Source organism: Catharus ustulatus, chromosome 17, assembly GCF_009819885.2.
Source record: "Catharus ustulatus isolate bCatUst1 chromosome 17, bCatUst1.pri.v2, whole genome shotgun sequence".
Taxonomy (NCBI): Eukaryota; Metazoa; Chordata; class Aves; order Passeriformes; family Turdidae; genus Catharus; species Catharus ustulatus.
Genome location: NC_046237.1, coordinates 11,014,176 through 11,154,584, shown reverse-complemented (window position 1 = coordinate 11,154,584; position 140,409 = coordinate 11,014,176). Strand labels below are relative to the sequence as shown.

At 46.7% G+C, this 140,409-nt stretch overlaps 4 protein-coding genes across 5 annotated transcripts; all 4 read left to right on the top strand.

Moving 5' to 3' along the window:
- The first annotated feature begins 18,829 nt into the window (after positions 1 to 18,829).
- PPP1R16B (protein phosphatase 1 regulatory subunit 16B) lies at positions 18,830 to 76,442 on the top strand. Its single transcript, XM_033074909.1, has 11 exons — positions 18,830 to 18,908; positions 35,808 to 36,195; positions 62,666 to 62,736; positions 64,652 to 64,797; positions 65,906 to 66,009; positions 66,288 to 66,412; positions 68,079 to 68,204; positions 68,553 to 68,628; positions 68,991 to 69,120; positions 69,864 to 70,032; positions 70,598 to 76,442. Exons 2-11 carry the CDS (start codon positions 35,949 to 35,951, stop codon positions 71,117 to 71,119), a joined length of 1,716 nt encoding a protein of 571 aa, XP_032930800.1. The 5' UTR covers positions 18,830 to 18,908; positions 35,808 to 35,948; the 3' UTR covers positions 71,120 to 76,442.
- Positions 76,443 to 77,233: 791 nt separating this feature from the next.
- LOC117004307 (protein FAM83D-B-like) lies at positions 77,234 to 84,432 on the top strand. Its single transcript, XM_033075018.1, has 4 exons — positions 77,234 to 77,683; positions 80,220 to 80,387; positions 81,089 to 81,213; positions 81,569 to 84,432. Exons 1-4 carry the CDS (start codon positions 77,234 to 77,236, stop codon positions 82,515 to 82,517), a joined length of 1,692 nt encoding a protein of 563 aa, XP_032930909.1. The 3' UTR covers positions 82,518 to 84,432.
- A 66-nt stretch (positions 84,433 to 84,498) lies between these two features.
- On the top strand, positions 84,499 to 88,858 carry LOC117004555 (protein FAM83D-B-like). The gene is made up of 4 exons (XM_033075378.2): positions 84,499 to 84,948; positions 85,802 to 85,969; positions 86,551 to 86,675; positions 86,908 to 88,858. Exons 1-4 carry the CDS (start codon positions 84,499 to 84,501, stop codon positions 87,296 to 87,298), a joined length of 1,134 nt encoding a protein of 377 aa, XP_032931269.1. The 3' UTR covers positions 87,299 to 88,858.
- Positions 88,859 to 90,526: 1,668 nt separating this feature from the next.
- On the top strand, positions 90,527 to 118,993 carry LOC117004358 (probable ATP-dependent RNA helicase DHX35). 2 transcript variants are annotated; one of them, XM_033075102.2, is made up of 22 exons: positions 90,527 to 90,603; positions 91,984 to 92,117; positions 92,497 to 92,589; positions 92,732 to 92,809; positions 94,376 to 94,480; positions 95,327 to 95,388; positions 96,031 to 96,100; positions 96,720 to 96,779; positions 98,675 to 98,787; positions 98,939 to 99,035; positions 100,072 to 100,230; positions 102,076 to 102,286; positions 103,907 to 104,031; positions 104,489 to 104,543; positions 109,369 to 109,464; positions 109,840 to 109,934; positions 110,527 to 110,604; positions 111,702 to 111,831; positions 112,527 to 112,608; positions 113,140 to 113,211; positions 114,757 to 114,868; positions 117,249 to 118,993. In XM_033075102.2, the coding sequence occupies exons 1-22, from the start codon at positions 90,564 to 90,566 to the stop codon at positions 117,291 to 117,293; spliced, it is 2,112 nt and encodes a 703-aa protein (XP_032930993.1). In that variant the 5' UTR covers positions 90,527 to 90,563; the 3' UTR covers positions 117,294 to 118,993. The 2 variants fall into 2 exon arrangements, with proteins under 2 accessions (XP_032930993.1, XP_032930992.1); XM_033075101.2 differs by having other exon boundaries at positions 114,757 to 114,895.
- Positions 118,994 to 140,409: the final 21,416 nt, after the last annotated feature.

The window sequence follows — 140,409 nt, the reverse complement described above, 5'->3', positions numbered from 1 at the left end:
ATGACTCCCTCCTAGAATGACCAGAAGGCCCCTAAAATACACAGAACTATCTGCCACCCCCTCACCTTGAGCACCAGCTGCCTTTCAGCGTTTTGTTTGCTACCCTGAGATAAATCCACCTGATCCAGAAACCTTCAGTTGATAAACCCTCAGTGCTCCAGAGGCAAAATGCCTTGAGAGGGTCCCAAAGTGCTTTCTTGTGCACATCCACAATGACATGTCACCCTTAAACTCAGTTTTGTGTTCCTTGTGCATTAACACATTTCTCCTGGCTGACATTGCTTCTCAGCTCTGGGAAATATATTTCATATCCTCATCCTTAGATCAGTTTATTTTCCCCACTCTACAACTTGGTTAAAATACACCCCACTCCTCCTCTCACCCCAGATTCCTGCCACATACCTGGCATTCTTTCATCCTTAATGAGATGAAGGAGTGGGGGATTTCACCCTCCTGGAATTTTAGAGGAATACTAAGTGGATTTCTCATGAAAAGCCCCATTTAGGATACGAGTCTCCCTGAAAGATAGTCCATGGCAGCAAACCTTGCTTTTGCTGGTAGTGGTGAGCAGAGTTTTTACTTCCTGTTCAATAACCACTTTCTGCTTGGTTATTACAGGTGCTGTCATTGATGGAGACCCTGTTGGAGCAAGTTCCCAGTGCATGAAGCAGAGATTTGCATCTTTGCAAAGGCAGATGGGCAGAGCAGCAGAACTCAGGCTGCAGTGTGGCCAAACTCTCCACATAGACACGACACCATAAAGGTGGTTAAGTCAAAATAGTTTCATCCAGACTCAGTCATTAACTTCCCTTAATAAATGAAGAGGTTGTTGGATCAAAGGTTCTGGAAGTGACCTCCAGGAGATGTTAAGGGGGAAGTACAGGAAGAGGAGCAGTGTGATGTGTGTGTAAAACAGGGAGAGGATGGTAAATCATCCCAGCTGCTCAATGCTACACAGCCAGGGACACGGGGACACAGTGCTCCTGGTGTCCTGACACGGATCCATCCCAGCCCTGTCCTCTCACATGTGGTAAAGACAGGTTAAAGTACCCAAATTACAGAGCAAGGATGATGAGTTTGGAGCAGCAGCCCCACGCTGGATGAGCATCATGCTGGAGTGCAGGGGATGTTCCCGAGGCTGCAGCTGTGCCAGCCCCGAGCTGTGCCCAGCAGGGAGGGGACACTGAGCCCGGCTGTGCCCTGCCCTGCAGGGACAGACAGCAGCAGGAGCCGTGGATCCCATTGCAGGGGGACTCCAGCTCCTTTCATCCAGCTCCGCTGTGGCAGAGGGCCACGGGCTGTCCTGCAGCCGAGGGAACAATGGGGAGGAAGGCTTTGATTCCAGCACTGATGGACACCCTCCTGCTCCAGGGTGGTGCCGATGGAAGGAACTGGGGGAGCGCTTATTTGCTTTTATCCTTTGTTAACCGCTGGTAACTTCTTGTTGTGGGAACTGCTGTGACTACTCTGGAGGGTTTATTTATCCCTTTTGGCTGACGTGGCTCCAGGAGCCCTTTGATATCCAGCCGGGAGTGTCCCCTGGCCTGGGAACGGGAAGAGCTGAGCTGGGCTGGCCCTGGGCACATCCAGCAGGGACAGGGACTGCTGTCCTGGCACATCCAGCAGGGACAGGGGCTGCTGTCCTGGCACATCCAGCAGGGACAGGGGCTGCTGTGCTGGGCACATCCAGCAGGGACAGGGGCTGCTGTGCTGGCACCACATCCAGCAGGGACAGGGGCTGCTGTCCCTGGGCACATCCAGCAGGGACAGGGGCTGCTGTCCCTGGGCACATCCAGCAGGGACAGGGGCTGCTGTCCCTGGGCACATCCAGCAGGGACAGGGGCTGCTGTGCTGGCACCACATCCAGTAGGGACAGGGGCTGCTGTCCTGGCACATCCAGCAGGGACAGGGGCTGCTGTGCTGGGCACATCCAGCAGGGACAGGGGCTGCTGTGCTGGGACATCCAGCTGGGACAGGGGCTGCTGTCCCTGGGCACATCCAGCTGGGACAGGGGCTGCTGTCCTGGCACATCCAGCAGGGACAGGGGCTGCTGTGCTGACACATCCAGCAGGGACAGGGGCTGCTGTGCTGGGCACATCCAGCAGGGACAGGGGCTGCTGTGCTGGGACATCCAGCTGGGACAGGGGCTGCTGTCCTGGGCACATCCAGCTGGGACAGGGGCTGCTGTGCTGGCACATCCAGCAGGGACAGGGGCTGCTGTCCTGGCACCACATCCAGCAGGGACAGGGGCTGCTGTCCTGGCACCACATCCAGCTGGGACAGGGGCTGCTGTCCTGGCACCACATCCAGCAGGGACAGGGGCTGCTGTCCTGGCACATCCAGCAGGGACAGGGGCTGCTGTGCTGACACCACATCCAGCAGGGACAGGGGCTGCTGTGCTGGGACATCCAGCAGGGACAGGGGCTGCTGTCCCACTGTCCCTGGCATCACATCCAGCCCGGGGAGCACAAGTCACTCAATGCTATCATGGGCTGTGCCCAGCCTGGTGATTTGTGCCCAGCATTGCCCTCCTGTGGCACAGCAATGTCCCTGGTCAGCAGCAAAGGTGGTGCTGCAGTGCCAGCTGGGGGAGAAGATGCAGTTGGGCACTTTTGGGGTTTTATAGAGCTTTTCTAGGGAGGGAAGAACTAGGAAGATATAGAGATTTTTGTACTGGGTTCATGTTTAGGTTCATGCCTGGGAGAGGTGGGGGATGCCTGATCCAGGAGAGCTTTGCTCAGCCTCCTTCCACAGGGGCTGCCCTGAATTTGGGCTGCCAGGGATGATTCCCCAGCTCCCCAGGGTTTGGCTTGCCCTGTGCTGGCAAACTGACACATCCATGCCTTTTAGCACTGCTCCTCTTCACAGGAGGCTGCTTCTGCCCCTTGCTGCCCAGATCCATTTGTCTGGGTACTGAGTGAAAACAGCTTTTATAATGATGCAAAAATGGAGGAAATAACTCATATTTATACTCCCTCTGAGCCCAATCTCTTGTATGCATGCTAAAAATCTTTGTGAATGCTGTTTTTCACCCCACAGCAGATTCCCCAGGCAGCAGAGATGACAATTCCCAGGAACCATAAACCCCTTGAGTGTGTTTACCCAACTCAAAATACACTTTATAACATTATATTACCTTCAAACCACTCTGCAATTTTACATGCTGGGATTTGAAATAGGTACAAGCACTGGTTGTGCCCTGTGTCTTACAGAGAGCTTGGAAATGTGTTCTTAATTGTGAATTTAGGAACTGTGGGTGGGACTTTGACAAGCAGTGTCACTTCAGCCACAGGAGCCAGCAGCCACTGACAATTGATTTTATCAGGTATCAAAGTGCACCCTTACACTGAGAAGCAGGGCTCACAGGGGGGTTTTATCTCAAGCTCTGGGCTTTTTGGGGAGAGGTTAAGTAAGTCTTCAGTGTTTCAAGGAGAGCTTGAACTCTCAAGTGCTCTCCAACACCCGTGTGCACAGCCTGGCAGCAGGGACTGAGCTCCAGAGCCACGTGGGAAGTGGGGCTGGTTCACATGGGAATGGCCCTGCTCTGCAAGAAACAGATATTAAAAGAACAACCAAAACAAAAATCACCCCTCCAAACACTACTGTCACGATTTTGAACCCAAAATAGCAATTTGGTGTTTTCCATAGAAGGAACCCTCTGTGGCTGGTTCTGAGCAGCCCCACTGACCATTTCCTATTTTTCTTCCTTGTAGGCGGCTGTTTGAGCAGCTCCGGCTCCTGAATTGAAGGAAGTGTTTTCCTGAAATGCAGACACAAATGCTCCTGGGTTTTCTGGCTCAGGAAATGAGTCCTCAAATGTGAGGCTGACTTTAGAGCCACAGACACCAGCAGTCCCCACCAGGCTGGTAGGAACCCAGTGAGTGCAGCCTTGCCAGAAGTGACAAATTCCAGTTCTGCTCTGCAGACTTCATGTCCTTGACATATTTTTGTTTCATGGGCTTTGTCAGAAGATGCCCAGCTTGCACCTTCCTTTCAAAAGAAGGCACCATGGCTTAAATCTAGACAAAAAAAAAAAAAAATCCTGCCCTGGTATTTTATATTATTATAAAAATATATATTATTTCAGATCTGCCTGTTTCTTTCTAAAGTGTTTTGCACCTTCATGTCTCTGCTTGAAAATAAAAAGTTGCACCTCTCTCAATATGCCATCAGTTTCTTCTGAGATGTATAATTCAAATATTTTGAACTGAAGTACAAGCCTTTAATGCCACAATTTTTGGTACCACTGCCACGACTGTTTAGACATAAAAGCCATTTGATCACAGATTTATGTTAAATGAGGAACCATAATTAATATGATCATGTTTAATTTCTTCCTTACTGAGCAGAACGATGGAATAATTTCTCCAGAGAAAAGAGAGTTTCCTCAAATGAGCAAATGACAAGATTTTAAAAATAATTTAGCTATTGGAAAGAGAAGTTTAAAGCATTAGATAGGATCAATGCAGGATATAAAATGCAGAATGCCCTGTTTGAGATGGGGAGAGAGCATTCCAGGGAGCATCATTCCATGCCCACAACATCCTCCCTCCCTGGCCTTGTGGTTTAATCCCAGACAACATCTCAGCCCCATGGAGCCACTTGCTCACTGCCCCCGTGAGAGGGGTGAGAGAAAAGTGAGAAACTCGTGGGTTGAGATAAAAGCAGTTTAATATGGAAAGCAAAACTCACCCATGCAAGCAAAACAAAACAAGGAATTCATTCCCCTGGGCAGCAGGTGCTCAGCCCTCCTCAGGAGAGCAGAGCTCCACCACGAGTGCCTGGGGAAGACAAAAAGAAGAAAAAGACACTCCAAATGCTCCCCTTGCCCTCTTCTCCTCCCAGCTCTGTGTGCTGGGCATGAGGCCACCTGAGCTGTGTGTCCTTGCTGTCCCACATGTGTCCCTCACCCACACTGCAGCACCTCCAGGTTCCTTGCTGGTGCAATAGAAAGTCCCTGGCACGATGCAAGCCCTGTTCAGCAGGAACTGAAACATCCCTGAGTTATCAACAGTGTTCAGCACGAAGCCAAAGCAGGCCCACACCAGCTGCTGGGATGAAAATTAAACTCTACCCCAGCCCAAACAAGTGTACCCAGGTGCAGGTGGAGCAGTGGGTTTTTCCAGAGTTGTCCCTTTTCCTCTCAGCACCATTCCATGGAAAACAGAATGGAAAACCTTTGGTTGTCAGAGCTCCACAAGATATGCTCTGTTTTCCACTGCTCTCTCCAATTTTTGTCAAAACCACATTCCCTGGGCAGCAGGGAAGCAGAACATGTGTAGAGAAGCAGCAATGATCCTGCTGTCATGCCCAGCCCTCCAGAGAGACTCATCAAGGTTTGTAAACCTGAGAGCTGTGCACACAGAGACATTTTACACTGAAAGAGGGTAGGTTTGGATTAAATATAAGGAATAAATTCCTTCTTGTGAGGAGGAAGAGGCCCTGGCACAGGGTACCCAGAGAAGCTGTGGGTGCCCCATCCCTGGCCAGGCTGGACAGACTTGGATCACCCTGGGATGGTGGAAGGTGTCCCTGCCCATGGCAGGGTGGGACTGGATGGGTTCCAAGGTCCCTTCCAGCCCAAACCATTCCATGACTGGATGATTTTCATTCAGCTGTAAATTCCTGCACATCAGTGTCACACCAGTGTGGGGACGCTCTGGAAAGGTGCCCTGGTGTACCTTTAGAATTGTCTTTGGTACCCCAGGTTTGATGGCTCCATGCCTGCCCTGAGCAGAGCAGCACTGCTGGCTGTCCCTGCACTGCCCTGGTGCATCCCAGGGGATCACAATGGCAGCACTGACACCTCAGCTCTTTATCTGACCTACAGCACATTCTGCCATCAAGTCCTGGAGCCTGGGAGCATTTGTCTGCTCCTGGTGGAAATCCAGCTCCAATGACCAGCAGGCACAGAGTGATGCAGCTGGAATATGCTTTATCCACACCCTGGTACAATGTGCCACAGCCTTGCTCACACATCACTGTTCCCCACATTTTGCATGTGATGGAAATACATTTGTGCTTTTTCCTTCCACGTGGATGCACGCTGACACCCACGTGTCCAAGGCCACTATTACCCCTGTGTTTCAGGAATCCAGCTGGTGTCACTGAGAGGGTGTTGGAACACCCTTGTGCTCGAGAATACAACCTTCAAATTATCTGCTTAAACATCTGAATGTGGAGGGAGGAGAGTGTACATCAAGCTCTCTGTCACTGCAGGGCTGAGAGAAGAAATAAGTGCTTATTGCTGCCTGCAGTTCCTCCCTGAGCTGTTCCCCAGGATACTTTGGTGTTTGGTATCCCTCCCAGGCTCCTGGTGACATTAGTAGCAATAATGGTCAATTAGGTGCCCAGGGAAGGGAGGAAGAGTGATCAACAGAGATGCCAATTTTAACACTAGCAGACAGAAGAGAATTAATGTTTGCTGAGCAGAAAGATTAAGATCCTAGCAGGGAAGGAAGGAGAAGGAAAAGCTGGAAGCCTTCAAAGAAAGAGCTACAGAAAATATTAATACTGCTTTTCAGGTTTGCAGAACAAGACATTTTCACCTGCTGGCTCAGATTTGACTCTTGATTCACAATTATATAATGTGTTTTGAAGCACACATTTTAAGCAGGGTCTGAAGGTGAAAGGATTCAGGGGCCATTGTATTGTCAGGGAGAGGAATGTGGTTTTGTGATAGAAGTGGGAATTTGCAGCAGGTCAGGTCTGGGCTGCTCAGGGATTAGGTCAGTATCAGCTCTCAACACTGCCTCAAGGCAAATTGAATTTTTCACAGAAGAGTGGAAGATTAAGAAAGAAAGAAAAATATCCCAACCCTGTAAGTTACCTAATCACCTGCCACTAAATAAGGCACCATGAACTATTCACCACCTCCACTCTGCTTTATACATTACTGCAGTAATTACATGGCACATTTGGTTGGAGCATTTCTAATCCTTGCAGAATAAAAGGGATCCTGCCCAGCTGTGCCTGGGCTGTTGGTGGGCGCAGTTGAGTGCCTGGTGGTGGGCTCAGTCAGTGGGTGAGGTGTAGGCAGGAGATGAGTGCAGAGGGATGGGGATAATGAGTGTGGAGGTTGTCCAGCTGGGAATCAGCTTTGTCTCACAGGGGTTTGGTTCTCAGCTGTGTGATTTTGGAAATTTTGCGTCTGTATGTTTGCAGTGATGGCTGTTGTTAGAGGGGAGGCAAACAGATCTCTGTGCCTCGCTGCTTTTCCTTCTGTAGTGCAGTAACCCCAGTGATATCCCACCCTAGGTGTTCCCAAGGAGTCCTGTAACTCCTTTAGACCCCTGGCTCTGCTCCCTGCACGGCTTAAGGATGCTGGGTGCTGAGGGTGGGATTGGAATGGTGTTTGTACATCTGTCTCCTGGTGAGCAGAGCTCCTTTGTAGAAGCCCTGCAGTGGTCACAGGCATCCTTTTGCTTTGCTTGGAGGAGGCTTACTCCATGTAGAAGAGACCAGTTTCCCCACAGGAGATAGGGAAGAAGGCTGTAGTTATAGCTGAGATAATGTTCTCCTTACTTTTGAATTAAGAGAAGGCTCAATGATGGCTCTGAGAGTGTTTCCTACTGCACCTACTCAGAGAAGCATCTCACCAGGGATAACCAGCATCAGGACTGTTTTCCCACCTCTCTGCTGGCTGAAAATAATCTGTAGCGTGGATTGCTCTGCTTCTCCTGCTCCTGGGGCTGTGACCTCTGTCTTTCCCAGACCCCCTCCCACATTTCTGCCATACCTGTGCACTGCCAGGCTGGGCACTGGGGGTGATTAGGGCAGGAAGATGAAAGGGAAAGAGCCAATTGTCACAGTGTGGACCACAGCCTGGTGGGCCTGCAGGGGAGCAAAATCTACTGCACCAGCTTTGGCAGCACTGCTGCCAGCAGTGCCTGTTCTCACAGGCTCAGTGCCAGGTCAGGGGCTGTCTCCAGGCTGAGCCCTGTGCTCAGGCTTGGGCTGAAGGGAAGGATTCAGGCTGAGCAAGTTGAGCCAGGTGAGCCAGCAGCACTCTGTGCTCCTGCCAGGTTTGCTGCACCTGGCTGGGCTGTGCCACTGCTGAAGGGCTGGGACTGTCACCCCATGGTGAAAGGGGGATGCTGTAGAGGACACAACCAACTATTTGAGTTATTCTTCTGCTCGTGATCCCTGCTGATGTGTCTGATCCCAGGTGGTTTTGGTGACTCTCCTGTTTGGTGGCTGCCTTGGCACAGCAAGGAAGGCATCACTGGTTGGAGTTTGGGGGGAAATGGGTGATTCCCTCAGTGCAGAACAGGTGGAAGGGTGGTGGCTGACTCCTTTAAACGTTCATGCCGATAGGGTTTTACTCTGTTGTGTGCAGAGCTAGAGCCCTGAGAACCTGGGTAGAAGTGGTTTGGGTTATTTTCAAATTCACAGCGAATGGAGGTGTCCAGCAGCACTGGGTGAGGTGGTCAGAGGGGAAATGAGGCTGTGACCCAGGGCTAGCCTGGGGCCAGCCACGTACCCATCCCCAGTGTGCCTCCCCCTGGGATTTCTGGCTGTTCCTGCAGCCCCTCTGGGCAGGGGAAGGGCTCATGCCTGTCCAGAGGTCATTTAAGAGTTCTTGGTGATCTCTGAACTGGGTGTCCCCCAGGCTATGTGAGAGCCCAGGGAAACCACTTGGGCTTTTCCCTTCCAGTGCTGCTGTGGGCCTGTGCTGGGCAGAGGCAGTGAAAGCATCAGATTTCCAGTAATAAGGAATTTATAGCAACCCATTAACTCTGTTAATTCTTGCCTTAAGTAATGAAAGGAGCTGCCTGTGTGAATTAGTGAAACAAAGCAGGAGAGGATTTTTCTCTGTCCCTCTCCCACATGTGAATTGGCAGTGGTGCAGCTCCAGCCTGTGCTCCCAGGGGAGCTCTGCAGCATCTCCCACCTGCAGCTGGGCTCTGCCAGGCAGCTCCCAGGGCTCTCCATGCACTGGGGGACAATGCTGCCAAGCCAGGTGTGCCAAGGCCTGGCCTCCAGAGTGAGCCTCAGCATCTCTGTGTTCATGAGAGCTGCAAAATGACTTTAAGAGTAAGTCAGACCCAAAACTTCAGTTACACTCCACAGGTGTATGGATTTTACTGTGTATGCACACCTGAGTGAGGACTTACCACCTACCACCCAGAGGAAAAGGCAAGATTTTGTCCCTTGCTCAGCAAGGGACAGGTGTTTCAGGTGTTATGAGGTGATCTGTAAGTGTCCAGCCTGACAACAAGACAAAGCTTCTGTTGATATCTTGGGAGCAGACTTCAACCAATATTCACTGTTTTTGGAAACATTTCCTTTTCCTATTGTATTGTAGATTTAAATGATTTTTCCTCTGCTGTTTCATGGTCAGGGATAGGAATATCCCCTTATGCCTTAAGTTTTAGCTTTCATATTTTTCAGATTCTGTACTGCATTAGTGTGTAACTCTGAACTTCATATAGAGCGTTAGCAAGTTCTCCTCACAGTTTAGTTTGACTAAACAATCCTTTTGCAGCCCCAGAACCAAGGACACCACTGCAGCTTCAACCCCAAAAAGTGCAAACAGCAGTGAATTGAGGAGAGAACTGAGGGTGGGACTGCAGAACCTGGAGCTGGAATTGGACAATGAACCCCAATGGGTAAATGGACTAAAACTTATAAAAGTGTGAGAACTCCTGACCAGGTGCCCATTTTGGTGTAGCCATGGCCAGGCTCTTGCACTGCCCAAGGTGAATCCTTTAAAGGCCTTTTTAATAAATCCCTGCTTCACTCCTCTAACACTGCCCAGCCTCTGCTCCAGGTACTCTCTTTAGGCATCAGTACAAGGTAGTGATATTTTAACACCAGGCTGCAGTAGTTTAGGTATTAAAATGATTTGTTAGAATGTGATTTAAGGCACAGCCAAGAAAATAATTTTACTGCAAATACTCATTGCAGGTATGAGATTTAATAGACACAAATCTGTGTTTCTGGTGACTTCACTGATGCCTCACCCCCCATATGCCTCTAAAACATTATTAACAAGAAAATTTAAGACCTTTCCAAAGAAGCTTAGCCACAGCATTCCGTATTATATGTTATTTAGTGTCCCAAAGTGCTGAGCAGGGGTTTTTGAGGAAGGGAGGGGCAGTTTAACTCCACACCTGCAGGCTTTGGTGGGTATCTTGGGAAGGCTTCATCCCAGCTGACAGAGCTGGATGCAGAGTCTGTTGGCACAAGGCAGACCAGAATTTTCCCACTTTAACCACTGCCCCTTGGGAATAACTTAGCATGGATGCCAAAGCATCTTCTCAAAACAAGGGGCAGCTGTCCATCCTGTGTAATCCAGTCATGGAAACAGCCATCCCTAATTCTCCCTACGCTCTAATCTGCAGAACTGGGTTTCTCCTAGGAGTATAAAAATCCTGTAATTCTTTAAGAAATTAAAGCCACTCAGACTAATCATCACAAATCCTCCCTTCTTCTCCTCCAGAATAATCCTTCTCAAAAACCTTCAGAGAATGAGTGGGGTGAGGTTTGCAGAGCACTGGGACAGCCAGGTACTGCTGTGAGGTGTCCCTGTCCATTTGAGGTCTGTGTAATGCCACCAGTCCCAGTTCAAGTTCTGCAGGTAACAAGCACTGAGTCATTACACCATTAATTCTGCTGAACCTTCAGAAGTGCTCATTTGAAATATCAGAGTTTTATTTCGTCACCTGGGGGTGGAATTTTAAAAAAAATAATTAATGCTAAGCGGTTATCAACATTTAGCAGTGTCTTGTGTGCTTTGGAATAACTTTAGGCAGGGTCCTCTTGCATTTCTAGAATGCCATCTTCCTTTCTGCACTTGTGTTTTCCTGGGAGCTTGGGCAGTGCTGTAGCTCTGTGCTTGTCCTGGCTGCTGAGCCAATGCCTGCAATGCTTTCAGACTGAAATAAGTGTTGGTTATGTAATGTAAGTGGCTCCTTTTTGATAACTTCATCCCCAGTGCTGTGAGTTTTTATCCATGCAGTCACCTTTAGAACAGCTGAATAACTGCATGGTTAAATGTGGCTATTGTTGGACAAGCAGCAGCAGTTGAAGAGGGGATGTTGGGCATAGATAAGAACTTGAAATTAAAGCCCTCTGCACTCTGCCTGGTCAGGCACCAAATCTTCTAATGGGAACTGGAAATTAAGTTTTATGTCTTATAAAATAGAGAAGTATGTGAGCAGAACTCATCTATGAAGCAACCATCATCTTGCTCTTTGTTCCTTTTTTTCTTAGTATTTCTTTTTCCTGGAAGTTCATCTTTGTGTAAAAAAATATCTGAAAACCTCTGTGGGACAGTGATGTCCATGATCAGACTAGGTGGTACAACTGTGAACCAGACTTGTAACAAGCACTCAGAGTATCAGAGCAGGAAACTTCCAATTAATATTGATTAGAATCAATGTTCCCCCCTCATTTTAAATACTGTAGGACAGTGTATGTTGTCATCATCACTTTTCCTGTTACAGTTGTCATATTGATTTTTTCTTACTCATTAGGATCTCAATGAAGTAATGGTCTTTCATTTGCTCGGTAACATGACCAGGGCTGGTTAACTGTACATGTGAAAGCAATTAGGAACATCTAGACCTGCAATAGATGCAGAGCCATGCCCAAATGAACTGCTGAATGCATTGGGAAAGGAAAAAAAACATTCATCTGCTTTGCTGAAAGCTCAATAAAAGTGGGGAAATTTGGGGGGTTGCAAAATAAAACCCAAGTTTGGGGCAGGAGCCACTTGTGTGTTCCCATAACCAGGAAATGGGGTTTGTTCTGTGTGCTCTGCTATGTTAGGTTGTCTTGATTCAACATTAAACCAGGTCTCAATAGCCTCAGGGGGAAAAAAGGAATCCTGATGTTGCTTTTAGTGCTGTGTGTGTTGTGTAATACTGAATATTCAATTAAGGCTGGATACCTTAACCTTGAGTCTGTATTTCTAATGTCAGGGAACTTTGATAAAGGGCTGAGTTTCTGATGTGTCTTTTGGTGTTGCTTTGTTCTCGTTCTCACTGTTCTTAAATGCTGATTATTTAACTGTGAATTCCTGGATTTGAAGAGCAAAGGCACTATGTTCCTTTTAGGAAGCAGTGGGCATGAGTGACAGGGGAACTCTGAAAACATAACCCAGGTTATTTGAATGCTGCTGCTGCAGAGCCTTGTGTTTGCACAGCATCATCCCTGTCAGGACAGCTGACCAGTAAAGCCATCCTTCTTATGGAGGAGAAAGTCCTAAGCACAGAATATCTGTGGTTAAATCCCTGTACACCAGCCCCTGACTCACAGCTGTGAGCCCAAGCTGCAGCTTTCCTTCCTCAGCCCTGCTAAAACCAACAGGGGCACTTTCATCAACTGTAGAAACTGGATCTGGCTCTGAAAGATGGACAAAGGCTCCTGACACTCCTGCTGAGGCTTTTATGCCTTCAGCTATCGAATGTGTTCGGTGCAGAGAGCCCATTAAAGATGCATGGGCTGCCAGGATCATTTCCCGCGGGGCAGCGCTGCCCATCCGCAGTCTCCTCCTCTCCTTTCCTTTCCTGCACTGATGTCAGGTCCTGCTCAGCTCGGGCCTGGCAGGTCCAGCTGTGTGCTGGGAGGGTTTGCTCAGCCAGGGATGGCAGTGCCAGCCTTCCCAGGCTCTGGGTGCTGCTCCAAGGGACAAAGTGTGGCCATTCCTGGGAGAGGAGAAGGACCTGGGTCAGAGCATGGGAATGGTTGGAGATGAATTCCTGTAAATAAACCCACCAGGCTGCAAGGCTGGTTCACCTCAAGGGTTAAGTGCCAGAACAAGCCAAGGGCTTGAGGTTACGATTCCAGAAACGTGTTTGCAGTTTTTTCTGTTCCAGAGGGTTCTGAGGCCAAGTTTCTCTCTGAGCTTGGATTAAAAAAGACATTGCACAGTTGTATATCTAAACAGAAACGCCAGGCACACCCTTAAACCCTCCAGCTTGTCAAATACCTGAATGCCACAGGGTATTTTGTGGATAAATGTTTTGTGCACTTACTACAAACCAGATTATTGGACAATATTTGCTTTAACTGGGGAGAAAACTCACAGATAATGACAAAGCACGGATGAGTTTCAAGTCCAGTGCACAGGAGATATTTTAATTAATTCCAATCAATGGCTGCCTAATAGAAGGTGGAAGGCCCTTTATGGGAGTGAGAGTTGTGTAGAAAATGTCATGGTTTTCCTCTGGTAGTGCCCTGACCTTACCTCTAAACCACAACCCTCTGCAAAAGGGACATTTGCTTTCAAAACCAGTGCTGCTTTTTGTATTTGCCATTACACTTAACACCGTTGTGTTCCTATGATCAAGGGCTATATTCTTGGGTCAGGACTTCTTTAACAGATTAAAGAAATCTGAAATTAGAGAATGCAGATGTTTGAGGATGATGCAGACCCCATTTTGCAGGTGTACCAAACCTGGTGGCATAGCTCTGCTCTGGGTTTCTGTCTGTGTGAGGCTCTGCTTTCTCTGGGCACAGTTCCCAGGCTGGAGAACAGGAGCATGGCAATTATGTATTTTCCAAATTTCCATCAGCTTTGTGAACCACAGGTGAAGGCCCACCCTGTTCCACCAGTGAATTATGGGCTGGGCAATTTCCTCAAGGCCAGAAACAGAGAATTTCAAGGATGCTATCAGGAGTGATAGTTGCAAATAAAACAGCATTGTCTCATCTAAATGCTAAAGCATCTTTCAGTAGCCCAGTGCTGAGATGTTTTAGGAGCATTCTGCTTTGTTTGATGTGATGTTTTCTTCCTAAAAGCCTTCACCACTGACACCAGAGCTGTCCAGAAAGGCCTGATTTCAGGTAGCCAGTCTTGCTTCTGATTCACTCTTTTTGGAGACTGTATTTGGAGATTCCCCTCCTCATGGGTAGCTGTGACCTTTAAACTCCCTGATATGCATCTACTGCCAGTGTGTCAGTGCAGTGAGCCTGTGCAGCAGCAGCTGGGTGTTGTGCTTTCATATTTTGGTCTGTAATAAATATAAACCAGCTTACTGCTCACCTTCAAAGTTTCCAGCCAAAGTTTGCACCTTGAGACAATCTTTGTGATGAACATCCCCAAACTGCTGGGAAGAAGGTAACAGGTATTAAAGTGCCATGTAAGGGTGGGAGGAAGGAAAGAAGCTATAGTAGCATAAAAGGTGTTCATGTCCCAGACTATGGGCAGAGAGAAGTGCTTGGAGCTGTGTGTGTGGTACTCCCCAGAAAGCCAGCAGGGATTTGGGGCACTGGAAAAGAGGCAGGGGTTAGTTGTGAGATGAGAGCAGTGCTGCTGCAGGTCTGCTGCTGCACTGGAGGGCTGTGCTCTGCTGCACTGCAATTCCTGCTTTCACTGCAATTCCTGCTTTCCCTGCAGCACCTCCAAGGAGTGGGGGGAGGAAACCACCTCCAGAGCTAATCCCCTCAATCAAACCCCACAGGATTCCATGCCAGCTACTCAGGTGACCCCACAGATGTGCTCACCTGGCACCAGGGGCTGACTCTGGCTACAGGGATCCCTGTCAGGGTGGGGCAGGCAGTGCCCATTCCTTCAGAGGAGGATGAGGAGGAGCAGGCTGCTGAGAACTGGGTACAATGTCACCCTGGGCAAGCAGGCAGCTCCTAACCACAGGGATTTGGGCTTGGAACCTGGCAAGCCGTGGATCTCTGCCCACCAGCCTGCAATATTTAATTCCTGTCAAGGCTTGAAATCCTTCATAGGTCAGCCTGGTCCTGGTTCTTTGTGGGTTTAGAGAGGTTTTCTTCTCCAGACCTGCTCCTGGCTTTATGTCTGCAGGTGGCCCTGCTGGGGAGGTTCTGGATGTCAGAGTGCAGCTCTCCCTGCCCTGGGTGAGTGCTGGGGCTGGCACTCAGTGTTCTGCCTGCAGGGAGTTGGCCTTTGTGCCTGCAGAAGAGGAGGAATGAGTGGCAGCCTGTGATAAGGGTGTGTTGTACAAATATTAGGGATTGATCAATTAACCTTTCTTATACCTTTGGTCTATTAACAAGGTACAAACTGCTGCTGGCACCACCCCACGTCTCAAATTTTCTGCAGTGGTGAGGATACACTCGGAGAGCTGTTGGTCTGTTGGGAGTTCCCTGTGCCAGTTCACTGCCCAGCTTGGTGTGGACTTTCCTGGTGCAGGTGGAGTGATGTCCTCAAGGTCACAGCCCCTCCCACCAGCCTCTGCAAAGTTTTTTACTGATCTGAAGCTGGAGCATGAAATATCAGTTACTTCTGACTTTTCTTGCTACAGCACTTTTTAATTCAGCTGTACCAGATGTATGCACCTTGTTTTTGCATCCTGGTTTATTCTGCAGCTAATCTCTGATGTCCTCTCCTGACCTTCTACTCAAATGAGTGTGAATATCCCAGATCTGCTCCTGTCTCTCTCAGCCCCTCAATTCTGCTGCAACTTCCACCTGTCCCCTGGTGTCCTCCTATGTCCTCTCTTCTCTTACTGATTTCTTTCATCTAATTATCCTTTTTAAGTCAGACTCTGGTTATTCCACGTGTAAGACATTTGAGAGCCTTCCTATGACATCAGCACTTTTCAAGTCCTTGAATCTATTGTTTGTTCGTTTGTTTTACAGAGAATAATTAATGTCAGTGTTCTTATTCATGAATCTTTCTCCAAGATACGGTTTCACCACTGACAACGGCCTGGCCTGAACATGATTTCGTTTTCTTGTCCCTTGCTGTTGCCTTCTAGAGAGCCCACACCCCACAGCTGGATCACTCCTCCCCTCCCACCACCCTGCAGTTCCCCTTGTGCTGCACCACTGATTTCCCCCACTATTTCTGTTCAAAACCTGCCCTCACCTGCAAGTTTGCCAATTCCTTCTGTCTCCCCATCTCCATTTCACCCACCTTCCTTTCCAGCACCTTCCCAGTGCTTTCTGTGCCTCCCTTGCCCAGCTGGTTTCACCTCCTGCTCTGGGTGAGCCCCAGTGCTCAGAGCAGCCTGTGTCCACCAGCCATGGCCAACTTCTGCCTTCATTTGTTGTCTCATGACTGGTTTCTCCTCCTGAGCCCTCAGTGTGCTGCCAGACTGCCCATGGGCATTCCCAGAGGCGCTGGGATGTGCAGGCAGGGAGAGGACGTGTTCCTCAGCTCTGCAGAGGCTCCTGCTCCTTTGCAGCAGGTTTAAGTGAGGACATGATCTGCTCGCTTGCCATCACACAGCAGCTCTGAGCTGGACTCAGAGAAACACACCGGGAGACCTTGAAACACCACGAAAGGAGAACTTTGCCAGGGCACTGAAACTGCAGAGATTGGAAGCATAAATTGAAGAGAGGAAAGCACAGCAGCAGCCTCAGCCCTGTGGGGCTGCAGCCCACCTGAGCTCAGCTGTGTGTGTGACAAGCTGACAGCAGCACTGATGCTGCAGCAGAGACCACAGCCACACGTGTCCTGCATGCCTGCAGAGCAGGGCAGCAGCTTTGCTGTCACCTCACTTGTTCACTTTGACCTCCCAGCACGGCCCATGGCAGCTCCTGCATCCGAGCCAGGGCACTGCTCAGAGTCCTTCAGCCACTGCAGCTTCCCACCGGTTTGTTTAATCCAGGACACTCATCTGACTGCTGAGCCATTGATGGATTGTAAAAGCACAAGAGAAAAATCTCCTTAGGCCTGGGTGAAATCTTTCCAGCAAATACTGAGCTTCCTGAAGAAAGGAAACTCCAGCGACTAAAACTACCTGTGAAATTGGATTGAATGCTGGATGAGGAAGAGGAATCTAGGAACTGGGCCTTGAAACTGCTGGATGCTTTAGTGCATTTTTATGCAAGTTTACCTTTGAAATGTGGGGGTTTTTTTTTTTTCCCTTAACTTAGGGTTAAGAAAAAATTATTTGTTCTGGAAAAAAATAAAGAAAACTTGATGCAGTGAATTTTGACTGTATTAGTAAACAAACATTGTATTTTTCTTCTAGCTCCAAATCTTTGCATTGGCAACTGAAGCAAAGGCTTTGATTTGCCAGCAAAAACGAGGATGATGCAGATGCCTGCGGGCTCTCAGATGAGCTCAGCCCTCCTCTGCCATGAAGGTCTCCACCTTCTCCTGTCCCAGGGCACTGCAAGATCCTGCTGGGGCTGTAGCTGTCCTTATCTTCCCAATCACAATGCTGATAACCAAATTGAACAGAAAAGGGGGGGGCAGGGATGGGGAAGCGTTTTTGGGGATATTTTAGTGTTTTTTAATCTTGTAGCTGTTAAGCTGCATTTCAGCTCTTCACGCTGACTCACTGGTCTGGCGCACAGCCAGGGTATTTATGAGACTCCCCCCTCATTTCCATACGTGCCTCAGAAAGCAGCTGTGCTTACAACACAATTTCAATAAACAGACAACTGAATTATGGACTTCAGAGACTGATGCAAAGTTGCTGAGCTCTCCAGTGCCCTGGGCTAAGGCTCCTGCTGCCAGAGTCGGGCTTTGGAAAGCCGCCTCCACCCTGCGCAGCCCAGGGCTGCCAAGGTCCTGGCTGCTGATCTAAGTCTGGTCCCAGAGCTGTAATTAACCTCTAACGTGGCTAAAGCTTTTCCCATTCCGTCCATCCTGCACCTAGATCTCTGTGGATCCAGTGAGGAGGAGAACACAGATGTGCTTTCTTCTCATCAGCTTTGTTTTGAGATTTTTGCATGTATAGAGGCAGCAATAAGACAAGTTTTACAGTTAGGCCATGTCTCCACGGGTCACCTACTGACTGTTAAACTGGTTCTGCCATGTATTCATGCCACTTACAAGTTAATTCTGGACAGAGCTCTCAATCACATGTCAGGGTGAGCTCCCACCTTGGTCAGACCTTCACCCTGTGGATGGTCTCTCACACTCCTGTATAGTTGCAAAGATTCACGTTTATTACCTGAGAACACTTACCTACATCTTGTCCTGTTTCAATGAGTGACTCACATTTTGAACCCAAAGGCCTCTCTTGAGCTAGAAGGGTTTCAGTGAAACCCCACAGCTCAGTGTCAGAGCTGCTCCCCGTGGATCTGTTCAGTCGGGGAGCAGCCTCTTTCCCAAAGAGAAATGGTGATTAATCCTCCAAACTTCCTGAAACCTATTTCACCCTGGAAAAGGCAACTGATCCCAGACACATTATCTGTCAGCAGCATGAGGAATCTGCTTGCTCCCAGTGGGTGAGTGTGGGCTCCCCAGTGCCCCTCCCTGCCCCGGGAGGCTCCTTGGCTTCCCTCCCATCTCCAGTGACTGGTTCGACCCCTGGCAAGGGCTCTTATATCTGCCTATAAAATTGGCATAAGGCACACTTCAGGAATAGCATTTGGTTTTGGTATCAGTCAGCGTTTAAAAGCCTGATGTGATGTTACATTGCTTTGAGGGCGATTTTAGCTCCTCCTAAAAAAATTCCTCCCATCCCTCACACCAAATCACTCTGTGGCAAATAGGAACCTGCTGCCGGGCTCAGATATTTATCCAAAAACGCTGGCTAAACAGTTTCTAAACCACATATCCACCTTCCAGCCTCGGTGGGGGCAGCAGCGTCCCTCACCTGGTACCTAGCCAGAAGTTGGGGTAAATCTTATCCACAGGTAGCTGGGCGGGCAGGCAGGGATGCGACTTTACATCAAATTCAAAGAGGATTTTTTAAAAAATAAAAATATTTATGTATCTTAATGACCCCTCCCGGCGACAGGAACAGCCCCGCCCGCCCCGTGCGGTGACGGCCGCTCCCGCAGCATCCCCGGGGCTGCCCCGCGCCTTCACCTGCGGGGCGGGCACCGCTCCCCGCCCGCCCCCGGCCCGGCCCCTGCTCGGGGCGGAGCTGCGGCCGCAGCGGGGCCGGAGGCGGGCGGGGACCGGCACCGGCACCGGGGCTGCGCGGCGCTGCTGCCTCGCTGCGCTTCCCTCCGCTTCCCTGCGCCTGCTGCTGCTGCTGCTGCTGCGGGAGCCGGGCCGGGCCCGCTGCACCGAGCGGTGAGTGCGGGGCTGGGGCCGTGCGGGGCGAGCAGCGGGGCTGGGGCTGGCCTGGCTCGGCTCGGCTCGGTTCCGCCCGGGGATGCTGCGGGGGTGCGGGTCCTGCCGTGCCGCGGTCCCCGCCGCAGTCACGGCGGAGTTTGGGTAACTCCAGCCCCGGAGCGGGCTGTGCAGCCGCTGCCCTCCGCGGGCAGCCCGGTACCGGCTCTGACTCAACCCGGCACCGGCTCAGCTCGGTACCGGCTCCGGCTCTTCCCGGCACCGGCTCCAGGTCCGGCTCAGCCCGGCTCCGGCTCGACTCAGCCCGGCACCGGCTCGGCTCAGCCCGGCACCGGCTCCAGGTCCGGCTCAGCCCGGCACCGGCTCCGGTTCAGCCCGGCGCTGGTTCGGCCCGGCCACCTCACCGTGCACACGGATGGGGACGCGGTTCCCCCTCCGAAGGCGGCTCTGGCTCCGCGGAGCTTTTGTCGCTCGTGTTGTGCTGTTTGTAGCGCGGGTCATGGTGTGACAGCCAGCGCGATGTAAATGTGTTTTGGGCTGTTCGTGGGTGGGTTTTGCTCCGTGCATGTAGAATTCCTCTCCCTTCTGGCATGAAAGGGGTGTGGAAGAAATTTCCTCGATGTAGCGCGGATCCCAGCAGCCGTAATTCCCGGAATGGCAGGGGGGCTGTGAGTGCGGTTCCGTGCGAGGCTCATGGGGACAGGCTCCTCCAGACCAGGGGAACTTCACTCAACTTCTGCCCCTTCTCCAGCTCCAGGGCCTGAGGTGCCCGTGATGGCAGAGATGCTTTTGGGTTGACTGACGAGCCACCAAATTCTGGTTTATCTCTCTGCTTGGTTATGGTGAAAAGCTCTCGAGGAGGAGGAAGATGCTTCAAGCTGCAGTAGAGTAGTAGCAGGAAAAGTGTCTTTTCACGAATTGTCAGGGAAAAGAGAGGGTTCACAAACGTGGGGGGAAAAGCCGCTAAACCAAACCCATCTCTGAGCCCTCCTGGTCCCGAACAAACCCTCGGGGATCCTGGGGAGCAGCGGCTGCCGGCGCTGCCCGAGCTCTCACCTTGACCTGGACCCGCTGTCCTGAGCCCTGCCATTGCTGTTCACTGGCTTTTCACAGGGCCAAGTGCTCTTAGGGCAGAAAGCAGAAGGGTTTTTCCTGACTGGAGCAGAACTTAGATTGTGTTTGTTGTGAAGGATGTAATGTATTAAATCCTGAAAGTGAAGAATACTTTTTCACATATGTTTTTTCCTTCCTTCTTAATGCTATGGATGGATCAAAACTTGTGGATGATACTAAAATACTCTTACTATGCTATTTTCATGGGTTTTGCTTCGTGTCCTGAGATCTCTCATGACATTGGAATAAAAAAAGGTTATTTTCTCTCTGACTAGAAAACAGAAGTGACTGTTTAATAAGAAAAATAAGGTTTAAAGTGTTGAACTTCAGATATGTGTGATGGATGCGATGAAATGCTGAGATATCGCCTCTTCTTTTTGCCATCAAGACCACGTGTCCAGGATGTGCATTTCTAACAATGTCTTCTTGTTGAGTCAGTTGTTGCAGGAAAAACGACTCTGTGTAAATGTGCTGGTACCAATTGTACCAGCTCCTTGGTGCTTCTGCAGTCACTTTGTTGGAACCTTATTTTCCCTTGGTTTAATAATTTATAAAATGCCTGTTGCCTCTAGGCACATTTCATCCAGCAAGAAGAAAAACATCAACCAGTGTTTACTGGTTATGGAGCCTGAGGTTTACAAATAATGAAGCTTTTCTGGATGAGGGGGTGTCTCATTTTTATCTTATATAAACTCACAAAAATGCAGGATTTGTGCTGAAAGTCTTGTTGGTTATTACTCAGTTCTTTCCCCTACCCTTTTAACGGCCTCTTGCCTGCTGGTGACAAAGTGGGTTTTAACTGTGATCTTCCTTACCCTGATTTTGGGTCTTCGCTTTTTCCTTTTACCCATGTCTGATTTAAGTTTAGCAGCCCTTGAGTATTTAACATCTGCTAAGTAAGATGGCAGAATCAGATCCAACATCTTCACCAGCTGAGCTGCTTTGGCTGAAAGAGATCAGCCTCTTTTTGGGCAATAAATTGCTCTCTCAAATCCTCTGCCAGATACTTATGAGCCACTATCATTAACTGCATTTTGAATCACTCATTGAGCTGGAGGGGGGAAATTGGCCTGCAGTTCATCTCATCTCCTTTGAAACTGCTAAATGATGATTCAGTGACCTCAGTGGGCAAATTATATCAGCAGCTAATTGGCCTGAGAAGAAAAACTTGCCTGATACCAAATAAACTGGCTGCTGCTGTTTATTATCCTGAAGAAGATGCTCCAGGTGAAGCCTCCAGTTTCAAACGGTGACAAGGTTTTGTTGTGGCACTGGCAAGGGGACACAGTGAGCTCCTTCTTTTGGTGTGGTGTCCACTCCGCCTCCAGCAGGTTTTGAAGGTATTGTCCTTTGAAGGATAAAAATCTTAATGTTCTCCTTGCCTTCCCCTTCTCTTCCTCCTCAGAGGGTAAAATGCTCACTGAGGTGTGGTGTTTTTGGAGGACTTGGCTCTGGGGGGATCCAGCAGAGCCGAATTTAGGAAGGGAGGGAAAGCGTAATGACAGGACCCCGCTCATCACCTTGTCCGTGCCATCCTTGCTTTGGCAAAGCCCTTTCCAGGAGCCATGTGCCACCTCCCGAAGGTGCCTGGCAGGTGCTGGGGACAGGGTAGGGCTGGCCCCTGTGGCAGTGGGACACGCTGGGGAGAGCAGGGCAGCAAGCTCTGCTGGGGTCAGCCCGACCTCGCTGCTTGCTCTGAGCAGCTCAGGGCCAGCAAGGAGAGCTGGCACTGAGGGTGAGTGCCAGGCTAGCAGCGTCCAGGTGTGTCCTGTTCAGCTTTCCTTGCTTAAGGAGCTGCAGGAGCGAGCTGGGATGTGTGAAAGGGGTCAGCTGGTGGCTTTTTGCAAGGCTGTTAGTCGACTTACACCACCTTCTAGGATGGTCTTGCCAGCTGGCTCATCCTTTAGGGAAGTTTCAAGAGGCTTATCACAATCTTACTAGAAATCTGTCGACTTCTATTAATATGCTTGTCTCTCCTTGTCTCGTTCCCGAGCTCCCCTGCACATTGATCTGCACAGCCCCGCTCTGCTGCTGGCCCATCCATCCCTTGTGCAGGGCATGCACAGCTGTGGGCTGTCACTTTGTACTGCCCAACATGGTTTTGCTTTGTGTATAGAAGATACTATGTTTTTAAAGGTTTTCTCTGAAGGTAACACTCCCGAAAGGACAGCGGAGCCTGGGTGCTTTGCTGGCTGGCTGGAGGTGCAGGGTGTACCAGCAGCCAGCTGAGTGCAGCTGTGGTTAAGGCAAAGCCCTCTCCTATGTCAGGTCCTGCTCAGCCTGGAGCACGGGGTGCTTGGCAGCCCCAAGGGCTGGTAATGCTGGGTGGGAATCACCTGCACCTCACCCCCGAAACTGGGGTAGTTCCCCCTTTGCTGGGCAGTGCTGGGCTTGGCTTGAGCAAAGAGCAGCAGAAGAGCTGTCAGACTTTGGGAGGTGAGAGGTGCTAATTCAACACCCCGGTCACAGCAGAGGGGGAAGGGGTTTGTCAGACCTCGGCACTGCTGTCTGGGACAAATGACACCTGCACAGTGATGTGACTCTTCCCGACAGAGCTTTTCCTTGCAGCTCTCAGAAACACGTCAGCACTGGGGTTAACAGCCACATAGGCACCGAGGAAAAAGAATGAATAGCTGGAGCAAGGCTAAGCCTTAATACCCAAACAAAGCAAAAAAAAATGGTGTATCGTTTGCCGAGGATTAAATGAGCTGTGAGATCTCTGGCTCTAGAGGCCCAGCTAGGAAATGCACAGCCTTTGACAAAGGTGGCTTGGCTGTCCCTGCTGCCAGGGACAGCATCCATGTGCTGATGCAGGTGCTGGAGCCGCCCATCTGCCTCTCCCCTTGACTTTCACAGGGATGCTCTTCCTCCCGCACAACACATTGTTTGCTCTCCTTGAAGGTTGCTAGCAGGCAGGCAAAGAGATCAGTCTGTTTCTTTCCAGAACAGTCAGCTGATTTCATCCCTTGGGAAGTGGTTGAAAAGCATGAGACAGGTGGGTTGGCGTTCCTGCTTTGTAGCCCTCCATAATTCCAGCAGGAGAAGGATAAACGGGAGAAGTGCAGTTGCTGGGTACATTTCCGTGTTTGCATTTGAAAGAGCTTGATAGGCTGTGATTAACGGGGCTAAATGGAAGCTTGATAAATGGTAATTCAAAGGAACCTCAAACAAAAATGGGTTTCCAAGGAGGCCTTGGGGTGCTGTAAAGGGCAGACTGTGGGTCTCTGCAGTGCTGTTTGGTCATGGTGGGGAGAGAGCACTGCAGTTTCTGTGCCCTGCCCGTGTGTGTCCCTGCTGAGGTGTGCAGACACTCCTATACAGACACACTGTGTTGTTCCCAAATTGAGACTACCACATCTGCATCTCGTGTCCCCATAGCCAGGCTCCAATTAAGGATGCTCTAAAAGCAGCAGGCCAGCTACCATGGCCTTGCAGATGAGAACCACTGGCCTAATCTATTTTTACAGTGAATTAAACTAGAAAAAGTTACTGCCACTCTAGAATAAGAAGCCACCTGGGGAGTTAACCCAGAATAGTTGTTCTGCTTTGAATTCGCACCCTATCTCACTTCAAAATAACTTTCCTTCCATGTATGCAGGCCCTGTAAATCCAAAATACAGGGCATGGCTTAAGGATCCCCAAGAGAACCAAGAAAACACCTTCTTCCCGAGGTCTTCTCTGCATCCACACACCCCCTTAACTCAGGCATCCTTCTCTGCCATCAATCTGCCCTGTTTCATGCTTGATCTGCAGACAGCTGCTCTCCTTTCCCACCCCCAGCTCTGTGCCTTGCTCCAACACCCCGACTGCCAGCTCCCACACCACCTCTGCTGTCCTGCCCTGTGCCCATCCAGCTGCTGAGCAGGTCACACGCAGTGACATGAGCATCCTGGCTGCTCCATCCGTGTCTGGAGTGCACAAAGAGCTTTTCCCAGGCTGGCTGCAGCCTCACCACCTTTCTCAGTGAGTCAGTGTGAGCACCAGCTAAGAGGCAGCATCAGGTGGTTTTTTGGAGTTGGAGCTGATAACTTGGGCTGGACAGGGCTTGCAGGTGTAAATTATTTGCAGTGGCCAAAGGCTCTGCTCTGGTGCTGCTCTGGTCTTGTGTCCATTGGGAGGAGCAGTGGGGATGTTGGCATGATGGTTTGAGTTGTGCTGGGACATTGTTCCTCTGGATTTGTCAAGCTGAAGTTAAATGTATATAATTTTAACATCTCCTGATTCTTTGGGGGCTGACTCACGGTTTCTTGGCCTGAATGATTCATAGCTCTTGAACTCCATTGCTAAATTCATTGTGCAACAATTACAGGGTTAGAAATGCCACCCTAAGTGCACACAAACAAGCTGGCAGCAATTCCCCCCTCCTTTTCTCTCACCCTGAGTTGCCAAGAGACCTTCCTTGTGAGTTTGCTCTTGTCCCTGATTTGTGGGTGAGGTTTGCTATGTCTTGATGCTCTGTCCTTGAGCTGGCAGGGGCAGGAGTTGCAGGTTGGGTATTTGTGGAAGAGAGGAGAGAGGACAGCCTAGGAGGGAAGGATGGAGATGCACAGCTTCACTCATCAGGACCAGTTGCTTTAATTTTGTCCCAACTACTCTGTATAATGTTATGGCATAGCCATGGCATCCTTAATGTCCCTATGGGAAAACCTCAAGGCTGAGGTGCTCTTTGATGGCTCCATGTGGTGATGTTGGACTTTGGCAGCATTTCAATGACACGCGTTCAGCTTGATGGCTGGCACAGCATCTCAAAGGTCAAAAACCCTTCAAGGAGAAAGGCCAAGGAAGGCAGGAGAGCCCTGTGCTGGCTGTGAGCTGTCCAGCAATACCTTAATCTTCTCTCCTTGGTGGGGGTAAACTGAGATTTAGGGGTTTGTGTAGTACTTGGCTTTTTATTAGTGAGGTCTCGAGCAAGAGTTCATCTGCTATGTGAAGTTAAGTGGGTTTTGTACTGGGTGGGCTTTGTTTGCTGCCTTCCTTAACCCCCAAAGCAGTGGATGGGAGCAGAGCTGTAGGGCTGGCAGTGGGGTGCAGAAGAGCCATCCCCACCATCTGCTGGATTGAGCAGATTTCAGGCTTTAAGGTGCCCCTGCTACCTGAATTTGACTTTTACACTGGTTTTTCTGCCATCCAAATAACACTTTTTCCCAGAACAAGCATTCAGATGAGGCACCTACCAAATGGCAGGGTTGGCATCTCTGCCCAGGAAGCCCTCCAGAAAGTCTCCCCTAAGAGCAGCCATTCTTCCCAGCTGAGTTCTGGTCCTTAGATTTGGTATCTTTGGGAAGAGTCTCTCCTGGACAGGTCTGACTTTGTGCATTGGGGCAGCAGAGAAGAATGGCTGAATATTGGGCTCATGAGTGGCTGAGGTTTTCCAAGGATTTCCTTGGTCCTCCTTGGCCTGTAACAGCAGAACCTTGTGCTGGTAATCCCAGAAACAGCAGAAGCAAAGTAAGAACTGGACTGGTGAGGAGCAGGGCTGTACCAGCAATTCTGGATCCATGCTCGTAAATCAACTTAATCTAAAGTATCCAAAACCCTATTTCCAAACTAGTAAATGGTAAATATTTGATTAAAGTGGATGTCAGAGCAATTGTATTGTCAAAGCAGCAAGTCAAGCCAACAACCACCCTGCCTGTGGCCAAGAGGAGATGCAGAAAACCCAGAAAGTAGGGCATGTATGGTGACGTGCGGGTTGATAGCTGCGCCTAAAAATAAGGTTCTTCAGAAACAGAAAATCTGCCTCGCAAGCAAGGCAGTGGCAAGCTGCTCCCAGAGTCTGATTTGAGACTGAAACTGGGGATGTTGGCACGGCAGAGAGCTGTGCTAAGGTTTTGTTAGCATTCTGCTAGCAAAACATTTCGTTTCAATCTCATGGCTTGCATCTGAGATAAGGCGAGTTCCTCTGGAGCGGGGCACGCAGAGGTGGAAGTGGGAGGCGGTGCTGCTTTTCCCCTGCAGGATTCCTGCTCATCTGCATCTTAAGGAGCCTTTGTCCTCTTCAAGTATTGTGCTTCCACTTTCTAGAAGATGCTCTTGTAATATTCCTGCAGGCTTTCAGGGGAAGCAGCCTGGCTTGCCTGATCTGATGCTGTGAATGGCTGGCCCTGGTGCCCTACAGCAGCTCTAGGGTGATTTACAGACCCTGCCTGGTCTGTAAGTGTGGGATCAGCAGCCTCAGGGCCCCCTTCTTGTGTGCTGGGGGCTAACCTTGACCTGCACAATCTGAGGGAACTGGAGGATGAATTTTTTGGGGACATGTGCATGGTTTAGCAGGTCAATAAGTCATTATGGAGTTCACTGAGGTATAAGGGCTAAACCCTAGACAGCAAATCCAGTTGTTTGAGCTGCCTGGAACAGATCATCCTGCCCTGTCACATGGATAATTAATTTTCCCCAAAGTCTCACCTCTTTACTCTCCCAGCAGAGCCTGTGGGCACCCAGCTGGTCCCTGCAGAGCCGAGGCAGGAGGTAACACTACCCTGAGTAGCTGTACAGGCTCCCTGATGGATGCAGGATGGGTCAGAGGGCGTCTTTTTATGTTATTTTGTTAAGACCTTTTGAGGATGATTGGAATTGTTATAGATATGCTCAATAATGCCCATAAGCTTTAGAGTTGAAAGCATTTTGTTAGCAGTAATTAAATGCAACCACTATTTAAAATGGATGGATCAGATGGTTGGGAAGAGAATCCTCTCATAAATCTCCCACAAAATCAATAATCCTCCTGTCAGGTGTGTAGCAAATGCTTTTAAATTCTGCCAGCCACTGGCTTTGTCACCGTGCTGGCAGAATCACACCTTTCCTTGGACAGAGATGAGCAAGGCAGGACTTTCTTTTGGTGGCAAAAGCCCTGGAAAATCAGAAAAAAAGCAGGGAAATCAGTAAAACTTGAGGAATGTAGTCCGTGTGGATGATAACTCCCTGCAAGAGGCACAGCCCTGGGGTGCACATCTGCATGGGGACAGGTGGGATGCTCGATGTGGCTTCCAGGGAAAGGCGCATCCCTGTCCATACCTGCAGGAGCCCAGCACTGACACATCCCATGCTGGCACAGTCTGAGGTGCCCAGGAGCTGCAGATGGAAAATCCAGGCACTTATCTAGCTTGTTGCTCTGCCAGAATAGGGCTGTTCCCAGGATTAATTTTTTTTCTGTGGGCCAAAAATATGTGTAAATGGCTTTAAACAATGGAAGGATTTCTGTTAGAGTGGGGTGCTGGTGTGAATAGGGCTTTAATTTATATCTTGAGGGAAGGGTGTGGGCTCTTCCAGTGGTGTTTTTGAGATTCTGTTGGAAATTAGCTTAGGGTTTGCCTTTCTTTTTCTTTTTTCCATGTCTTATTTTAAAGCCTGTTTTGAGGGAAAATTGTTGTTTTCCAAATTACGTATCTCTCAATGTGTAGCTGAAAATGTCAGGAAGAGGGATGCAGTTTTGGAAGCCTCCACACATCTGTCTGTGGCAGGGTTGATAAAAAATGGAAGCTCTAACCAGAAAAACAAATAAAAAGAGGTGATATCACTGTCACAGATGGGTCTGCTTTCCCTGCAGGTGTCTGCACTGCAATCCCCACTCCCATATAATGTGCTGTGGAAAAAATAAATGGAGAGCCCAATCGGAGACTTATGCCCTCAATTAATTTTTGTTCCACATAATCGGTGCTGCTGCATGCCTTTCCTTCAATATTTAACTGCCTGACTCAGAGGATGGGGCTGCTCTCCTGCCAGGGAAGTTGGGATTCTCTTCATGTTTGCACAGAAATCCCATTCTGATCCTTCTTTCTTTGCCTAAGGGCAGGGATCCTGCTGCTCCTCTGATGCCGGAGATAAATTTTGTTAGCAGACACTTTTCTGCTAAGGGGGGCAAAGGGGAGTGGTGTGTGCTGGATTCTTGAAGGAATAAAATTTCCTTGTGTTGGAGCATCTGTGGAGCTGTGTGTGCTGTCTGGGGCACAGTCAGAGGGGAGCAGGGAGAGCTCTGCTCCTGCTTGTGTGTGCTCAGCTCAGGAGAGAAGGGATCAGGACAATTAGTGAGTGCTGTCTGCAGCTTCACATGCTGTTAAGGTTTCTCTGTTGCACTGGGGTAAAGGGGAATGCCTTGTTCTGGTGTAGTTTGAAATAGCCATGAACTTTCTGATTTTTTAACTCAAATCACCATCAAGATTTCCAAGTTCAAGCTGGCAGAGATGCCCCTCTCCCTTCTCCTTGAGGAAATCCATGGCCAAGAGCCCAGGTGGTTGTTTTTACTGATTCACTAATCCATCTGAAAGCAGAAGGGAACCCAAGGCATTCCCCTTGGGAAGTACAAGGGGGCTGAGCAGATTTTACAGCTCCAGTGCATCCTTCCAGTTGTTCCCAGTGCACCTCAGACTGGGGCTGAACAGCCCATTCTGCCCATGGATGTGGAGCAGGAGCCAGTGAGAGTGGAGCTTGAGGAAGGTGATAGGGAATGAGAATAGGGAGTGGAGAAGAAACCCCCAGCTCCTAATGAATGGGAAAACCAATCACATGGAAGTTGAGGATTTGAAGATTTCCCCAGGCAAGGGCAGTTCAATGCAGGAAGGTGGCAGCTCTGAAGGGCTGTGTTGGAGCAGGAACAGAAAGCTGCATTTGCTCTGCAGAGCTTTCAGAGGAAGGTTTTTAAAACACCTCCTGGTGCTGGGAGGGGGCTCCAGGAGCAGCTTTGCACAGGAGCCACGTGCAGGGAGGTGAGATCTGAGCTGGCTTAGCTTTAATGCTCTGCCTTGCTCCTAAACTGTGTGAACTGTGCTCAAAGCCCTTCCCTGCTGTGTCTGCTGAGCCCCCAGAGCCAGCCCTGCATGTCTGGGGACCAGCACCAGCTTTGTGTTGCTGCTCACTGATGTGGGGGAGGATTGCTTGGCACAGAAGGGTTTTTAAATTTTTTTTTAAGGGAGCCCACGTTGAAATGTTGATAGGAAAAAGAATGTATATTGTGCTGTGTTGGGTGTTTACAGGAAATATATAGTGAAAATAGTGAGGGGCTTTCCTCAAACAACTGCCAGTATTGTTAGGAATGGAATAGTTGGAAAGAGAAAAGAAAGAGGCACTTAAAATTTTTTATTACCTGTGTTGGCTCCAAAGAGATTTTTTTTTTGCTTTCTGCTTAGCTTTTTTTCTTTTTGTTTGTATTTTATTCCCTCTGCTGGGAAGGAGCTCATTGAAGACAGAGAGATTATCTGGAATTAGAGATAAAGCAGCCAAACCAAAATGTTTTTAATTCTCTGGAGAAGAATTTAGCTAAAAATTTGTAGCTTTCTGACAAGCTAGAAAAATAATTTACAATGACGTACCTTCACCACCTTTGCAGCAGGCAGCAATGAAAGTTCCTTTGCTGCAGATGGTAAAACAGTATCCTCACTTTGAGAAGGTAATTGGGGCACAGATTAAGTTACTTACTTTGCATACAAGAAACCTGTGGGAAAGCCAAGAATCTCTCCTGAAACTCCCAATTTCTGACGAGATCTCTCACCCAGAATATTTCTGTACCTGCTCTTACCCACCAGCACTGCAGGGCAGATGTAGGAGTCATGTTCCCTAAGGGGTCCTGGCTAAAATATATATGTATATATATTTTTTTTTTAAGTGATGTTTCCTGCCACTTTCCCTGTCATTCCTTCAGGAGGAACCGTTCTTCTGGTAGTGCTGAGCATCTGCTGCTTGAAGTGTAGCTGAAGCCCTGAGTGAAGAAGTGAAGAAAGGAGCTGTTTACCTCTGAGATAGCAGTGAAATTAAATCAGGCAGCAGCAATTTTCACAATTTTCACTCCTCCATGTGGTTAACCTGTGGGTGCTGTGGGGCTCACAGCACAACACAGAGAGGATCTCATGGGGTGTGCAAGAAGAATTGGCCACCAGAAGCAATGGCCAGAGCTCTGAGTAGCACTGAGGGACCAGTGGGTTCCACCACCCCTTGTGGCAGGAGCACAGGACTGGAAATAACAATCCTGGGGTGGTGGTGTGGCTCTGGCAGTGAGTTTCTGCCCAGAGAAATGCCAGTGACCTTGATCTGTGTTCATCTGCTCACCTGTGGATGCTCTTGAGCTCTGGAGAAGGGTTTGTTGCAGATGATTGTGAGGGCACTGCTGAGGTGTGTGTCCAGCTGATGTTTGATGTGCTGCCTTGGGCTCTGTTCAGGTTTCTGCCACCAGCCCTGATGTCCAGAGGAGATGGTGATCAGTGCCCACCTGTGTCACAGTCCATGCACACAGACCCAGGCAAGGGAGATGGTGCAACCTGTCTGCCAGGGTGACATTGGAGAAATAAAAATTTAGGCTTCAGAAAAAAAAATAAACCCTTCAGGAGGCTGGAAATGCTGCTCTGTAGGAAATGGGACTGTTTCCTTTGGCATTGGAGGTGAAAATGAGTGTTTGGGGCTGTGATTCCATGGAGATTTGAAGTCCCCTTCCCAGTTTGCCATGTGGTCACTGTTGGTGCCCACCCCTCTGTGTGTCTTTGTCTGAAAACCCAGTGGGACTCGATGCAGTGCCCTTATTGATGGTGCTCTGATGAAATGTTTTCATAAAAGACAGGAAGTGACAGAGGCAGTTTTATAAAAAACTGTTTAAGGTTGTGATGGTCTAAGCATGAAGGACCCTCTTGATTTGATGCACTCTCTATTATTGAAAAAATAAACCACACAAACCCCAAGAGCTCCTACCCATCAGCAGGTCAGGAGAGGGGTTGTTTCCCATCCTGCTGGAGGTGCTGCCGAGGAGAGAGCTCAGGTGGCAGTGCTGGGGTGGGAGTGCCTTGGCAGAGCTGCTGGAGGGTGTGTGCTCTGTAGGGACACGCTTAGGAAATGACCCGGAGTGTGTTCCCCTGGGAAGGGTGGGAGGGGGACACTGCTGCCCTTCCCAGCCAGCCTGGGCTGCAGGAGAGGGGCAGGGAAGGACCTCAGCCCCAGGGCACATCCCCTGAGCCCCCTGTGCCTGCCTTGGGGCTGGCTGAGCCCCCTGTGCCTCTCTTGGGGCTGGCTGAGCCCCCTGTGCCTGCCTTGGGGCTGGCTGAGCTCCTGTGCCTGCCTTGGGGCTGGCTGAGCTCCTGTGCCTGCCTTGGGGCTGGCTGAGCCCCCTGTGCCTGCCTTGGGGCTGGCTGGGCCCCCTGTGCCTGCCTTGGGGCTGGCTGAGCCCCCTGTGCCTGCCTTGGGGCTGGCTGAGCTCCTGTGCCTGCCTCTCCCTGCTGCTCCTGCCTGACCCTGGGCTGTCACCTCCTCCTCTCAGTGCCTTTCTGCCTGTCTCTGGATGGGGTTTGGCCTTTGGGCTCCAGTCAGCTCTTGCCTCATTGGGGACTGAGGGATGAAGAGCTGCTCTGCTGCTTCCTCCAGCCCCTGGGAAGATCCTGGCCAGCAGCAGGAGCACCCATGCAGAACACACATCTGTATCCCTCAGCAGGGACCGTGCTGAAGGTGATGCCCACAGGACAAGCCTGTGAGTTCTGCACTGGTGCCTGTTGCCAGAGGATGTGCTCAGCAGAAGGGCTGCAGTGGGCTGGTCACCCTGCAGTTCATGGTACAGGGACACACAGACTGGCCCTGCCCTCACAGGGAGCAGAAGAGATGGATGATAATGAAATAAATAAATCAGGCACCACCTCCTCTGCTGCCTGCCTATGTGCTCAGATCCTTGCTGCAGGCTTTTGTGCTTGGTTTCCAGTTCCAGTGGAGAGATTAACCTGGTGTGGGGAGGAGAGGGCTATTTCTGTCTCTTCATGCTACTGACTTGACTTCTTGCTGCAGACACCTCACTAATCATGCCCAGTCCTGCAGGTGTCTCAGCACGAGTGATCCAGTGGCTGAAAACCATCTCCTTAACTTCTGGGCCTTCCTGTTTTCCCTTTGCTTGAAAGCTTTAAGAAATCTCCACTCAAGGTGTCCCATTCAAGGGTTGCTCTTCTGTGGTTTGTGTATGTTTGGGTTTTTTTAAGTGGAATAAAACTGAAATCAGTTGATGACACTTAAGGACTTCTGTGAGTGTTTGTGTTCTGCATCAGTGTCATGCTGTGCTTTAACTGCTGCCTTGGGAAGATGTGGCAGAGGATTTGCAGGTCTCCTGCAGTGCAGCTCCAGCTTCATCATCAGCTGGGGAGATGAGGAGACTCTCCAGCCTCACTGAGCTGCATGGCTGCTTTGACAGATCCAGCTCCAGCCTCAGCAGCGTTATGGCAAACTGCCTGCAAGCTGAATGCTTTGTAGGAGGGTCAGGGGGCAGCTCTGAGTGTGTGCTGCTGGAGGAGAATGGGTACCTTTGGTTCTCACCTTTGAGGGAGGCAGGTGCCATCCTCGAGGTGTGGAATGGGAAGGAGTGTGTGACACCTTCAGCCAGGGTTGGTGGCACAAGCTGCAGCCCCTGCCTCAGTGAATTCTCATTTCACAGAACTGCTGTCTCTTCTTGTATTGTCAGTGAGTAACCCTGCCTTGAAAGTCCTTTTGGGCTTAGTCAGGTGAGACAAAACATACAGGAAATGCAAATTTACAAAAAAAAAACCCATGATGGTGCTGGCCAACACTTGTGTGCCTTTCTCAGGAACCACTGAGGTCAGAGTGAGCCTTTCCCTGCTGCAGTGCCAGGAGGGGATGGCACGAGTGCCTTGCCTTCCCTTGGCCCTGACACAGCCCCCATTGTCCCTGCAGGGGCTGTGTGTGGCAGGATGTGCTCAGTGTGCTGGCACAGATCTGCTGAGCTCATGGAAACTGCTCAGCTTGGCCCAACATGAGCAATGGGGCTTTTTTCTGCCCCCTCTAGGTCTTTAAATAAAACAGAAACCAAAATGTGATGCCTTCCAAGCCACAGACACCCACACAGGCACTTCTGTGTCACTTTGCAGGTAAGCAAATGCTGGGGCCTGAACCTGTGCTATAGTTAGCCCAACCTGTTTGTGCCAGAAGTCAGTGTGCCATTTCTTCAGGTGCAGGGAAGGAACCAGGTCACTGGAAAACAGGCAGCCAGTGATGAGGCCAAAGTGTTCCTGGGGTCTGTGAGAGTGATGGGGAATTGTGTCTGGGAGAAGTTGAGCTGTGTGCACTTCTGGAAGAGCTCTCAAAGTGACCTTTAGCTCCCTTAGAGGTTCATTTTGTGGTTGGATTGAGGACATGCTGGTGTCTGGTACTTCCAGAGATGTCCTGATGTCCATGGGTCTCCCCTCTCCACTCCCCTTTACAGACCACTTGAATCTCCCATTTCTGCTGTTGTGAGAGCAGAGGAGCTGCAGGAAAGCTGAAACATGGGCAAGCCCAGCCACACTTGTCCTCTGCTTACAAATCAATGTCCTGTTCCTCTTTCCAAGGTGCAGTCCTAAACCCACAAGAAAACTTCCAGCTTATCTTGTGAAGTGCTGCAATAAAGTTCCCTGCTTTAATAATCCTGCAGAACTAGGTCCTCATTTCTACTCCAGGTGTGTTTTGGAAAATATTTGTTCATCTTTGAGCAAACAATGGCAGAAGTGGCCTGGAAAAGGAGCGAGGTGGGAGTGCCTGTGCAGTATTCCAAGAGGCATTTCCTGCCCTTATCTCCCCTCCTTCGAGGTATTGTAACTGGGGCTTCAATCTGCAGGCTGTGCTGCTGCAGAGACTGAGATTGCCAACAAAGATACTTCCCAGGAATGCTTGCCAGGGGCAGGAGCTGAGTTCACCAGAGGTGCTGAAGAGCTTTCCAGCCCAGTGCCTGCGCTCGGGAAATGCGTCTGTCCCAAATCAGAGCCTTTTGGGGAGGGCATTCCTGCATTTTCTGTGGGGTTTCTGGGGACTGTGGTGGGTCCCAGCCCTGGGGGCTGTGGGCAGGGGTCAGGGACAGCTGTGAGTGGTTCTTGTGCTGTGGAGGAGCCTCAGCACCCTTCCCTTGCTTTCCAGGGCTGTGCTAAAGCCACAGGTTGGTGTTTTCCATCTGAAGCAAGTGAATTGAATTTGAATTTTGAGTTACTAGCTCTCTTATGAAAAACTTTGCAAGGATTTGGGTTTGTTCCTGTGTGGAACTAAAGCATTATCTGGCACTCTTAAATTCTTATGGGATTAAACAGGGTTTTTTTTCCTGTTCAGATCAGTCCTGAAGTCCTCAAAATAAGGTTTGCAGGTGCTGCTGAAGCTGTCCTTGGCCGTTTGCTGGATAAAGCAGCTTCCCAGAGCTGCCTGTGAGCTCTGGCTGAGTTTGTTTGTTTTCAGTTCCCAAACCAATTATCTGTTGGAGGAAATGGTGTGTCTCGCTCTCAGTCTGCACAGATATTTATAGGTGAGGTCAAACCCCCTGGAAGGTCCGTGGCAGTGTTCAGTGGGTGTGGATGCCTCAGCCCTGTGGGATTCCCTGGGTGTGCTGTGGACACTGCCCTGCAGCCCCTCAGAGCCTCCTCCATGGGCTGCTTCCCCCCCTGAGGGGTATGAGCTGTGGCTTTTCCTGGCCCACCTGGATGGGGTAAGGGTTGGTGTCCTCACCATGGCTCTCAGCTGGGTCTGGCCTCTCTTCTGCTGCTTTTCCCATAGATTCTCTGCATCCAGTGCTTACCAGGCTGTTGCTTCCTCTCTTTTGCAGCAGCAGAGTTGAGCTCCAGCTGTCTTATTGAGGCTTTCTCAGGTGCTTGTGAATACTCAAGTTCTTCAGTCCCCTTTCCCATCAACACTTTTTGGTTTGTCCCTTCCAAGCTGGCTGAACCACATGAGCTCTCATCTCATACCTAGTTATTTGCTGTTTGCCTGGATTTTGCATGAGCCATTTAATGTGCTTTGCACAGGTCTGTTTGGAAAGGATTAATTCGATTTGCCTGTGATGTCAGCTCTATTTAAAATGCACCTCTTGGACATCTCCTGAAATCTGGGCTGTTTCCTCCTCCTGAGCAGCTGTGGCTGTGGGTGGAAGCTGCCCATGGGTCCCTGTTGGGCACTCTGTGTAGCCCTGCTCAGAGATTGCTGCTGTGCTCACACCAGGGGTCAGGAGCTGTGAACTGACTGCTCTCACTGCTGTGCTTGTGGACCCTGAACTGCAAAACAGAGGGATTTAGTGTGTGGTGAAGAGAAAACCTGAAGGAAGAGAGAAATGAGCACAACCCCTGTGTTCTTCAGAGCTGAGGTGGTTTAAGTGTTTTTAATACCTGGGAGCTGGGTGTATCCAGCTGTATCCCCTTGGCTGGGGCTGGATGGATGAGGCAGAGCAGCACAGATGATGCTCCTGGTGGGTAAAGATCCTGTGGGACAGCCTGCCTGGCCTCAGGGCAGCAGACAGGTACCAGATACCTCCAGCCTCTGGCTGCTGGGTCATTTGTGCTGGTCTGGTGCCTGTGACTGCCCTGGGCACTGCAGCCTGGGTCCCCTCTGACCTGTGCTTTGCTGCTCAGACTGAAATGCCTCAGGAGGTGGCTGCTGGTGTGAGCAGGACTGGGGACATCTGGAACCAGGGGGGTGGAGAGGAGCAGCCCAGGGAAGGATGGGAGTCTCAGTACTCAAGCTGTTCCCAAGTTGTCTGTCTGACAAATGGTATCAAACAGGTGGGAGATCTTTGTTCATTAAGGCTTTATTCTGCCTGTAGGAGAGGGTTAATGTGAGCAGTGGACATGAATGAGGAACTTGTGCTTAATCAAGAAGGTTTTGCTGGGATGTTTGGAGTGGGGGAAGGGGGGAAATCACCAAGGCCAGTAAGAACAATTAAAGCAATTAGAGCAATTAAAGCACAGTTAACTCAGCTGCCTTTTGAGGTGGTAGATGTCGCCTGTTGTGTTTTCCAGCAGGCTGAACTCATGTGCCCGATGATGCCTGATCTCTCCTGCTCTTCTCCTCATTTCAGGTTCCCACCTCATTCCCAGCAGTGTGCCATGGGCCCTCCCCAGCTCAGCCTCAGGATGCTGGTATAGCAGCAGGTGGCTGCCATCCAGAGGACCTGTGGTGGGCCATCCCTCCCCCTGGGACATCCTCCTGCTCCCCTCCCTGGGCACAAGCCATGGATGCCCACGTGGACCTGCTGACCGAGCTGCAGCTGCTGGACAAGGTGCCCACGCTGGAGAGGCTGCGGGCAGCCCAGAAAAGGAGGGCTCAGCAGCTGAAGAAATGGGCCCAGTATGAGAAGGAGATGCAGCACAAGAAGAGGAAGCACGAAAAGAAGAGGAATGCTGTGAACAGGAAGAAAGTGTCTTTTGAAGCCAGCGTTGCTCTGCTGGAGGCTTCTCTGAGGAATGATGTGGAGGAAGGTATGGTGCTGGTGCCTGGCAGGTTTTGTCTGGCTGCCTGTGAGCTCCAGGTGGTGTGAAACCCTCTGTGGTGTGCAGAGGCATCTGTGCTGTCACCCATGGGCTGCCCTTGCTGTAGTGCTGGGCTTTAAAGCGTTGCCATCTCTGATTGAGCCCTGAGTCCTCGGAGCCCCGTGTGACACCAGCGTTACCTTGGCTGGCATCAGGAGTGGGTGCAGGAGTGCCAGGATAGGGCAGGAGCTGTCACTGAGGTTTGGGTGAAGGAAGGCAGTTTTCATCTCTTTCCTTCTCACACTTCCTACTTACAGGAGGTGTGAAACACTTCCTTGCCTTCTGGGTGTGCCTCTCGGTGGTTTTATAGAAGTCTGTCGCAGGGATTTACATGTCAGTGTAAATCTCTTCAGCTTCCCTGCTTGAGGCCATGGATTCAGAGCTGTGTGAATGTATGATTCTTTTCCCAAAATACTGGGAAGCATAGCTTTGCTTAGTTCTTCCTGAAGAACAGAACTGCAAATCGTTTCAAAATTGGTTTAATTGCACCATTTCAAAGTGGATGAAAGTGCTTTGCTTCTGCTACAAAATCTGAAGGGAGGAGAAAAAAATGTCTAAAAGTCAATAACCATTAGCCTCAGCACAGCATGGGGGAAAACCTGTGAGCTTGGGGAGCTGGAGAGTGCTTCTCTGCAGAGGAGTAAAAATATCTTTTGCAGGAGAGCTGGAGCAGGCTTTGGGGTTGGTGCTCTGCAAGGCAGTGAAATTGGTGTGATCTTCCTGATTCCTTGGCATGGCAGGGGAGGGTGCTTAGGAAACCTGGCCAGTTGAGCATCTCTGCTAGAGAATGTTGCTCTAGTTTCCAGCACCCTCTGCAAGAGGCAGTGTATCCTTGCCTGGTATGTGGGTGGAAGGCAAGGACCTCGTCTTGTCTCGTGAAGAATCTCCCCAAAGTCATGTCCCTGTTTCTGAGCAAGCCTTTTCTGCCCTCTAAATTGTCCTTGTGTGTGTTTTGCTGCTGTTTGGAAACAGAGCATGGACAGTGGTGACCCTGCCTGGGCACTGTCACTGCATTTGCCAAGCTCTCCTGTGGCTCTGGTTGTTCGTGCATCTGTGACCTCCCTGCAACAGCAGATCAGTGATAATGCCAGGAGCTGCAGCTTTTATTCATTCCTTCCTTGCTTTAGAGGTTTAATAGCTCTCTCCAGCTCTCTGCTCCAGTGGCCCTGTGTTTCTCACTCTGAGCTGCTGTGGTTTGCTAGGAGGGCTCCAGCAGTGAAGCCAGCTGTGAAGCTGTGGCTGCTGACCCTGCCTGAGTGGGCAGGTTTGTGACTTGTGTCACCTCTGTCTGTGCTGGCAGGTACTGGCAGCCTGTGCTTTGGGTTTGATACCCAGCTGTTCAGCTGCCAGGGACAGGTCACAGCTCTGGGACAGATGAGGAGAGTTTCACCATCTTCCTTCTGTGTGGTGCTGGGGCTGGGATGGCTCTGCAAGGGGCCCAACCTTGGATCTTGCTTTCAGCTCTCTCTGTTTTGGGATCTGGGCCTTTGGAAGGAGGAAAGCTCCTCACAGATGCTCTCTCATTTTGTGAGGGATGCAGGAAGGGTGGGGGTGTTTGTGACCAGGGCCCTGGTGGAGGGTGGCTGTGCTCCCTGGGGCAGGGCTGGTGTGTGTTCAGGCTGTGGCACCAGTGTTCTGGGCTCCTGGGCACAGTGGTGTCTTGCACCACGTATGGATGTGGATGCTTCACTGCTGAAGCTGCAGAGTTGAGCTTTCAGCTCCCAGCTCCACTCTTTTCCTTCTATGGAGGAAAATCCATCGCTGCAGGTCTCTTTTGGCACCATAATCCTGTTGACCTCTTTCTGTGGCAAGCCCAGGCTGTGGGCTTGAACCAGCAGCTGCTCTTTCCAGTGTGATGCTGGTGATAAAAGCCAAATGGTACAAAACCACTTCCCTGCTGACAGAAAATCAATCTCTCCACCCTCTGGAGAAGAAAAGGGACAGTATTCCCACAGCACAGGTGATTCCCAAGTAGTTGGATGGTTCAGATGCCTCAAGTTTTTACAGTGAATTTGTTTTGTGCTCAATTAATTTAAGTCCTAAAAGTAGTGTGTGGGCAGGTTGTGTGCCTGCTCTGCCCCCTCTGTGATGTGGGACCAGGATAAAGGGAGGAGGGGACAGAGTCAAACCCAGGTGCCAAACTGGCAAAATTCCTTATCAAGAAAGTGTGGGAACTCGTGGGCTTTCAGAGGTCCCAGGTGATTATTTTGATATATGAATCATCTTTTGTTTCCATGTGGGATGTGGAGGGGGAGGTGAAATATAAATGATTAAGAAGTTGATAAGTCAGTGTGAGGAAGGTTGGAGCTGGGGGTGCAGCTGGCACGTGTCACCTCCCAGCTGCCTCTGGCTGTGCCATTTCCATTCCTTGTGACTTTTCTGTTTATTTTTATCATTCTCACCCCCAAAGTGGGAGAGGGGATGGTGGGAGTTACTGTGCAATGAAATTGGGGAGGAGAAAGAGTTGGGTACTGAGTTGGCTCTTTGTCCAGATGTTGTGTGACGCTGTGCTGTGTGACCAGCTCCTGATGTGGTGGTGGAGTGCAGTAGGATGGAGCTGGTGGGTTCAGATCCCAGCCCTGCTTTTCAGGGGTCCTGAGGTCCTGGACATGCTGCTTTCACTTTGCCTGCCTCTTGTCCAGGTGTAGTTGAGAGAGCTTCTGTGTGCCAGGTGACATGTGACAGGCAAGAGGAAACGGCCTCAAGTTGCACCCCAGGGTAGGTTTAGATGGGTTCTTAGGAAAATTTTCTTCACCAAAAGGGTTGGCTGGCCCTGGCAGAGGCTGCCCAGTGCAGTGGTTGTGTAACCATTTAAAAGAGGCATCAGTGTGGCACCTGGTGACATTGGCAGTGCTGGGACTCTGATCCTGGAGGGCTTTTCCAGCCTCAGTTGTTCTGTGGTTCCATGGCCCCAGTGTGGTGCCAGGCAGGACTGAAGGCTCCTGGAGACCATCAGCCCAGCGTGGGCAGGAGCTGTGACGGGGTGATGGCTCCTGTCTGCTTGTTCCTCACATCTTCTGCAACAGATCTGTCAAAACATGCCAGGTTTTACAAACAAGCTGCTATTAAAAGCTCTGTTGGATCTCTGTGACAGCACGGTGGGGAGCACGCTGCAGACACGCTGGTGGCAGATGTGAGCTGGGGACACTGGGGTGATGGGCAGTGACCCCACACTGAGGGCAGCAGTGCCCCTGGGCTGCAGGGTGCTGCCTGGACCCTCAGTTTGGCAAGCTGGGATAGTCCAGACAGCTGCTGGGTGAGCTCTGGGCTGGGAGAGCAGAGCACTCCCAGCTGCCAGGCTGGACCTGGTGCGTGCTCTGTGGGAATGCTGGGGAGGGGCAGCACACACCATCACCATTTTAATGGAAATGTGCTCACAGCCTCACCTAGATCTGGCCTCAATCCGAGCTGCTTTCAGAGGGATGGTGCAGAAGGGAGCCCCTCAGCCCACACAGAGCTTTCAGGGAGTGTGGTGCTGGATGCAGCCTCTGGGCTGTTCCGATGGCTGCGAGGGAGTTGCTTTATAATGCAATAAAGGAGTGCTTTATGAGCTACTCTACTGATTGCAAAGGATTTCTGAAGATAAGAAATTGCTGAGGGCTTTGGAGCTGTTCTGTGAGGTGATGGACTGAAACCATGGCGAGGAGGCTGGTCCTGCCATTCCCAGGGCAGCACCTCATCCCCAAAAGCAGCCAGGGCTGTCATGTCCAGGTCTTTCTACATCACTGAGCTTTTCTAAAAGCAGCCCCAGAGCATGGGGAGATGAGACTGGTGTTCTGTAAACTGAGAAAACAGATCCCAGAGGTGGGTAAAGTGGCTGCTTGTACAGACATGTGGCATTTGCTGTCTGGATGTCCCTTTGCACACCTAGGCTGTTTGCAGTGGGAGCTCCTGCTTGAACGACACAAACTGCAGGTGTTGGCATTGATTCAGGCTGAGCTGGGCTCCTGGAAGGAGGCAGCAGAGAAGTAGAGAGCCCAAGGATTGATTCACCTTCCAGCAGTGCCAGAGGTGCCCTGGTTCTGTTGCTCTGGGATGAGAGCTGCCTCCCACGGGCACCGCTGCCACCCCCGGCGATGGCATCGCTGCAGATCCTTCAGCTCCCACCTCCTGGCACTGCATCCTGCAGGCAAAACCTCATCACAGCCAGTGTTGTATAAAGCAGCACTTCTGCAGGAGTTTGACTGTGCACATCCTTATGGCTGGTGAGCCTGGAAGTGAAGGAAAACCCAGGTTTGGTGAACTTGGACTCAGCAAAACAGTTCCCAGTGACAGAGCAGAGGGCATAAGCTTGGAGCTCATTGTAGGGGAGGATTTCCCTGGGGAGAATGCAACTCCTTCCTATAAACACATCCCCCTGCTTCCCTTTGTGCCATCCACTCTCAAATCTCCTGTTCCTGTGCTGTGGTGCCCAGCATGGTTCATGCACCCTCTGGGGGTAGCCCCAAGCAGCTCTGACCGTGCTCCCCTTGCACCTCTGAGCAAACCCAACCTTGTCATTGGCAAAGGCACTTTTAAAAGAGGCCCTAATTAGTGTCTATAAATTGCTTTCTTTAACCTTTCCAAGCTGATGTGATCTGTTCCCTTGTTACTTCAAACCTTTTATGAGTGCCTTAATTTTGCACATTATTAATCTCCTGAAGCTTTTTTTTGTGGGGTTCCTGTGTCCAGGTCTGTGAGTAAGTGCATTTATCTGTCTGAGAAGGTTTTTCCCCTGGGTTTTGTGCCTTTTGAAGGGCTCTGAAAAGAAAAGATCTCGTCACCATCAGTCTGAGTGTGAATCTGGGTATTTGGGAACGGTTTGAGTCAGAAAGTAGAAGTTTCTTTTCAGTAACAAAGGCATTTCTCTAGTTTTAAGCTCTCACTGGGTGGAAATGAGAGCTGTCCTCTTTAGAAGCTGCTTGTGGGAGCCCTTGGCAATGATGAATTTTGTTAATTTTGTTAATGGTGGTTGGTGTGTCTTCCAAAAGCAGATTCACGTATTTGGCCACATTTTAACTTGGCTTTTTCATGCAGTTTGGATGTGATGCCAACGTGGGGTGATTTGCATATGGCAGCTAACTAGAAGCATCTGGAGTATGAGCAATATTGAATCAGCAACTTTCCCTGTTGTCATAACAAGTAAATATTTTTAAAATTTCAATCAAGTGGGGAAGTTATATCCATAAGAGCTTCAAATGCCAACTTTCCTGTCTCAAAATTAATACTGAAAGTCCACCTAAGGTTTTTCTGGGATGAGGCCCTCTCCCCCTGCCAAATCTGCAGTCAACTCCTACAATTAATTTGACAATTTTTCTTTAAACAAAAAAGTTTGATCAGAAATACTTCTTTTATTTCTCAAGTTGGTAATTTCCACATCATTTCATTTGCTGCCTTTTACATGTGTGTTGCTTCCCACCATTTCTGATACCACTGAAAGTATTTCTGGTGTATTTTGTAATAGGATTACAGGGTAATGAATAAGCATTGGATTCAAACTGCTTGTCCTGCCAGTCTGTTTGGCTTAAGGTGCTTTTAATCAAATTGGCCAGTCACTGTTGTCAAGATTTTGTTTCTTACAAGAGGTAGCTTAAATCACTTAATCATCTTCCAACATTTGGCTACAGAGTGTTTTGGAGGAGAAGCTCAGCGTCCCCTTGGCTGCCTGTGCACCTGAATACAACCTGGGCATTTCCTTGGTTTGCTGGTGTTAGTGTGGCCGTGTGTGAGCAGTGCTGCTGCCTCCAAAGGCAGTCAGTAGGAGGGAGGCTGGGGCTGCTCAGGTTGTGTGCAAGGTGCAGTAGGTGTAGAATACATGAGGTCACCATCTGCTGCCATCCCTGCCCGGCCAAATCACGGCAGGGAGGGCCCGGGATGCAGCAGGAACCTCAGACTTTGGGAGCCCAGGGCAGATTATCAATGGGACTTATTCAGCCAGGTGCCTGGAGATGTCCCTGTGTGCAGGTCTCAGTCAGTGGTGTTTGCCCTGTCCCTCCCTGTGCTGGCAGTGACGTGCAGCAGCCCTGCCTGCTTCCTGCTGCCTACAGAGCTGCAAAAGCCAGGGCCAGCACTTCCAAATCTGGTGCTGCTTGCTGGTATGTCATGGCTCTTTCTAGCCTGTCACTTCCCAGCTTGGCTGTCCTTGTGTTTTCCCCATGTGCAGAGGGCAGGGCTGGACCCTGGGAGCAGCTCCTGCTCAGTGGGATCAGGGCTGGTGCTCCAGCCCAGCCCCATCCCTGCCCTGGGAGTTGGGACAGGGGGTTTCTCCTTGCAGGCAGTGCCTGGTGCCTTCCAGGTGAGTGTTTCTGTGCTCTGATTCACGGTGAGTTTTGTCCCACTCCAGTAGTGAGGAATCAGAGTGTCACCAGCAGCTCTGGTGTGTTCTGTGTCATGAGCAGCACAACCCAGAGTGAGATTTCCTCTGCTCTCTCCCTGCTGTGAGCTCTGAGAGCCAAGGCTCTGTCCTGCTGGGCTGCTGTGTTGTGGGGTCCAATCCAGTTCCCCCAAGGTCTGTGGGACACAAACCTGATTGCTGTGAGAGCTCAGTGGCTTCTTGCAGCATCATTCTGTTTTCAGGTGTGTTTTGTAAAACAACCCCCTGCAAAACAACCCACAACCAAAACCACAGGTCTGCAGCCACTTATCTGATTGTTCTTTGCAAATGAATGTTGGTGGGGAAATGAATACTTTTGGGGGTGAACCCTTCTTGCAGGGTGAAACCTGACATTACTTCTTTACCCCTGGTACAGTTGAAAATGTATTTCCAGCCAGGAGGAACTTGCCTGTGAGCTGTGGTTGCAGGCTCTGCTTTCTGCCCCTTTCTCCTGGTCAAGGAGAACTTGAAAAGTGGATTAAATCTATTTTTTTTCCAGATTTAAATTCCTGCCCTTCTGGATTGAGGCCAGCTCAGCTGGTGTAGATTTCTCCCTCCTAGAATAATGGAAAATAGAGGTTGAGAGGGCCTCAGGAGGTCATGTAATCCACCTCCTGCCCCAAGGCAGGATCAACTGTATCTAAAATGCTTGCTAATGAGGGTGGAGTTAGGTATCTTAGTGTATTTATAGGCATCTCCCCAACACCAGGGCACATCTACCTGTGCAAGGAGCCCTGCTTCTCATTCAGTTGTGCATATTTTTCCTACTTGCTTATATTTATCCTCCTTTTCTTTTTTTTTTTTTTTTTCCTTTGCATCTCATCCTTACACTTATTGACTGGGAGTTTTCCTACTTCCGTGAAGAATGCTCTAATTCTTTCTTTAATAGCAGTTGCTATGGCAGCTGGTTCAGGCAGTGCCTTATAGCCTAGTGCAGAGCTGCTTCCACACACACTTCCACTGCTTGTTTTTCCCTCTGGAGCTTGGCCAGATCTTTGGGAAATGTTATCATTCGCTGCAAATGTCTTGAGAAAAAATAAAACTTAAAAAAATCAGATGCTGGTATAGAAAAATATCCCTTAAGCCTTGCCCACCCTCTAACCCAGCACTAAAGGATGCTAAATAGGCCAGGAAGCCAACTGTTTAATTCTGGCTGCTGGTGCATTTGTAATCAAGAGCCAAGATGCAATCAAGCACCTTGCACTTCCTTTTAATTCAGGGAACAAGAGCCCATGTGCAGCTCTGAGTGAGCAGATGCAGTTTCCACTGAGGTCTCTGCAAATTGCAATTGTTTGTTTTGCTGGATTTGGCCTCTGGATTCCCTGGATAGCATGAAGTAGGCTGGCTGCAAATACCACTCATGTGGGAAATGGGCTTGAGTTACTCTGGGGTGTTTTCTCTGCTCTGAATACGTTTTTATAACAGTTTGCAGCATTTCTCAGTTTGGCCAAGGATTTAAAGCTAAGCCTTAATTCATATTTCCCTGGTGGTCTTGTCTGCTGTGCTGGGCTTTGCTTTCAAAGTGCCAAAAAGGTCCCTGCCTTGAATGTAAGAGCATCAAGCTCTGAAATGTAGTGGGAAACTTCCAAAGTCTCATTTAGCTTTGTCTGCCTTTACCTGGGCTGACAGGAGAAATCCCATTTGTTAAAAAAACCACAATCCTCCTCCATAATAAAACCCCAAGCAACTCATCCACCAAACAAAGCAACACTCTTTTTTTTTTTTTGTCTTAAGGGCTACTGCTATAGAGTTCACCTCTAAAAAAGGGAGACTAGAGCAGGAATTAACCTCTGAGGCACTGTCACACCGTTCCCCTTGCTTGCACCAGCCCTGTGTTAGCCTGGTTGGCAGCTGGTGGTGTCCATGGCAGAGTTACCTGCTCTCAGCTTCTGTTTTCTCCTGTGTTACACCTGCCTCTGTCTGGACACATCCATGTTTTGAGTGGATGGGGAAGATTTTGGCACCTTCCAAGTATTTCCATTTAGAGCAGCAGGGGTTAGAGGTGAGGTGCTGACACTTTGATGGTTCTGGTGCAATGAGGACTGAGACACATGGTGTCTCCATGGTCTTTTAAATTATCTGATCTGAAGGATTCTCTGTATCAAACCCATCCTCATCAACAACAGCAATTTTTTCCTTATTCAATAATGTTGAATGAAAAGTACAAAGTCCTTGACAGGAGCAGAGCAGCTCTGCTGCACCAAGGTTTCATTGCTGCAGGCTGTTTGTGGTTTGCCCAGTGCCTTGGGACAAGGAATTCACCTGGAAATCCATCCCAGCTCTCAGCCTCTGGGGGCTGGAAAGGAGCAGTGTCCCTGCAGTATAGAAGCAATGTCCCTGGAATAAAGAAGAGCCATTTCCCTGGTGTTAGGGACATGGAGAGAGCTCCCTGTGTCTGTCTGCCAGCGTTGGGTTCAGATCCTCGTGCTGTCAGAGATGACAGGTGAGATCTGGGGTGCTGTGGAGTTAAATGTGATGAACCCTCTGGAGCCCATCAGCTCCACAGAGAGCAGGAGTGGCTCAGGGAGCTGGGGCTGGACAGCACACAGTGCTCCCGTGGAGAGCAAGTTTCAACCTACTTAGAGCTCAGGCTCGTCCTGTGCCTTCAAACTTTTCAGACCTGGTTTATTTTATCGGTTCAGTTCCTGTCAGTTTGTCTTTAATTAGCAAGGCTAGAGCAGGGCTCCGTGGGAGCTTAAATGGGCCTCTTGTTTTAATTAAAATTTTGGTGTAACAACCTGAAATAGCAGGTGTTAGAAAGAGCCAGAGCTCCAGGGAAGGAGGACGGTCCCTGTGGATCTGCAGTGACATCTCCTGCCTGTCAGGCACTTATCACAGGGGTTTCTTTCCTCCTAAAGCTGGTGCTGTCACAACAGTGATGCAAGGCCTGGATGTGATATGTAGCCAGCCAGCTCCACCCTGCTGCTGGATGCTGTGCCAAAACCACAGCATGTCTGGTTTGGGAGGTGACAGTGGGTCATGGAGAGGTGCTGGAAGTCCATTTTGCTTTTATTAGAAGGGCAACTGAGTTTAAAATTTCATCTGAAAGGGCACCTAAGCAGGATTCCTTGTGCTTTTACAGGAAATTTATTTCTTATAACTTCAATCAAGCAGTTGTGAAATAGCTATAAAAATGCTGCTGCTCTGTCCCTTGACCCAAATTACTCTCCTTTGTGACAGTTTTCTATCACTCTTCAGAGCCAGGAAAGCTGAGAACAGGTCAGCACTGGATCTGTAACATCAATTCAGGACTTGGGTCATCAGTGCATTGTCTCAATCAGTGCTCTAGGATTTGCCATGTGTTGGTGATGGGAATGTTTGCAGCATTGATCTGTCAGTTACCCTGTGGGGATCAGGTGAAACAGGAAATATTTGTTTGGCTTACATCCACAGACTTGTCCTGTAGCTCAAGGGCAATATTTGTTGACTGATGTTTCTGCTGTGAGGTGGGAGTGACAGCTTGGGGTGCAGGTAGAGGTGGAAGGAGCTGTGCCCAGAGGTGTGCCCATCTGCCTTGCCTTGATCCTTGTGTCATTTTCGTGGGGTTCAAACCTTTCCCAAACACTCAGCTGTCCTGGGCCAAGCTCTGAGAGGAGCACCTTCAGCTACTGGGGGCTTCCTGGATCCCTGAGCACGTTGGCAGAGATTTCTAAAGATATTTGGGTATTTTGCCTTTATTGCAGTCAGTAAAGCATTGTGTTTCTTAGGATACAGGGTGCACGTGGAGAACACTCAGCTCCCTCCTGCTGGATGCTGCTGTACAGACCACCCCTCTAATCACTGCCCCATGGCATTAAAATAGATTGACAGGGCATTTTGAGTCCCTCAAGGGTCACCCTGGTCAGAACCAGGAGTTCCCAGCAGCAGTGGGAACATCTTGTGTGTGCCATGGGGAGGAGTGGCTCCCTGACAGCCAATTCCCAGTTTTGGAAGCTGACCCCAGTGCTGTGGGCTCCCCACCCTCCTCCTTCCCTTCCTGCAGGAAGGGCCTGTGGGTTTTCCAGCTGTGGGACAGGAAAGAAGTGGGGATCCTGTTTACTCACATCTGTTCAGAGCTGCTCCTTGTCCCTGCTGCTCGTGGCTGTGCCATTCCTCAGTGTCCTGTCTCTGCTGTGCCACCAGCTCTTCGTGCAGCATCGTGTGGGGAGGTGCTGAGCTGGTGCCACAGCTGGACAGGCCCTCAAAACCCCACAGACCATCAAAACCCCAACAGGCTCTGCCTCCTGTGTGACTGGGGCATGGGAACAGCTTGATCACCCAGGGGTGCTGGGACTGGAGGGCACCAGACAGGTGTACACTGGCACTGCAGTGGGCAAAGCTGGTTTTACCCTATCCCAAAACAGCTTCTCTGTTAGATCCTAATAACATCCAATGCAATATCAGCTCCTTGGGAGGTGTCAGGTGCTGTCTGACACATGCAGGAATGTGGAGGTTTGGGGGGACTCATGCAAAGTCTTGGTTTATCTCACTAAAGTATGAGAGGACTTTGGGCTCTTTTCTTATGGGCATCCCTTTGCTGCTGTTGGGATGTCTGAATTCTCCACAGCTGGGGTATAAACCAGGAGGGTGAGGCATGGAGCTGTGAGAGGGTTTGCTGGTGGAAATGCTTGTGGAAAGGGAGAGCAGGATGCTGCAGGAGCAGGGTGAGTGGTGCAGCCTGCCCTGCTCTGGGACAGCCTCCTCAGCAACAAAAACCTCTCCAGACTGGGCACAAGTTGTGGTGTAGAGTGATGGTGTAGAACACTGCCTTGGGGGCAGAGGTGTTTACCTGAACAAAGGTGTCACAGGCCTGGGAGTGTATTTGCTTTGGAAAAAAGGAGTGTACCTGTGCTCACACATCCCCTGGGACACTCACAGCTCTGGAAAGCAGCAGGGCTGCCAAGAGCAAGTGGGGACACAGCCAGGGTGGCTCTGTCAGTCTGCTGGTGGCAGGGAGCTTTTGTGCTGTCCTTATCTCTGGGCAGTGAGTCGTTCCCGAGGGGTTTGGGGACAGCAGGAGTGGCTCCATGGAGATTGTCACCCTGGCAGTGGGTGGGTGCTGCTGCAGAGGCACTGCCCTGGGGCTGAGACCAGGCTGTGGCTGTGCTGGGCACGGCTCAGGGTGCTGGGGTGGCTGCTGAGGAGCCTGGGCACCCAGAAAGTCACTGAGGGACAGGGTCTGTCCCTGTGGCAGGCACGCTGCACCTGGGTGTGTGTGTTGCATTCCTGCAGCATTCAGAGCTGCATCATCCCAGCATCCACAGAGCCACTCTGGCCTGCATCCCCAGAGACCTGTGCATGGCCACAGGCAGTGCTGGCCCCAGGTGTGTGCTGCCTGAAAGGGGCTGTGCCAAAAGCTGGGCTCTGCCAGTGCATGCCTGCCCTGCTGCAAGCAGGACAAGGTGCCCCGAGCAGGGAGAGTGGCACTGCCAGCAGGCACTGACTGTCACCTACTCTATTTAATTGAATTTGGGAGACTTTTTTTTTTTATGGCCTATTTTAATTTTTTTTTTTTTTTTGGACAGTTGCTTAACTGGGAAAGTAAACTGGAGAAGAGAAGCTGTCCTTGTTTAAAAGGGTCTACCCTTAGCCCATAAATCTGGGCCAGATCTACTGGTACATGCTGATGCTTTATGCAGCCCTGGAAAGGAAAACAGGCATAAATATCACTTTATAGCTGTTCTGCTTTGCTCCATGAATCTGGATCAGTGTCTCTCTCCCTCCTAATCGGGTTAGTTTTCTTTTGATCTAGCTCTGTTAAGGAAATCTAAACTGATTTAGCTATTCCCATCCATTTTCCATTTGCCTGATGGCTCTTTCCACAAGGCTGTGTCAGCTCTACCCTAATTACTGTTGAGTTGTCTGATGCTGTAGCAGGTGACACTCTGCTGTAGAACTTTGTAAATCTTAACCAGTATTCACTGGGAATTTTTTTTGGCAGATGTTTTGTTTCATTTTTGGACAGATTAGTTTTAAATTGGCAAGTGCACTAGACTTAAGGAGAAGACAATTGCTACTAGCTGCCAAAAAGAAAACACTAATTATCAATCATGTTTTATTGAGTCTCTGTTGAACTGATTTGCTGTAGAAAACATAATTTTCTTGTACTCTAGCTTCAGGACATCTGATTTTTGAGAGTTCTGCTCTCTTGATAGCCGTGATGTATGATGCAGCATAGAAGAGGGGAAAAATTAGCTCAGGATTAAAATCTGTGACATCTTGGAATTTTAATCACCTCCTTTTAGGGACATAAAGCCATTTTCTATGCTGATGTGCCATAAAACCATTGCAGACTCATCTTCCTTGTCACTTGTGCATGAAGAGCCTGTCCCTGCCCGTGATTTACAGCAGAGTTCAGTGAATGCCATGGCTTGTTTGTTTGCTCTCAGTAGGTCCCAGTTCAATACTGTGAGACGAGATAAGAGCAGCTGGGGGAAATCTCAGTGTTCCTGCCTTGCTGTGACAGGCAGCAGCAGCAAAGCAGCCACTGCCTCTGGAGTCACCCTTCTTTTACAAAGCTGCTGCTACAGGCATTAGGTAAATCGGGTGTTGAGTGAGTTATTGTCCACTGTGGTTACTTGTGATGGCTGAAACCTCTGTCACTGTGCTCCTGGTGTCTGTTACAGTCAAACTGCCCACTGGGAGAGGCAGGTGGGGTCCAGGAGCATCTTCCCAGCTGGCTCATGTAGTCCCTGACTGCACACTGGGCTGGTTTTCTCTTGGGATAAGTCCAACAGGGCAGTTTTATCCAGGTGTATTTCTGTGAGAGGGCAGTGCTGTCTGTGAGGGGAGGTGTGGTGTGTGCCCTGTGTGCTCTGTGTGCTGTGGACACGTGGGAGCTGTGGCCAAGTAGGACTGGTCAGTGGGTCAGCACAGCCTGGCCCCTGTCCATCATTGCTGGGAATGGGCTCCAGCAGCAGCAAATCTCTCCTTATTTTCAGCAAGGCTGTAGGAAAAGAAGGGATTTCCAGCCAGGGATCTGGGAAACCTTGTCATTCAGATCTGGTCCACTCTCTGAAGAAACTCCTGGATTTAAATACACTGCATGGGGAAGGAGGGATCAGGTGGTTGCAAAGCATCTCAAAACTGCTGGCAGTGTAAAGGACCTCCTTATGAGAGCTTCTGTTCATTTCACAGTCCTTTGAATAATTTCCTTTTAGTGCTTTTTGGAATTCTACTGCAGAATGGAAACCCAAGGGAAGGTTTGTGCATCTTGCTGAGCTGCTCTGGGGCTCAGGTCTGTCCAAATTCCTCTCTGGCTGGTGCTGGAGTGGAGGAGATGGCTTGGCTTTGCCTCCTGTCCCATTCCCAGGGTGGCTCTGCAGTTCCCAGCTGCTGTGATTTGCCTGCATGTGCTGAGCTTTCATCTCTGCTTTTATGGGCACGTTATGTGTTAGACTCTCTGGTGCAATATATTCTTCTTCTTAATGTCTTTGATGCTGCCATGCATCACAGGCACAGAACACCTCAAACTAATCTGGTTTGTTGGTCTGTGTAGAGAAGGAGCCCTCCTGAGGAGCTGGGAGAGCCAAGCTCCAGCAGCAAAGGGGTTAATGCTGTCTGTCCCAAGGACTCCCTGTGTCACCTGGCTGTCCCCTTGGTCCTTGGAGCCCTCAGAGGTGTTCTGTCCCCAGAGCAGGCTGTTTGCTCCATGGGGATGTGTGTGCTGGGGATGGTCCCTGCTGCAGGGCTGCTGCTGCCCTGTTGCATGGAGCAGGCAGCACCAGCTGGTCCTGTGGGTGTCCTTCAGCCCAGAGGGTGTGTGGAGAGCTTGGCCACCAAAACACGTCCATCTCTGAGTTTTAGGTGGCAATTTATGCAACCAGGGCTCATTTTAACTCACCTTTTGCTGGCTCCTCCCAGCCATGCTGGATGGAGGAGAGAACAGTGCTGTTGGGATGTGGGGCCAAGCTGGGGTTACAGCTGTGGGAGGTGGCATCAGCCAGGGCAGAAGATGTGTGCAGCCTTCACGTGCTCACTCCTCAAAGGGGAACAGCCAGGATTTGGTTCAGGGTTTGTAGGTCAGGTTTCCATTATACAACTGTACTGGTTACTGCTGCAGACCTCGTTGGATGCTCCTGGTGGGGTGGGCTCCTTTCCCTGGAGTGATTCTTTGTGATCAGATGAACAGAAAGAAACAGGATTTCTGTTGTAGCACTGTCTGGGTGCTCATGGAGGGTTGGAGTGGGATTGCCTCAGCCTGTGAAATGTGGGAAACATATAAAAAACATATTTTACAAACAATGGACTGGGAAAAATAATAATAATTTTCTTTAATATTGTGTTTTTCCCAGACAAAGGTGAACCAGAAACAGCTGGGGAGGGATCTTGTGCTTGATGACAGACCTAGCAATGAGGGTCAGATCCCCTGCATCTCCCACAGCAGACACAGGTGCTCCTGGCACAGGTCACACTGAGCACGTGGGGCTCTCTGCCCACGCCTTCAGGACAGGACTTCTTGTGAGGGAGGTTCCATCCTTGGTTTAGGAGGGAGAGTACAACCCTCCCACTTCATTTCAGAGGAGATTAAATGGTCCATGATGTCTCCAGGAGCCAGAACACTTGGATATCCTCAGGAGGGTCTGAAACCTTGGCTAGCCAGTCCTACTCCTGTTAATGAAGGACTTGGTCTCAAAAAGATATTTAGGAGGATGCTCCAGGTCTCTTCTACTGGGTGTTGGTCTGCAGAAAAATAGAAGAAGCTGCTGGATTTACTCAGTTACACTGTGCTGGAGATGCTGAATTTTGAGGCTGGGAGCAGGAGGAGGCAGGGCAGTGCTGGGTCCAGCCCCAGGGATGGCACAGGGCTCACATCTGCCCATTTCCATGGCAGCTCCTGGTCCCCTTTGCTGTCACTGGGATCCACCTCTGCAGCCTGTAATTAGTGCTGTCAGCAGAGCTGTGTAAGCAGCCACTTCAGTATTGATTACTTTAATGAACTTACCAAGGTGGGTTGAGCTACTAAAGCATTTTGTTGTTCCTGTGAATGTTCAAGTCAAAATATTAGACTGTGGGATGATGCAAAGCTGGAGCCTGGCTTTCCTATTGTCTTAATGCTCAAAATGGGGGTTATTTTAGTAAATTTGATCATGTAGTGTGTTCTCCTCAAGCAGCATGGCAGGAGGGAGTAGGGAGGCTCTCCCCCTTTACTCCTCGGTGTAAGGGCTGCAGTGAGTACAGAGCAGCCTGCCATTCAAGCCCAGAAGATGGATGTCACCATTCCTGCAGTGTGACAGCTCAAAGGTGGTCCGTGGCACTCAGGCTCTTGTCGTGTTAAATATGTAATGAAAAACTCCTGATAAGAGCGATCTGCTGGTGAGGGAGCTTTCAGAAACAAACAGGATGGGATGAAATGGCTCATTAACAACACTGGGTTTGCTACAGAAATGAGCAGAGTTTTCACTGCTGCTGGGAGGAGAATGGTCCTGCTGCTGCTAGTGGCAAAACTTAATGGGGAATTTTAATGGCTGTTAATTATTTTGCAAACTGCCATTTTATTGGGAATTGTGATATACTCTAGCAAACTGAAGCTGTTCTCCACTGGTGCAGAAAGGAAAACTAGAACTCCTCTGAGCTGCCTCTTGCTGCAGAGGCTGGGGGTGGCATTTCACTTGCAATTCTGACATGGGGACTTGGTGCTTCATCCCAGGATAAGAGTCCTCTCACAGGGATGAAGGCAGAGAAGTCAACAGATGGTTTGAGCTGATGATTTTAAAAGTCTTTTCCAACCTTAGCAATTTTATGATTCCAAGTGGGATATATTGTGCTCTCTGTACTCCCTGCTGTTGCCTGTAACTCCTTGTTCCCACCACAGGAGCTGTGGATCAGAGATACTGCTCTGATAAGTGGGGTGCTTTAATCCTATGTGAGAGCTGCAGGGATGATGCATTTTTTAATTTGGTGGTTTGAGATATGTATTTTGTTAATATATATTATAATAATCATATAGCACATAATACATATAGTCTCAGTGTGTAAACACAAAGCAATGAATTAAAATTAAATAAATGTATGCATAAGACTGAAGTGCTGGTCTCACATCAGTGACCTGGCCTGAAGCACTAAGGCAAAGCACTTTCTGGAGGAGACTTTCAATTCTTTTCCCCTTTATGTTGATTAAAAGGTTCTCAGGCTGCCCCAAAGGCTGGTAGAGTGCTGAGCTCAGAGCTCCAGTCTGAGCTGCTGTAGATTTGGACCCCAGACCTCTCCTTGCTCGAGGCAGCATCCTTGTTGCCCTGCCAGGAGATTGAGAGCTTTCCTCTCCCTGCCCATCACTAATCTGAAGGGGTTTGCTGAGTTCAGGCTGTATTGTGCAGATGAAGGGTTGAAGCTGATGGAGATGGCTTTTGAAAAAGAGGTGAAAAAGGAAAGTGCTGCCAAACCTCAGCCTCAGTTCTTTTCTTTATCAAAGTGCCGGAAGCCCAGCAGAGCAGAGCTGCCAGCAAAAGCTGCCCTGAGTTCACATGAGGCTGCACTTTGGTGTCTGTGCACAGGGCAGGGATGGGTGAAGACAGCCAGTTGGGCTTTTTTTTGCCTTTCTAAGGTCTCAATGACCTGTCAAACTCTGGAGCTGCCTCCCCGGGCCTCCCAGCAGTCACAGAGCTGTGTTACATCACCCTGCCTGGGAACGCTCATCTTCTACTTCTTGAGATGCTGGCAAGCAGAAATCACAGGCAGCTTGTGGCAGAAGCTGTTTGAGTTTTCAGCTTTGTGTGATGGAACAGATGAGATAATTATTAAAACAAGGTGATGTGTGTGCACATACCAAGCCAGGTATGACTCTGTGCCTGCTTTTTTTACCAAATTTGAAGGCCTTTTTGCAGTCTCTGTTTTATTTATTGTAAGCTCAGGTGCTAACATGTATGAGCTGGTTTCCAGTGCTGAATACCTCTGGTGATGATGTTCACAGATGAAGTTGACCTCTGACAAGAGTTTGTTGGTAACCAAGGGACACTGGACTTTGGGGATCGCTTTGGGATTGGAGGTGTTTGACCTGGAGGGCAAACTAGAATGCACTGCTTTATTAATGCAAAGAATGCATTGTGGGCTGTTTGATTTGTCTGAATTGAAGGTTGAAAGAGCAGTGGTTGGAAAGTCTGAGGGAACAGTGAGATGTGATCAGCCCTTGAAAACTGCAAACTTCTGGGACTTGGGCATGTGAGAGTAGGAATAAAAAATTTCTGTTAGCACTGAGGCTTCAGCTGCTTTGTCCAATTGCTCTTGGCTGAACAACAGAAGGGATGGGAGAGAGCAGAGTTTTCCTGTGTTTAAAGGGCAGAGCTGGGACCTGGGCTCAAGGGCAGTGTCACAGCTGTGCCATGGACTGTCACTGTGACCTTGGCACAGAAAGGTCCTTGAGCCTCCAGAGCCTTAGTCTAACTTGGGCTGAGATGTCACAGCTGTGAAACGAGGCAAAAACTGATTGTAAAATCCCAGGAGATAGCCTGCAGCTCACTCCACTAAAACAGCTGCACTTTGGGAGATCTCTGGATCTGGAAGGTGCTGTTGAAATTCAAATCTCTGAAATATGTAAAATTTCCTGCTGAATAATTACAAGTTGCAAAAGCAAAAGGGTTGCTAAGGATTACCAATGCTTCTCTGGTAAAGTTTAGGTTTCTGCTAAACTTGCATGAAACGTAATTTTTTTTTTTAATGAAACCATATTCTGTCTTTATCTGATATTGAAAAAGGAGGTGGGAGGGTGATTTTCTGCTTTGTAGACATTTCCCTTCCTGCACTGTGCGGCATTTCCAGTCAGAAGCAGTGCTGAGGAGCAGGGGGTGAGGTTTTAGCAGATTACTCTTTAACTGCTGGCATGTCCCTTGTGCCCTGCCAGGTGGGTGGTGGTGTGAGACACATCTGGGCTGGCAGCAGCTCCTGCTGTGGCCCTGTCACACAGAGCTGGGCTGCTCTGGGTGTCCTGGCACAGCACGCTCTGCCCTTGCAGGTGTTCACAGCCAGCCTCGTGGCACCTGGACAGGAATGCAGCCATCCATGGCAGCACAGCTCAGGGCATGGCATGGAGCTCTGAAAATCTCCATCCCCAGTGTGCTCATCCTAAACCAAAGTGAGACACATTTGGGGGTGCGGAGAAAAAAAGCAATGAGAGTGTTGGTTGAGGTCAGAGTGGAGAGGCACTGGAACAGCCAGAGCAGATGGAGAGGCACAGCAGGGCTCTCTGAAGAGCAGGGTGTGGGTGGAGAAGCAGGACACACAACAGGAGTGTGAAGTGGGGCAGAGGGGGAGAGCCCAGTGGTCAGCAGGCTGTCACTGCAGGGAATCACTCGGTGTGAGCTCAGGGCAGCCTGAAAAGCAGATCTGGATTTCCCCACCCTCCACCACAACCTCTCTTCCGTTACTCTAAGTAGAAAGTTTCCTGTTTTATAATTGAAACTCTTAAAAACATTCATGTGGTTCAGGTCACCATACAGCTGCTCAGCTGAGGCCATAGGATGCCTGAAACACGAGCTGGGGCAGAGGCTGTTGGCTCTGGAACCTAAAAGCACTTTCAAATGGCAATAGGAACTATTTCCTGCTCCACAGAGCACATCAGAGTATCCTCTTGCAAATCCTGCCAGTCTGGCTCTGTGTGGAGGTTGGAGGGGTTGCAATTCTGCTCCTCTGATCACCTGTTAGGTTATTGTGTTCATGTAGCTGGGGAGGCTCTTCAGACAGCTGCAGAAATTTCCCTCCTGACACCATTGCTGCCTTTTATCTAAACACTTCTCTGGCTGTCATTTCTATTAAAGCCAATAAATTCTTATGATGCATTTGCTTTTTGGTACCCTGAAAGACTTAATTTCTAATGAGCTTAGTACAGACAGCTGCTGAGTGCTCCATGTCCCAGTAGATGGATTTTGGTCCCATACATCAAAAGTTATTTCTGAACACGTACACAAGTGAGATCCTCTGTGCTGCTCAGATAAAAGGCACATGTTGTGTTGGTTTTGTGTTGTCTGAATGGATTTGCATGTGTTGTCATGACTTCCAAGAAGTGCTTCTTGTAGGAAAAAAGCTGGAAGAGCCAGAGGAGCAGGAGAGCACGAGGTCCTGATTGAGTTCCTGGCTCTGTAGGTGCCCTTGGTCTTGCTCTGCTCTGAAACTCAAATTAAAATGAAATGTGTTGCTCACCTCCTTAGGCTCACCAAACCCAAAAATTCAGGTGTGTACTCAGGAGATAGTGGATGCAGGAAGATGTGGTTGTCCATCCTCCCTTGCTTTGTGGTGTTGTTCCCTGCTCAGGCCACTCGTGTGGCTTCCCCCACAGTGGGACCATTCCCTGTGTGAGCTCTCACACCCTAAAAGCCAGCACTGCTCTGCTGCTGCCAAGCTCCTGAGTCATCCTTGGGAAACTTGGCCTTGGCTTGCTTGGTCCATGCCTCCCAAAGCCTGAGTTAGTATATATTTTTTAGTACTCTTTAAATCAGAACCACTCACATAACTGCTCTGAAATGCCTTGTAAAGAGAGAAGAGGCTCTGTGGCAGCCCAGGTGTTCCTGTCACAGTGATATTGGGGAATCTGCTTTCCTGGCTCCCTGCCCACAGCAATCCTGCTGAAGGCAGCTGAGCCCAAAGGTTATATAAAACACTCATCCCTTTCAAATCCCATCATCTGTTTAAAAACCATCCCAAAATGATTTATTTATTCTTCCAATACCAGGTGACAAATGGGAAACCAGGGAAGTAACCTTTGTCTTTAATTTTGCTGTATGTATTTAACATTTCCAGTGTGTATCAATTTCACTGTTAGTCTGACATGAGAAGATGATCAGGATACTTCTGAACATGACGCTGCATCCTTAGAAAGGTGTGTCACAGGGCAGCATCCTCTAATTTTTATCTTCCCAACTGAAATAAATTTGGCTTTGTTTCTGCTGTGCCCTTCAAGCACTGTGGCTGCAGGTGGGTAACTTGCCCATTTCCTTTTCCCAGTAATCCCAGGTGGATGGCAGCCATTAAAGAAAGATGCTTTATCATCACTAGCGCTAAGTGGATTATCAGAGCTTGAAGTCCTGCATGCAGAACAAGAAAAATGTGGGATGCAGAAGGGAGTGGGGCCAGGCTGTGCCCATCCATCTGAGAAGCAGCTCTGGGAGGTTGTCCCTTTGTAGCACTGCTCATTGCTGTGGTGATACAGTGATGGATAAAGCAAAAATGGATTGAAATGTGCACAAATGGGGAAAAAGAAATGGGTTCTATGCATTAAATAAATGTATGACTTGTTGACTTGCTGTCAGAATAAAACTTGTATAAGCAGGCCCCAACCCTGCAGGAGGAGCCTGCTGTGACAAACAGGCTCCTTGGGGCTGGGGAGGGCTGTGCCCTCTTAAGTAAGAACCACCAACGTCAGAAATAGATTTTTTGAGAGAAGCAGCACCTGGGCTGAGTGTGGCTGTGTGCAGTGTGTGCAGTGTCCCTGCCCTGAGAGCGTGGCACGAAGCAGATGGGGCTCTGCTGGCCTCTCTCCAGACTTCACAGCTTTTGTGGGTATATTAGAGCAATGTGTGTGCCTGGCTGTAAACTGGGTGGGAAGTGTTTAACAGGCTTTGAACCTTCCCCAGAAAGCTCAGTGATCAATCAGGATGGGATGTCTCGGTCGCTGGCTCAGCAGGCAAACTGGGCCATATTTATTTTTAGGTGTACGATGTGTTTGAAGCTGTGTGAGTGTGGCTTTTCACTTTCTGTGGGGTTTTTCTGTCCTTCAAAAAGCTTTAGGGAGCTGTGCAGTTTATCAATGGACCAGCGTGGGCTATCAGTTGTACATTGCAGGGAGTGGAGGATAAGGCTGAGTGAGTTCATCCTGTTATTGCTCAGAGTTTAGATATGCTGTTAAATGTGAATTTAGCATTGTATGCTGGGCTAGGAAGCTGCTAGAGCGCTCACAGCTTCAGTGCTGTTTTCCTGGCATTGTTTCTCCTGTGTAATAAATATCCCTGCAAAACCACAGCAGTAAACATGCAGCTTTGAAGTACTGAGCCCATCCATAGTCCCATGCCTGGCAGGCTGGGATCAGTCTCTGCAGACATTTGCCAACACCCCTGCGTGTGTGTCACTACAAATAATGCTGGAAGGAGCTTCTTCTGCTACACTGGGTCTGACTAAAGCTGCATTTGGGTGGAAAGGACTCGGAGCTATGTGTAAAAATGTTTTATTAACCCTAGTGAAATTTCATTTTATGCAGTGAAATCATGTGTGAACATAACAGAAATTATTGAGCTGTCATAGAGACCCCACCTTTTAAAAGTGGCATGGAAATGCCTGGTTCACCAAAAGGTGAACTTGAAGAATTTTGATGACTTCAAAGAGAAATTGTTGAGTAGAAAAGACTGGGACAAACCTGGATTTTTAAAAAGTAATGCCCTGTGCATGTATGTAAACTTGGAGCACACAGGTAAGCCTGCTTGCCAGTAGAGGCAGTTTGCCATTATGTATTTTTGGGAGGAATCAGGACCTCCTATCAGGAAGGTGTCTGTTGTTTTTTTTTTTTCAAATCCCTCCATGGTATCCATATCAGTTCCAGTTGGCTTTTTCTGTTAGGAGTTATTAATGCTTGAGGTATGCAAGGGCTTGGTATAGATGGAGTGTAACACTATCCAGGATTTTATGGTGTAGCTTATTGACTTAGGGGAAACTGCACTAACAAAGGTTTTTTTTTTTCTTCATCTGGTTTAGGAACTCTTCTGGAAAAGCTGTTTCCAGTGTAAACTCAGTGGGAAGTAACACCAATAAAAAATGATAGCACTGTAACATCTCTTCAGGCAGGAGATTGCCCCGTGGTGAATTTTCCTTAGGACCTCTGCAGTGTTATTTTTGCCTTTACCCTGCTTTTTAGTTTTTGGGGAGAATAAGTGAGGCTGGGAGGAAAAGGAGCTCCTGAGAAGAGGTTTGCTGTGTTTGGGGAGAAGAATCTTTCTAAGGCTGCCCTGGGACATTGGATGGAGGGCAGCTTAAAACCGAGACTGTATTTTCACAGCTGTTGTGGGAGCCTTTTCTATTTAAAACAGCACAGATGTGAATGATAAAATATAAATTGAAGATTAATGTACACCATCTTGGTGTGTGAGAGGTTCAATTATAGGCAGAGCAAGGAGAATAATGGAAAATACATTTGAGTGATCGCTCAGTTAATATAATTTGCAATGAATTATTCACAACAATTTGTTCACCCAGCTCTTATTGTGATCGCTTTCATTCCTTCATTTGCTATGTGCTTGGAACTGCTTCCCACAACTTGTGCTCGACAGGCAGTGAAGAATCTCCACGCAGGCAGCCCCTGCTCCCCACCTGCCCCCGCCTACGTGCAGAGCGCAGATCTGACACAGCTCAGCGTTTTTGGCACTGAGCTCTCTAAGAAGTTAATCGTGGTGTTAGTGTCCAGCCTGGTGCTGCTGAACACGCTGATGTGACCCCGAAGAGCCCCTTGTGTTGGGCTCAGGGGTTTGCAGAGGGCTCATTCCTGCCCTGTTCCATGGGCAGGGGGATTGTCCTTCCCCTGCAGGCTTGAGCTGACAGAAGGCGATCAGCTGGGCTGGGTGATTAATCTGTGTCCTTGGGAGCTGAAGGGTTTGCTTCCTACCTGTGCAGCATCAGGCATGCCTGGAGGTGCGGAGAAGGTGCTGGGCTCTGCAGAGAAGCGTGTGACACCGGCAGGGCTTGAGGAGAGAAGCGTTTTGCACAGTGTTATCCCTGTAACTTGTGTGTGAAGCAGCAGAGAAGGTCAGCAGTGCCACAGGGGAGGGTCCAGCTTGCAGCACCACAAAGCATCACAGATGTGCCCCCCTTTCCTGTTCTTAGGGCACTGGATAACCCACAAATGCACATTTTTTCTGAAGTTTATCAGAAAGGAGGACTTGTTCTTCCTGTCTGTTCCTGGGTAGTGGGCATGGAAGGTATCCTTGTCCTCCGTGTGTGCCTCTGCAGCTCACAGGGAGAGGGGGTGATGGAGCTGCTCTTGGCCACCCCATGCCCTGCTGATGGGCTGTGGCAGGAATGGGGCTGTGCTCTGTTGTGAATTTGGGCTGGTGGGCAGGAATGGATGGGGCTGTGCTCTGCTGTGAGCATGGGCTGGGGGCAGGAATGGATGGGGCTGTGCTCTGCTGTGAATTTGGGCTGGTGGGCAGGAATGGATGGGGCTGTGCTCTGCTGTGAATTTGGGATGGGGGCAGGAATGGATGGGGCTGTGCTCTGCTGTGAATTTGGGCTGGGAGCAGGAATGGATGGGGCTGTGCTCTGCTGTGAATTTGGGCTGGTGGGCAGGAATGGATGGGGCTGTGCTCTGCTGTGAATTTGGGCTGGGGGCAGGAATGGATGGGGCTGTGCTCTGCTGTGAATTTGGGCTGGAATGGATGGGGCTGTGCTCTGCTGTGAATTTGGGCTGGGGGCAGGAATGGATGGGGCTGTGCTCTGCTGTGAACATGGGCTGGGGGCAGGAATGAGGGCTCCCTGCTGCCTGACCCTTTGCCCCCCTGCCAAGCCCTGAAATGCAATCTTCAGCTTAGGACTGAACAGAAAGCAGTCTGATCTGTTCTTCATGTTGTTAGCCTGGACTCAGTGGTACCACATCCACACCTAACTTCATTATCTGACTTTTCTGAGCCATTTCTGGTGTCCTGCCAGTCTTCAGTGTGTTGGGAGATACTGGGAAATTAGGTGAGCTTGTCCTGAGGGCAGAAGGGAGCCAAGGGGAGGTGCACTGAGAACATGAGAGCTGCTGCAGGGGCTAGTGAAGAATTCAAAGCTTCTTTAGGGTAAGATTAAAAACTTCTCTGAATCTAACCCTTCGGGGCCTCTTACAAACTCTGTCAAGCTGTGATCACAGTGCCTTTGACACAAAACCCTGTAACAAGCTGGGATTTATGCTGCATATTCTTCCCATGGAGAAACAGCACTTACAAGGTTAATTTGCCAGCATCTACTTGTCCAAATCTCCATAATCAGGCAAAACATGATTATGGAGCTGTGTGTCATTAGTACACAATGGCACTTAACTGACTGTGATTGAATTAAAACCCTAATGGCAGAGCATCCAACGTAAATGAGAGACAAGCAGACCCACTGGTGAATGACTCGTCTATCACTCAGCTTGGATTAGGAGAGCAGGAGCTCAGGGCTGGCCAGAAACAGTAGAAGCAGAGTCATTAAATTGGATATACTGGCTGAGGTTCAGTGCTCTTATTACTGTTAAGCATGCAAGTGTTGGGGCTGTGAGTCCAGTGTAGGCGTGGGCTTCCTGCACTGGCCCTGGAGCTGGAAAAAACCCAGAGGCTTTGGATTCACTCTGGGGCTGGATGAGCTCTGTCTTTGCTGTATTCTGCTTTTTTGCAGCAGTTTCATCGGGCAGGTGTCAGTGCCTTGAAATTATTTCCAGCAAAAGTAAATCCAAGCGTTCATTTTGAGTTGAGTGAAACAACTCTGTGATATGAGGTGTTTTATTTCACTTCTGTCTGGTTTTGCCTTCCTTTGTGATAACGTCAGAGCAATGGCTTCCAATCAAAATTTCTCCTTGCTTTCGTTTTGCCTTTCTTGCAAGTGCATTTTCCAGATCTTTTAAACAAAGCCTCATAAATCATGGCTGATGTCATGGTGGGTGTGTTTTCCATGTTCTGTTTTGCGTGCCAGAAGAGCTGTGTCCCCAGGGACAGCCCTGCAGATGGCTTTCCCTGTGGATGTGCTGGGGAAGAGCTCCCTCTGACAGCAGCACAGGGATCAGGGGCTGCAGGATGCTTTGGAGCCAGCAGCCCTGCAGTGTTTGGGTTGCCAGCTCTGAGGATGGTTATTGCCCTTTTTGCTCTGTCAGTGTTTTGGATTGCCAGCTCTGAGGATGGCTATTCCCCTTTAGCCCTGCAGTGTTTGGGTTGCCAGCTCTGAGGATGGTTATTATTCCCCTTTTAGCCCTGCAGTGTTTGGGTTGCCAGCTCTGAGGATGGCTATTGCCCTTTTATCCCTGCAGTGTTTGGGTTGCCAGCTCTGAGGATGGCTATTGCCCTTTTAGCCCTGCAGTGTTTGGGTTGCCAGCTCTCAGGATGGCCATTTCCCTTTTAGCCCCGCAGTGTTTGGGTTGCCAGCTCTCAGGATGGCCATTTCCCTTTTAGCCCTGCAGTGTTTGGGTTGCCAGCTCTGAGGATGGCTATTGCCCTTTTAGCCCTGCAGTGTTTGGGTTGCCAGCTCTGAGGATGGTTATTGCCCTTTTTGCTCTGTCAGTGTTCCCTGTGTGCAGCTCTGGTTTCGCTCAGTGCTGGCATGCCTGCCATCAAACAAGATGTGACGTGAATATCTGTTCTGCTCTGGCCCCGGGGAGATGATTATGAACCTCTGGCTTGTGCTTGTGCTGTCAGTGACATTTGAGGTAGGAAAAGCATTAGGTAGTGAAATCTCTGGGGAAAAAACAGGGAATGAGCAAGAAAACAACAGAAAACGAGCATGGATCATCAAGGTCTGTCAGCAGTGTTGAATTTGAAGAGTTTCTGGTGTTGCTAATAATTTGTGCCCTCTGCCAACCTTGTTGCTATTGCCCTGTGCAAGTTTTTCACCTAGGGGCTAATGCCTTTTCACGTGTTTCAGAAATTTGCATTTTAATGGAATAAATGTTACCCTTTTCCCCAAAGCAGTCATTACAAACTAAAGCCTCTGGGAAGCTTTCTCCAAACACCCAGCAGCTCAAGTGAAGTGTCCAAAGCAGCCCTGGTGTATTTAGATGTGGCAGAGCCCTGAATGTATTTGGTTTCTCATCATGGATAGGTTGCTTCTTGAGGCAAGGCTTCATCCCTCTCATGGTGGCAGGGATCTCTCATGGTTGTAACTGGGGACCCCAAAATCCCCTTTGGGCTCTCCTGGGGGCACAGAGTGCAGAGGTGCACTCGGCATTGTGAAGCACACAGCAAAAATGGAGACTGTTCCAGCAGAGCTGAATGAAAATGTGAACTGAGTGAAGTGTCCTTTGGAGGGAGGCTGGGGAGAGTTGTGTGCTGGTGCTCTCTGCTGGATAAAGCCAGGATGGCTCTGCTCTCACTGTGATGGTGTGGCTGCCTGGCTGGAGCTGTGCAGGGCTGTGCAGGGTGGCTGCTCTGACCCTCTGTCCTTGCCTTGCAGTGTGCTACCTGCTGAAGAGCAACATCAGCCCGGACCTGTGCAACGAGGATGGACTGACTGCGCTGCACCAGGTGAGGCTGCCAGGAGCTCACACCTCCCTGTGCCTCTGCTGCCCCTGAGCCAGCCTGGCCAGCTTCAGCTAACTCTTAGATTGCTTTTTTTTTCAGTTAAAGCAGTGAAGCTTCACCATCTTGATGATCTGGTTTCCTGGGGGAGCAAACTGAGATCAAATACTTTTCTTGTTGGAGCAAACTGAGATCAAGTCCTCTTCTTGCTGTATCCCACACTTTATTCAGTGATAATAAGAGCTCAGGAGTCAGGGCTGGACTTCACATTTTCCCCACCCTTTAATTTTTGTAGGACTGGGCTCTAATTTCTTATAGAAGATTAACTTTAATTTAGAGACCTTGGCAATCCATGAGTTTTGAAAGTGATTTAAATAAATGATGCACAAGATGCTTGAAGAACCCGCTGCTGCTGGCTCAGGGGCTCCCAAAGTCTGTATGAGATGGCAGTGGTGATCAGCAGTGAAATACAGACTTGCTGTAGTGGTGTGGGGTCTGTGGCCTTCCTTGGAACCTGTTTCCATAAGGGTTTTTCTATTCTCTCTCAGGCACGTGGGGCTGGCCGTGCCTGGCAGCTGCCGCCTCCACTGCCTCCAACAACAGTGGCGTGGTTGTCACACCAGCACTCAGGGTTTTCTGGCCATACCTCCCTGCTGTGAATGCTCCCATTGACTTGGGATTTTGGATTCTTTTGCCAGTCGCCTGCTCTCTTCAAAGCTGGATGAATGTTTGTTTAAAAGTGCAAACTGGCTTCTGGGAGAACAAATGGCCCCCACCACCATGGCTTCTCCAAAAAGATCCTGCACCCAGAGAAACACTGGCAGCCTCCTTGCTTTCCCAGCCAGGCTCTAAACCCTGGAGAATCCCACCTTGCCCACTGAGAGGTTGTAAAGGTGCATTTGGGGGTTTTGATGGGAGCTTTGTACCCCCTGGAATTAACGGAATCCCTGAGCACAGAGAACCCCTCAGTGGGCACATTAGCATTCCTTCAGTGAATGTGACTTCCTTCCACTTCTGTGATAACTTGGCTGTGTGACAGGCATGACTTTAACCCCACTTCCATGTACAAATAGTGAACAAAATAGAAATACCTGAAAGGTTCTTGTCACTGGGCTGCTGAAATGCTTGTTGTGTGTTGGAATTCAGCCCCATTAACAGCCCATACTGTGTGCTGAGCTGTGTGTCTGCAGCAATGCAAAGACCACAAACAGGCCCCTTGCACAAGAATAAATCTGATTTTAGTGTCTTTATCACATGCACATTCATGTCTAGAGGTGACAGAGAGGTGGATCAAAGAGCAAATTCCACCTTCAGCAAAGAGGTTGAGGCCCTTTCTGGCCTGGCTGGCTATTCTCTAAATGCAGGAAGGAAGCTGGTTTTTGTCAGGAAGTGAAAAGTGCTCTGCAGGGTACCCCATAATTCTGGGAATCCTGTTTGTGCCTCTCCAGATAACTGTGGTAGGTAGTGTCAGCTCCTGAGAAGACTTTTGCTCATCACATGCCAGTGTGTGGGATTTTCCCTAAGAAAAGGGAATGTCAGCTTGTCAGCTCATCCCTTGGTATGTGGTTACACTGGTTACATTGAATTTCTGCTATGTTTGCTCTTGAATATGGAAAACCCAGGGGAATAGAGGCTGTGAGCATGTTTGCTGTTATTCCCTGCTGCTTCTGCCCCCACACCAGAAGGTCCAGAAATCACCAGTGACCCTTTGGTCTGTCCCATGTAGGTGTTCTGCCTTTGTGACCTGCTGGTGCTCAATTTGGTGTTTAACTCTGTTGGAGATGCTCCTTGCCAAGCAGTGCAGGGTAAAATAGGTCTCCATGTCCAGGTGCACTTTACTATTTTATAGCTGAGCAGGAATGAACCCTCATTTTCCCAAAGTCTGGAAAACCCTAATCTGTCTGCATTTCTCCCTCCCCAGTGCTGCATAGACAACTATGAGGACATAGTCAAGCTCCTCCTCAACCACGGGGCCAATGTCAATGCCAAGGACAATGAGCTCTGGACCCCTCTGCATGCAGCAGCCACTTGTGGTCACATCAACCTGGTGAAGATCCTCATCCAGCAGTAGGTGGCTTTTTGTGTCTGTCCTTTCTGGGGGTCTGATTCTACCCACAGGACACTGAGACTGCTTACTACCTTGGGAGATTGCAGCAGTGGTGATTATTCCCTGCTTTCAGGCTGCTGATGGGGTCCTTCCTGCTAGGGGGAGAAGGAGGAAGAGCAGAAAGGCTGAGGAGACAATAAAACCCAATATGACTAGACTCAGTTTTGTGAAGCTGCTGGATATTGGGCCAAAATTTGCCCCTTTTTGCCCATATTCTGGTGTGTCTGTGTGTGCCTGTGGTTGCTGGGGGGAAAGAAACAGGAGCAGCCAGCAGGATCTACCCTCAGACTCCTAAACACCACTTCAGATCTTCCAGCCCCAGTCAAGCAGACACTAGGAGGGCAGCAGTGTGTTTGTGTAACTCAGACACCTGGGTGAACTTTGTGACCTGTCTCACTGGGTCTTAATTAGTGATCAGGAAACTTCCTGCAGTGTTTGATCCCCAGTGGTGACACAGGGTGCTTGGCCAAGTCCCTAAAGCTCCAGTCTTTGTAGACTTGCCAGCAAGGAGGAGGAAGCCAGGTGTGTTTTGAGCTGTTTCAGGTGAATCCTGCCTGGAGCAGATGGCTGTGCCTGTGGATGGAGCCCTCTCCTCCCTTTCCCAGAGTGCTGGTGCTTTGGGAGTGTTAACCTGCTGCCTTCTTCCACAGGGAGACTTCTCCCTGTGGTGCTGTCATCTGGGAGATGAGCATTGAAAATTCAACTCTTCTTTGTATAATGAAGGAGAGAAGAGGATGCAGTCAAGCATCCCTTGGAGGATGTTCCCACTTGGGTTAGGAAGTTTTTGGATGAGGGTTATAAAAATGGAGTGGATGTGGAATACAGGGCATTACTGACTCAGGAAGGAGGTGTGATGTATTACCTTTCATCCAATTCTGAATTAATCTTCTCCATTCATAGCTCCACAGCTTTGCTTCAAATCTTTCTTATCTCATACCTACCTTGGTGGCATTTGGGAAACTATCAAACCCCAGTTAGTTTTTCCTAAGCATTTATCCCAGTGTTTGGCACTGTCTGCTGTGGCTGTCGGAGGTTCCTTCCTGGTGTAACTCAGTTTTCCCCCTGCAGTGGAGCAGACCTGTTGGCAGTCAATGCAGATGGCAACATGCCATATGACCTCTGTGAAGATGAGCCAACCCTGGATGTCATTGAGACTTGCATGGCCTATCAAGGTAAGGAGATTGAGTTTATGTAAAACACAGAAATGGGTCAATGTGGTACTAAAAATTACCCTGTTTCCCAGTTCTTGATTTGCCTCTGGAGAAAAGCAGAGAGCTGCTCCTGGCATAATTTCTTGGGTGCTGACTCTGGTTGTTCTGATTCCTAAAGATCATGAGGGTGAAGGATGTGGGGTCACATCAACCAGGATCATAAGTCTTATTTTACTCAACCAGAGGAGAGTTTTACTGAACCTTTCCAACTGTCCTCCTTCTAACTGGAATTTGAACAGGGATTACCCAGGAAAGGATCAATGAGATGCGAGCTGCTCCGGAGCAGGTCATGATCTGTGACATTCATGACATACTTGCCACTGGACAAGACCTGAACAGGACTGATGCCCAAGGTGCTACGCTGGTGAGTGAAACTGCAGCAGCTTCAGTTTTGCTTTCCTTCAGCCCAGAGGTTATGAAACCTTCCCTGGAGCAGGAGTTACACAAAATCAACAGGTGCATGTCACTGAGAGGAGTCCCACAGAATAGAACACATCTGCTGACCTGCAGGGAACTGAGCCTGGGAGACCTCCCAGTAACCTCCTGCTTCTCGTGGACTGATTGAACTCCTCTGGAGGAGATTGCTGGTTTTCCTGGGAGCAGGATCAGTGCTGGGAGCCCTGGAGGCTTCCTGCCTCCTTTCTGCTTTGTGTGGGATCTGGCTCACCCAGAGTCAGTGGCCACTGTGTTTGTTCTCACTGGGTGGCACCTGGACAAGTGTGCAGCACAAAGCAAGCTGGCATCTGATCTGTCTGGGCAGTGGCTGAGAAGGCTGAACAGCCCCAGCTCCTTTTACCCCACAAATGTATCTCCTAAATCGTGTGTTACAGCAGTCCCAGCTTAGGGAGAGGTCAGAAATGGGGTCATATGGGCTGGGCATTTCATACAACCATGGTCATTTAATGCTTGGGCCCACACATAACTGATACACAGGCACTTGGTTTGTGTGATTGAGGGCCAGGCCATGGCAGTGCAGTCCAGTTTCTTAATCTAAATGCCACCTTTAATACATACCATAAGTGTAAGGGGAGGGCAGGCTCCCTCCCTTATGTAAGCTTGGATGATTGAAGTTTTTATTGCAGTTTATTTTTTAACACATTTTTCCCTTTAACAAGGATTATATACATTTAATCAAGCCTCTTAGCTCCCCCTTTTGTACCACCTCCAACTGATTCCTTATTAATTCATGTGACCTCTAGAAAAGGGCATAGAATTTATGTAGAAATTAACTGGGTAGTCAGAAAGCATCAGAATTTATTTCTAGATGAAATTGTAACTCTGTGTGGTGGCATCCTCATGAAAAGTTTTTGAAAAGCAGCTTTGATTTTCCCCTTTAGCTCAACTGAAGGAGGAGGAGCTCTGTGGGGAGTTAATCCCTTCAGAGCAGTGCATGGGTCAATGTTTTGCCCAGAGATGCAGCAGCAGACTGCAATTATGAAAATCTTCAGACATGAAGTTGGGGGACTAAAAGAGATCATTATTGATTGTCTCCAAAGTGGTGGCTGTAGTTGGAAGCCAGTATCTGAAAAATCATACTCCCTTAAGTTTGAGTAGCCGGGGTTTAAAATGTTTTTGACTTTCAAATGGTGAAAATAATTACAGTGTGATTGGAAGTGCAATTGCATGGAGGGAGTCCTGACTAAAGCAGGCTGTAAATTTGATTCAAAAAAATCACATCCACAGCACTTTAGTGGGGAAGATGAGATGTTCTTCTGGCATGAGGAATGCAGAACTTAGAGTGGATGATATTCTGCAATGCAGGCTCATGTTTTGATTGGGAAGGACTTAAAAGCCCTTGATTTAAAATGTGAATACATTATTTTTCTCATCCAAATATCTAAGTTATTCTCAGAACTGTTAAGCAATTTCCTCTCCAAACAGAATTACAAGCAGGCAATATTGAACTTTGCTAATGTGCTGCCTGTCCAGCTCTAGGCTCAAACATTAGCCAAGAAAATCCTCTGAAACTCAGTGTATAAAACCATTTGTGTTGCTCGCAGATGGCTCATGCTCTGTTCCTTATCTCCTAGCTGCATATAGCTGCAGCCAATGGTTACCTGCATGCAGCTGAAGTGCTTCTTGACCAGGGGGCAAGCCTGGATGTTAAGGACTGGGATGGCTGGGAACCTCTGCACGCTGCTGCTTTCTGGGGTCAGGTAAGGAATTCTAAGTGTCATGTGTGAGGGTGGCATTTCTTTCTGGACAAACTGTGGAGTACTCTGCAAATGGAATAAATCTGTACTAGGGCTGGGCTCTCTAGACAGCATCAGAAGAGGTCCCATGGGCTCCAGAAAGAAGTGGTTGCTGAGAAATTTCAGGCAGAGCATGCCTGTGCAGTGGATGGTGGGAACAGTGTTTAACATCACACACATACCAGAGTTATTTGAGGCGAGTTGAACCTGCGTGCCACTGCCTCTCATCTTATTCCAGCCTTTAGCATTAGGGAGGAAAGCCTAAATTGCCTCAAATACCTCCATCAACTTGGCTTTCTTTGCATTCTTTAGATGCAGATGGCTGAATTGCTTGTGTCCCATGGGGCTAGTTTGAGTGCCAGGACATCTTTGGATGAGATGCCAATAGGTGAGTTTATGAAGCTTAAAGAAAGAAATGGCTGGAGTCTTCACGTGGTGCTTTCAGAAGCTTCATCACAATTTTTTAGCTGTTTTTTTAGAATCAAAATTGAAGTTTCTTTAACTGCAATTGAAATTTTGAAGCATCTACTTTACTACAGAAAATGCTTCTGGTCATAAAAAGAAGGAAGAAGGCATTTCCCAAGCACCAAGTTTTCCTGCTGTGTGTTTCCTGTGTTATCCCTGTGCTTGGGAGCCTCCCTGCTGTTGTGTGCAGCCCTAAGACCAGGCTGTCTAACTAGGAAGGCACAATTAGTGACATGGTGTTAATGAGAACTGTCTGACAGAGGGCTTGGTCTGTGTGTGCCATAGATCTGTGTGAAGAGGAGGAATTCAAAGTGCTGCTTCTGGAGCTGAAGCACAAACACGATGTGATCATGAAGTCTCAGATGAGGCACAAATCCTCGCTGAGCCGCAGGACCTCCAGCACGGGCAGCCGGGGGTGAGTTGTGCTGTGCCCTGCAGGTCACTTGGGCACTGGCCTGGCCAGCCAGGTGTGCTTGCAGAGCACCCTGAGGTCGGTGAGAACAGCCCATCTGTCCTTTCTGAATGAATTGTGAAAGGCAGTAGCTCACCTGGGTTGCTGAAAGCAGAGCTCCTTTGGAGAGCAGCTTTTTCACTTGGAAGAGGTGCTAATTCTTGGGAGGAAATAGTTTTGTGCTGATGTGGTTTAAGAACTGCTCTGAGCATAGGATCAAATGGTGAGAATTTACCTGTTAAACCACTGAAACTGGTGTTGGAAAATCATTGCTTCAAGTGGATTGATTTGAGCTTTTCAGTAGTATGTCACATGGCCAAGATGCAGTGCTGAGACACAGTTTGCACAGGTCTTTATGAGATGTTTACTGGACACCAAAGCAGTCCTGCACACCACAAGGTTCCCTAAACAGCCCATGGGCCATTTCCCTCTACATTTAATCCACTGGTTTCAGAATAGGTCCATAGGGTGACCTGCATGAGCTCTAACACAGATTTGCAGTGCCAGTTTAGAACTTAAATTCCCCCCACCTTCAGTATCCACAACAGTGCCTTTACTCTTCGTGGGTGTCAGGAAGCTGAATCCACATTCCATTCCAGAGGGAGAGGCTGTTAAGTGTGAGGAGGAGGAGGGGAGAAGAACCACAGGCTAAGAGGAAATGTCATGTCCTGCTCACAGCTCTGATGGCCCTTGTCCCTGTCCCACAGGAAGGTGGTGAGGAGGGCCAGCCTTTCGGACCGGACAAACCTTTACAGGAAGGAGTGTGAGAAGGAGGCCATGGTCTGGCAGCAGCTGGGGGCAGCAGAAGAAGGGAGAAACTCGGGTCTCATTGGAGAAATTGGGGAGACTCGGACTGACCAGGAGAATACAGACCCTGTAAGGAATCTCTTCTCTTTCATGGGAGTCACTGAGGAGGGCTGGTGGTGTGGGTTCAGTAGCAGTGGGTGGGTGGAAGGAGGCTGAAAAATTTGTAGACCTCATCCACCAGGTGTAAACAGAAGATCAAATTCTCATTTGGTATAAACTGGGATGTCCCACTCAAGTGGAAAGCCTGTTCTGGATTTACAGCTGCATACACAGTTTTGAGACAAAAATGAACCAGGATGCTCCAAAAATATAGTGTGTGCCTTTCATTCTAAAGTTCACAAACTGGTAAGCAGAAAAGAATTGCAAACTTGCTTTACAGTTACTTGTTTTTAATTAGATTATTGTCATCTTATATAGGTAAGCATATTAATTTTTGTGTGTGGAGGGCGCTTCTGAGTTAAGGTTTGGGAAACAGTTCCTGGTTGGGGCTCGCAGCTTTAGTTGGGGAATTCAATGTTTGTGCAGCAGCACCTGTCTGGGAGAAAGGCTGAGTGTGAGCAGACTCAGGAGGTGGTACAGAAATGAACCCTGCTGTGGGGAATGGGAGCAAATGCTCTTTCATGTCTTGTTCCAGAATTCAGTGCTGGAGAACTCCTCCCTCCTCCCGGAGCTAGCGAACAAAAGCACCCAGTGTGACACCGAGATGCCGCTGCAGAACGGACTGATGGCCTCTGCCAGCCCTTACCAGTACAGCTTTTCCAACGGGGACATTTGGAGCATGCACGCTGACCCTGACAGTAACCCCGGGCACGTGCTGCCCTACAGCAGCCCCGGGCTGCCCGAGGCCCCGCAGTTCTGGGGCACCTACAAGGAGCACAACCACCAGACGCTGTCGGAACTGAAGCGGCAGCGAGCTGCGGCCAAGCTGCTGCAGCACCCCTTCCTCAGCACCCACTTCAGCACTGGCATGGCAGGAGTTGCTGACAACGTGGGCGAGGCCAAGTCGCACTTAATCGAATCCAGGACTTCTCCCTACAGCTCCAATGGGACCTCAGTGTATTACACAGTGTCCAGTGGTGATCCGCCCCTCTTGAAATTCAAAGCTCCCATGGAGGAAATGGAAGAGAAGGTGCACGGGTGCTGCAGGATTTCCTAGTCTGGTCTGTGTCTCACCCCAGAGGAAATGAGACGTGGGTGGGCTGGTTGGATCTATCACAGTGGCCAGGTTGTTTGCATTCCAAAGGGAGAATTTGGTTATGGACATCCTGACTGTGGCAGCCTTGTTCATCTCAAATTGTACTTTACCCTGCCAATCACTTCCACTGCAGCTGGATGAGTAATGCAGGTGGAGCAAGGCTCTTGGGAGAGGAAGGGATGCACATCAACACGATGTCAAACGAGTCTCCTTAGTCTTGCTCCCTGGGGAAGAAGGTATGGTGTGCTGCCTCCCCATCCTTGGGAAGTCATGAGCTGCCTTGGAACAAAGAAAGGATCTGAATTCAAATCTTTGTGTCTGAGCCTCTTGCTGTAAGTCACCGAGCAACTGGAAGGTGACAGTTCAGAGCTGTGTTTTCACTCAGGTGATGCACACATCCTGGAGGGGAGATCAGAGTGCAAGAGTGGACTGAGCTGTTTCCCACACAGCTGGATCCAGCACTTCCTGGGCTGGAGCAACAAGCAAGCACAGGTGCTGCTCTTAGGAAGTTTGCAAGGTGTTACCTCCTTGCAGTGACAGCTCACCATCACAGACTGTGCGCTGGCTGGGTCCTGTTCTGCTCGTGTCACCTTGTCACTGCAGACTGCCATCAGGTTTGAAGCAGAACTTTTCCTGGAACAGGCTTCACTCTATAGGCTTTAAAACTGATGTTGCAATAAAGGGGCCCTGGCAATAGAATTTTACTGCAATAAAATACTGACAAAGGTCTATATTGGGATAAGTAATTTAAAAAAAAACTTATTTGTACTATTTAGACTCTTAATTTGTTAAAACTGAAAAGACTTTTGTTGATCTCACTTTCCTACTGATTCTGTTTGTTTACTCTGTATGCTCAACACAGATACTAGGGGCAATATGCTTTGTGTTCTGATTTTTTCTGGATTTCCAGAACGACAGGGCTCAGGAGGGATGGGAAGGAAAGGCTTGCCAACACTAACTAGGAGCACCATGAAAGCATTTCTAATCCCGTACATGTGACGGCACGTGCATTAACCTGCAGTCTTTGGCTGAGAAATAACTTGAACCATTGCTGTGGTAGTTGAACACTGCAGCAGGACAGGAGATGTTTTGTTCTGTTTCCCAGCTCCCTTGCTGAAGCTGTCAGCAGTGGTAGCAGCTGGCAGAGGAATGTTTAAATGCCTGTGTGTCTGTGGGAGTTGCCTGACACCATCAGTACTTAACAAAGCCTCTCTGCTGTGCAGCAGCTGCAGCTCCAACGCTGTCTCGGTGTAGTTCATGTGAGCTGTGACAGCCCACCTGGCCAGCACTGTCACCTGAGGGTAACCTGGGGGTGTGGTGCAGGCTTTGCAGCAAGTTCAGGCTTTGTGCACCTGGGGGAGGTGAGAGTGTGGGACAGCTCTGAGGAGCTGGCCTCACTTCAGTTGTTTCTAAGGAGTAACTGTAAACTTTAACTCCTCTGCGCAGAGGGGCTGTCACACACGTAACTGTTTGCCTGCATGAATATGTGTCTTCTTGGGCAGCTTAAATTCCAAACTCTGAAGACAGATAACCTGTTTGGGTCTCTGTAAGCCATCAGTGGATTCAATCCAGCTCATGTAGTTGTGCTTCAGCCAAGCTACAGCAAATGCAGCTTCCACCCATCTTCCTTTTACCTGGCACCTGTTAGACATCAATATTCCCCTTCACATGTACTCTTCCTCTGTGGGGATCCTCACAGCCTTAACTTTTTTCTAGGCTATAACAAGTTGACTGAGGCTGCCAGTGACTGTTAAGTGCTACCCTCTGCCCCCCATCAAATCCACCTGTTGCTGGGGCTGGATACATTCCCATACAGGGCTGACAACTTAATGGTTTGAATTGTATGAAGATAGAATTCTCTTTACTCACCAGTTTTAGGTGCAAACTGGGAAGTGGTAGCAGTTGATCTGGTTCACTTAAAACCCCAGTTCTGCTAAAGGCAGAGTTTGAAGCATGCAGAGAAGTGGGGCTCTCTCCATTTTTTAACATATCCTAATTATAGGACTAGAAAATACTTCTTATGCTTGACCTTAAGGGATTTTTAAAGTCATTCTCTAACAGTAAGAGGATGATTTGGTAACTGGAAAGACTTTACTGCATCTGTGTGTGGTTAACAGTGGATCTTGTGATTACCTTAAGTAAATTAGTCTGGGATAACACCAAGTGTGGCCTGGCTATTACAGAGCAGAGGAGATGATATTTCAGGTGCCTCTCTCCTCCCCTGATGGTGAGGTTTGTCTCTTCACACCCATCCTAATGAGTTTTCTGAACTCACTCTAACAAATTTTGGTGCCGCTATCTACTAGGTTGTATATGGTGCAAAAATTTGGGCCCAGATGTTGCCTTCCCTCCCAGCAAAGGAGGAGTAGGGCCCTCTTCCTTCTCAGAGCAACTTTGTGCTAGCAAGTGTCTTGAACCCTGCCTAATTCCAAGGAAATGAAAAAGAGATCACTGAATGCAATAGTTTAAGTAGTTTGAGGCTTGCTTTCACTGAGAGCTGTTAATACATCAAAACTGCAGGAAACCAGTCCGTTTTAGACAAACAGCTCTTTGGCTTCCATTGGTATTTCACATTTGTAAAACTCTGGGAACTTGTCATCCTGGCTGTGAAGTCTAGTGGTGTCTGATCAAATGTAATCCATTCTTAATCAGACAGGAAAGTTATTAATGGTTAAGAGGCAGTAATGGATAAATCTTGCAGAATGTGTTTCACACCCCTGCCAGTTATTTACCTACCACTGGCCTTGGGCTGAAGTTGCACCAGGGTGTGAGCTGGAAGGCTGTTGAAGAATGGCCTGGAATGGGTTCATGCTTCTGTGTGGTGACATTTGGTATGTAATGGTCACTGCTTGTGGAGCACTGGCAGAGCTGTTGGCTGTAGGTCTGGGATCAGGAATTCTGTAAGGTGGATAGTTAACCTGCTGCTGGTGAACTGTTTTGTGAAGAAAAACAGGCTTTTGGGGGAATAAAAAAAACATAGATTCTCTTACACAGGCATTGTAGCAGCCTACCTCTAGGAATAACACTTTTCACTGTAAAATTTGGCAGTGTTACAACAATAGTGGGGTTTTGATATCTGTGTGTTTTAAATGCCATCCCAGAAGAAAGCTCTGAGGTACAGAGCAGAGGGCATATGACTAAAAAGCTATAGAAGCTAGAAACCATGTTGTGACTGGCATATCTTCATTTATTAGAGGAACATTTGAGGTTTTTGTGATATACTGGATGGTTTTAAGATCAATAAATATCTAATTAAAGATTCAAGGCCAGATTAGAGTCCCAGTTCAATTACCAGCGAGCCAAAGGTTGTAGCTGTTGATAGAGACTGCAAAGATCTGGGAATGTGAATGTACTGACAGGTCTGTTGGAGGCAGAGGTGCATGAGAATAACCCTTCCTTCTCCCCACAAGATTTTCCTGTGTGCTGACTTTGTACTGTTTCTAGCAACTAAGTGGTTGATGAGAGCAGCTTTACATTCCATGTAAAGCTACATTCTTCCGTGTTGAGAGAAATTTGTTAGATGAAGAAAAAGGTGTCTTTCAAAGCAATGTCTCTACTTTAGTGAGCTCAGCCCAGGAAGCCCCAGTGCTGAAATGTTAGTTGAGGGCTTAAAGTCCCATTGCTGGAATCTGTTTGAAGCCAGACCTGGATCTGTGTTTCACACACCACACGATGTGATTTCAGCCCACCTTATTTCACTTCTTTGGTGCTCCTGAATCTTAAAACCCTCCCAGTTTTGGGAAGAACTGACTCTAGCTGATGTGATTCTGTGCCATCTAGGAGGTGTGGTTGAAGAACCACCTGGATGAGGAACTCCTGGTAGGGAAGGAGAAGAGCATGGCAGGGCAAAAGCAATAATGACTCAGTGCAATACTCAGTGGAGGCAGTGACTTCTTGAGTTTATTGAGCAGGGTCTTCCTTCATGGGGTTGAAATCCCTTAAAAGCTCCCAAATGGCATTACAACTTCTGTCTAGTGTCCTTTTTTCTGATTACCCACATCATCCCTGCTGAAACTGAATCAGTTACCATGGAAAAGGGAATATCCTGAGAAAACAATAGCACTGGTCTCCAGTGAGCCATGGATGAAGTGTTGTCTGTCTGCTGGAAGGTTTCTCCCTACACCTGGGTTATTTCTGTGCCTTACACTTGCTAAAGGTAACTTGTCTCTGGAAGGTTTGTGGTGGCTATACAGTTCTTGCTGATTTTAACTTGGAGACTTCTGCAAGGAGATAATAGTTCAGAGCATGCCAGATTTTGACACTATTATTTACACTTTCAATTTCTCTCGTGCTAGCCACTTCTCTCTTCCTAAAAATACAGAAAGGAAATGCACAGGGGCTTCACTGTATTTTAACAAATCACGTTGACTACTTTAATGTGTGAGTTCTCTACAGGCAGAATTCAGAACACACTTGCAGCAGCAAGGTCTCACCTCTTTCACCAGAACACATTTACATTTTTTGATTTCTTTTGCCCATGGCTTGCAACAGAACAGTTCTCCCTGGTTGTTCTTCACCTTTATTCTGTTTTCATGTTGGCCAAACTGCTAATGGACTTAGTTCCCTCACACAATTCGAGTATCACTGGGCACTCCAGGCAACATCAGCCATGGCACAATAATGACCTAGACTATTTTGCTGTATTTCAACCATGGAAGCTGTAGTAGAGGAGATCCTGCTCAAGTTACCTGTTCCCAAAGCTACACCAATGCAATGATCTCCACCCCCAGCTGGAGGGAGATACGGGTTTTTAAACAGTGCAGATGCAGCCTTAGTATTGCCACCACTATGTCTTCAGCCTTTAGATTGCAGTGTGAGGTTGCAGGAGGGTGGATAACCCCGGGAGAGGCAGGACTGCTGTGTGTACAGGACAGTAAGAGATGATGGCAAGCCTTCTGCAATAACTCGTAATTCCATTGATCAGTAGTAAACGATGTACAGATAAAACTTGATGAAATGTATTTTATGTGAAGAAAAAAAAATAATGTAAGAACTGTATATTGTATTAGCAGCTTTGTGTATAAAATGGCATTTTGGCAATCAGAGTCTAATATATTTAAAACTTTTTTTAAAAAAAGGATATTTGATATTGTATGGAATTGACTTTATTGCTACTGTAAGTATGAAGATGGTTTCTTAACATGTTGAAGCAATGCATAAAATCTTAAACTTTATGTAAAACTCATGCCAAAAGCGTGTTTGACAGTATTAGCACCTGACTCAGTGTCTTTAATAGAGATTGAATTTTTTAATTTAAAAATTATATTAAATTTCTTTTAATAATACAAAAATGCCACTGAGACTTTTTGGTTTTGTTTTAATTGGTTTAAGTTTTGGTGCTCTGTTAAATATCTCTGCCTCCCAGCTGAATAGAGCCACGGGCTGTCTGGAAGAGGAAATCTTGGGTGGGTGGGTGGGTGTCATCTTTTGTTTCAAAGGCAGAGTGAGGAAGTGTTTGGACAATGCTCTCAGGGACTCTTGGTGCTGCCCTGTGCATGGAAATTGGACCTGGATGAGGCTTGGGGATCCCTTCCACCACGGAATATTCCGTGATTCTGTGAGGTGGCGGCAACTGGGAGCAGGAGCCAAGCTGGAAAGCCAAAGCTGTGCCTGCCTGCCGTGGGAGTGTTCAGGGCTTTAGCTCCAGCATTTGTTAGCATCACCACGAGAAGGGTTCTCAGAGGGGATTGATTCTGTTCAGGGCAAAAGCTCCGCGATCCCTGCCCGCCCCTGAAGGCCGGCAGGGCTGTCCCAGCCCGGGAACTCCCCTGAAGGCCGGCAGGGCTCGGGCAGGGCGATCGCAGCCAGGGAGCTCCCCTGAAGCCGGCAGGGCTCGGGCAGGGCTCAGGCAGGGCTGTCCCAGCCGGGGAGCTCCAATGAAGCCGGCAGGGCTCGGGCAGGGCTCGGGCAGGGCTGTCCCGGCCCGGCAGCCCCAGCCGGCCCCGCCCGGGGAGGCGGTGCGGCCCTGCCGGAGCCAACGGCGGCGCGGGGCGGGGAAGGCGCCAGCGGCGGCCGCGCTGTTTGGATTCAAACTCTCCGCAAAGCGCTCGCCGGGCCCGGTGCCTCGCTCCGGCCATGGCCAACGCGTCGCAGTGTCTGGAGGAGGGCTCGGGGCGCTGGCCGCCGCCGGCCGGGCCGTACAGCGAGGCGCAGCGCCTGGCGCTGGAGGAGCTGGTGGCGGGCGGCCCCGAGGCGCTGCGCGCTTTCCTGCGGCGGGAGCAGCTGCCGCCCTTCCTGTCGGAGCCCGAGGTGCAGGACATCGCTCGGGCCGCGCTGCCGCCCGCCGCGGGCCCGGAGCCGGCGGCCGAGCCCTCGGCCGGAGCCTCGCTGGACGCCTCGTCGCTCACCTACTTCCCCGAGCGCTCGGACCTGGAGCCGCCGGCGCTGGAGCTGGGCTGGCCGGGCTTCGCCAGCGGCGCCTTCCGCGGGCTGACGCGGGTGGAGGCGCATTTCCAGCCCGGCTGCGGGGACAGCATGTACGGCTGCAAGGAGGCGGTGCGGCGGCAGATCCGCTCCGCCCGGCAGGTGAGTGCCCGCCGAGCGCCCTGCCCTGCCCTGCCTCTCTCCCCTGGGTCTGCGAGCACATCAAAAATGGGCACTGGCACCGCTCAGCGTCGCCATGGGACACCCCGAGCAAAGCCAAGTGGCTTTAAACCCTTGTCGAGCAAACAGTGTCGTATTGACGGGGACAACCTCGAAAACAGAGGAAAAGTGGCACTCTGGGTGCTGCACCAGCGGGCCCTCCCTTTGCCGGGTGCTCTGGGCTGATGCGCCGGGAGCTCCCGGCCCGCAGCACTGCCGCTGTATCCAGCTGACCCTGCTTTCACGCTGAGCTATTCTAGAATCTATTCTACATTCCCCACGGATGGGCTCTGTCAGACAGGTTCGCTTGCAGAAACCTCCTACTGTCCCTTAAAGGGCGTGACACACAAAAAGCCTCTTTTATAAAAGAAGGTTACCTATAGATAAAACACCATGATTGTATTTCCCTTCCTTAGCTCACTAATAGCCCCCAAGTGACGTACAGAACTGCTTTTGACAGGACTTTCCTTCTCCAGGAGCGGGCTGTTCTGATGCACAGTTGAGAACCACGTGGCGTTGGAATTTGTAACTGTTCCCTGTAGCTCATTGCATTCCCGCAGTTTACAGCCTTCAACTGCAATCCCAGCCGGGAGCCACCCTTCTCCTGAGCAGCCATTCCATTGGCTCAACTAAAATTTAAATGTGCAGCTTCCTTTTTGGGTGGCCAGGTGAAGCAATCCCTGTCTCTTTGTGCAACGCGCACGGCACACCCTGACTCAGCAACCGAGCCTAGTCTCTATTCCCTTGCGAGGGCAGAACTTAGGGAGTGTGTGAGGATGGCATGAACCACGGGCTGCTGGCCAGAAACGGTCACAGAGGAAGCTCTGCTCTCAGACAATCCCTACAGCTATATGAGACCACTCTGGTAATTCGAGTAAACACCACAAAGACATTTATTCCCCCCGAAAGCTGTTCTTGTTTGTAATATTGTTCCTTGCAGCATCTGGGCGAACACCTTCCCTCACACTGAGCCAAGAGCAAGGCAAGCTGCTCCTGCCTCACCTGTGGCTGTGCCTGATCCAGGGAGCATTTTTATGGACATAAAGGGACATTTTTGACACCCTAAAATTCACTGAATGTCAGCTTCTGTGTGGTACTTTTCAATCATTTCTGAATTCCTCAAGTTAAGATGAAGACTGGGAAAACTTCAGATGCTGCATAATTTCTACTCAAATGCAGTTAGTTCAAGTGGCTGCTGCGATCTTGTCCTTGCTATCCTGAATGGATGAGTAGAGAAAAGCTTTTTCTCTGTTTCCTCTAAATATTTTGAGCAACATCATATTTCTTTTTCAGCTGCTAATTTTGGGACTAGCACTCAAACGTGCTGTGAATTGAGCTGTCATATGAAAACATCAGCGTTCCCAAGGATTTAGTGTGAATTGTTTTCTTTTCAGGGGTGGTTTTCTTACTTGTCTGATCTTGTCAAAAGCATCTTATTGGTTTTTAATCTTCTTCAACACTTAGACAAGTGATTGGGTGGCAGAAATCTCAGGACACATGCAAGAAGTGCCAACATAAAGTAACTTTATCTAGAAATACCCATGTGCTTGTGCATGTTATATGTCAGAACTCAGCCAAACAGAACCAGTCCCTTAGGGAGCAGGACAGAGGTGGGAATGCAAAGCTCAGCATGTTCCTGTGGGAAAGGTTTCCTGTGAGTAGAGGCCATGCCACACACAGAGCAGTTGTGTTGCATGCTTACACACCTTGGGTGTGCTGCAGCAGCCTCCATCTGATAAGGGCAGGTGCCAGGTACCCACATTGGTTATGTTATCATTGTTCTTTATGCTGGTTTAACAGAAAAGTGGAAAATTCAGTCATAAACTGAATCCTTTATGGCTTTGTCCCTACACAGAAGTGGTTTTGAAGGGTGAGAACTCTAGCACCAAATCAGTGTTTGAGGTGGCTCTGAATTAGCTGGAGAGATGGTTCGTAAATGTGATATTCCCATCTTAGGATTTGCCTTTTTGGAAGAACTGTTGGGTGAGTGGAGGCATTTCCTGTGAAGGTAAGGGATAGAAACTCAGTAAGAATATAGAAACCAGGAAGAGTCTGGAGATCAGCTGGGGTTTGTGAGATCTGACAGCAAGGAGGCCATTTGAGCTAAATCTCCTGTCACTGCTTGAAATACTAATATGATAGGTGTAGAGATGGTTTGTCTGGAGCCCAGATTCTGCTGTGACAGCTTCCCCAGTGTGGCCCCATTACAGAGGATTGTGTAGGAAAGGAGGATGTGAAAGTGTACAAATGCAGCAGACAGAGGAAAAACCTCTTCAGTCCTATGCTTTTCATGCTGGGGCACAAATGAATTTACAGGAGTGTTGTGGGCATACAGAAATCTTTAGAACTTGCCAGGGCCTGTGCAGCAGGACAAGGAAATGCGCATGAGGCCCTGATGATAGCAGCAGGAGAAAATGGCTGGGGGAGGCAGTGGCCTTGTGTAAAATAAATCCTTCAAATGGTGTGACTTTCCTTGCAGGTGATTGCCCTTGTGATGGATTCCTTCACAGACATCGAGATCTTCAGTGACCTTCAGGATGCCTACAACAACCGCCAAGTCCCTGTCTACATCCTTCTTGACCAGGACTTTGTACCCCATTTCTTGGAAATGTGCAACAATTTGGGAGTTTGTCCTGAGCAGGAAAGTGTAAGTACTAAATTGGGGTCAGTGTGGTTTGTTTTTAATTTTGTGATATGGTTTATGCATATCAAAGAAACCTTTCTATAAAGCAGCAGACTGCCTTGAAAAGCTAAAGCAACCTGTCTGTTGCCCATGTGTAGGAGCTACAACCATCATGTGCACCAGCCTTGTGTGCAGTGTGCACTGAGATCCCTGTCCTGAGGGTGCAGCAATTTTCAGAGATTTAATTTTGCAATATTTAAATGGCTTTATTCTTTGGCTCAAGGAATTGCTTGCTAAGGAAAACAGAAACGTGGGAAGCTAAAGGGTGGTACAGCTCTGGTATCATCTGCTTTCTTTCCTAATACTTTGTTTTAAAAGGGTTTGGATGATGTGAGCCAGGTGATTTGCTGTGAATACAAACGGACATGGCTGCATTATGGCTTGGCTTGGATAGGCTTATGGTCACTTCAGTTAAAGTTTCTCTGGAGAGGGAAAAGCATTCCTGCCTTCCTGGGCAGTAATTAATTGGAGCTGACTGTTCTCACCTATCCAACAGCAATTTAGCACTGTGTGACTAAAAACACTGATACACATTCTATAAAAAGTTCATTTCATTCCTATCTTCTATACTGTGCATAGCTGCTTTTAAGTAGAATTGCTAATCAAAAGGTTTTAGAAATGAACTTAAATTTGATGTTACTTTTCTCCTTTCTTTTCTGAACCAGATGATGAGGGTTCGAAGTGTCACAGGGAGCACGTACTACATGAGGTCAGGTGCCAAAATTGTTGGGAAAGCCAAGGAGAAGTTCATGTTGATTGATGGCATTAGAGTGGCAACAGGCTCCTACAGGCAAGTATTGGGATCTCCTGGTGCCCAGTGAAGCTGTAGAAATGGAGATTTGCTGCAAAAAGATGTATTAACTTTGCTGTTTGCCCAGTGTTAGTGAGTGCCAATGGCACATGGACTAGCTGAGTCAAAGTGGGGCTGACACAAATCTGAAAACACCTTTGGAAAACTGGTTTACATGACTTGTTGCTAGCAGAGAGCTTGGCCATGGCTAAATAGAGTTCTTCCTGCAGAAATGAATAGTCTGTTGGCTTCTTACTTTACCTTGCCTTAATTTTTAAGCTGAGTCTTGCTGTCTGTAGCTGTACTATTGAAATTCACTGGAGATTAACAGTGAGTCTTGGTTTATTTTCAACAGTTTCACATGGTCTGATGGGAAGCTGAACAGCAGCAACTTGCTGGTGTTGTCAGGTCAAGTGGTTGAACACTTTGACCTCCAGTTCAGGATTCTTTATGCCCAGTCACTGCCCATCAGCCCAAAGCCACCGTCCAGCTGCAGGAACATGTTTGATCACCTGCTGACCAGAACAGAATCCTCTAAAGAATATACTGTGGAAGGCAACTTGAGAGCAGAATTTGCCAGACTGTCTAGCACTCCAAAGAAATTGCTGGAAAAAACAGATCAGACTGAATATACTCCTGCAGGAAAGCTTTGTAACCTGGGGCATTCTTGCCTGTGTGAAGAGGAGTCGTTCAGCAATCAAGTGGCCTCAGTGGAGCAGAAAAGTGCATCAACTCAAACTGGCCCGTGGGAAGAGATGACAGCTGTGACCAAATGTAATGCAGCCACTCAGGCCAGCGCTGCCACAGCAAACACTAGCACTCAGGCTTCTGTCACAGCCAGAGTGACAGGCACTCAGACATCAATTTTGCTGAAGACTGCAGTGACACAGACAAAGGAGGAGGAGGGCACAGAAACACCCCTCCTTCCCAGGAAGTTGTCAAGAGAAGAGTATTTTCTCTCTGGAAAGGCTGTATCCAATTCTAGCCTGCGATCATTGTCTTCATCATCGTCTCAGTGCTCTCTTGCAAGCTCTACAGGCTCAATATCCTCCCTCCGCTCCTTTGAATATTCCAGCAGTCACAGGGCACAGTATTTCCAGAAACTGCACAAAGAGAGGCAGTTCCACTACTCCACGATCAGGTCGAAGCTGAGCCACATGGTGGAGATCCTGTCGCGGCGGGGCCGTGTCCCTGCCAGCTACATGTCACAGTACCCCGGCAGGAGCAGCCTCAAGCAGCGGCGGGACATCAGCGCCAGCCTGCGCAGCCTCCGCGACGCCTCGCTCTTCTCCCTGAATAAATGATTCCACACAGCACACAGACCTCAGCCTCACGTTGCTGTCACTTTGTACCTAAAGATTCTTCCCCTTCCGTCCAGCACTTTTACTTGTTTAATATGCATGTACACCACTCTCCAGCACTTTGTTTTATACTATGCAGTGTAAGTGATGAAAAAGAGGAATTATGTAGTAACTGCTTGCAGGTTTCTCTTGTGTGCATTAGTGGTGATGATCATTTTAATTCTGGGTATTTAACCTCAAAAGTGAACTTGCTTTCCTGGATTGCTATTGCCTTAGTTTTAATTTATGTAAACTTGGAAAAATCTGAGATGCACTGAACTTGCTCAGAGTGGCTTTGGAGAGCTATCATATATCAAGGAATTCTCAATCTTTTTTTCCAATATTGACTTTAATTTCTACTTTATCTTTGATAGGAGAGGAATCAGCTTTTACAAAGAGTCAAAAAGCTGATTTTATTCTGTGATATACATGTTACTCTTCTACTAAAGCTCCAAAGAGTCTGTTGAAACAGTTGCAGGTTATCTTCAACGCTATTACTTTTCCATTGTTTAGGCCTTCTGAAACAGAATGACCTAACTCGCCCTTTAGTTTGATCATGCTCTTGTGAATTTGTTTAGAGATATGAAAATATCTATATGTGTGTGTACATGTGTGTTTCCTTCTTTGCAGTGAGCTCCAAGGTGAGACAATCACTGAGGGTGTGTGACAAAGCCCCTGTTCAAAAGTAAACTGACAAATGCACTACAGAATGTTATGGGTTATCCTGGGTAATGTTAATTTACAAGTAACTGTGGGAGTTAAACAAACTTTTTTTTTTTCTTTTTAACTGTGCTGTCTGAAGTATTCTTTCCTGCTCTATCATGTTTCCACTACGAACTTGGTTTGAGGAGCTAAAGTGCCACTCTAGTTTTTGAAGATACTTCCAATATTGAGTACTGGTCTTGAGGTCTGGCTGCTTTGCAGAGCCTTTATCTGACTGTTGGCAGATTTCTGTGCATGTCTGTGCTTGCAGGGTCTCTTACCTGAGCAGTGTGTGCAGTCTCTCCCTGAGATCTGACCTGTACTGTTTTTCTTTAGACCTGCATCTCAGTACTTCAGTGGCCAACCACACTGAATTCTGCCAGAACAAATCAGTCTCGGTTATCTATTTTTTTATTTAGGGTGTGTGTGTGTCCAGTAGATGGCACATTTCAGCCATTGGCTTGGATATTGAATGAATGAATAAAAATACACATAACTCAAAAAGGCTGCAAGTGTTGAGAAAAAGTAACTTTGGCATTCCTGTCTGAAATCTCTATGGACAAAGAGGCTTATTACTTACTTTTGTTACTTGGATTTCAAAGCAGCCACTCCTTCACTAAAGTTGGAGGTGGGGAAAAAAGTTCTGTCTGCACTTGTTTGAAACGATAAGATAGTTTATTGCTTGATTTGTGGATCTGGAACACTGGCAGCAAGCCAAGTTGCAGGGAGGGAGCCAAGATTACATGTTCAACACCAATATCGTGTTGAATTTTAAGTGCTTAAGTCCTGCAGTTCTTGAGTGCAAAATTACCTTGTTTGTTCTGTGTGCTTTTCAACTTTATTATACCTTGCAGATGTTAAGGTACTCTAAAAGGAACAAGAAACACTTTACAATTAAACTCCTTTTTGCCATGAGGTTTTCACCTGATTATCGCTGAGCTGTTTTCTGTTTATTTGGCATTTTAAATCGGGGTGACTAAGTGACTAAGCGTCGGCTTGGTGCTTTCAAGCTGGGGCCATTTGCCCTCTCCAACCTTAGGAGCAGCCTTTTGATCCGGGCTGGGCAGCAGGTCCGGGGCTGGGCTGATCCTTCCTCCTTAGCGGCTGGCGCTGCTGCGGGCGCTTCCCTGGGCGTGGGGAAGGCTGCGGGCTGTGCCACCCGTGACTGTCCCGTGGGCGAGCGGCCGGGAGGAGCGGAGGAGAGCGCTATAAAGAGCCGGGGCAGCGGCGGGGCGCTCCGGCCATGGCCAACGCGTCGCAGTGTCTGGAGGAGGGCTCGGGGCGCTGGCCGCCGCCGGCCGGGCCGTACAGCGAGGCGCAGCGCCTGGCGCTGGAGGAGCTGGTGGCGGGCGGCCCCGAGGCGCTGCGCGCTTTCCTGCGGCGGGAGCAGCTGCCGCCCTTCCTGTCGGAGCCCGAGGTGCAGGACATCGCTCGGGCCGCGCTGCCGCCCGCCGCGGGCCCGGAGCCGGCGGCCGAGCCCTCGGCCGGAGCCTCGCTGGACGCCTCGTCGCTCACCTACTTCCCCGAGCGCTCGGACCTGGAGCCGCCGGCGCTGGAGCTGGGCTGGCCGGGCTTCGCCAGCGGCGCCTTCCGCGGGCTGACGCGGGTGGAGGCGCATTTCCAGCCCGGCTGCGGGGACAGCATGTACGGCTGCAAGGAGGCGGTGCGGCGGCAGATCCGCTCCGCCCGGCAGGTGAGTGCCCGCCGAGCGCCCTGCCCTGCGCAGCTGTCCGGGCTACCTCGTCCTGCCCCGCTTCGCTTACTGTATATAACCTTCTGTTTTTAATTAGTCTGCTGTTTCGTATCTCTTTGTATCTTTTACACTCTCTTTTGTAGTTCTTTTGTAAATAAGTTCATTATTTGCCAGCTTCCTGCCCCGGTACTGCTGAAAACCGAGCCGGGCTCTCTGTGCCGCTACGTTCCCTCGGGGAGTCGGCACCCGAGAGCGACGCACCCCGAGCGTGCCCATTCCCGGTCTCTGAAAGAAACACCCATTGCTTCCCATTCCTGCGGATGATCCACGGCAAACCCTGGGGTTCCTACCTGTGGGAGTAGGATCTGTCTCTCAAGGGATCTTTTACTCAGATCTTGACTTGAAATACGAGAATCTCAATAATAAGGTGAAGACAAACCTGGCTTTTATCTTGAACAGAGAGGTGAGATGTAAAGAGCAGTCAGACACTTTGGTTTTGGGTTTTCTTACTGTTCCTTTTCATATTTGGAAAGTTGAAAGACTGGAAAACTGTAGCATTGGAAGTAAGCTCACCTTTTTCTTCTGGCAATGCTTATGAGGAAAAGATATCTGTTCTCAGGAAGGAAAAACCCTCTTGCTTAAGAAGAGATCAAATGTGCCTAACATAGGGCAAAACCGGGTCTAGTTCTGTCTCAGGCTGAGGAAGAATACTCTGTATCACAGAAGACTGTACCATGTTCCATATTCACTTTAAAAAAGGCAGAGGGAGTATTGAAAGTCAAATTTCTCATGTACTATCCCCCTTGGGATGCTGTGGTAACAGCCTAATGGATTCTGCTCAAATTCATTTCAGATGATTGCCCTAGTTATGGATTCCTTCACAGATACTGATATCTTCACAGACCTCTTGGAAGCCTGTAACCAACGGCAAGTTAAAGTGTATATCCTTCTAGATCACTCTTCATTTTCTCACTTTCTAAAAATGTGCAAGGATCTGGGAGTAGACCTTGAGCAGGAAAAGGTGAGCCTTGTCATATTTATAGGGGTAGGGATCTGATCCTCTTGGGGTAATCTTTGAGTTGTCAAAAGAAGGAATTATTACACTTGCTGCTACAACTTATAATGGGTATTATGTAGCTCCAGCTCTATCTTGGAAGGTTTAACTATTCTTACCTAAGACAGCAATTAATAGAAAATCTGAAACCTTTCTAATTGGATGTTACAGCTGCTTTCTGAGCACAAATATTAATTGAATGTTCAAGGAAATGTAGGAGGAATGTCCAGTTCCTAAAGCATGACTGGAGCTGCTTGGGCTCGCCAAGACTTTGAAGGCTGAGGGAGAAGCAGGTTCTCAGGATTCTGTGGAATTTGGATCCTGATGATTAGGTGACAGGAATTTTCAATTCTGCCCAGTCAGTTTATGGGTTTGCCCTGTAATGTCACCTCTTTGCCTACAAAAACAAGACAAAATCCTCACTTGGTTCCTGGTGGGTGCTCTTCTGCCAGTGTGCAGTTCATCAGGGATGGTTATTGCTGTGTTACTCCTTTAAATGCAGTCACTGAACTCTGCAGTGCACCTGACTCTTGCTGTGTTTTTGACAGTTGATGAGGGTTCGGATTATCATGGGGAGCACATACTGCACCAGGTCAGGCACCAAAATCATTGGAAAAGTCCGTGAAAAGTTCATGTTAATTGATGGCATTAGAGTGACAACAGGCTCCTACAGGCAAGTGCCAATTTCTTTCTCTTGCTTTACATGATTTCTCTCTAGCAATACTGCAGAATTGCTTTCCTTATCAGATTTTATGACTGACATTTGTCCTTAAAAGAGCCCACTGCTCATCCGTTGGGTTGTAAGAACAACATAACTAAACGTGATGAAGGAGAATTTTCCGTGAATACTTTCATTAGTGATTATATTGAATTAACTCATAATTTTCTCACTCTTCCTTTGCTAGTTTTACATGGACAGATGGGAAGCTGAACAGCAGTAACATTTTGATCCTGTCGGGCCCCGCAGTCGCGCACTTTGACCTGGAATTTCGGATTCTTCATTCACGGTCAAAGCCTATCAACCTCAAAGAGTTTTCCAGCTGCAAGAAGAACAGGGTGTGGGACCAGCTGTTCAGGATAACAGTGGCTTCCAGAGACGTGACCAGGGAACACTTCCTGAGAATGGAATTTTTGTATCTGAGAGCATTTGTAGGAGATCTGAAGAGGAAGAGGAGCTGGCTGCATGCCTCCAGGGAGGCCCTGTACTCCCCAAATAACACGCTGCACACCTCTCCCCCGCTGACTAAGAGGAATGGCTCCCTGGTTATGAGGCCACACTGGATCATAGAGAGATGAACTGCATGTCCATGCAGAGCAAGAAGCAGAACCTCAGGAACCACGTCCATCCATCCCTGTCCAGCACTGTCTAGCAGTGTGTTTGTGAGGGCAGCTGGGAAAGAAACCTCAGACTGAGAGAAAGTGAAACTGGCATTGTGGCTTTGTTTGAAGAGTACTATAAAGCCATTAATGACTTCTACTATTCTGTTACACTTTCATTTCTCAACCTCTTCATGCATGTTTTAAGCTGTCGTGTTGGCTCGGTAGCTCAACTTTTTTTTTTTTAAGAAATCTAGGTATTGAAATTTATATTGCTTGAAAGTCTGTTCCAAGGTGAAAGCAGGCTCTGAAATGAGTCTTGCTCTTGTGTTGTACAAAGTCTCCATTAACTAGTTCATGACACAGAATAGGAATAACCCTAATCTAGAAACCAGTGGGTCAGTACCACACTACTACTCCTCTAATGTTACATTTTCTTCTTACAAAGCTATGCTGGCAGGCAGAACGAGCTAATGTGTCAGCAAACAAGGCTTTAGCAGTGACTGAATTTCAAATGGCCTTTATATTAGCTGTTTGAATTGCTGGACATCATGCAATAAACATATGCAAGTGGTAATTTTCTAAAGGACCCACTATGTTTGTAGGAGAGCCAAATGAGACCAATTCCTTGACATTACCAGACAGACTTTTTGTTTTCTTTGTGGCTGCTGCTGCTGTCTGTTCATGTGGGAAAAGCTGAGTAGACCTGAAATCTGTGAAGCTGATGCCTCTTCACAAAAGTCCTAATTCCCCCAAAAATGCAATGATACAGAAGTCAGCAAAAGAACTATTTTTAAGGTCTCTTGGAAGCTCAATTTTTTTATTATTATTTTTTAATCCATTCATTTCTGGAGGGGTAAAAAAGCCACCCTCAAATGAATAAGCTCTCCTCCCAAACAGCTGCACACTGAGGTACTGAAATTCCAGCAGCCTGCCAGTGCAGATACTCATTAGTCAAAACAAAGGTTTACCATTTCTCAATTGTTCTTGTGGCTCTTCTACTGCAAAATACTTGGGTATGTGCTTGTGTGAGTGTTTTGTGGGTTCTGGGCTTCAAAGGGGAAGGTTAAAACTTGGCAGGGGGATTTCACATGGGTTTCAGCTAAGCAGCAGTAAGGTAACATTAAACTGGATAGATGGATCTTGCAAAAATGGACATTGCAAAAATGTACTATTGATTAGTGTGCAACTAATCTGGGCCCTCTTTCTTCTGCACTTACAATCATGGAAATATAATCATTCTGGCTCTCCTAATCTGTAAATATTCAATAGTTTTGTACTATTAACTTCCATCCAGATGTAAAGTAGTTTGAAATATGTATTTTTATTCTTAGCTATATTTTCCATAAAGGCAAACCCCATACAGTGTTGAACTCTATGCAAAATACTGTTTGTGCAATCTTATTTTCATAATAATTCTCTGTATATATTTTCTCAAGTATAACTTTCCTATTTGTTATTCATCTCCTTACTTTAATAGGCAGCTCTTCCATGTGAGATTTTTTTCTCAACAATTACCAATATATTGATGATACAAAATACTGTGAGTTGTGTTTATTTTTGATAGTGTGGACTTAAAATCCGAATTACATTGAAAAATATACTTAGAACTTTATGAACATCATAATTATAACTTAATAACCTCTTTTACATGTGTTTACTCAGCTTAACAAGTGACTAGGGAGGTAGAGTGTTGTTGAGTTGCAGTTTGTGCTAATCACTATAACTGCACTGCTAGCATGGAAGTTATAAGAACATAAGATGTGAGTAGATTTTTATTTTCTCATAAGCATGAATATATGACAGTATTACTAAACTTACTAGAAGCAGTTTGGGCTTTCTATTTTTTAATTTCCTTTAGCTTCTACTTAATTAACTCAAAGCCTACATTAAGTTTGATCCAATAGTAACTTCCATGGGCTTTCATGGGTATGTTTGTGGTTTAAACAGCCTGTAAGTAGCCTGTGGTGGGAAACAGCTGCATCTATTCATTACTAGTGCGATAATTTTCTTTCTTGTCCTTCAGCTGCCCAGTGTAAAGTGCAAGAGCTGTGGTGGGTGGTGTGGGGGCATCTTTCCCTGGAGAAGGAATCAGCTCTAATTAATTAATGAGCAGAGACTTTTTAGCAGTGATCTTTTGACCCCCGTTAAATCCTGTGTGTTCCCCCAGGTGACCACAGAATGGGGAGTTGAAAAAGACCTTAAAGCTGATCTCATCCCACCCCTGCCATGGCAGGGACACCTTCCACTGTCCCAGGCTGCTCCAAGCCCTGTCCAGCCTGGCCTTGGATACTGCCAGGGCTGGAGCAGCCACAGTTCCTCTGATCAGGGCCTCCCCTCATCCAGTTTGTACCTTGTTCCTTATATCCAGTGTTCCTTGGACAACCACTGTAGTGCTGCCTACCCACACACCCGCACAGGCGTCTGCCAGATAGTTCATGTTACCCAATGCTGACAGTGGTAGTTCACGTTATCCAATGCTGACAGTAACTGCGTTGTGTGTCGGATTCAGTATTTGGCAATATTCAGCCCAGGGGCTGTGAGGGAAGAGAGGCAGATTTGTTACCGAGTGCTGGCAGTAACTCTGCTCTGTGTTGATTGCAGTATTTGACAATATTTGGCCCTATAAGCTGTGAGGGCAGAAAGGCAGACGTGTTACTGAGTGCTGACGGTAACTCTGCTGTGTGTTGGTTGCAGAATTTGGCAATATTCGGCAATATTTGTCCCGTTAAGGGGCTCTGAGGGCAGATCTGTTATTGAGTGCTGACAGTAACTGTGCTGTGTGTCGGCTGCAGTATTTGGCAATATTTGGCCCTATAGAGCTGTAAGGGCAGAAAGGCAGACGTGTTACTGAGTGCTGACAGTAACTGCTGTGTGTTGGTGGCAGTGTTTGGCAATATTTGGCCCTATAGAGCTGTGAGGGCAGATCTGTTACTGAGCACTGATGGTAACTCTGCTGTGTGTTGCTTGCAGTATTTGGCAGTATTTGCCAATATTTGGCCCTGTTATGGGGCACTGAGGGCAGATCTGTTACTGAGTGCTGGCAGTAACTGTGCTGTGTGTTGGTTGCAGTATTTGGCAGTATTTGGCAATATTCGGCCCTGTCACGGGGCTCTGAGGCCAGATCTGCTCCCCGCAAAGCTCGGTCACTGCCGCGCGCGGACGGGCCGCCAGGGGGCGCGGTCTCCATGGCAACGCGGCCGCGTCACGTGGGCGCCGCTTCCGGCCGCCCTCTCACCCCAAGATGGCGGCGCCCGTGGGGCCGGTGAAGTTTTGGAAGCCGGGTGAGGGGTGTGGGGGGTGCGGGATGTGCGGGTGTGGGGCATGGAGCCCCGCCGCGGTGAGGGCTGCGGGGAATGCAGCCCTGCTGGCCGTGGTGAGGGGTGTGGGGGACAGAGCTCCGACCTGCCTCGCCGTGGTGAGGGGTGCGGCGAAAGCCAGCGGCGCTGCCCCCTCGGCTCTTTGGGGTCGCTGGAGCATTTACAGTGGAGGGCAGCAAGGCTCTGAAGGGATTCGAGAACATGGCTTATGAGGAGCGCCGGGAGGAGCTGGGTGTGCTGAGTGTCAGAAGAAGAGGCTTAGGGGTGACCTCGTCGCTCCCTACAGCTCCTGCCGGGAGGCTGTGCTGAGGTGGGAGCCGGTCTCTTCTGCGGTGTCTGCTGTCAGAGAGCCGGGGGGAAATGGCCTTAACCTGAGACACGGGAGGTTCCGATTAGCTGTTATAATTTCTTATTTCATTGTTGGAGTGGTCAGGCATTGGAATAATTTGCCCAGGGAGGTGGTGGATCACACCATCCCTGAGGGCTTTCAAGAGGCGTCTGAATCTGGTGCTGAGTGCTGTGGTTTAGGGATTATACAGTGGTGGTGCAGGGTTGAAGGTTGGGCTGGATGATCTTGAAGGTCTTTCCTAACCGTGATGATTCTATGAGGACAGTGGGGAAATGGCTGTCCCCTCTCTGCCAAAGCCCAGGGGGTGTTTGTGGCTCCAGCTGGGTGCTGCCCAGGGTGGGATGGCAGGGCAGGGCAGGGCATGGAGTGGCTGGTTTGTGGGGTGGCTGTGTTGCCCTTTGCGGGGGTCTCCAGGGGTATGAAGTGCGCAGGGGAATCCCAAGGTGTTCTGAGGGAGGAGCAAAATCCTGGCCATGGGTGGGAATAGCCATGGTTAACACCATGGAGAGCAGCTCAGTGGAGAAGCACCTTGGAAACAATCATAGTAATTGTTGATTTGTGGTGGAACTGCTTGGCAGTTCTGAAAAGGACTTTTAATAGTGGGAGAAGTGCAAGCAAGGAAATCCTACGGGAATCTTTCTCTTTGCTCTCAGACTTTCCTGTTTGAATCTGCAGCTGGAGATGATAAATTCTGTTATTGAGTTTTCGTTTCTAGTTCCCTTGTGTAATTCCACAGTTTCAGTTGTCAGTAGTTTTGTGATAATTTGCAGCAGGAATAAGTCAAGTTTCAGTTTGTGAGGTAGGTTCAGGGCTGAAGCGAGGGGCGTGTTGTGTATTGTTAGGTAATACTTCAATTGCTTTCACAGAAAATTTGTTTGTTTTAATATGCTGCCACCCATGATTGCTTTTTGTATGAAACCCATTTATTTTGGCTGTATTGTGATACACCAGGCAGAAGTGTGTTGTTCCAGTTAAAATTCACTCCTGTTCTGTAGGCTCAGAGGGTCCTGGTGTCAGTGTCTCAGAGGAGAGGCAGAGCCCTGCTGAGAGCAGCGCTGTCACCGTCATCTACAACCCTTATGCTTCCCTCTCCATTGAACAGCAAAGGCAAAAGCTGCCTGTTTTTAAGGTACAGAAGTTCTTTTTGGTATATTAAATGTGTTGTATGATGTCTGGTTCTTGTGGCTTGTTTTTTTTTTTTTTTTTGAAAGAGCAATTAAAAAATCACTTTAACATAATAATTTTATGACTTTTTTCTCTATTTATTGGAATTTATTGTCCTGTTTGACAGCTGTAAATGACATTTCTAGAGGCTTTGTTGATGTATGTTACTTACTATATGCTGTACATGTAATTTATAGATTTTAAAGAACTGTTTAGCTTTTGGCAGTGAACTCCATGTAACAAGAAGTTACTGTGTCTGCCAGATATGTAAATATTGTAATTTTAATTGATTTTTTATTTTTGTACAGATTTTTTTAATGTTTAAATGTCATCTTCTCTTTCAGCTGAGAAATCACATACTTTACCTAGTGGAGAACTACCAGACTCTGGTGATTATTGGGGAAACAGGATGTGGGAAATCAACACAGATTCCACAGGTATCTGTTTAGATTGGTAAAATTAGGGAGTCCCTCAGGGGATTTTACACAGAATATTGAGCAGAACCAGGGAAAAACACAAAGTATGAGGATATAGCCACAGCATGACCAGTGTCTGTCTTTCCCCCACTATTGTTTGCAGTACCTGGCAGAAGCTGGCTGGACAGCTGAAGGAAGAGTTGTTGGGGTGACACAGCCTCGTCGGGTCGCTGCTGTTTCAGTGAGTGTCCCCATCTTCCTGTTTGCATTATAACCTCCAGTTTATCAGCAGCTTTTGCTGAGTAGCAGGAATCTGCATGAGCTCCTGAATGAATGCATGTTTCTGCTTATCTTTCTCTAAGAGCTGCTGGTGTTACACACTGAATTCAAGCTCATTAGTGGCCAAACGTGCCAGCATTCCAGAACTGCAGATGTAGAAGCTTTGAAGTAAAACTGACTGATGTCAGCAGAACTGTGTACGGAAGTTAGGGCTGAGCTGTGATTGACTCAGGACTAGCACTGTGCTTGTGTGACCCTCAACTTCTTTCACAAGGTGAAACAGTGATGTAAATCTGCATATAGTTATGCAGCTAGTGGAAGAGACAAGAGGCTGTGTATCTCTTTTTTTAGCAATTCATAAGTAGGTTTTAATATTTTTTCTGTGTTTTTTTGTTGTTATGGGGTGTGAGTTTTTTGGTTTTCCCTTGTAAAAATGTCAGGCAGAAGAAGAAACAGTTTTATTGTGAGAAATTTTTGCATGTACATATTATATATTGGAGAGCATAACATTACTTGGATGTGTTGTCAGGAAGAAAAGGAGATGCTGAGGTCAACCACTTCTCTCTGGTAGCAGCATGCACAGAAAGCATCCAGTGCTCCTTTGTCTTCACAACTGCTGCCAGGCACTGACTTGGGTGAAGTTTCTGCTGCAGCATTCTTTTTATACAGAGAACTGAGGTGCCATTTTATAACCCTCATTTTGCCTGTTCTCTGTAACATAGTAAATAGTATCTACAACATACCAGCATCTACCTCAGTGAATACTGTAGGATCCAGTGTTCTTTTACCACATCCAGCCTGGTTAAGGCAACAATCTCTAGCAGTGCTCTGCATCTTGTGCTTTGGGCAGTCTGCCTGCAGTGTCCTCCTTTTTCTCCTTCATAGGGCATCTAGCTGACAGAGCACAAGTTCTATAGGAGATGTTGTGAGTGCTGCAATGATTTCTCACAGCAAACTCGCTTCTCTTTTCCCTTTCATGTCTTACTGCATCATTTTAAGGCCTAAAATAGAAAGATGATTCCATTCAGGCTTAGTACATGGACACAGCAGGGTTTTTCTTTGAGACTGCTGTTGCAGACTGCCTGTACTGTGGCTGTTACAGGAGATGAGAAATATAACTGATGATTTATTGCTTTGTCTTGAACTGAAAATGATATTTTAATATGTGACTTATCTGCTCTCCCATCCAGAGCATGGGGGTTGTTAGAAATAAAGATAGATAGTTGCAAAGATATAAGGCATAGTTTAGAAACTCCTGAACTTCTGCTTGCATTACCCAGACTGACAATTATCCTGAATTCTTGGGCTGAAAATGATTGGATGATAAGATTGCAATAATTAATTCCCTGCATGTATGTATGGGTTAGAGTGTCACTCAAATGACTGACAGTAACTTGTTGGAATTCTACAGGGACTAGTTTATGTGTTGTGGAGCTTTACTGTACCTGTAGATATCTTTGTAGTTTGTAATGACACAAGGCTGAGGTGTGCTGAGCTGTTTCTTGCTTGTGAGGATGTCATTTCTCAGGTTGCAGGCCGAGTTGCTGATGAAAGAGGTGCAGTGCTGGGACATGAGGTTGGATATTGTATCCGGTTTGACGACTGCACAGACCCACAGGCTACAAGAATTAAGGTGAGACATGAACAGTGTGTGGTTACTCTGAAGGGATTAGTTGAAACTCTTAAGTATTTTTGCAAAATTAATGAGAACCTTGTGATGGCCAGTCAAGAGAATAGGTAACACTTCAGTTTCCCAAGTGGGTACCCCAAAATTGTGCTTGAATGGCTGTGGCAATCCAAACCTTAATAAAATGAGTACCTGTTCTATTCTGATAGTCTGACAAAGCACCATTTTCAAAGTAGAGGACAATTTCAAGGCATGGCCAACTGTTGGTGCAGTACTGGTGTGACCTGTGTCACTCATAGTCATAGGGAAAGGCTGCAGTGAATCACAGATTAAAAGTATCCTCCCCTAAAAATAGATTTTGATTAAAAGCACAGATAAAACCCAAGATGAGCAGGCTGAGAGATAATTTGGTGGATTAAATAGCAGCTTTGCAGCTGTTCTTCAGTGCTGTGAGCAACGTTAGTGTTGCTTGTGTTTCTGCAGAAGAGGATTTGCTTTAGTTGTGCTGAAATAGCACTGATGATGAATGAGACAATTTGCTTTGTGATTTTTTTTCAGAGGCTGGTGTTCCTTTATAGTGAAAGAAATCGAGATGGTTGTTCATTAAATAGAGCTGAATTTATTTTTTTTAAAGCATGATGATTATTATTCATTTAGAGTTGGAAATTTTGAGGGTTTTACCAGCAATTCTTGCTTTGTTCAAGACCACAGTTGCAGTCACAGTCTAATTTGATAGATCATAAATTAAAGGCAAGGAAACATTCAGGCAAAAGCCTAGAAAATCATCTTTAAAAATCACAGTTAGCTGAGACTATATGATAAGGATTTTTTTTTTTTTGCATTCCCTTTTAGTTTCTAACTGATGGTATGCTGGTAAGGGAAATGATGGCTGATCCTTTATTAACAAGATACAGGTAAGAAAACATAGAATGAGTGCTTGCTGAAGTGCAATTTGATAAAAAACTGCTTTTTTCAAGCTATTATGATAGTAGTTTTTATAAATTATTAGTGGCTATTATAAATTAAGTACCAATAAAGTGAGAATTATTGTAGAAGTCTGACTTCTTTATGCTGTAAAAACAGCATTGTTGTTAGCATCAACATATTGTTAGTTGATCATTGCAACACCAAAAGCAACAGGATTTGATGCTCTAGTTTTGAGACAAATGCTAAGGGGGCCTTATGGAGTTGGAATTGTTTAATTTCCTAATTTAAATTATTTTTTCTTCCTTATACTAATAAAAAAATCAACAACAAACAGGCTTTTCTAATAACCAGAAAACCCGTGCAGTACTGTAAACATAGACTTGTTTTCTTCTACCCCTTTCCAAAAACTAGCCTGAATAGAGAACAGTGTCTATGTCCTAGGTGATGTCAGGTACATTTTTCTCCCTGTTCCATTGCTGCAAGTTTTTGTAACTTCCCCAAGTCTGGCTGTGAACAGTAATAGTCCAGCAGCAGATTGCAAATAATGGTGTTTCTAGAAGACAGGGAGACACTGATTCTAGTGTCAGTCAGGTAATTTCTGAAACCTTACCTTCCTGCCTTTTTCACAGTGTCCTCATGCTGGATGAAGCTCATGAAAGGACTCTTTATACAGACATAGCCATTGGCTTACTAAAAAAGGTAATTCTTTTTTAATTCACTGTAATTCTGGAATTTTAATTTGGTCATTTTAATACGGGTCTCTGTAGCTGTTTTAATTTCATCCCTTTTCATTCAACCTCTGATCCTGATGGCTGGTAATTGAGGGAATGTGATTGCTTCTTCCTCATTTAGGAAATGTGATTACTGGTTCCTCATTTATCCTGCAACCATTGTACATATCCAGCTATTTACTTTGGTCATCTGGCATTCAGGATCTCTCTTTCTTCCCCCTAATGCTGAAATCTCTCCTTAGCTGATAGTACAAAAATACACTGTTGATTCTGCTGCTGATGATCATGTGAAGTGGTCTGATAGGGGCTTGTTGCTGACTTTCAACCTACTAAAGATCTGACTGCCACCAGAAATTAAGAGTAGATTAAAATAACTGACTGAATGCCCTTAAAATAAATACGTAAAACTCCAAACAGTCATCGGGTTCTTAGATCTGTGGGGTGATGTGGCTGCTTCATTCATCATCTGTCTTGTAGTTTAAAGTAGTTTTACAGGTTTCTGGTAATCTGGATTCTCTAACTCTTGGTTCTAGTCCTGTGTTTCAGAGAACAGTTTTAACTCTGGTTGTTGTTGGTCTCTCTCCCAGGTTCAGAAGAAGCGTGGGGATCTTCGCCTGATTGTGGCTTCAGCCACTTTGGATGCAGAGGTACAGCTCAGCTTTGGGTTGAAATGAGGTGACATTAGGTGGCAGATCCACTGCTGTTTATGTACAGCTTTCCTCTGTGCTGCTTGTGAAACATTGCTGCTGCTGGAGTGGTGCAGGAAGAATCTGCTGTAGTTCAGTTGCTCTGCTTGGTTTTCATGCTCTGTTAGCAAACTGTTTTGGATGTGAATTTAGATGTGCATCTGCTTTTTATATATTGATATATTTTTTTCTCCTTATTTGTATTCTTTATAAAAATATGTTCCTTGGCTTAATTTATTAAGAGGCATTGATTTAGCTCAGTTTTGCTGATAGATATAATCTGAGGCAACTATAGGCAAGTAAAAATAGGTGATAAATGAATAGATTTAATTTCAGTGAGATCTTACTAGATCCCTGATTGACTCGTGGCCTGTAGACACTTATGTAAACTTATTGAAAACATCATTAATTTAATTTTGAGCAGGAGCAGAAGAGGAGCTCTCAGAGCTGAGCAGTGTTTCACCCTGCCCTGTGTTCTGCTTGTAGCAGCAGCAACAGGAGGTGCTGTTTAGGGAGAGCACGTGAGCCTGGGCACCTGCTGTGGGTCTGTTCTGTTAGAGCTGCCTCAGCATCTGCAGCAGTTGTAGTACAGATATTAGTCAGCACCTTCCTGCTGCTTCCCTCCACTATGTGTTATGGACCTGCTGTTTGTTAATTTGTCTTTGAATCTGCAAGTCTCCAGGACACCATAAGTGATTTTCAGGAGTTTACCACCAGCTATATAATAGCATACATGGTCGAATTCTTTCAAACCTTTTAGTTAGATCAAGAATCTCCCAGTTCTTGTACTGGGGATTTGTGTTTTTTTAAAAAAAACACCCTCAAAACCAGTTTTACATTTACTTTGTCACCTTTGATTCATAAATCTCAGCTATGTCTTCTCAACCTTGTGCTCCCCAAGCACAGCTTTTCAGTCTTTCCTCATGTGGCAGCTATTCCATCTCCTGTATGATGTTCATTCCTCTTCTCCACTTTTCCTAACTGTTCTGTCCTTAATAAGATGTGGTGGCGAGAGCTTCCATGTGGCACTAAAGATTTCCTTTGGTGACAAGTACCATATACCATGAGTGTTGTGCTGTGCTTTGGTAGTGTTTGCACTGCTGTATGTTCTGTACATTGCAATGCAAAATTTGAACTGCCAGAAACCACATTTCAAATAGATGACAGTTAATCTGAAAGGAGTTAATGTGAGCAAAATGATTGCTGTGACTATGTAAACATTTTTTTAATACAGAGAGTTGATGGTTATCTCTACAATGCTCATAAAAGTTGAGATGAATTATATGGGTTCTTAAGTTCTGTTTTTTTCTTTTATTGATTGAAAATACTTAATGACAATAAATCTAAATTTACGAAGGTGTCTCACAATGCATAAATCAAAAACTTCCATAAATCATCCCTAACTCTGCTTTTGCAAAGTGAGATCTTGGTGTTCAGTAAGGGCTGTAAAATTTACTTGCTTATTCAAAAATGGGTGAGAATATGCAGGCAAACACAAACCATTTTGCATCAATTATTTCAAAGTTCTCCTTAGCTTTGACTTTGCTAATGTGATAGATCCAGTTACAAGTTTCTTTATCTTCTTTTTCCAACTGTATCAGCTGATATAATTAATTTTACTTCCCTTTCCAATTTTTACTTCTCTAATTAATAAACATGCAACAGTACTTGTGCTAAATGCCTGAACCCCAGACAGAAGGCAACAAAATCAAACTTTCACATTTTTTAATCAGCACTGTCAAATTGATGAAGTAAACATCCAAGTAGTAGCAATTTAAGTTCTTTTTGTTGTTAGGGATTTTTTCTCCATTCTTTGAAATGTCAAACTGAAAGTGTTTATTTTTATTTTAATGCAGAAATTCAGGGATTTCTTTAATCAAAACGATACCGGTGACCCCAGCAAAGACACCAGTGTGATCCTTACTGTCGAGGGGAGGACGTTTCCAGTGGACATCTTCTACCTCCAGAGGTGTGTTCCTGTCTGCTCTGGGAACTAGTGACACTGTGCAACTGTGTTGTCATTTTGTCTAGGTTACAGCTCTGGTGTCCCAGAGCTGCTGGAGGGGACGAGTCTGTACCTATTTTTCTGCTCATGTCTCTGCTGTTTTCTCTCCTCATAGCCCTGTTCCTGACTATGTAAAATCAACTGTGGAAACCACCATGAAAATTCACCAGATGGAGAATGATGGTGATATACTGGCATTTTTAACTGGACAGGTATAGACATAAGCATATTTTTTTTTTGCTTTACAGTGCTGTATTGTGAGCTTTGCAATGCTACCTCAGTCTCCTGAGGCTTTCATTAGTTGTGCTTATTTTATTCTCAGTGAAGATGACAAATATTTCTGAATTGGTGGGAGCAAAATGAGGCCAGTCCCAAAGAGGTGAAGACAGCCTGAATTTATCAAAGCTAGTAATGGATGGTAGTTTTTGTCATTTAATGCTTTATTTTCTCAGCCTTGTTAGTGAGTGGAATATTGTGTGGTTTGCTGGTGCAAGTCACACATACTCAGCTGTTAAATTGACAATGAGTCATCATTAATAGTTAAGGCAAATGGAATTTCCATTTGTTAGGCTTAGCATCTGAAGTGTTTGACAGAAAAACAAATTGCCGTGAGATCAAAATGTACTGGTCTCTTCTGTTTATTTATGCTTGTCAGCTCACTTTGCAGCTGGGAAGAGCAAACTCATTTCTCCAGTGAGGAGCTACCTTGAAGAGCTTCAATAACATCTTGCATATTTTCAAAAGCAATTCTTTATGCCCTTTATTGATTTAACTTTGGAATAATGCATTTGGGATTTGGTGAGGCAATGCTTGAACATTTTGTTTTCTGGAGGTGCCACAGCTGAGATTAAACATGAAGTTGAGCAAGAAGTGTGAGTGCTGTTCCTGTGCCATTTCTGATCCAGACCCACAGCATTCTGCCAAAGTATTTTCACCTCCCATTTTGCTCTCACCAGTTGAGATAGACAGTAAAATTAACCTTCTTCCCCTGTGATTTTACTCATGTGTTTATGGTATGACATTGAGTCAAATAACAGTGAACACAAGCATGTATATAAAGCTTTATTTATTAATAATTGCAATTTATCTTAAGAGTATTGCAACATGGAGGGAGCCTAGTCAAAGTCCTGGCGTTTGGACAATTGCAGTGGTATTATTATTTGGTGCAGTTTTTGTATCTGGGTGACAGAAATGTGCTGTTAAAGTGCAGCATGTCTCACTGTGTGCCCTGTGCTGCTCTGGCTGCAGGAGGAAGTGGAGACTGTGGTTTCCATGCTCATAGAACAGGCTCGGGCCCTCGCGCGCACCGGGATGAAGAAGCACCTCCGTGTTCTCCCCATGTATGCTGGGCTGCCTTCTCCTGAGCAGCTGAAAGTCTTTGAGAGAGTCCCTCACACTGTCAGGAAGGTGAGCTCTTGTGTGTGTCTCAATTCCCACCACCCAGAAGGCTGTCTGCAGCACACAGGCTGTATTTATCAGTTCACATCATGGGACTGTTGCAAATGCTGCTTTGAGGGAGGCTTTCTGCATCTCCCATCAGTGCCTGTCAGCTTTCAAACTGGGAACCAAGAATGTGTTCCCTGGTTTCCCTTTTCATCTTTGATCATTCCTGGGCATGTTAGTTCCAGATCTCCTCTCTGCCTCATCAACTCTGCAATTTTTAAGTGTCTCCATACAGCTTTGTATTTGCCTTCATTCAGTTGCAGCTTCTTACTCCTCTACTTTTACCTTTTTCTTTCTTTCTGTGATCTAAAAGTCCATGGCTGTTTTCCACCAGTAGTGGAAAAATTAGTGACAGAGTGGGTAAGTGCCATATTCTCATCTAAGGAACAAGTTCCAACTTACTTGATTTTAGTGGGAAGAAAAACTTTGTTTTGACTTCTGCAAGTCTTGTTTAGACATTTAATGTCAGAGAAGTATATTATTGGATGTGATTAGTGCTTTCTGCTTATGCAGAGCCTGTGTTGGGGCTGAAATAAGCTGACAAAACTACACCAAGGTGACTTGTAATTCTTGTACCTACTGGAGTGACAAGTGAAATTGTTCATCTGGCATTGAAGAACATTTAATATAAATACTTCTCTCTGGGATATGACATCAGTCAATTAACTTTCAAAATTTTCTTTTTAATTTCAGGTGAAATAAGCATTAGATTTCCTACTGTTGTCTGGGAATAATTATTTTTTAATATTTTAGGACATACATATATAAGTGAATCCCTGCAGGAATGCTGAATGTGGAACTGTTTATCAACTCTGTTCCCCTCCTATCCCCCACCTCATTCCAGTGTACAAAGAATAGTTCAGTGTAATTGGGAAGCAGAAAGAAAATATTCTTAGTTTGGTACATAAGAAGTCAGTTAATCTTTTTCTCTGCAAACACTGCCAATGATTTTCTCTGCAAACACTGCCAAACTCTTCTTTTATGAAGAGAGAATAAATTTGAATAAGAATGTGATTGTGAAGCTGTGAGAACTGCTGTGCAAATCAGGCTTATTTCAAGTTGACAGCTCCTTCTGCTGCTTGTAGTGTATCTTTTAGTGGTCCTGAGCCTTGATTTACCAAAATATGAGTACTGGTCTAATACTGACGCCCAGCTGTGACAGACAAAAGACTCTCTAACAATTTAAAAAGTGAATATTTATTCAGAGTTGGGCAACAGTGTCAGGTAACCCCCTAATACACACTGCAAAATCACAGATGAGCACAGAGTCTATTAATTGACAAAAGGTTCAAACAAATACATATTCATAACACCAGCCCCTCCCATCCCTGCTTCCCATGGTAATTAATTGGAATGGCAATTACAGCGTGGTTGGCTTCTTGAATTAAGTCTGGGATCGTTTGTGTGGGGAGGGGTCTTAAAAGGAGGAAGTAAGGCGAGTCTTCCTCACCCTGACCTTTTCTATCAATGACAATACAAATGGCTTTTGGGGCAGCTCCATTTTTGCAAAGAATGAGTTTCTGGTTGCAATTGTTTGTGTTCTTTGGACCTACCTACCAGTTTCATCCTTTCCCATTGCAAGCGCAGCTAAGCAAACATAAATGGACAGGCAATCAATTATTTAAGTTTCAGGTAACTATCTCAAGCCCAGTTTCTTCTAACTTGTAACTAAAATCCTAATTTCTCTGAGATTAGTGTTTCAAGCATGTCCCTGTGCCTGTCATGGCTGAGATGTCTCACTGGGGTGTGGCTGATGGGGTCTTTGAGGCTGGGGAGCTCACAGGACCCTCTCTGTGCCTGTGCCTGCAGGTGATCGTTGCCACCAACATTGCAGAGACCTCCATCACAGTGCAGGGCATCGTGTTTGTGATCGACTGTGGCTTTGTGAAGCTGCGTGCCTACAACCCCAAGACGGCCATCGAGTGCCTGGTGGTGGTGCCGGTGTCCAAGGCCTCGGCCAACCAGCGGGCAGGGCGCGCCGGCCGCAACCGCTCCGGGAAGTGCTACCGCCTCTACACAGGTCAGCAACTGCCCTGCTGCCCCCTCAGTGCTGGCCACTGTGCTCTCCATTGCAGTGGCAGAGGAAGGAGGAAAAGCTGTGTGTGCTCAGTCATTGAAAGCACAAAATTGCCCTTTGTTGTTCCTCTGGCTTGTTTAGAAATAGCTTGTTCTTTTGTGCTAGGCGTTAGAAACTGAATCCTTTTTGTGGAATTGGGCAGAGTCAGCAGTTGCAAACATGAAATGTTAATGCAGCTCTTAAAGTGGTGAGCTTATTAAGAAGTTTGTACTTTAAGGATTTTGGTTTCTGAGTAGTGTCAGTGTGTAATACTTACCAGTGGTTCTCTCTGCTCTGACTGAAGTCTTCATAGACTTTGCATTTAACAAAAAGGCTCTAGAAATCTTTTAGATAACTCAGAGAAAACTTTGTGTCTCTTTTTTTTTTTCCTAGGAATAGCTGCCAACCCCAAATTCTTCCCTTGAATCAATGACCCTGGCAGTGCACAAGAATTGCTGTTTTAAATAAATCCGTTGGCTACCACGCCCTGTCCAGAGAGCTGCAATCTAAGTGTCTGTTCTCAGCAGCTTGATGAGAAAAGGCTTTGCAGTTAAACACTCCCATTGCTGATGGGCTTGAGATCCCCTCTAGTTTTACTGCAGCTCTGAGATGGTGGAGATGAAGCATTTTCCTTTAAAGTGTGCATGTCCTTGCCAGCAGTTGCCACATTAAACCAAGCCATGATTATATGTATCCAGTAAGAATCAGGAGACAATATGTGCTACACAATACCCCAAGTTTATGTAGCTTTGTGAGTGCTTTACTGGAGAAACCATGACTACACTGAAGATATTTTTGTGTGCTCAAGAACTGGTTTAGGGAATGCTTTAAAAAGTGTTTTAAAGGAGGAAAACAAAAAAAAAGAAAAGAAGGTGCACAACAGTGCAGAGAGTGAACAACAGTAGAGAAACAGCACTTTGTCTTAGGGAAGGTTTGAGATAGTAAAGGATTCTGTAGAAATTAAAATAATTTGGGTGAAAATAATGTAGAATGTGCCTTTTTAAAATTGCAGAACAGTTGGTTAGTGGAAGGTTATAGAGGTTTTATCCTTACAGGGAATATTTTTCCAGACTTGGACTTTATAGTGAACGTGATTTTAAAAAGGCATTGTTAAATAAATTGTTTTTCCATCCTTAATCTTTATTTTAAATATATATTTTAAAACTCCATTTGTTTAAGTAGTTACAAAAATAGCGTTCTTGTAGTGAAAGCATGCTACTTTGGAACTTTTCCATCTCTTTAAAAAAATGCTTTTTTTGTAGTATTCCAACCTACTTTTTATTTTCTGACAAAAATGTTAAACAGAAGAGAAACAAAACATTTCCAGATTTCTGTGAAGAATTTATAACATTTCAAGTTGAAGTGTGGGTGGATTAACTACAGAATCAGCACTGTAGCCAAAGCCATTGAATTTCTATTTAAATAAAAGTAATGTAAAATACAGTAATTGGAGAAAGATCATCTTTGGGTTAGAGGTCATCTTGTAACACCTGTTGAGTATCCATATGTGATAATTTAAATTTGAATGGCTATGATTCTGTGGTGACAGCATAGAACAGGAGTTGTTTTTTTCTCCCCCTCCAGAGGAGGACTTTGAGAAGCTGCCCAAGTCCACAGTGCCGGAGATGCAGCGCAGTAACCTGGCCCCTGTCATCCTGCAGCTCAAGGCTTTGGGCATTGACAACGTGCTCAGGTTCCCCTTCCTGTCGGTGAGTCCCAGCTCTGAAGGCTGCCACCCTTCCTTGGGCTGAAGAGACATCAGGAGATGATTGGTGGTAGCCCACAAAACCATTCAGCACTGCCCTGCTGGTTGGGAAAGCTTTGTCCCCTGTCAGACAGCAAAGTGTGTTCCTGGGAACCAGCAGTGCAAATGATGTGTGTGTCCACTCAGAAACAACTGTTTATATTCCAGAGTTTGGTGTTAAAATTGTTGAGAAGTCAGGGAAGTCTTAAAAAGACAAGCTCTGAGGTTCTGTAAAATTGTAACTGCAGTCCCTTTGCACTGATTTATGAAGAACGAAGAATGTGAGAGCTCTCTCTTCATTTTGCAACAGAGAGAAAGTAGTTAAGGATTTTACAGAAGAGGAAGATCTATGAAGTCATGTTCTTTGCTGAACTCATGATGTGTGCTGATAACTTCAATCAATGCACATTTTCTCTTCACAGCCACCCCCTGCACAGTCCATGGTGCAAGCTTTAGAGTTGCTGTACGCTTTAGGAGGTGAGATTTTAATGCTTTACTTGATTTGTAGCTCTATTACAGGAATTGTGAAAAAAAATTGTAATTTGTATTTGATGATTGGATGGACATTAATAAAATTTGCATTTGAGAACTATGCTTTGAGAAGGAAAGAGAAACACAGCTGTGATTGGTGGAAACTTTGTTGGTGGGTTTTTAGAATGTACCTCAGTCTCTTCTGGATTTGCTTTCTTTTCTTTAGGTTATTTCAGACTGGTAAGCAAGCAAACAGCAGCAATAGAGTTTAAACTAGAATTAACTATTTAGATTGGGTAGAGGAGTATTTTATAGCTATCTTATATGTATTTCCTTGCTATTTAATGGGAGGAGACCAGCTATTTGTCCTTGCTATCCTGTTTGTGTTCCTTCAGTCCTTGCAGAGTGATATGAAGATAGAAATGGAATTTGGACACTAATTAGACCAGTAGAGGAGTTAGACACTAACTTTACCTGCATCCAGTTAGTAAGTTGTTACATACCTAAGACTTGGTGTGGTGGTCTTTTGTTTCATGTTCCTGTGGCAGTGATGAGATGTCACACTTGCAGATACAAACAGAAGGAGTTGTAAGCAAAGGTTTGACTGTAATAACCCAGAATTTATCAAGGCTGATAGAAACCCAGAATTTATCATGGCTGATAGAATTGCTACTTTGTTCCTTAATGGGACTTTGAAAAGCATAGTGTGTCTGTTGTAAATTTTCCTGTTAACACTTTGCAGTTATAATGTGTTCTTGCTGTGTGAGTGCTGGAACTCTGCCTAAGCATAGTCAGTCAAATGTGATGCCTGAATTTGAGAGAGCTTCATTCCTGGAGGCTGTGCATGAAACCCCACAGAGAGTGTGATATTTTCAAACTGCCTCCTTGCTATGATTGTGAAAGCTTGACTGGCAAAAGTTAAGAGCTAATTAAATTATAATTATTTTGAAATTAATTCCAGTCTGTTCTTTGCTCTGGATGCAGGGTGGGCTGTGGCTGAAAGGCTGCACCTGCTGTAGTGTAATGCTCCTCATGTTTGTGCTGTTGGTCCTGCAGCTGAGGCAAAGTTCAAACCCACAGCAAGTCAAACTGTTCTGATTCTATTAGCTGTGGTTACAGGACACAATCACTAATAAAACCCCCTGATCATCCCTAAACCCAGCACGTTTTCTCCTGGATGAACTGGAGCTCTGTTTCTCAAGGCAGTGTGTGTGTTTCAGTGCACAGCTTGCTGGCTTTCCATGCTTTTAAATGCATGCTACTTGCAAAGCCTCTGCTCTAGTTTTAGTATTGAACTTGCCAGTTATGGACAAGTCAACAGACACACACAAACTTGTAACAAAAAGAAAAGATTAGTCTGACAGATCTTGAGAGCTAATTCAAAGTACTTTTCTACTATTTAGCTACTTAAAAGAGTATCTTTTTAAAAATTCTGTTCTCTGTGTTACTAATCTTACTCTCCAATTCAGTGGAGTCTGAACAACACTGTTGGTATATGGTTTAGTTCTAGGTGGTTCTGTGAGGAGCAGGGGCTTTGGTTTGAGCTTTGTGGGTGGATTCCTTCCAACTTGAGATAGTCTTTGATTCTAAGTCTGTTCATTCTGTTTTTTTCATTATGCTGCAGTTGGATACTTTTAGCACTCAGATCTCACTGTAGTAATATATTTTATACACAGTTTTCAATTCCTTTTTGTGTGGTGAGTGGGCTGCCTGCTGCCTAATTTTGTTTATAAGAAGAGCTGTTATATTGTTGAGTTCTTTTGACAGCTATTTAATCTTTTTGAATGCAACAAACTAAACAAAACAGAAACTTGACACGAGGCCTAGTAATCAAAACTCTGCTCTGTTTGACTTCAGCTCCTTGTTTGTAGCTAATTCAGAGTTGACAATATTTGCTCCATAACATAAACATGAGGCAGCATAAAGGAGATTGTGTAAGTTTTGGAAGCTTCCAGAGGTTTGTGGCTGTTTTTAGACCACTCACAGATGCTGTGCTGTAAGTTGTGGCAGTCTGCTCTGTTTTTTATTCTCATGGAGCTGTAACTCTGTTTGGCCAGGATTTTGCCCTGTGCTGGTTTGGTTCCATCTTGCAAAGGAGGGTTTCATTTAAGGCACTTGGTTCTTGGCAACCTCTGCCAGCTTGGAACAAGAACCTTCACAGTGACTTGGGAACGTGTTTGCAAGGATGAATTCACAGCCAAAACCACCTTGGGGAAATGGAGAGGAAAGTTCAATAAACTCACTGATTAGCTGGGTGATGTTTTGGCAGAAGTGTTCTGCTCATGTAACTTCAAAGAGCTTTTATTCTCTTGGCTGCACAGCTTTGTAGCAGAACAGATTTTGGTGTTTCAGATGAAAAGAAATGTGTGTGCATGTGTGTGATACACAGATTCACTCTTCAGTTTCTGCTGAAGTTTAAGGTGAAGTTAGGTTTTAGGTGGTTTATTACAAAGATTTTCTGTAAGGTGCAGAGCTGAAGCTGCCCAAGCATTTGCAGGTGCAGTGAGGATTAAATTCCTCTTACGCAAGTAGGAACATGAATTTCATCACTGGCACTGCAGTCCCATGCAGAAAGGCAGTTTGGGGTCAGCCCTGCTGTGCCAGCATGGTGCCAGCTCGTGCAGGGCTGATGCTCCTCAGGCTGATAGCTGTGTTGAATAAACACATCACTGTTTGTAGGATTATTTTTACAGTGGTGCAAACTGATTACATCAGGACTGTCTCTCCTCAGCCTTCTCCTTTGATGCCTTTTTGAGAGTCTGAGTTGTCAGTTGGAGTTTATTTGTTTTAAGCATAATTTAAGAGGTAAATAAGCAGACAAAAAGTGGCTTTGTTTTTACTGTTATTTCAGGTCTTTGTTGATGATTTGTTTGTGAGTTGTCACCTATCAGAAATAACTACCTAACTTTAAAAAGGATAGTTCTAATCCCTCAGTCTGTCACACACTAGTGGTTGTTACTTGAAACATTTTAGTGGCATGATACTTGAATAATCTTTCCTGAACACATTTAATTAAAATCTTTGTAGTATCTTTTCCTAAGATCTTTAATTTCCTGTGTATATGTGGATTCAATGGTTGCTTCCAGGATTATTTGAAGTAAACTTTCACCTATTCCAAACTACTATCCATTGCAGGCTATATTCAAGCTTATTGCTACTAATAGATCTGTGCACAACCCATATATAGATCATGCAAAATTGTATTGACATTTATAAGATGCAGCAGAAACCAAAGGATTTTGGCTTGATGGACCTGTAGAAAGTGGTGCATAAATATATGGAAATTTCTCCTTTTTCCTACTTAGGAATGCAGTTGATGAAAACTTATCAAAGCTATTGGTTGTAAACTCCTCATATGGCACTAGTCAAATGAAAGCTATCATACCTTAATTTTTGCAGGTGCTGTGACTTTGTGTTTAAATATATTAGTTCACCATTGCACAAAAGCTGCCTTTGGTACCTGTTTCTGTGGAAAACACTGTGACATTATGTGAAAATCCTGGTAGGTTTTGTTGGACAGTGTAGGGGTGTGTGAGTGAATTACTACATTGTCATGAGTTGATAGCATATCAAATAATAAAATAAACATTGGCTGCAGGGATCTGTGGATTCAGATGTGCTGACATCAGTTACAGGAGCTCTCACTCCTTGACCTGATTTGTGGTTTTGCTTTTCTCTGTGAAACAGAGCTGCAGTGCAGCTGTGGCTTTGTTACCCCCACACAGTCTGACAAACAGTGTGTTTATATAATGGGAGAGCCTGGTTGTGTTTCCTCAGGTCCTTTGCTGTGGGTGGTTATGCAATCTGCAGTGCCCCAAAGTCCTGTTCTTGGGCTCTCACTCACTCCTGCTTGTGTAGCATTTCTCTTGTGCTTTACCTCTGTCCTACCTCATACAACTTGGCCTCTTAAAGTTTTCTCTTTTAATTTTTACTCATTGCTGCAGTTCTTAGCAAGCCTTTTTTTTTTCTTATTGTTGTTCCCTGTGAATTGTATTTTTAAAATTCTATGTCCTCTTGCAAAGCAAAGGCTTTTCCATTTAAATCCTTCCCTGAAATCTCAGCATAAAGCTCAGAATTAGCCTGGGGCCTGGTGCTTTGCAGGGGCCCTTCTTGCTGCAGGGGTTTGACTGGAGGGAGCCAAAGCTCTGGAATGGTAAATGTGCAGAATTGCTCAGATCCAGCTGCCAGGCCTCCCTCCTGTGCCATCTCCATGGAAAAGGCTGCAGCTGGAACATGACTGGCAGTAGAGTGGATATTTCAGAGGCAGACTAAACTGTAGAAAACCTTCATCAGCTGTGCATCTCTTGTTTAGATAATAATCTAAATTCTAATTATTTTTCTCCATGACCTAAGTAGATGTGCTTAGAAAAATGACATCCCACCATCAGCAGAGCTCCCTGTTTCTGCAATAGTGCCTGTTCCATGTTTATCCCCATTTTCATTCTCATCTGCTTTACATCCCCATGAACAAAGATGTTACTAAATATTTTAAAAAGAGATCAGAGATCTAACAGCTAATATCCCCTCTGGCCATGGCATTGACTTGGACTGCAGGTTTTTTTAATTATTGACAGCAACAGTGAAACATAGTCAAAATTAAAAAATTATGTGTTCAAGTATTTTTTGAAAAAAAAAATTCTGGTGACCCATGGGAGAGTAAATGGGTATCATGGATTGCCTTTAAGCTTGGTGTAATATACATTCAGCAATTCTGAGATGCATCTGCTGAATTCTAGTTTGTAATTCTGCTCTTTAGTACAGTTTAAGTCAAAAGGAAGCCTTGCTGTGCTGTTTTGCCTGTGTCCCAGCTACGTTTCTTAATGTGCTGCAGGTTTGGATATGCACTGCCGATTAACAGAGCCTCTTGGAATGAGAATAGCTGAGTTTCCTTTGAATCCTATGTTTGCAAAGATGCTTCTGGAATCAGGTAGGAGAAAAAAGATCAATTTCTTCACAGTCACCTAATTGTAATGTACTGCTATTCATTTGCTAAGCTCAAATTATACTTCATTTTGGTGTGTTCTGCAGTGAAAAGAACCAGTTAAAATCTCTATTAAATAATTAGTCTAAGACATTTCACAGCCTAGTAAGTTTAACATTTGCCTCTTAAGTTTTCCACTGAAAATATTCACTCTTATACTAAAAAAATCCAGGAGTTTATGTATTTTTGTTTCAAATACTATAAAAACATATTCTACTTCTTTTTAATTTTATTCTCTATGGGGGTAAGTTGAATGATAGATTTCCTTTATTGAATTTCCATTTGTTTACTCTGAGTAAAATTTCTTTGTTTACTCTTCAGGAAATTTTGGCTGCTCCCAAGAGATTTTGACAATTGCTGCCATGATGCAGATTCAAAACATCTTTGTGATCCCTCCAAATCAAAAAAACCAGGCTGTAAGTTCAGTTGTCTCTCTTTTTCTGTTTGTTGTTTTCACATTTCTGGACTTCTGGCAAGTATTTTACTGGTGCATATTACAGACTGCAACTTTGTGGGAAAATGAAATAAGGTCTGGAATGGTATCTGTTTGTTGTAGGTAAAAGAAAAAACAAATATCAGGGGAACCTTGGAGTCTTTTAGTAGTGCTAAAATACCTCCTTCTGAGGGCCACAAACATGAAAGGTTATAAACCAATATTGGTCAGTGTAAAGGTTTGCAAAAAAATCCCCCAAAACCTTCCCACACACCACTTCCTTCTGAGATGAACAAAACAGGAAAGATGTAGCAAATTCTTAATAGATAGCAAGAATTAGGAGCCTGATTTTAATGAATAGAGATTCTTTGTCTGTTAATTTTTCTAATTTCAGTTTTAGAAGTGCTCCTGAGTGTAGGGGGGTAGTAAAGTATTGCTGTTGACCAGAGGAGCTGCCTTAGATGGTAAGAGTTTTACCAGTCCCAGGAAATACTAGGCTGAAGGGAATTGGACACATCAGACATGATTTCAGCAAAAATCAATCTGCCTATAAAATGATATTTCTTGTTCTGCAGGCCAGGCAACACAGAAAGTTTGCTGTGGAGGAAGGTGATCATCTGACCATGCTGAATGTTTATGAAGCCTTTGTCAAAGTAAGTCAGTTCAGGTGAAATTGCAGGAATGGGAGGAACTAGAGGTTCTCACTCAAAGCCAAGGACTTCCTGAGTCTATCAAGTTATAATTCTACATTGAAAGACTCTCTGGTCACCATTTGCCACAGACCTTCCACATTTCCTCTGAACAGGGAGTAGAAGAGAATTTTGTTGGGGTACAGCATGGTAATCTTATGGGTAGACAGCTGTGTTTTCAAGGAGACAGGGATTTTTTCTTGGGGCTTGGAGAAAACAAATGTTCAAATTTCCAATGAAATGAATATTTTCTCATGCTTTACTGATGATAATCTGCATTCAAATCTAGCAGTCTTTTTTTTTGCTGGTGTTGAATTAACTCATTGATCATCATACACTGTTTTTCATTGACTTCATGTTTTTATCCTGAGGTCTAACACCAACCTTAGTACTGCTCTGTAAGCTGAGGTTTATTTAATAGTTTTGAAGTTGCTACACCTGTTTGGGAGTAGTATATTTTGCTGGTATAAAGCACTTTTGTAGTAAAACCCCTGCAGCAGTGCTGAGTTGAAGCAGTAAAACCACCCAAGTGTTTAAGCATCGCTTTTTTGCCACAACCACAGAGCACCCAGGGAGGCACCAACTGAAATGCTGCCCTTCACATTTTGCATCTGTGTAATCCTCTTAGAAACAGCAAAGGCTCTTGGAGGGAGTGCTGATTTCTGGAGAAACAGCTCTTTGCAGAGAGAAGACCAATGAAAACAGCACTGAAAAGGTTGTTTACATTTTGAGGTTGAAAACAGACATGTTTATGATTGGAGAGAATTAAATGGAGTGACATGCTCTTCTCTTTCACCACATATGAAGAAATGAAGCACATCTGTTTGAAAATACCCCATAGCATTTGATCTACTGCCATTTATGACTTGAGACATGTTTTTTAGTTATTGGTGGTACATACTCTTATTAGTTGCTCTGTAAATAGGTAATTTTCAGGGAAAACCACAATAAATGTGTTGTAGGAGATCAGAATTAAAACAGAACAAGGCTATCTGAAAGGGATTGGGTTTACTTTGTTGATGGTATCTCATTAAGATTTTTTTTCTCTTCTCATTGTACAGCACAGCAAGAGCTCCCAGTGGTGTCAGGAACACTTTCTGAACTACAAAGGGCTTGTGAGAGCTTCTGTTGTGAGAGAGCAGCTGAAAAAACTTCTCGTCCGTTTTAAAGTGCCAAAGAAGTCCAGTGAAGGTGATTTTTTTTAAGCTCTTGTCCAATACATAGTAAAGGTAGTTTCCAAACTGCCAGTTTGTTCCCTGCTTTTCTTGTAAGCTTTGGAGTATTTTTATCCTGGCCTCAAAATAGTGTTAATTTAGACCAGATTTTTTGTCCTAAAAATAGCTGCAGAAGAGCACTTTAGCCTATTTGTATGATTAAATTTTAGTCCAATCTTCATTAGTTGAGATTTCCAGCAAAAGTTATAACCACTGATTATCTATTTAATGGACAGACTTTCCAAAAGACTCATAAATAGGTCACCCTGTTCCCTCTTTCTAAAAGGCTGTTTTTGTTCAAAGTGCTGTTCAGTTTTGGGATGGGATTTCCAGCTGTGCTGTGTGTACACAGGTGCCAGGACTGGTTCTTAGCACTTGTCTCTACCTGCTCTGACAAATCAGCCTTCAATGCTCAGCTGTCACACTGGGCTGCTTTGGGGACTGTGAAACTCTACATGGAGACACACAGGTGGCAATACATTTGTTTTTTAGGCAGCAATTTTTGCTTTACTCTGAAATGGAAGTCAAAAGGAATTGCAGGGTTCGTCTGCTCTCCTGCCTTTGCTGTCAAAGCCTAATGCACTCTGAAAAGTTGCTTGAGATGATTAAGTGGTATTTTAGGGATTTTTGCCATTCTATTGACTCATCTTACAGAAAAATTCTTCTTTCCAGGTGATCCAGATCCTGTTTTGAGGTGCATAGTTTCTGGATTCTTTGCTAACGCTGCTAAATTCCACTCCACAGGAGCTTACAGGTGACTATATACAGTTTCACTACAACTGCTGCTTGGTTGGAAAGCTCCTGTGATGAATAAATCTAAATTTAATCAAAAAGCAGATGTTTCTCCTAATTTGCAATTAGGAGCATGTGGCAGTTGATACACTAAATATTTGAAGATCTGTATTTGCAAACTGCCTCAGTGTTTATCTCTTCTCTTTGGCAAATAGAACTACAATTATTAATAGTGGGAAACTGCTACTAGCAGTCATTAGATTGCTCTAAGTTAAGAAAGTACAGTAGCGTTGTAGCACTCCCAGAGCACTGAGTAAAAGCCTGAAATGTTATTTTTTCATTTAATATAGATAAAACTCTTTTAGAACATCAAATTATTGATTGTTCCTTTGACCAGCATTTAAGCCTGGTTTCACCCGTTCATTAAGTGCCTATGTTGTTAATTTACTCCAGCCCTTTCATTCCTGCTTTTATTAAACATACTGGGGCTGAAAGGAACCAAATGTTAAGCAATAAAGAGAGGCACAGCCTGAAATAGTATCTTGCTTTCAAGGACTATCCGTGATGACCATGAGCTTCATATCCACCCCAGCTCAGTGCTGTATGCAGAGAAACCTCCACGCTGGTAAGTTAGAGATGCTTTCTCTTCTTTGGGGATTTTTTTAAAGGATTTGCAGCATCCAAGTTGAATTGCTTCTCTCCATCAGTGAGGAATAGATATAGAAAGTCATAGTTCCCACAGGGAGAATCCAAATGGCATTTCCTTTGCAACATTTTGTAGGGAGTATCCAGATAAAAGAGGGAAATAGAGTGATGTTTAACTGTCAAAGAAACCTGCAGTGGTTGGAAAGGAGAGCCAGGTTTAGTGGGCACCACATCTTGCACTGCAGATTGTTCTCCAATAGTCTCTGTACCTAAACAGAGCTAGGGTTCATTTATTTAGCCTGTTAAGGAGATGTCCTGTCAACCAGGTGCTGCAGAAATGGCAAATGGATTGCAGGGAAAGGGCTTACACATAATAATGTGAAGAGTTATGGCAGCAGATTGAGGAAAGAACTGGCTGTACTTGCTGTTAGTGGGGTCTGATCATTCCATTTGCAGGTCAAAGGTCCTTATATTACAAACAGAAATGTGTGTCCAACTGTCAGGTTAGCATGATCAACCTGAAGCATTTGGACTTTCAATCTTCACTGCCTGCTGCTGAGATTTGGAAGGCCTGGTGTCATAGCATCCTGTCACATAGGAGTTTAACTTAGCAACCTAAATTTCACTGCTACTGCAGCCTGGGCAACCATTGAGGGCTTCAGTTCTCTCTGCTACAGGTGTAGAGGAACATGTTTTCATTCTGGTTTGTTTTCCTCTGATTTATTTTTAGTTGTGTTAGTTGCTATGTCTCAGGACACATTCGGCAAAGAGAATTTTGGATTCTGCTCTTTGCTTTGAGAGCTAAACACCAATTAATGAGAAGCCACAAACCTCAGGTGTTTGCAGCTCTGTGTAGAAGGCAGATAGTGTGACTTAAGGATTTGGTAGCTGCCCCTTCAGTGCAAGGGTTTGCACTTCCTTGGGGAGAATGACCTTGCCTGCTGAAGGTGACCTCAGAAATAGATTGCCCATGCTGGCAACCTGACTGTGCTGCAGTGGGGATGAGTGCACATGGTTGGATGTTCCTAAATCTTTTCCCAGGAGATGTTCTGGCAGGAGTTCAAGCTGATTCCTTCCTCTGATGCTTATCTCGCTTGTCTGCAGACTGGCGCCGGGGATAGTCATGCTGGGGTTTGTGCCCTCCTTGTTGTGGGTGCAGGGTTTTGGTGCTTTGGACATCTTCCCTTATGATATCACAGAGTAATTCATATTCTGTCTCCCAAAGCATCAGCTGTGAGTCCCCCTTGACCCTATTATAAGAAACAGTCTTTCCTATATCTCACACCCATATGGTTTGGTAGTGTGTGAGGTTGTTTTCATGGCAATCTAAAGATTTTCTTAATGTGGAGAGCTCTGACCAACCAGAGACAAAGAGGCAAGAGGTTGAATTACACCTTCAAGACTCTCTTGTCACTCTGTAAGTGTCACCTCTGGCAGCATGTACGTGAAACTGTCTAAATATGCTGTTAATCAGCTCTCCCTCACTGCTTGACAGCACTTTTCATTTTTGTTTCCTTTCTCCCAGGGTAGTGTACAATGAAGTCATACAGACTGCTAAATACTACATGAGAGATGTGACAGCTGTTGAATCCTCCTGGCTGTTGGAGCTGGCACCTCACTTCTACCAGCAAGGAACGGTACGGAATCGGCATAAAGGCCAAACGGTACCATTGCTGCAGCAGCAGCTCTTGTATCTGAACTTTCTGAGGGTTTGTTTTGTTCTGGTCTCATGGGACAGAAGTTCAGTTGGCTCTGTTCATTTTAGTGGTTTTACTATAAAGGAGGAGGGTAATAAGTTGATGCATGAAATGTTTTTCCCTATTATACAGCCAATGGATGTCAGAGTTACAAAATGAGATCCAGTTGCTGGTAAAGTTACATTTGCCATCATATCCCTTTGGGAAATGAAGCCTTCAGCCATTCTACACTTCAGTATAGGCACTGGGTAGCACTTCCCTGAGCAGCACTGTAGGCAGGCAGTGGTCACACTTTGCATAAGAATTTTAGGAGAGTCTTTGCAAGCTTTGCAAATGCTTGTGAAAATCCTGAGCCTTTTTTTTGGGCATTAATTATGTTTACTGAAGAAAAATCAGTTCTGATCTGTTCAAATGTAAAATGGCAAAGAACAGCTGCTGTTTGTGCAAACCTTATTGCAAATTGCTGTGTGTGATAGACACCTTTTATTTATAAGTATCTTTTAATAGTTGTCACCAACCTTTATTGACTGTCCCATGTGAATCTGTCAATCCAGACTTATTGACTGGTCATTCTGAGAACTGAATTGCTCTGAAATGGTATCTAAGTGTTAGTTCAGCCACAGAGCCTTTAAATACTGTACAGATTACCAAGTTGAGCTTGTATTTAAATTTCCAATGGGACATTAATATCTACTGAGCTTTATATTTTACATTAATGAAATATTTCCAAAATCTGAGTGATCAAATGCATTTACGTATCAGACCTTTGACAAAGGTGATCTGTTTTTAATTTATTCATCTGCTTCACTGTCTGACTTCCTGGAGAATCTGATGTTTGTTTTCTTTCACTTCCTTGGAGTTTTGTCAAAATTGAGAATCCTGTGTTGCATGGAGCCCCTTAGGACACCTCTGTGGTTGCAGTTCCCAACAGTTTGGCATCTGTTCATGTGATTGACTTGAGAGAGGGGTTTTTTATGCTCATCTTGGATAATTCATCTCAATTACCCATCTATAAATGGACTTCCTAAGTAGCTGAATATTTTCTGCCTTTCTCCTGTAAGACATTTGACAAAGGCAGTGATGACCCCAGCGGGGCAGAGCCTTGAGCTTTCAGCTGCTGGGAGATGATCAACAGAGGTGGTGTAAAAAGGAGCTGAGCCAATGTTGTATCAAATCTGTTCCTGCAGTGATTATTCCTTTGACTCACATATTTACAGTTGACACATAATTTACATTTAGCAGCCCACACCCACACAAAATCCCACTGTGACCTCTCCATGAAGTTTGGGATGAGGTTGTCCTGTAGGTAGGTGGTAGCAAAGAGGACTTGTCTTGAATTGTGCTGCCTGCCTGACTGAGGGAATGTGTTTTTCAGGGTAGTGCTACTACTGGTGTTGGTATTCTAATTTTTACCATTGCCATCCTTTTGATTTGATCAAGTGAAGTCCATTTGCAGTATGACCTAATCATTGCTTTCATCCTAAAATAAATGGTAGCTCTCAAGGTTGGTGCTGGTTTTGAGGAAAATTCTCTCTTCCAGCCTAGTCAGTTATCCATATCAGCCAAAAGTCTTGGGTGTCCTTATAAAATGTTTGAAAATTAGAAATATTTCTCTTGTGTAGAACTTTGAATCATACATGTAAAATTTGAATTAGTAGACTGTTGAAAATCACACTGGTTTATGTTAATTTATAGATATTAAGACCCTTTTTCTACTAAAGGATACATCTTTGTGCTAGGAAGGAAAGGTTTTATTCCTTTGTCAAATTAAGAACAAATTACCACTGAATAGGACTCTGTTAAAAAATGTGCTTCTACACCTTGATCTTGGTCAGTTATTTCTCATTCCAAGTTTTACAGAACTCTTTTCATATTTCATTCCACATTTGTAGGTCTTTAAGGGCACAGAGGTTCCAAAGATCCAGTGCAACTTCAGGATTAATACAGTTGTTAAAATTTTGTACTTTGTGTACATTCTCCTGGTGTCTTTTTGCAGATGTATTGTTGGGAATACATTTTGTGCATTTTTACACCTGGAAAGTTGCTTCCAGTGGAAAATTGTCCCTATGCTTGCAGCTAGTACAGAAGAACTAGAAGTTATTTTATCACAAACCAGAATATCACTTTGGGGTACATGTGGGTTTTTATTTAATGGGTTTACTCTAGTTGTCAGTAACAAGCAGAGCTTGGGTGGGTGTGGATATTTGTGTTAAAATTAATTTAAATTGTGATTAAGGATAGAAAGCATTGTAGTCGATTTTTTCCCCCTAATTTTAGTGTATCTTCTAAGCAGATTTTTTGTTCTTTTCTTTTCTTGCAGCATCTTTCCTTGAAAGCAAAAAGGGCTAAAGTAGATGACCACTGACATGACTTCAGTAGTTGTGACATCAGAAGCAGAACCTACCAGTGATTTCAAGCTGGCTACAGTCCATTCAGCAGTCAGTTCATTAGCAATTTGATCTTCCATCAACCTAAATGTTTAAATGCCTGCCAGGATCTGTAGGGGTTTATGCATGACCAGTACATTGTAAACCTAGAGCTTGCATTGTGGACATTTTAATCTTTGCCTACTTGACCTCTGTCGTTAATCTGGGCATGTTGCTCCTTTTAAATAGGTAGAAAAACAACTTAAAAAGTGAGAGGACATACAGGACCACAAAAAACTGAAACCTTCAAGAAAGAAACAGATTTCCTGGAGTGGTACTGCCTTAGGAGTGTGGGGAGTAGGGTACCCTGCCTCCTGTCACCCAGAGCACTGTGACTTACACCGGCCAAACTGAGCCTGGCTCCTGCCAGCAGGAGCTCAGGGCAACCAACTACCCCTTGAAATGCAAGGTGCTGCCATGGAAACATTGATTTGTGTTGGACCATCCCAAACTGGTGCAGCTTGTGCTCCCAAGCAGTTCAAGTGTTCTGCCCGAGGCTGAGCTGGCCCAGCTCACTGTGCTGAGCAGACCCTGCTACTGAAATGTCTGGGTTCTGCACATGGGAGTTGCTGTTTGGGGAGGGGGAGAAAGAGCAGCTCAGTGTTTTTAAGATGGATTAATTTTCTGCTCAATCAGGGGACTAAAGATGTGTGTTCACAATCAATCAAGTTCACAGACAGGGCTTTACTTTTCTTTTTCATCCTATGAGAGAAAAAATGTTAACCTTCCACTGGTTGGAAATACCAATAAATTTTATCTGGGGAATATGATGAAACTCTGTTTTTTAGCCTCTGTTGATCAGCAAAGGAGGAAATGTTCTATACTTTCCTATAAGGAACACAGTCCTTTATATTTCTTTTATTACAAATCTGTTCTTTACTGCTTGGGGCTCTTTTCCTCTGTTACTGAGGAGAAGGATGCTCTGAACACTTGCTGCTTTAATCAGGATTCCATGGCTATTTTTCAGTAAGGAATTATGCTTGTTTGTGTTTTAACAAGACAGCTTGGATACATGTATTTATTTATTTCCATTTTTTCCATTTTTACCTATTGATATTTATTTTAGAAAGACATCACTTGAAAATTTTATTTTTGTAATTCAACTGATCTATGTGGTTTTTGGCATATTAACTGTTTTATTTTCTTCTTTAAAAAAGAAAGGATGTAAATAGGCAAAAATTTCTACATAGAACAAATGCCTTCCTCATCACAGGACTGCCTTGAAAACTTTTTTGAGAGCTTCTTTACCTTGTCCCTTCCAAATACCTGCAGAGAGAGCACGCTGTGCCACGTGCACTGTGTGGTCTCCTCAGTGTGTCTGTCCTGACTGCCAGCACAAACACATGTACCAGTCTCCAGGAATGGCACCAGCAGCTTGAAAACTGTGTCACCTTCCTCCTTGTTGTCCCTGTGACCCTCACCTTTGTGTCACTCTCTTAGACTGGAAGCTCCTCGGGGCAGGGACTGTCTCCTAGCCAGAGCTGAGAGCAGTGTTGGAACTCACTAAAAAGATTCCATTTGCAGGTTTTTTTTCTCTTAAAGGATCTTAGAGGAAGAACTGAATATGAAGACTTGTCAATTGTCTGTGTTTCTCTGTCCTCTGGAAGTATTCTTAAGAAAAATAAAACTGTTGAATTGAGGAAGCTTGGCAATGCATCACTTTGGCCTGAGCAGGGGGTGACTCCCCAGGGTGCTGGTTGGTGTGTTGGGCTGGGCTGGCAGTGGGTGCCACTGCATTTGGAGAATTTTGGGTGGCTCTGGAGACCTGTCTTGTCCAATGGTTTTTTTCCCTGGCTGCACAGCTGCAAAATTTCCTCTGGGATTGATTGATTCCTGCTGAGGTCAGAACCCAGAACCCAGTGGTGTGAAGCTTTGTCACAAGCTGCAAACCAGTTATGTAATAATGAGTGCAGTAGGTCTCTATAGACTAAAAAAAATAAATGGAGACTTGTCTTTTTAGCAGTTTTATGAACTATTGAGGTATCACACCCAGAACAGGCAGACCTTACACTAGAGATGCAGGCTAGGAATAAATGTTACTAGAATCCAGACTAAGGTCACCTTTAGAGAGAAAACACTGCTGCATCAGAGATGTGGGCCCTTGGAAGGTGTTGGAAGACAGAAAACTTAAAAAAACTCTGGAAATATTTATTTTGTAAAGCTTTGGCCTCCAGCTCCCTGCTGGATTAGTAAAAGAGCATTCTGCCTTAAATAGCTTTGTGTAAGGAGGTGGCTCACTGCCTTGGTGGGGGCTCTTTGCTGCATTAACAGGCTGGTGTGGGGGAGATTGGAGTCATTTGAAGAAGGTTGTCAGGAGTTTAGGAAACATTTAAGGATTTGAACCCTGGCTTTTAGAGAATGAGGTTAAAATGTCAGCCTGTTGAATCAAAATACTGCTTGGAATAGAAGTCATTTCACTGCTGGCAAGGAGACAGATTTTTTAAAAAGTAAATTTATACCTATTGACATCAAATGAATGGGGGGTGAAAAAAAGTGCACTCCTCAAGCACCTCAAAGTGCTGTCAGTGTTTCTACTCAGGACTTCAGTATTGTCAGCTCTAGAAGAAAATTAAGTTAAACTGAAAGATACAGCCAAGAAAATATTAATTGAAGTATATTTCCCATCTTGTGGATTAAAAGTAATTCTGATTAAATTAATGGGAAGACAGTCACAACCATTTCTGGTTAATCTGAAGAGAGAGACAAGTAACTAAAAGTTGGGAACCTTGGTTGTAGGAAGGAGGAGCCTTTCAGAATCTTTTGGGAGCATCAGTGTCATGGATAACTGCTCATCCTGGGATTCTGCTGTCACTGGGTCAGGCAATTTCACTGAAAGCAGCTTGGAAACACGTTTATTATTCTAATTTCATAATGTTTATCAAGTGATCATGCAATCAACAATTGGCAAAGGAAGTGGCCACCACAACTCAGCATTTAGGGGAAGTGACTCTGCAAGATGAATGGAAGTAGCTTATGGAAAAACTGTTCTTATATCCAGATTTTGGCTTAAAAGTGGCTGCATTTTGAGAAAAGTGCCAGTAGATGGCAGGCACTGGTTTCAAGAAGTATCTTGGAGAAAAACTAATTGGCCAATTCTTCAAAAGTTTGCTTGTTCCTCAGCTTTAACATTTAATTAGTTTAATGGTAAGTGGGATGAGAAAGGGTAAAGGAAAATCTGTTGGTGACTGTGGGATGAAGGCAGTATTTGAGGTGCAGAGATTAGTGAAAAGCTGAGAGGGATGATGAATGCCCTGCTGGTTTGAAAGCAAACAAACAAAATGCTCTAAAAATCCCCCAAAATTCCCAACCAGGACATTCTATAGTGGTTCTGTCACTTACACCCTGAGTCATAAAAATGGCATTTTGTCCACACTTCATATTCACTACAAAGGAATCTTTGAGCTGTGTTGGATTCTAACCGTTATTGTAATAAACAAAATTAACAGTTTAGTGCAAAAAAACTCCAAACCCCAAACCAAACAAAAAAAATCCCTCTGTTCTGTTTGTGGCAGGGTGGCAGATGTGATTTGTCTCAAAGGGTGCAGGAATATCTTCCTGCTCCATTCCAAAATTGGCTTTTACAGGGCTGTGATATGCAGGGGTTGTGTTTGGCTGTGTTGCCAATTATGAGCAATCAAAAATTGCCTGAGGAAAAAAAAATCTCTTTTCTCCTTTTTACAATAATAGGTAGAATTTAAAATAACGAAATGCATTTACCTTATCTTTCAGATTTATTTGAACTGTCCCTTACAGTTGCTGGAGCACACAGAGCAGTGGGAGCTCCACTCAAGGGAATCCCTGGTGCTGAGGTCGCTGTGGGATCAGGAGCTGGCTGCAGCTGCACATCCCACCCTCGCTGTGTCCTTGCTTTCCCAGGTCCAAGGCTGCTCCCTGTGCTCTCCCCCAGGCTGGGTGCTGCAGGCAGGGGCAGAAAGAGCAAAATGCTGAGGTAGAAGCAGTCAGAGGAGGGTGTTTGCTGTCCTTGGGGTGTTCCTGATGTCCTCACACAGATGTCTGGAAGTGGGTGGGTGTCCCTGCAGTGAGTCCTGCTTTGCTTGCTCAGTCTCTCCCTGCAAGGCTCCCTTCAAGGTCTCCCACCTGAGCAGGGATCACCAGCACACCCCACCAGACTTTCCATCCTGTACTGCTTTGCTTGGGAAAGTCAAACCTTATAGGAGAGAGAGCAGGACAGAGCAACAAATCACATCTTGGTTCCCTTCAGCCAAGAAATAGATTGTTTATGGTGGATGCCTGTTGGCAGAGAGGGAATGTTTTGGTGTCAGGAAGCATCTTCCATGAGCCAGGTTTTGTGGAACTCCTGCTGCTTCTCGCTTTGGTGTCTGGGGAGATACCAGGGTTTCATAAGCTGTGCCAAGATCCTGCTGCAGCCAGGGCAGGGAAGGGACTCCCTGAGCTGTGCTGGGACCTGGCAGAACCAGGATCATGTTCAGCCCTGCCACAGGGAGCAGGATGTGCCTGGCCCTGCCTCTGTGCTGGCACAGGCTGGGGCAGTGCTGCTGGGAGGCATCCATCACAGAGGCAGCTGTGGATGTAAATACAGGCTGGGACAGTGTGAAATAGTGATGGCCATTAGGAGCTGTCAGGACACCAGCAAGGCTCTTTGCAGCTCCCTGGGGATGCTGGGCAGCCTGGCACGTGGAGGGGGTTGTGTCAGAGCTGCAGCATTGTTGGACAAGTCTTGTCTTACTCAAAATCTGTCCTTTTGGAAATTGCAGCTGCTGCTGATTTAACCCTTTGCACTGCACTGGTGGGAAAGCAGCATGTTAAAGAGTGAGGGGTAGATCAGGGAAGCCTTTATCTTGGTTTAGCTAGAGAAGCAGAAAGTGATTCCTCCTGCAGCTGTGTGCAGGGGACTTGCTGCACTGGAGCCTTTCCAGAGGTCACTCCTGCCTCTGTTACAAACCCTGCCCTGTCTGAGCAGCATCATGGCAGGAGTCAGTGCAGGGTTTGGACACCTGGTGTGCCTTGCAGGGCTCACCATGGAGAGAAGGACACACTGCTGGTGGTGTGTGTGTGTGTGTGCTTCTTGCTGGCAGCAGGGCACATCTCTCTCGCTGTGCTGAGAGGGACCAGGCTGCCACTGCCCCTTTGTGTGGCCAAGGGTCCCCACATCACAAGGGTGATGCTTGTGAGGTGTCCACATCCCCTAGCATTGATTTTCCAAGCAGCTGTCAAGACTCATGTTATGTTCTGTTCCTATCCTATCCTAGCATGGAAAAGGCTAATTTTAGTGAATTCTGTAAATGGCAAATGGCCCTATTCAAACCTCATGAACCCCTGCTCAGGAGGTCCCCACTGGTGCCGTTTTGAGGGCAGTGTGTAACCCCCTCTGTGCAGGGAACTCTGTGGGTATCTGTGCCCTTGGTGTGATTTATCATTGCACCTTCAATTTCAGCACCATTTGGAGCCTCCTGAGGATGTGCTGTCCCACAAGGAAGGCTTGTGAAGCTGAGTGAGGCAATCCAAGTGGGAAGCACTCCTCACTGAGCAGGGAATGCAGGCAGCAGGGCTTGGTGCACGTTGGGAAGAGCAGCTGCTGCTCTGGACCTGCTCCACATCCTCCTGCTGCTCTCCATCCAAAAACTTCCCACAGACACCTCCTAACTCTTGTCCCTTTGTCACAAAGTCCTCTTGAGTCCATTTAAGGGCTGTCTTGTGAGTGTGAGGAGTGGAATAGAGAGGGAAGATGTATTGTGGAAGGAAATGTCAGGGACTGGGGAGGCTGAAATATGTGGGAACCCGCTACTCCGTCATTTGAGTGAAGTTCCCATTAGGGTTTGGAAACCTTCCAGGAGCCCTTGTACCTAAGCAAGCAATAACTTCTGGCAAGACAGGAGTTTTAGGCTTTGCCAGAATTCCTGCATCAGGTGCAGTGAGAGAGGACAGAGCCTGACAGAGCTCTGCCCAGGGCACAGCCACAGAGGCAGGCACTGTGCCTGTCACCATCACAGCTCTTCCCAAGGTGGGCTCTCCAGGGAAAAACACCTTCAACGCCTCCAAAGGCACTGCTGACCATTTTGGAGCAGGCTGCTTTGTGTATTTTTACCAAAGTTAGTAGATAAACATTGAATATTCACCTCCTCCCTCCAGAATTTCATTCTGGAATAACTTTTTGGCTGGAAACATGGAACTGGAACACGTGCATTTTGCTGTTGACTTTGTCTCTCTCTGGGTAAATCCACTTGTAGTTCATTTTACTGAAGTGTAAATATGGGTGAAATTTTATATCCTACAGCAGTAGGAGACTGCAGTGTCTGTCAGATTTATTGACACCCACAAACATGATGCTTTCTGGAAGGCAAAAATGATTTTGGCAAGTGGGTTTGCATGTTTGGAATTTTGTCACCAAAACTGGCTGGGATGGTTTAGAGAAAACTCTTCTTTCTAAAACTGGAAGGAGCAGATTGCTGACATCTGATATTTCTCAGCACTGACTGATCTTTAAATGCTTGCTTGATTTCAGTTGCACTTTTTTCCTCACTCCACTCTCTCTGGCTGAGTGGCAGAAAGTATTTTGCCACATCCCTGTCCTTGCTGTGCTTTTCCGTTGCAGACCTGCAAAGGAAGCTTGTTTCCCTTCCCTTTCTGTTCAAAAACCTGTGAAAGAAGCAGGGTGAAACTTCAAAACATGGATAAAGGGTTAGAATCTTCCTTGGGAAAAAATAATGAAGACCATTTTTACTGGAAGTTTTCAGTGCAAAAACCAGAAATTAAGATTGTGGCACTGTCTGCACTGCCCAGCTGTTGAGGCTGTCTGTCCAAGCTGTGCTTTGCACACACACAACAGTCCCACTCACTGGGCAATGCAGAGAAATGAAAATGTCCTTCCAGAGACTTCCAGCATCTCATTTGCTTCTGCAGGCTGGTGTTGTTTAGGCTGAAGGGTTGGTGTGGCACAGCCAAGGGGGAAGCATTGAGAAGGCTGCAGTCAGCAGGCTGCTGTTAAAATCTTGCTGCTTACGTGATGCTGAGCAGATGATATGGAGCTCCTCATGGAGCAACACAGGGCAAACACGTCAGGAAAGATGGCAAGGGAATCCAAATTAATGATTATGGGGAGCAGCTTTTCCAGGCAGTGTCTTGTCTGTGCAGCCAGGATGGTTCAGTGGTTTGGAAGCTCTTTTAACAACTTTAAAGATTGAATCCCTCCTCACTGTAGTGTAAACTTGCTTTAGTTATTTACAGCTACATGCATGAAAGGGCTCTGGGAGTGAGTCAGGGAGCTGTGAGGGCTGGCTTTGGGTGTCTGGCTCCTGCAGGGGACACCACAGCCTTGTGTGGGAGTCTGATCTCCCAGGCAGTGCAGAGGGACTGCTGATGCCAAAGGATAAGGTGCATGGCACCCAGTTTGCTAACTGAGATAGCTGAGATAGCCAGGGAAGAGGGAGTTTGAGGTGGTAGTGCCAGTGCTAGCTCAGCTCTTTGAGGTACTGTGAAACCTCTAGTGGAACTGAGTTTCTAAAAGCCTCCCATAAAGTGATGTAGGGAGAGGTAATGCAGTCTAAAACTGGAAACCCAGAGCTCAGACTCCAGCGAGATGCTGATGGCCAGCAGTGATCTGGCTGTGCAGAGTTGTGTCCCCTTCTGAGGGAGAGGGACTCAGTCCAGTTCATTGGCCTTTGCTGGTAAAGAAGTGCAGGGATGGTGACTCCTGCAGCACACTGCTACAACCTGCTGCAGCAAACAGCTACAATTCCAGCTGTAGCAGCAGATAAGTGATAAATTCCTGCATGTTGGATCAGATGCACTCACCCAAACTGTGGTGGCACTTCCAAGCCCTCTTCAGTGGCAAGTGGTAGCACTGACCAGCTCAGGAGAGGGGTCAGGGTGCCAGGAGGGGACCTGGGCACCCCCTGAGCACAGATCAGCTCCCCTTGCAGCAGGGAACCAGCACCACAGCACCCTGTGGCTGCAGCTGTGCAACAGCAGCTTCACAGGGAGCCCCAAACCCTTCTGCAGATGCTGTGGTGTGTTTGGTGTGACAGGGTGCAGGGCAGAACATCTGGCTGGGGGTCTGGGACAGGAGCTGGGAGCGGAGCCCAGTCCCCTGAGCTGGTGCACACCCAGGGCTGGGGTGCCTGGCACAGGCACTGGGGTTAATGGGGAGGGCTGGGGAGCCTGGGATGCTGACAGCAGGGCCAGCCAGGCCCAGAGGCACTCAAGTAACAAATTGAACAGTGAATATCTTAAGATGACTTTGGTTTATTGTCCAGATCAGGTCAGCGGAAAAAATATTGGGAGACTGAACAAAGAGACAGGCTGCTTTAGCAGATAAATGGACTGATCATTTCGTATTGAGGAACAATCTCTAAAACATAGTTTACTGCACAGCTGAGGGCTGAAGCATTTGCTGATGCCAAGAGCTCCTTCTGTGACCCTCGGCACGCGTGGAATTAAATGGCGCGGTGTTTTTTGATGGTTAAACTCCCCGAAGAAGACACTCCATTTGTTACCAGGGCTCTGATGAAGTAAAGTGTGGTTTATATGTACAAGGCTGGCCTTCAACTCATCTCAGAATGAATGGAGAGGTAAAATTGAATTTTACACTCCTGCTGCTATGATTAATGTGCGGCGCTGGAGCCGGGTGCTGGCCGCAGGAGGGCAATGCAGGCTCGCTCCAGAGGAGCCTCCTGAGCCTCCTGCACAGGAGCAGCCAGAGGGGCTGCACAAATGAATAGCTGCTGCAGGAATAAACCTGTTAGCACCATAAATCCCACCGTGCCTGGCCCAGCGCTGCACTCCGACGGGAGCTGCACCTGACAAAGGAATGAACTTGTTAGATGGATAAAAGAGCACGGGGACATTAAATCAGGGTCTGGTGGCAGGGACTCAGAGGGCTGGACAGGGGGTAAAGCTGCTCAGGGACGGGCTCAGTGCTGGACAGGGAGCTGCAGGTGGCCCTTCAGCCATGCAGCTCCTCTGGGATGGCTCAGAGGGAGAGCCCAGGGCTTTGGAAGCTTCTCATGGGCAGGACAGGGACAAACTGCCCCACAGACCTGAGTGGCTGTGTTGTTCCCACCCACCACAGGAGAAAAGGAGAAGGTGAGACCTGTCCACAACTTCCCTTGGGACTGTGTGGCTTCTGTAGGAGGGAGCTGGGAGGCTCTGTGGAGCATCCTTGCACTCAGCATTGCACTCCTGTCCCACTCCCTGGCACTGCTTGTCCTGCTGGGCAGTGTGCTGTGTGCCTGTGGCTCCTTTCCCACAGTCCCAGCGGGCAAACAAAGCTTCTGGGAAAACCTTCACTGCCAAAATTGTCCTCTGGCTCTCCTGCATGTTCAGGGAAGTGCTGCTGCCTCATCTCCATGGTGGTGATCACCTCCTTCACCCTGACCCCCAGCTGGCCAGTGATGGCTCCTGGCTGGGCCACAAGGAAATTCTCCCTCCTGGCTCATTCCTGGATGTGGGAATGATCCAACCCCGCTCACTGCTCAGTGCCCCAGATTTCCTTGGCAGCATTTGAACCTGTGGTAGGACACTCAGCTGTTAGAGTGGTGTGTTCTTTGAAAAGACACATTTCTAAAGGTATAAATCAGGCAAATGTTGGGCTAAGTACTGCAGAGGACAGTTCCTATGTTAATTCAGGTAGTGGAATAGTTTCCCTGAGATTTATTGTACTATTTACCTAAAAATGGAGCAATTCAAGCCAATGACATACATTAAAAGCAATTGTCTTTCACCATCTCTCCAGCCCTGAGCTCAGGACTTTGAAAGGCTAAAGATCAGAGATGGTAACAGGGAAACAACCTGGAAACCTCTTAGATCTGCTCTGCTGAAACCAATGGACTCCCACTGATGTGACTGAAAACAGAACAGTGTAAATCATTGCTTCTTTTTCTTCTTTCATAAACTGAACTTTTACATGTCAAGTCTCAGGTGAAACTTATTTTACTTTTTATTTTTTTGTTGGATTGCAAAATCAGGAATACTGGTTTAGATCTTACGATTTTTTAAAATTTGTTTTTAATTCTAGATGAGTTATTTTGGTTTGCTTTTAGATATTTCTAAATTGAGACACATTTCTAAGGTTCTCTCACTAGAAATGATTCTCTCAGTCTCATCTTAAGATGTGAACAGTACTCTGCCCTTACCAAATGTGAGGTGCACAGGGCAGAAAGCCTGTTTGCAGGGGTGGTTCTTTGTGGATACATTTCTCAGATGTTGGAGTGGAATGAGTGGGTTCTTTTCAGGCAGCACCTTGCCGGTTTTGAAAACAGTTCCCTGCTTCCAGAGGTGAGGCTGGAGAGGCTTCTCCATCCTGTGGGCAGGTAGAGTGGAATTAAACACTCCCTGCCCTAAGGAGGGCTCTGCTTTCCAGTGCTCCCCAAAACCAGCTTTGCTCTTTAAATTGATAACTTTATTTACATTTAAATTTATATTCAGAAGGTACTAAACAGTGCTGTTTGTTCTACCTTGCTATGCAAAAATAATTTTGTTTCGCTTTCTGTGCTGTGGAGCTGAGAGGAAAAGTTCTGTTGGTGAGGGAGACAAACTTTGCCTGGTAAATCTGAGCCCTCCAGCCCAGCTGGGTGGTGTGGCTGGGGCTGGGGGTTTTTCAACATCTGCTCCAACTCAGCCCTCTGAGCCCAGCCACGGGCACCCGCTGACAAACAATGAACGGCTGAAGGATAACAATGAGTCAGGTGAAAAAAGGAAATTGTTTTTTTGACAATTTGCCGTTGGGCAGGGGGGGAAGGCAAAAGACCCTGTGGGAATGAAAAGCCTAGGAGAAAGGGGATAAGTTAACATTAAATGGGCATGTGGTGACAGGGAGGGAAATGGTGGGACAGCTGGAAATGCAGCAGGAGCCTGCAGAAAATCGATACGAGATAAGCGTTCCAGGGGTAGTGCTGTTCATCAGGTGACAGAGTTAAAGGCAGCGAGACACTAAAAGTGAGAAAATATCACTGACCCCCTGCAGTATTGATCAAACAGCTGAGACACTCAAGGCCAAAGTCACTAATAAAGTGAGACATATCTGCAAGGAGCCCATGAGAGCAGATGAGTTGGCTTCCGAAGGTCTTGAAAATAAAAATAAAACATATCTGCAAAAGTTCTTGTTAACCATCTTCTTTGTCTTGTTAAGTGCAAAGGAGACAAAGCAGCTTTGCTGGGAGGCACAGAGGAGAGGTGTCAGGTTTGCTGTGCTATTTGAAACTGAGTGGATTTTGTACAGAGAGAAAAAAAAGAGCCTGTGATGCTGGGGAGGGACAGCAGCTCTGCCAGGACAGCTGCAGAAGCCACCTGAGCTTGGGTCATGCCCAAGCCTTCAATGGGTCAGTCTGCTCACCTGTGGAGACACCTGAGCACATCTGCCTCAACACCCCTCAGAGCACAAGCCTTGAACCAGTTCTCACAGGGGAGCTCAGGTGATTTGTGCTCCTTGGTTTTCTCTAACTGCACCTGGCTGAGGGAGGCAGGTGAGGACAGGCCCCTGCCAGGACACAGGTGCTTCAAATAGGAACAATAATTAAATTAACAGAAGTTTATTCCCTGCCTCCTCCCCCTTGAAATGCCTGAAATTTGGCCTGGAGGATTTGATGCTCTCCTTCCCTGTTTGGAATAGGCTCAGGTCAGCTTGTGTGGGTGCAGGCACAACCTGCAGCTATCCTTGACCACCTCTAGAACTAAAACTTGCCCCAGAGCTGGATGTTTGGGTTCTGCTGTGTGCTGGGAACTGTACAAATGTTCCAGCTCCAGGACACTTCAAAAAGACTTTTTTATGGTGAGAGGACAGTGTGAAAGGAGAGAGGTAAGTAGTTGTAAAGAGAGCAAATGTGTTTAAAAGTGTTGCCTGGATGAGGCTATGGGGTTGGCTACAGGGGGAATGGAATAATTTTATTTCTGATGTTGCATGTTAAATAAGAAAACCCCCTGTCTACTCTCTTCTTGTTATTAAAGGGAACAGGAGAGTCTTTTCACCTCCCCTGTTTTTTTATGGGTGAAGTTCCTGAGTGGTTGTTCTGTGCTGGGAAATATCCAATTTAAAGATTTGAGACATGTCCAGCTAGTCCCTTGCAGGATTGTGGATTTTGAGGGAATGATTCTTAGATATGTGCATCTCTGTAATGAAAACCCAGTAAATTAGAATAGCTCCTTTTGGTTACTGTTTTTATCTTCCAGAAAAATCTTTGCTGTTTCACACACTTTAGAAATAGGTGAGTTAGGAACTAAATGTTCTGCCTGACCTCTGCAATGCTGAAATGCCCTTTTATTGCAGTTCTTAGTGGTCTAGGAAGGGCAGTGTCCCAGAACCAGTCAGAAACAACAGAGAGGGTCTGTCTAGGTTATTTTCTGGAGCTATTTTAGTTATCCCAGCATTTGCACCATTATCTGTTCACATGAACTGTTATCTTTGTGCACTTTTACCTGCCTTTATTGTGGTTGAATACTGGGAAAACAGAGCTACTTGGGAAAGAAAAGGAAAAACTCCACCCTTTTGTTAGATTTTTATGAAAGATAACTTCCCCTGGCTCCTGTCTTTCCTCTGGCTTTTGCCCCTCTCCCTTGTGGAGCAAAGCAGGAAAGGAAGATGAAATAAATACTGCCTTGCTAACTGGAGGTAGCTGTGAGATCCCTGTGGTGGTGATGATGTAGAGCCCTAAAAGCATCTGTGCTGTGAATAACTCCAGCACAGGAACTGGCAGCTCCCCCTGAGGAGGCGTTTTGGGGGGAGAGAAGAGTCCACAAAGGAAGCTGACAGAGGAGAAGGGATTTATGTGGCTCAGCTGTAGGGAAAAGAGGTTAAAGGAATTGCTGGATTCATCAGGTTTCTGAGATAATAGAAACAACTGCACCTGAAATTCCTGTTTGAAGATCCTAAACCCAGAAGACTAGGCTGGTTTGTGTGTTTTAATGGATAGGGTTACCATTGGAAATGTTTGCCAGATTTAGCTGGGACATTGAGCATTTTATAGACAGCAAGATCAGATTGGTCAGCAAGGAGAGATTAATTTAATTAAATCAATGTGTAATTGCTTAGCCTCATAATAAAATCTTGAATAAGAACTTTGGACAGAAAAATTGATTACATTTGCAGGGTATAAAATGGAACAACTTTTTGTTCATTAAATACTTTTGCAAAGGTTTAGAAAATGATTGACTTCTTCCTCTCCTCATTTCCCAAACCCTTCACATGATAGAAAAACTGGTAACCTGGTTTGGGATTTTTCTTCTGCTGTTGTGTCTTCCAGCCTTACAAGTTTGAACATGCAGTGGGAAAAAGAGGAAAACCCCACTGCAACCCTTTGCACCTCTGGCCCTTCAGAAAGAGACAGTTGTGCTTATTTTGGTGTTTTCAGATGTTTTCTTTCAGCCAGGTTTCCTTACCTAAATACGGAGCAATGATCAAGATTTTTAAAAGCTCAGTGATCTTGGGCATGTGGCTGTGGGGTGCACATGTATTTCTTGCACACCCTGCTGAGTTTTTTATTCTGAGTCTGTTAAATTTCATTATTTCATTTCCTAAGAAGTCAGGTGAGATGCTTGGGCAGATGGGGTAAATTATGAAGGAGATGATGCTGAAGCAGGCCAGGTGCAGGAAGGTGCTGCTGCCCTCCAAAGAGCTCCCCTGCAATTCCTAAATATCTGAATTGACTTGTTAACTTTGCTAGCAGGATCCCAAAGGGGCTTTGCTATGTCTACTCTTAAAACAAAGAACTTTTCAAGGAAAGCTCTTTGTTTTAAGAGTAGTCCTTTACCCTTTTTTTCCATGCAGCTTAGGCATCCCACTTAGCTTGTCTGCAGGGGTTGAGAAGTGCAGGTGAGTGTGGATGTGCTATAGCCCCTCCTGGACCTGGGCTCCATCCCCAAACTGCTTCTCTGTGCCTGTACCCCCTCCCAAAGCTGAGCCACCTCCTGATGTGCTGCTCACAGAGGGGGAGCTGGGCAGTGCCACCCCCACAGGGATGATGTGGGCTCCCTGGGGTCCCTGTGAGCACAGCCAGGGCTGCTGTGTGACCCTGCCGGTGCTCGGGGGCAGGCAGCATCCCCAGCACTCCCTGCCATCTGTACTTGTCTCATTACCAGTGCTCTTTGTGTTTTCTTCGGGGGATGAGTAATGGGGCAGGGCTGGAGGGAAGGGATGGTGCAGGGGAGGAGAGCAGTGATTTGTGGCATGGGGATCCCATCCTGGAGAGGAGCACTCTGACCTTGCTGAGCACCCAGGGGCAGCCCCAGCTGCTGGTGGGGGCTGTTTGCTTGGGTGGGGACTGGGGTGGGATTTAAGATCGTTTTCACCTGTAAGTGCCAGTTATTGGTGTTTTAATATCTAAATATTCCCCAACAACCCCACAGTGGTTCTGAAAGCAAGCCATGTCCTGTGAGACCTGAAGAGGTGTAAGATTTCTGGGCCTGTGATCCAAGCTGCTGTGCTCATCCTTGATGAGGAAAATCTCCCAATTGTTCTGAGAGTTAGTTTAACAAATCAAACTGTTTGAAACAGTAACTTTATTTTTTTTTTTTTTTTTGGAGGCAAAGATAATTCTGGATTTCTCAGGGCAGAAATCTTTACCCAAACAGCAGCTGTAGCTCTGTAACCACCCTTCCATTGGTGGAGCACGTTGGTGGCTGCATAAAGCGCATCTGCCCTTGAGGCACAAAGGTTTTGTTAGGATATTCCATGGTTTTGTGTAGGCTGGGTGTAATTCTGGTGGGAAATTGAACCTTGATGCACCTTTTTTATTTTGTGTGTGTGTATGCAGTACCTGCCTTCTGAGAGCATTGGTTTTGTTTTGTTTTTTTTTTTTTACTTCTTGATCAAGAGGTTCCCAGAATGGTTGTGCTGACCTCCAAGGGACCCTCCCTGTGCTTTCCTGTGGTGCAGTTTGGGATCAGGGATCCTGTTCTAGTGAAATCCAAATATTTTGGCCTCTTGGAGATTTACAGGGGTGGGGAGAGGACAGGACATTTTGTGAGGGTGATGAGTGGAGTATGAATTCCTACCTCATTGAGAAACACACAAATGAAAAATTTGGATGGGCCAAAAGAGAAGATTTAGCTCAGTATCAGTTCAGCCAAGCTTTTGTAATTGAGCCTTTCTATCTGTGTTTCACCAAGTTCATTGTGGTGCCTTTAAACACTTGCAGCCATCTAAGTTCCTGAACAGTAAGGGAGGGTGGAATTCTTTGGCCACATCCAGGTAGCAAAGAACAGTTTGTACTTCACTAGCAGAATTTGTTTGTGATGCCACAAACCTTCCCCTTGTTTTGTGTGATACTTAAACATCTTGGATCAAGAAAACTCCAAAACCTGGCTCTTGTCTCACATGAGGAATATTTACATGTGGAATATTTATAGTTTCAGTCAAGGGTTCTATGGGATACTTTTAGATGTGATTCAGTAATTTTATCAAGGCTCATTTTTATTCTGGAGCACATGGTTTTATGCGGATTTTCTGTTTTGTTTTTTATTTTTCTACCTATTTTTTTGCCACCTGATTCCCAAGAAGAGGTTTCTTGACATCTGCACGAGCTCATATCATGCTCTAACCTGTGATTATAGAGAATTTCATGCTTATCTTGCCCTCTGGGGCTGTTCTGACAGAGAGGATTCCACTGTTGATCAGAGCTGTGTTCAGTGAGGTGAGGCCTTTGCAGCACAGTCCAGCACTTCTGACTCTTCCAACTCTCTCAGGATTTAGAACAAGATGGGTGTCTGGGAAGAATTTAAAAACTTCAGCTAAATGCACTGGGAGTTGGCACACTCGTGTTTTATTGCCAGTTTTGCCTTCACATCAAGTTTTACAGCTGCAGATGACCCAGCCGTGTCCCAGTGCCTCTGGCAGGAGGTGACCTGCCCGCTCTGCTCCCTTCTCCTGCCTCTGCACAGGTGGTGCTTGACCCAACTCAGGGCTGAGGCTGGCTCCTGGGTCAGTTCTCTGTCAGACAAGAGCAGGGATGAGGATTTCTCCATTTGGGATGTGCATGTAGGACTAAATTCTGCACCCTGGAGTGACAGCACTGAGCATCACTTCCCCCCACAGCCAGGGACGTGGAGGGACTGTCCCCACTCCTCCCCTGACATTTGTACCTGTCTGACCTCTGTGTCCACCTGGCAGAGGTGGAATCACAGGCACGGCTGAGATGGGCTGAGGACTCAAACCAACTGATTGCACAAGTTTGGGGAAACAGCTAATCCTTCCCAGCACACTGCCCTGCTGGCTGTCCTGGGAGAGCAGAGTGAGCTCACTGCCCAGTGAAACCCTCACAGGCTTTTCCCTGGCACTGATGCTGTGCCCAGCAGCATTAATCAATCACCTCCTGATCCATGACTGACTTCAGAGCAGGACAGCCCCTTCACCTGAGCATCTCCAAGAGCTGTGCCACCATTAATGCATTCCCCAGGAGTCTCACTCCACTTTTACAGGAGCAAACACAAGTCAGGAGGAGGACAGTGCTGCAGCACCATTCGAGGGAAGGAGCTGGAAGGAAAGACAGGAGCCCTGAGTGCTGGCTCTGAGCTGCAGGTCAGAGTTTCTGATGCTCAGCTCGTGGCATTGGGAATAAACATCCAGCCACTCAGATTGGGTTACCCCCTGAGAATCCTCTGAGTGCTAAAAATAAATCTGAAAAGTAAAAGCTCCTGCTGGGTGCACCAAAACACAACAGGCATCAAATTGCATTAGAATGTTTATATTGAGGAAAATTGCATCCTGCAAACTTAAATTATCTCTCTCCTCCCTCTCCCCTCCCACCTGCCACAGCCCATTTCCTATTATATTTTTCTAACAAACCAATAGATGCTTGAAATCATGGAAAGCCATAAAGAATTGGAATCAAATTAAGTCTACATTCTAACTGCATTAGGTGCTGTCAAGCATAGTTTACTCACTCTTCACAGTTCTATCTAGAGGCTAAACAATTTTGTACCCTTTCTCTACTAATCAAAACTGATTACTCTGATAATGGAGCCCTGACGCTGAACACTTTATGAAGGTAAATTATGCCATATCGAACAGGAAGGGGAATGGAAAAATCACCCAGAGATAAATAGGCCTCAAGATGCATATATTGATCTCCCACTCATTTCTTCTCTCTCTCTCAGTGTCTCTATGGCTAAAGGTTCAATCAATACTTCCAGTGCTGTAATGCCATCTTTTATAATCCCATCATAATTGGCTGTTACCATCGTGTGCCCTCGGATTGGCTTGAGCTGGGGCCTTTTACACTGAGATCTTTTGTTCCTTTCCTTCCCAGGTCAAGTAACTGGAGGGGGAGGTTGAACCTGGCCCCAGAGGTCCCTGAACCAGGACCTGCCTGCACACCAGGGCAAGGGGAGGGCAGGGATGCTCAGCTGGAATGGCTGGGAAATGCAGCCAACAATCTTCCAATTCCTTCTGCAAGGAATGCTCAAGCACAAGCAGGTCTTATGCTTGAGACACTGATTTTTGATTGTGAGAGACAAGACACCTTCACTCCTCTGGAGCTTCAAAACCCTTCCTGTCCTCAGAGGAAAGGATGGCTTTGCTTTACAAGGTTTAGCAGTTAACTGAACAAGCTGCTCAAGGGAAAGAAATGCTGATTTGATGCTTACCCACCATGAATTTCAATAATTCTGGACTATTCTGTCAGAGGACAAAGAACAGAGCTGCTTCCCAACCCCCCAAATTCCCAGCACAGGGGCTCAGTGGCCTCTCCTGGGGTGGATTTAAGGTTCCCAGAGATCAGGGTGTCACAGAGAGCACAGTGCACAGCTCCAGAAGGGAGGGGAGGCAGGGAAAGGTCTCTGGTATTTGGTCACCTGGGTTTGGCTGCACTTGTTTCCAAACACCCTCCAGAAGAAATTTGTGTTACCTGGGGTAGGAACCCCTCTGGTTTGCTCCAAGCCCAGCATCTTCCTTCTGCTCCCACTGTTTATTCACAGTAAGAAGATGCTGTGCTTTAACAGAAACCAAGAGCATCCCAAAGGGTGGCACCTCAGCTTCTGGTTCCACTGCTGCCTCCTGAAAAGGAACTTGCCATTACCCAACTCTTCCTCTTCCCTTACCTCACTAAAGGAGGGACCTGTCACCACCTTATCAAGCTCCTTAATTTCAAAATGATAATAATTCAGAGGGAGTTTACATTCTCCATTCCTGCCTTCCCTAGCAAACTCCTGTCTTTCAAACCAAACCAGAACTGTTATTACCCAGAAAGTCTTAACTGTCCCAGTGCTATTTTTGAGGTTGGTTTGTTTTCTTTCAGGCATGAAAACAGTATAAATTAATTTTTCTCTCTCTGTTATTTTTGTTAACCATGTTACAATATATGGACAATCAGAGGAAGCTGAATTCTTGCTGTGTGCCAGAGCAGCCTGCTGGATTGTAAATACTTGTGAAGAAAACACAATTGGTGCAGTTAATTGTTCACAGGAATTTCTCTGTGAACTGTTTCTGTTCTCAGAAGTGCTGTGATGCTCTTTCACTTGGTGAGAAGCTGTGGTACCTGCCATCTCTCCAGAGCAGTTTCTGATCTCTAAAGTTTTGGGTTTCTAAAGAGAAACAAGCTGAACTTGGGGGGTATTGCTGGAATGGGACATTTCCCACCAGCTTTTATCTGCTCTATAGCAGCTGGCCTTGCCCCACCATGTAAATGGGAGAATTCAGTGGTGAACATTAACATTGCAGACCTCTGTCAGAAACTTCAGCCTGTGTGTGGATGGGCCAGGAGGGCTTAAACAAAATTTCATAGCAAATAAGGATTGCTATGACTGGATTTTTGGTCTGTAGCCCAGCAGAACCCTTAAGCACACGTGCAAGCTGAGGGAAGTGTGTAACATCTTAAGTGAATTTGTTTCAGCCTGTGTTCACGCCTCTCTCTCAAGTACTTCCCATGAAAATTGGGGCTATAAAACTCTGCTGGTATGAAAGTTTTTTTCTTCTATAAAGTTTAAAGTTGTGTGCAGCAGTATTCCATATCCCAAACTAATAGTTTGCATGTGAGAACCAAAGTATTAAGTTCACAGTTTTTGAGCAAAGCCAATGTTTATTATGTGACACATCCAGTGTGTCACCTACCTGTTTCAGTCACCAAGCTGCCTCATGTATTGTGGAATTGGGATCTGTGGAGTAGCAAGACTTGCTGCTGCAAGGAGGTTAAATTAATCAAGTTGTTTGAATGGGATAAATTATCAAAATATAGCAGTTCATTTTTGTAGCAAAGTGAGGTGGATGGTTTGCTTATCTCAGTGGCCACATGCATATTTTCCTGGTCTTTTAGGAAATTCATCTCCAGTGCAAATTCACAGATTTCCTTTCTTTGGACAGGGATAATTCAGATTTCTGGCCATGAAAGTGATTCCAGACAAAGCCTAAGAAAATGGATCCTGTTTAATATCTGAAAGTCATCAGCTGTGCTGGGGAAGGGTCACCACGTGTTCTGTCAGCAGGGTTACCAGGCTTTAAGCAGACACATATATCTGGGGCTGCATGATTTAAAGGGGTAACATTTTTCAGTAGTTAAAAGATGCCAGCTGGGTAAATAAACCCAGAGCATCATGTACAAGTCCTCCTGCTTCCCAAAGTTCATTAGTGATAACAAGACTCTTGGCATTTGGATAATAAATCCACGCTCTAAGGGCTGCTGTGTGCAGGTTGAGGAGCTCAGATGGTGACATTAATGGTGCAAATACAATAACATTTGAAAAGAAAACTTCTTGGAGGGGAGAGGAGGGAGCAGGAAAGGGCAGCCAAGTGTTGGAGCACTGGGGGAGTTTTCATCATTGCACCCTCTGTGCAGAGCACCCACCACAGACCTGCAGGTCACTTCTGTGTCAGCTGTTTGTGCCAGCACAGAGAGGAGAGTGTTTGAGTGAGAGGCAGGGAATGGGGATGTTCCTTGCCTCAGGGAACTGGGATATCTCCGAATGGTGAACCAAACCTATGGTGGGTGGTGTCTCTGCAGCCTGAGCTGACCCCCCTGTGCTGTTTTAGAGTCTCTGTGTCCCAGCCCCAGAGTCAGGAGACTCTTCTTTGTTTTCAGAGGTGTTTATTTTATCTCATCTGAAAGTTCTTTCCCTGCCAGCCCAGGTCTGTTCAGCAGGTCAGTCCCAGGCACACTGCCCACCCCTGGGATGGGATTATCTTTTTATACTATAAACTACATAAACATTATTTACAATTATCTCCCAATACCTATCACTTATATTGTACAGTCTGGTTCTACTCTAAACCAATCTAAAAATGCCAACATCACCCAAAGATGGATGCAGGAAGAAGGAGAAAGAAGGACAGAACACGCCCAGGTTCCCCCATCTTAACCCTAAGTCCCTATTCTAAAAATCTTAAAATTCTACTTTTTCACCTTTTGATAAACTAACTTATACTCTACTTATTTTTTGTGGCTTATAACTCTTCATGCAAGGGTAGTAGTTTTTCCCAGGGGCCAAATCAAAGGCACAGGGTTTTGGGCTCTGTACCAAGGCTTCTGAGCCCCTGCCAGGGTCTCAAGCCACCCAGGGTATCCAGAGGATGTCCTGGGTTCCCACACAATACTTCTTGAAAACTCCCTGCAGGGGAATGCTAAAACCTCCAGAAAAACAGTGGTAGACTGTGAGATACTCTGGACTTCACTGAGGCAGGGATTACTTGTGATTTTTGGTAATTACCCCCCTTTTTATTGCTTTAGTACTAATTACCAGCTCCTTCCATCAGATACAGAAACTGTGTTCACATCTACAATCTGCATTGATCTGATAACACCTGGCTCTGCACCAGTGCTCTCCTTGGCCAGCAGAGGGGGAAAAAAAAAAAAAAAACAATGTTATTTTGAAACTTTGCTTAGTGAGAGAAGGGAGAGGATCAGGAGTGGGGAATCAACACTGCTGCCCTGCCAGGGGCTCCTCACAGGTCAGTGTTGGCTTCTGGGTTTAAAGCCAGCTCTCCTGGCTTTGCTAAGAATTGTGAAAATGTCTTTAAACTTAATTTGTTACTTGTTCTAGGCTTTAATTTCTATTGTTCTGGAGAGCAAGAGACATGCTAGCATGGACTGATTTGTTTTCAGTCATGAGAAAAGTGAATTTACCTTTAAAATGCTCCAAACTGCTTTATCTCAGGAAAATGTTAATTGTTTGAAAGCTTCATGCTCTTGTACCAGGAGCTTTATTGGGGTTCATCTGTAATTTAGCAAATGTTGAAACCAAAATACTTAATCCAAAATCAAAACCATGTAAACATAATGGAAATAAAGCAAAACAACTGGGTGAGTAAATCTCTCCTTTGCTTAGGAATAGTCACAGAACAGCTCCCCTGTGCCCTGCCAGCTGGACAAGGATTTTACCATGGACGGGATTGAAGCTTTGGGAGGACCAGAGCTTGGTTTACTGCAGGCACAGGAGATACTTTTATAATTGCTCTGGGGTGTTTGCAGAGTATCTGGGAGGATATCAGCTTCACCTGAGCCATAGTCAGCTTTTTGACTTTTGCCTTCTGTGTATTGCAGCTGAGTTAATTAATTATAACTATGTCTTTTCCTGCCCTAAATTTTAGACCAAGTGTGATTAGCAGTGTGGACAAGTTCATACACAAACCAACACTCCCCCCAGTTTGAGTCACTTTAGGGCAAAACCAGCCCATGGCAAGTGTGATCTTCTCTCTGATCAGGTTAGAGCTGGAGAAGGAGCCTCAATTACATTTTCATCTCAGAGGGCTACGGTGGAAAATAGAATCAAAATTAGCAGATAAATGAATAAAATCTCAAGGACAGTGACAGAATAAACAAATCTGCCAAGCAATTTGGTAAGAGGAAAATCTGGCACCTCTTGTTTAAGGAGGAAAATCTGTGCAGTGCTCAGGTGACTGAGGGAGAAGCTCTGGAGAGCCAGGTGTGGTGCTCAGCATGGCTTGTGGTGGACTTGGCACTGCTGGGTTGGTGCTCTCAGCAGGTCCTTTCCAATCCTAATAATTTGATTTCTGTGATACCAAGTTGGTTTGAATTGTCAAACACCAGATTCTCTGTCTAAATAACCTTAAACTGCCCAACAGAATGTGTTTTCTGAACCTGCTGTGGGGGATCCATCCCTTGCTGCCACTCCTGGAGTTGGCCCTAATGCTCTGCTGTCCATGGCAATGCTGAAATGGCCAAGATGAGCCCAAATCAGAATTCAGGAGACAAGGAGGTCGCTGCAGTGCTCTGGCTTTGCTTGGGGGGATGCCAGGAGATTCCCTCCTCCTTGTCCTCACTGATTGAAATGGAAATTGGAAAAATGCTGAGAGCCATGCAGTTCTTCTCCAGGACAATGTGTGTTCAGGCTGTGTGCAGAGGCAGTGCTGCAGAGACAGGCACTGCATTTCCTGCTCCCACACCTGGAGCTGTCCCAGCCCCCCAGCCTGGGACCAGCCCACGTTCAGCTGCTCCAGAGCCCCTCTCAGCAGCTCTTGGCAGGGTTTGGAGGGACCCACAAGAAGTTGTGGTGTTATGGGCCAGGAGCAAACAGCAGGATGTGCCCTGCGTTTCTGGGGACTGAGCAGAGTCAGGGGGCTCATAAAAATAAATGTATTTAATAGCACAGAATGAAACAACAAATTGAAATTGTGCTGAAATCCAATTCTGGGGTTTTATAATCCACAGAAACTTATTAACTTTAGAGACCTGTGCAAGCTGGGAGGCAAGAAGTGAGCTTTCCACTCCATCCCCAAAACAGAGAGAATTTAGAGCACTTTTATGGTGCATTTTAGGACAATGACCTGGGCAATGTGTTCAGCTGCTGTGCTTGCCTCATAAAACCCAGTTTATACAGTCCTGGAATCAATCCTGTTCTCTTTGGGGCTTTCCAGAGCAGGGACTGCCAGCAGAAGCACTTTATGATGTAGAGTTGAAGTGTCAAAGGGACACAGAGCAGAGCCACTGTGCTCACCTCTGTGATCAATAGGAAAGGGATATTTAGACATAAATAACCCTTGCTGTGGCATGGACAGAGCCTCTCCCTGCAGCCCAGGGTTTGAGGGAACTTCTCTGCTCTCCAGGACCTGATTTTTAAAGTTTGCTTACACTAGGTAGCACAGCTGAAACAAGAGAAACACCCCCAAAAAAGGAATGTGAAGATGACACTCCCAGCATA

Excerpts from the sequence above, each read along its gene's own strand:
- LOC117004555 (XM_033075378.2), top strand. The coding sequence starts at position 84,499 with ATGGCCAACGCGTCGCAGTGTCTGGAGGAGGGCTCGGGGCGCTGGCCG. Across the intron at positions 85,970-86,550 it reads TAGACCTTGAGCAGGAAAAG|TTGATGAGGGTTCGGATTAT; the intron begins GTGAGCCTTGTC and ends TGTTTTTGACAG. Across the intron at positions 86,676-86,907 it reads GTGACAACAGGCTCCTACAG|TTTTACATGGACAGATGGGA; the intron begins GCAAGTGCCAAT and ends TTCCTTTGCTAG.
- PPP1R16B (XM_033074909.1), top strand. The coding sequence starts at position 35,949 with ATGGATGCCCACGTGGACCTGCTGACCGAGCTGCAGCTGCTGGACAAG. Across the intron at positions 66,413-68,078 it reads ATGCCCAAGGTGCTACGCTG|CTGCATATAGCTGCAGCCAA; the intron begins GTGAGTGAAACT and ends CTTATCTCCTAG. Across the intron at positions 69,121-69,863 it reads TCCAGCACGGGCAGCCGGGG|GAAGGTGGTGAGGAGGGCCA; the intron begins GTGAGTTGTGCT and ends CCTGTCCCACAG.
- LOC117004307 (XM_033075018.1), top strand. The coding sequence starts at position 77,234 with ATGGCCAACGCGTCGCAGTGTCTGGAGGAGGGCTCGGGGCGCTGGCCG. Across the intron at positions 77,684-80,219 it reads AGATCCGCTCCGCCCGGCAG|GTGATTGCCCTTGTGATGGA; the intron begins GTGAGTGCCCGC and ends CTTTCCTTGCAG. Across the intron at positions 80,388-81,088 it reads TTTGTCCTGAGCAGGAAAGT|ATGATGAGGGTTCGAAGTGT; the intron begins GTAAGTACTAAA and ends TTTCTGAACCAG.
- LOC117004358 (XM_033075101.2), top strand. The coding sequence starts at position 90,564 with ATGGCGGCGCCCGTGGGGCCGGTGAAGTTTTGGAAGCCGG. Across the intron at positions 94,481-95,326 it reads CACAGGCTACAAGAATTAAG|TTTCTAACTGATGGTATGCT; the intron begins GTGAGACATGAA and ends ATTCCCTTTTAG. Across the intron at positions 110,605-111,701 it reads TTTATGAAGCCTTTGTCAAA|CACAGCAAGAGCTCCCAGTG; the intron begins GTAAGTCAGTTC and ends CTCATTGTACAG.